Source organism: Manis javanica, chromosome 3, assembly GCF_040802235.1.
Source record: "Manis javanica isolate MJ-LG chromosome 3, MJ_LKY, whole genome shotgun sequence".
Taxonomy (NCBI): domain Eukaryota; kingdom Metazoa; phylum Chordata; class Mammalia; order Pholidota; family Manidae; genus Manis; species Manis javanica.
The window spans coordinates 42,322,956-42,463,528 of record NC_133158.1 but is presented as its reverse complement, the minus strand read 5'-3'; the positions used below and the strand labels follow the sequence as shown (position 1 = coordinate 42,463,528).

The following is a 140,573-nucleotide window of genomic DNA, read 5'->3' as shown; positions in this document are numbered from 1 at the left end:
GCCACTTCAACCCCAAAGACGGGAGGCCCAAGGGAGGAATTCCCAGCCTTTGCAGCCTAGGTCTGTGAAGGGCCTCAGAGCAAATGCACAGCAAGGGAGGAATTTCCATGATGACCCTGAAATGTGCCATGTGCCACCCTGGCATCCATCCAAGAGAACCGAAGGGGACAGGAGGGAGCACAGCTGACTGACCATGCCGGTTGCGGCCCCTTAGGATCCGCCATGGCACCCGTGCCAGGCCATTCCTGCCAGAAATAGGAGTCCTGGAAGGGGCATGTCAGTTTGGGGATAGTCCATGGCCTGTTGGAACCTCACCTGAACTTGGCCGTGGTCTGAGGCTCTGCCACCCAGTCCCTCCTTCCCCCCTCTGCTCAGAAGGGTCAGACCCAGAAGGGGGTCCAGCCTCATGCCCCCCAGGGCTCCCCATCAACCTGCCATTTGTCTGCCCCTGTGTTGGTGTTTGAGTTTGAAGCAAAAGCTCTCCTCTCAATGTCACTGAGTTTAAGAATTCTTGGAATGGAGTGACGAATTCCAGCAACTGTCCGGCACATTCTGGTACAATACAGAGCCAGCCAGCCTACACAGAGGAACCACTGCAACTAAGAAATGTTGAAGCAACTCTTTAAGGACCAACTGTTCTTAACTCAGGAGGAGGGAAAAGGCACACAAATACTACAGAAAACACACTCAGGTTTAATGGCCACATGCATGTGTGGGGGGTGTGAGTCTCATGTTTACCTCTGCTTCCACCAGCTGCAAGGGGGTCTGGCTTCTCCTCGGCAAGTTGCTGGGGCCCTGGCTTCCACTGGTGGGTGGGGCCCCAGGACCTTTGGGACGACCCTCAGAGCTTTCTGGAACCTGAAGGTTCAGGGCAGCTGCTTCCAGGTCTCTGGTGGGATGCAAAGCAGCTATCCAACCATCCTCATGTACTGACCTAAGGGCACTGGAGCCACCTGCCCCTCCCCTTCCCAGGCAGTCCCACCCAGTGTCCTGGCTGGGAACTGAGAAGGAGCCCCCTCTTCTTCTCTGGGGGCTCTGCGCTGCTGAGGGTGGAAGGGTGTGCAGACCCTTTAAGCAGGCCCTGTGCTCCAGGCTCCTCTGCTGCTGTGTGATGCTGGGCTCCTGACCTGACGTCTCTGTACCTCTTGCTCACTTGTGAAAATGGAAACATTCCGGACCTTGCAGGGCTATTGTGGGGTCGATGATGTAAAATGGGTAGAACACCATGTGCTATAGCCATGGGCTCTTCAGGCAGTGAGCCACGCTTCAGCACTTTCCAGAGGCAGGGCTCCCTGCTTTCCTGAGACCCCTGCCTCTCTGGTTTCCTTTCTGTTTTCTCCATGCCCCCACCCCCACCCCACCAGGGGAAAGGACACCTGTGGGAAATGGAGGGCATGGGGCCATGCCTGGGGTCGGATTCAACCACAAAAAAAGGACAATGAGGGAAAACTCCAAGTTTTCTGCAAAAAAGGTTTCCCTTTAAGTGATAGAAATTGGAATCCGGAGGCAAGAGGGCTTGGCTGGGAGGTGGGGGCCCGGCCGGGAGAGAGGAAGCCTCCTCAGAAGGCTTATGCAGCAGAAGCACCTTCTGTATACCAAGTATGCCATCAGACTTTTGCTGTCCTGAGGTGAAATTCATACCTAACGTACATGCCCACACACAAAGTTTTGAGAAGCACATATGAGTAACACCCCAAAAAATACAGGGAACCGAAGGACAGTGATAGTGAATGCAGCAATCCTGAGTGCCTTGGGGCGCCACGCTCTGCACAGCCACACTGCAGACACGACGGAGGAGTGGCAGCTCAGACATGCCTGCACAGAGGCCCCACGAGCGTGCCACCCATGAACACAGGCAGCCCCGACAGCTCACACCACCAGGGCCATCGTCCCCGCCAAGAGGTGTTTGACTGAAATGACCACCTCGGCCGAAGCCCCAAGCCAGACTGGTCTTCCCTTGACTAACAGGATGCTGCACTGGGAAATTCTGGCGTATTCAAACCCTGCAAACACAACCTAGAGTGAGGTTGTGAACAGAAGCCGGTTCTGGTCTCGGACCATCATAAGCTGTCTGCAGCTGCCCTGAGTGTCTGCAGCACGGTGGGAAGCCCACAGGCACTCTGGCACATCGCAGACCCCTGCCCTCTCAGGCCTTGTGCCCACCCAGTGCCGGTGGTGCCCCCCTCCCCATTCACACAACACTCAGCAGCATGCCCACTAATTTCCAAGGGTCCCTTAAGGCAGTGCAGACCCCCTGGAGAACCACTGGCTAAGACCATGTGTCCCTGGGCCGCTGTCACCCACCAAGCCTTTGGCCTGTTTGTGCCGACGCCCTCCTGCCAAAGAGCACAGGAACTCAGTGCTGCAAGCTGGGCTGAGGGACGTGTGGCATGAGGAGCACGGCCTGCCGTGGGGCATCTTGGGGGTGTTGTTATAGGATTTAGGCCTGTGTTAGGTGATCTGGGGGAGGTTCAAGGAAGTGGGGCTTTGCTCAGGATTGGGTGCTGTCAGGAGCCAGGGGTAGCCGGGGATGGGTATCTTAAGTCTTTCAGAGAAGGGGAGCAGAATGCAGCCGGCTTGCCCAGGGCTGGTAGGAAGCTGCAGCACCACGCGGGGCAGCAGAGGGCGCTGCTGGTCACTGCGGTTGGACCGGCTCCAGGCTCGTCCACGTCACTCCCCGGCATGACCTCTGCCCCTGCTGGAGTTCTCTGAGCTCGTTTGTGGGGGTGCCTGTGGGCTGAGGACGGGGCTGGGTTGAGGCACATGTCCTAAGTCAGTAATTGAGACAAATGGTACAGTAATGCAGTGTTTTATAACGTGGCCTGGAGGGGGCTTTGTGGGGACAGGTGAGCCGTAGATGTTGCTTGTTTAGTCCTTAACGCAGGCTGGAGAGTAACAGTCTTGAACTCCGGGTCAAGTGTTGGCCCCCGGCAGCCCCTCAGCCCACCTTGCTTTCATGGTTGGGCATCCACCTTGCAAAGATGCATGTGCCCATCTTCTCTGCCTGGGCAGGGGGTCATTGCTGGGCCAGGCCCCACCCAAAGACTGATCTAACTGCCAGGCCTGAGATACTGTCAACCTCTGCAGATGAGGCTCATGTCCACGCCATTCCCTGAGCCATTTGTGAAGCTGTTGGCTTTGGGGAGGGGCTCACGTTCACATTAACCAGGATGCCCAGTGAGCACAGGGCAGACAGCCAGAAGTCTGACTTGCTTGAGGACCTCCTGTGCCCCTACAGGAATGACAAAGGGAAGTTTAGGGAAAGACTTTTGAGCCCCGGACAGGAAGACTGAGCCCCATGTGCAGAGGGAAGTCACTGTGCTGGGAATGACGGAGGTTCCAGGGTCTGAGTCTGGCCCGGGGTCTCCCCAGCTTCCTGAGGGGAGCACACACTCAAGGTGGGGGCCCTGAACGGCCAACACAGAATGGAAGATGCCATCTTGGGGGTGGGGCTAGTGGGCAAGGATGTGGCCTTGGTGAAGACGCAGTGCCTCTGGCCACAGAGTGGTGGGGATGGTGGCAGCAGTGTCTGTGAGGGATGACCGTGGCTGAGCAGCTCACCTTGGCCTCGGGCTCCATGCAAGAAGGGTGGAGTGCAAAAGCCTCAGAACCTCATTCCTGGGGGCAGAGGGGGTCGTTCCAGGCCTGGCTCTCCCCTCACCCAGCAAGGCTGTGTGACCAGCATGGGGCCAGGGGAGGTGCGGCCAGCTCTACAGCAGGTGAGGGGGGTGGGCCCCAGCTGCAGGCCTGGGGCGGAACCCCTCCCTCCAGGGCACAGCGGCAGCCAGCAGGCAGTTGGGGGTGAGTGGCGAGCACAGTGTGAGCAGGTATCCAGAGCAGCGCTCAGGAACGGTGGAGGTAGGCAGAGACAGGCCAAGAATTCTTAGGAAGCAGAGGCAGGCTGCTACCACTGATAAGGCCACGCTGCAGGGAGGCCTGCGAGGAGGGAGGGGCACAGAGGCAGACCAGGAGGAGTCCAGGCGACAGCACCTCTGGGAGCGGTGTCCCCAGGAGCGGAGGGCACACTCCACATGCTCAGCTTGGTCAGAAATGTTCCCAGAGAGGTTCATGCCTGAGGCCTGGAAGGTGCAGCTGCCAGGAGTCGGAAGTGGTGGAAATAAGACAAAACCACATGAGGCCCACCTCCCCCGAAACCCATCTATGCAGGAAGACAGGGTGGATTCATCAGGCCAGCTGAGGCCCAGCACCACATGGGGTTGGAGGCCGTGTGTTGACAGGAGGCCCCACGGCGTTTGGCATCCTCGGGAGAACCACAGATGAGGTGTGTTCTCCAAGGCAGAGCCAGGCCCCGGACAGTCCTGCTGCTGCTCAGACACAGGCTGGGGAGGCGGCCAAGCAGCAAGGCTGCATCGGCCCAAGGAGACTGAACAAGGCTGCACCCCTCATGGCGCAGACAGGTGTGGGGACCCTGCACCCCTCATGGCACAGACAGATGTGGGGACCCTGCACCCCACATGGCAAGGACAGGTGTGGGGACCCTGCACCCCTCATTTGCACAGACAGGTGTGGAGACCCTGCACTCTTCATTGCATGGACAGGTGTGGGGACCCTGTACCCCTCATTGCGTGGACAGGTGTGGGGACCCTGCACTCCTCATGGCACAGACAAGTGTGGGGACCCTGCACCCCTCCTTGTGTAGACAGGTGTGGAGACCCTGCACCCCTCATTGTGTGTACAGGTGTGGGGACCTGGCAGAGACTTTTACTCTGAAAACAACCTTTTCTTGGAGCACACTTTGGGTTCACAACCGAGGGCTGCGTCTCCCCAGTTTACAACTGATTTTCTGTGCAATAAAATTCTCCTCAATTAAATTCCTGTTCTACAAAGAGATTTGTTAACAAAGGGCACACAGGGCTTCAGATTCAGAGACCCTGACATGCTGACATGGTCTCCTGTCAGCCGGGGCTATCCAGCAATGAACCTACATCTTTTTCCTTCTCTTTTCTTCTTTGTAAGACAAGGGCAATAATGCTGCACTTCCAGGATGTTGTCTGGGGACCTGGCCCCAAGTGGAAGCCGAAAAGCAAAGTGTGTGGTTTTGATGGGAGCCGGTGTCCCCTTTCCAGAGGGGAGGATGGCTCAGGCCCACCTCTGCGAGCTGCGCTGCCTTTTCGCCACCGTGCTGTGTGGATGAGTGTGCCACACAACTGCATCTGTGGCCTGCAAAGAGTGCCGTCAGCATGACAGCGCAGGACGTTCAGCCCAGTGGGTCGACACCGGTTGGCGCCCGTAGAAACCCTCCAGCTGTCAGTAGAGAGGTCCACGGCTCACAAAGTGAGGGGGTTAGGGTTAGGGTTAGGGGATGAACGGCTCTCCACCCGGGGCGCTGTAAGCCTTCATGTGGACTTAAGAAGGACACCAATTCATTTATTCATGAAGTTTCCCCCATTTTCAGAAGAAAAAATTCAAAGGCCATCCAAAGGTCACAGACATTAAACTGACTTGCAAGTCAAGGAAGTGCCAGTTTGTAAGCTGGCTTATTTGTTTGCCCTCTTCACCAAGGCAGATGTTAATAATCTTTTAAGGAAACGTACATGTGAAGTGTCTTTTCCCGACTCGCACACGGAAGTGAGCCCTCAGGCTGCCGGGCCTGCCTGCCCAGTGCCGGGTCTGGACTCGGTGCAGCCCCACACACGAGGCGCTATGTGAGCAGGTCATTCACCTGCGCCGGGGCCTGGGGCACACCTCTGCTGGGAGACGCTATGGCACGCTCCCGCCATGCCCCATCTGTGAGAGCCGAGAAGGTGTGAGAGTGACTTAGCAGAAATAAAACACAACAGCACAAAATCTCAGGAATGAAGAACTGTCTTCATGCCAAGTACAGATCTTTATTCTTTAAAACATCAGGCCCCAGACATCATGAGCTTTCAGCAGAAGCGCTTGCCAGGAGCAGGGTGATAGGAGAGCGGAGGTGCGCACAGCTGGCAGAGAACCGCAGGCAGAGCGCCCAGAGAGGGGATGCTCACATCCCAGGGTGTCGAGGGGCCAGTGGGCTTTGCTTCAAAATGTGCATTCTGGAAACAAAGCAGAGGCATGTGTTACAGGGCGTCTCTTCTCCACCCACCGGCTGCCTGGCTCTCAAGGTCAAGACAGGCTTCAAGGTCAGTATCCTGTGTTGCATTCTCTCCCAGGTCACTGGGGTGGGGGGAGGGTGTCTCCAACTTCCTGGGAGAAGGACCACCTGCCCCACCAGGACCTGAGGGCCAGGGCAGATGATAAATGAGATGGGTGTTTTGGGGGTCACTGCCAGTCCTCAAAGAAGGAGGGGTCTCAGGCTGAGGAGCCCAAAGAGTGGAGACGGCCATCAGTGAGGCAGCTCTCTCTTCTGGTTCCACAGCCTCACCTGGACCTCTGCCTGGATTTTCTGGGAATGGGGAGGAGGCCCTGGAAATGGGTATGGGCCCGGTCATTGCTCAGGGAGTGGGGATCAGCTGGGTGCAGCCCCTCCTTGTTACGCTGGGGTGCAGGGCAGGAGAGGCCCCTCCAGGGCCTGATGCCAGGAAGGTGCCTTCTGCAGCTGCACTCTTCTTACATGGTGAGAGCTGACTCCTGGACTGCCAGATGGCTTGTAGCAGACTTCCACGCCCAAGACGTGGTGGGGTGGGGCTGCTGGAGCAGGACATTGAGCCACCCGTGGGCACAGCCACCTGTTGCTGACATGGGATCCCCAGGTGATTGTCCTGCAGCCCACTGCACCACCAAGGGAGGCGAGGCAGGGGGTGGAGGGGCGCCAGGGCTCCACGCCCAGTATTGCCATGCATCTGCCATGCTGTGAGCATGTCACAAATGGTTTATTTGCTGAATATGGCCTCAAAGGGTGCCCCGGCTTCCCAAACCTATGTATTTGCTATTTCTCTCTGGGATAGTTTAACAAATGAGCTCCCTCTACATAATGCCTTGACTTTGAACACATTTTTGAAACAATTGCTCTTACAGTTTGCACAAACCCCTCAGTAGGGACAGCCACTGGCCACTAGCTGCCCTGGGCTCAGAGCCTCTGACTGAGGCCTCCAATGGACAGCCGTGTGCTGGGTGCCCTGCCCAAGGCCCAGGTGTGTGCAGCTTCCTGGGGACCTGGAGGCTCTCCCTGGGCTCAGAAAGGGCACTGTGCAAGTGGGGCTGGCTTACCTGCCTCCTGCAGAGGCTTGAAGCACCAGGGTACCTCGAAGATACTGGAGTCGAAGCAGCAGCCCCTGCTGTTGCACTGCTCGGCGGTGACGTCGGGGTAGCCGCAGTCCACCCTGTCCTTGGCTGGCATGGCGCATTGGTTTGCCGCTGGCCCCAACAAAGCCTGGTCAGCCACCAGTGCCCTCACCGGTTGGGGAGGGCCTGTGGCTTCTGCCTGTGAGCCTGCAGTCCTCAGCTCCTGCGTGCCTATCAGGTGCCCCTGCACCCTGATATCCGCTGGAGGAGGGACCCTTTTTCTGAGTAAATCTTGTAGAAAATCTGGCCATCGGCCTGGGGGTCTCCCTCCCCTGGCACGCTCCTAGAACCTTGTCAGGACGGCCATGTGGGCCTGGGTTCCCTCCTGTTGGCAGGTGCCCATGGGAATTAGGGGTCCCTGAAGCCAGAAACAAAGTTCCCCTTCACTGTTTTTTTCAATAAAACATCCCCTTTCTAAGAAAACAAAGAGTCTAACAAGAGACACACATTCAGTAGAGAAAATCTCGGTGAGTGCTATGTTCTATTTCTTCCCTGCTATTTTTTCTCTTTCCCTGTCTCCGAAGCGTCTGCTTGTCACATCTTCCCGTACATCCTTAGTGTCCAATACTCATTTCTCAAGCAAGTCTGTCTATCTGAAGCTCAGCAAATCTGCCTCACTTTGGTACCTAGCCGGACTTTTCCTTGGGAAAATAGAAAGCATGGGAAATCTCTTTAATCGTCCTCGATAATTCCGTATCCCAGTGGTTCCTGACCTTCGCTCACGTCGGGAGATGCTGGGGATCTTTAAAATCTACCGGTGCCTGCTTCGCCCACCCTTCACCCACCAGACATTCTGATGTAGCTGGGGCATCCTGGGCATTAGGAGTTCTGAAAGCTCTCCAGTTTGGGAACCACTGCTGGTCCCCCCACTCAGTAGACAACCTGATAAAAAGCCCCCCTCAAAGTTCTTCACACTCGGGTTGATGGAACAGCCACATTCCCCCCAGAGGGCAGAGCAATGATAAATGAGGATACATAAAAATTGTTTTCATGAATCAAAGTGCTCCAGAAGTGACTGTTTCCACTTGTCGTTCCTTTTTGCTTTGTGAATGTGGCAAAACAGTCTGTAAAGCTCTGCACTGTGGTTCAGGAATCTTTGGCAGAAAAGGCAGGAGGCTGGTGGGCGTAGGCACTGCCTGCCAGCCAGGCACAGCTGGGTCTGAATCCTGCTTTCAGCTCCGAGCAGGAGGGTTGCCGTAGGTCAGTTATTAACTTTCCGAGCCTCCGTTTCCCTGTCTGTAAAATGGGACAGCAAGACCCAGTCTGTAGGGCTATTGAGAGAAAATGTGTGTGTCTGGTAAATGGCAGTTATTAAACTAGTGTATGTATGTGTGTGGGGAGGGGGGCTCGGTCCTTGCCTCAAGCCCACAGAGAGCCCCGGAGCCTGCGCCCCCACCCTGCCTCCAGGGCCCTCCTTCCTGCTGTGAGAGGGGAGGGGGTCGGCGCAGTACTCACACAGGCCCATGTACTCCCCGGCCGAGGTGGAGGATCCCAGGACCAGGACCACCGCCAGCAGCCACAATGCTCCAGCCTCCATGGTCGTGGGTGGGCTCTGGTGACCCAGCTGCTCAGAGGACATGCCGTGTCGAAAAGACGGTTCATTTATAGCCCTGTGTTTGCACAGGCGTGCGGGTCCTGTTTGTTTGGGCGTGGCTCTCCCTCCGGCCCCAGCCCCACTGCTTCACCCCCTGGCCCCCACAGCTGTGAGGCCCCCAGAGGCTCGTCTTCCTGAAGGGGAGCGGGTGGTTCCCGCCCTGCCTTTGGGTTCCAGTCCCCAGGTTGACACTCCTCTCTGGGAGCAGGGCTGGGAGGACAGGATGCAGGCTTAGCGGGGGGTGGGCCGTGAGTCCCAGGCACCCACTTGGGGTCGTCCACAACCACACGTTCCCTGACGCGAGTCCCAGACCACCGACTCCCAGCCAGCCGGGCCGCTGTGGGTCAGGGGCCCTGTGCACACAGGTCTTACCTCTCCCTTGAGACTGGAACGGGAGAAATTCCTTTCCTTTCTGTTTTGCTTTTTACAACAAACATTATTTTTATCATTAACTGCATTGTAGCAAGTTGTGAAATAAACATATTCAATGCATTTTAATAAACATATAATGTGCAGAATAATACAAAAGACCTCCTGTCTGGAGGCACCTGTGTTTCAACACTTCCTTAGGCATTTTTTCATACATGTTCTGTCTGCATCTCAGCCCATCTTTAATGGGAACTTGGTAGATGCCTTTGCCCAGCTGGCTTCCTTTTGAATGAAGGCTATCTTGGAAATTGTTTTATAACAGTATATCTAAGTGATCTGGGAATAATTACTCCCGTTTTCCAGAGAAACAAACTAAAACTCAGCATTTCAGGTCTGTCAAGGGCACTCCAGTAGATCCCAGCTGGGATCCCACCCACTGGTGGAGGACTCTGGGGTCAGTGCCACCTTCGCAGGGCCTGTGTGCCTCTGCTGAGTGCAGCCGAGGATGGAGCCCTAGTGTGCTCTCCACGCCTCTTTGCTGGCAGGGGCCTTCTTACCCATCTGTTCAGCACCGATGCAACCCAGTGACTCTTCTGGGACCCAGGTGGGTGTGCCTGGCTTGTCGACCTCGGCCCCCTGGTGTGGATATAGTGTTGCAAGGGACCTGAACTACCCAGGGGTTCATCTGCAGAGCCATCCTTCACTGAGTGACCGGTGGGGTCACACTATGTACATGATGGGACGGAGGACTGTGTCCCACCTCGGGCCTCCCCAGGCTTAGCCCTCCTACTCAGTGAGCCCCCAGTGAGCTGATTTGAGGTGACCTTCACCTTTGGTTGGCCACCTCTTCCAAGGCAAGGCTGGCTTGAAGACAGAGCAATCTCTATGTTCTTATCAGGGCATTTGCTTTGTTCCCAGAGTGCCAGAGTGCACCCAAGCTAACAGATGGCATGATTTTTATGTTATTAGAAAGATTGTCATAGGGTAACTCCTCGGAGGGTTTTCTGGCCAGACCCCCTGACTTCCCACTCCCCACCACACCCCAGGCCAGGCCAGGGTGTGGAACTGGACCAGGTTCCTGGAAAGCACAAACACCCCAGAAATAAGCTTAGGAGGGACCGCTGTGTGAAGGCTGCCCTGGCAGGGAGCATCTCTGATCACCCTGGTGTCTACTGGGCTTCACCTGGAGTCACCTGCAGAGCTGGACCCGGGTGGCTGTGTGATGCTGCCTGGTGCCCCCCAGATGGTCATTTGGAGATTACTGAATTCCCTGGCAGTCCCCACCCTGAGACCACCACCTGGGGTTTTGCTTCAGTTTAACCTGGTTAATATTGACTGAGCCCAGCTTGGGACCCAGGAAGGACTAGTAGGGTGACAAACCCCTCACCCTGAAGAGGTCCCCCGTGGGGAGATGGGTCATGTCACAGTTACAGTAGGGAAGCCCGAGGCCTGGTCTCCAGTCACTTCACCGCTTGTGCCCCAGTTCCCTTGCCTGTCACATGGACCTATTGCACAGGGCTGCATGAGATGGTGACACAGAGCTGGGCCAGGCACCTGGGGGCCACGGACCACCTGCCAGGTGTGGGGCAGGTGCTATGCTGGCAGAGGGCCCAGACTCTCAGTCCCCATGTCTGACAGAGGGGCAGCTGTGACATGGTGGGGGCAACAGGGGGTTCTGCCAGTGGACACAGCACAGGATTCTTAGAGGACAGGGGCTCGAGCTGGCCCTTGGAGACAAGAGAAGCGAGGAGATGTTTTGGAGGAAAGGCCCCACTCTGTTTTATGAGCCCTCCCCCCAGGAACCCTGGGCTCTCTACCCAGGGCAGAGGACAGGACCGGGGAGTCCCCCGCCTCCCAGAGCTCACAGTCTGCCACCTTCCCCAGCCGCCCAGCTCCTCTAGGTCAGGGGCAAGGGAGTCCATGTTCCACGGATGAAATAAAACTAGTGCCAGAGCTGCAGGCCCCACATCACTGTCAGCAGCCCCACCCCGACAGCTGGCTGCTGCACATCCCCTGAATGTTGGGGGAGCACACACAGGCTCCTGCTGGAGGCTCCCTCATTCCCCACCCAGGGGGTGCTGCAGGGGGCCTGACTGTCCTGGCAGCACTCCCTCCCACCCTGGGCTTTGCATGCTGGTGTCCCAGGGAAGATGGCCTCCTGGGTGGGTCCAAGAAGCAGGCTGTCTGGCTCCCAGTGCTGGGACTGCAACCTTCCATCTTGGCAAGCATGGTGGTTGGCACATGTATGTGACAAGCATGGACAGAGTGTGGTGCTTGGTCTGGGAATGCTGGGCTCTAAGGATACCAGGTGGAGCCCCTGGCCTCATGGCCTACTGCCCAGTGAGGAAGAACAAGCTTGAAGGGTGAACTGTGATGCAACTGAATGAGAGCTGGCAGAATGCTGCACAGTGGGCCTCTATCAGGGGTGAACTTAGAAATGGACTTTGAAGGATGAGTAGGAGTTTGCAGATGGGTGAGGGTCAGAAGGGCATTCTAGGCAGGCACTCCTAACCCACCACCTCACAGAAAGTTGAGTCTGTGCGACCTATGCAGGGTTATACAGTCCATGTTACTTCTCAGCCTTCTAATACTGCCACTCTTGGCTGTCCGAGCCAGCAGAGAGCCGGCTGGAGGAAGAAAGTGCAAAGTCCTGTTAGTCGATGCCACCAGGGCAGTCCCAGGGTTGCACACCTCCCTGCGGTGCTTCCTGCAGGTCAGCTGTCGCATCGCCCTGCAGCTGCCACGGGTGTGGATGGGGCCCCTCCCTCTGTTCTGTGCACAGTTTCCTCCTGCCTCCCAGAAAGGGATTTCCAGACCCTTCCTAGGAATCAGGGCCTGGATGTGGAGCTTCTAGGGAAGCAAACAGAGTGGTCAGTTGAGGGAGGCTTCCATCTTCTGACATGGTTTACACTGAGGACAAAGCGGAGGAGGTGGAGTCATTCGAATATGTCACCCGCACACTGTGGCGGCGTGGGGTAGAGGACTGAGGGTCTCCGTGAATCAGGATGGAGGCCATGGAGTCTAGGATGCCCCTCACGGTCCCCATCACGGGGCCAGTGCCCATCCTAACATACGGGGGCATGTGGCGGCCCTTGGGTGTTCAGGGGAAGTGTGTGTCTAGCTCAAGGTGACTTTGGGTGGTTTCAGCCCCACCAACCTTTCTCTGGAGATCCCTTGGGTTTGGAACTATTGCTTCAGCCCCAGATGCTGTTACAACAAGGAAGGTTCCAGGAACAAGTCAGCTCATGACCAGGACACCCAAAGGAACAGAGATAAGTCAGAAATAAACACAGCTGATAGCCAGAGAGCAGGTGGCCGAGGGGTACCAGGCTGGTCGGTGACAGCCCTGCCTGCTGGACCTAGACAGGGAATGTTCCCGCAGTGCACTGTGGGGACCTGCGGGTGCCCCCAACTTGTGCCTGACTCACGCCAGCCCTGCACCAAGCCGTGTCCTAAGAGGACAGCCAGGGAAGGCGGAAGACTGGCCTCCCTCCAGCCAAGCTGGCCACCACTGGTGAATCAAGCCATCGTCACTAAGTGGTTTCCAAGTGCGTCAGGATGGAGAGTATCCTCCCCAAATTCACGTCTTCCCTGGAAGCTCAGTGTGAGACTCAGTTTGGAACTGAACATGTGATAATTTAAGTCAAGATGAGGTTAGACCAGAGTAGGGCGGGTCCTAAATCCAATCTTACTCATGTCCTTCTAGGGGAGACACAGACAGAGGGAAAACAATGTGACCACAGACACACGGGGACATGCCACGTGATGGCAGAGGCTGAGGCTGCAGCGATGTGGCTCGAAGCCAAGACTCAAGATGGCCAGGCCCCTGGCACGGAAGAGGCACAGAGATGAGGTCTCCTTTTGCAGGAGCTGGGCGCTGCGCACACCTCATTTCTGATGGTGGGCCTCCAGCACTGTGGGGATACCCTCCCATCGTGGAAGCCCCAGCCTGTGGTCCTGGCATGGCAGCCCCAGAAAGGGCATGTGCCAGGGCCATTTGCTCAGGGGTCTGTTTTAACTTGTGCTTTCTCCTGAGAGGGAGGGAAGGATGTGGCTAAGGTCTCACAGCTTGTCTCTTGGGGACCCTTCCCTGTCCCTCCTGGACCCGGCTACCTGTGACCCTGCTCAGCACAGAAGGTATGAGCACTCAAGATGTGAGCAGACGTCATTCCAGAGAAACTCCAGACAACACCACATTTCCAGCAAGCGGAGGGTGGTTGATGAGCTGGTCATGGCAGAACCCCACAGACAGGGTGGCTAAGGTCCTGGGGAGGGTGCGGGCAAGGCATCCAGGATCACGGCACAGATGGTCACCCCCAGGTGAGGGCTCACTCCCTGGTTCATAGAGGCGCCTTCCAGTGCATCGATGCTCCCACCCCACACAGAGGAGGCGCAGGGGCTCTCAGGAGCTTCATTTGTAAGGGCAGTAATCCTCCGATGGGGCTCCATCCTCAGGACCTAGTCAACCTCCTAAGGCCATCCTTCTGGGGTTAGAGCTTCAACATATGAATCTGGGGGGACACGTTCAGGCCAGAGCAGGCCTGATTAGTGGTCAGTGAGCCGAGTAGCCCCACATGGCTCGTGGGATTTATCACTGGCTTTGTTTTTCTCTCCCATTCAGTGGGGACTCTTTCTTTCCCTTTTTCAACAAAAATGTCAGGTGGTCTTAGGATCCTTAAAGTCACATAATATAGTTGTCCTTCAGGAACTCAAGCTTTCAGCTCCATGTGATAATCAAAGTTCTGAACATGATGTCATTCGACGCAATAAATGAATTAGTGGTAATTTTAGCATAATTGTAGATTTATGAGTGTGTATCTGCACATACATTCAGATACACATATGTCTATATATGTATATGTATATGTATATATATTTTCACCTCTTTAGGATAGACACTGAAGTATTATGCTATGACCTGTGGGATTTCCTTCAAAATAACAGGGGGCGGGTAGACATAAAACCAAATTGGCCATAAGCTGATCATTGTTGGACTCATGATGGACACAAATGGGTTCATCAAACTATTATCTCTACATTAATATATGTTTGAAATTGCTATAATGAAAGTGTTCATTTCACCTCTCTGGAGGTGCCCTATAAGCAAGGAACCAGGGCTGGGTGGGGGCCCAGCGGGGGGGGGGTGCAGGGGGAGCAAATTCTGCCTGAAGGGTTTTCCCTGGCCGCCTCCACTTTCTCTGGGCCCATCGGTTGTTTAAAACCAATTCCTTATCTTGAGGGCTTTTTAGGGATTGCTCACGTGCAGTTCCTCTGATCTGGGGGTGCATTCCCTACCAGCTCATCAACTACCCTTCTGCCCACTGGAAACGTGGTGTTGTCTGGAGTTTCTCTGGAATGATGTCTGTTTACCCCTTGAGGGCTCACACCTCTTTTACAAGCCCCAGGGTGGCGACACATAGTTCTCTTGGGCTCCACGACCTGTCTCGGGTTCACTGGAAACATGTATTCATCCTTCACCCGAACTAACTCTGGGATGCAGGCAGATCCTATTATATCTGTTCCTTGCTAGATGTTAAAATTGTCAAGAGTCAGAAACCAGTCTTCTGTGGACCCCAGCTATGGCGGGCATGGAGCTGCTCTCTGGGTGGCCCCACCACAGCTTTCTTCCCTGGGTTTGAGATGCTGGGCAAGCACATCCAGCCTCTCCCTTGGGGCAAGATGCGGTGGGACAGATCCACAATACGTAAACAGCTCTCAAAGTTCTCACACATCATTTTCTCCAAAATCCTTTCTCCTCAAACCTTTCGGAGCTTCAATTCAGGTACAATATTTTAAAATCATCTAACAAATTATTAAAACATTTCACAGTCATCTCACTTTGAAACATGCCGGCTGCTGTTTCTGGATATATTGACTGAACTGCCACTGAGACATCCTATCACACCAGGAGAGGGGGAGCCTAGGAGGGGTTTCATAAGCCCTTACTCTATGAAAATAAAAATAAATAAAAAAATTTAAATAGCTGTGTTTATTCATTGGATTCTGTATTTAATATAAAATCTAAAGACAGAAGATCTACATTTGTTTCTTAAGATCCTCTAATGGGCAGATAATTGGGACAGACTCGAATTACAGGAAACAGAGGCAAGTAACATACAATTCCTTGTCATGAAAGAATTTATACTATAATGGGAAGTTAGATGTGCAAGCAAATTATGTACTTTACTGAAGCACCTGAAAAAACTAAGTAGTAAGTTGCCTATTCAGGGATGAGAAGACCACACGTTTTAAAGGTGGCAATTTTTTCAACATTGAACTATGTAGTCAATGTGTTTTTTTTATCAAAGTCCCAAAGGGAGATTTTTATGAACCGCCATAAACTGATCCTAGGATTTATATGGCAAGGTAAAGGGCCAAAAATAACCAGTAAAACTCTAAAGAACAAGTAGTAAAAAGAGGAAGAGAAGGATCAGAAAGTATCTATCCAATTAGATATAAAAACTGATTATAAAACTCTTGTGTTTAAAGCAGGGAAGTATTGGCATAGAGACAGAATTATATGATGCTGGAACAGAACAGAAAGCCCCAAAATAAATCCACTTATGTAAGGAAATTCAGATAATAATAGAAATGTATTTCATATTAGTGGAGAAAGAAAGGACAATTAAATAAATGGTGTCAGTACCATCAATTATCCTTATAAGAAAAAGCTAAATTCAATCCCTACATCACAGCACTAAGCATCTTCTAGCTAGCTATACTGAAAAAAAAAATAGGTAAATTTAGATCCACAACTTGCAACCCATTAACAAATTTCCAGGGGAATTATAGATTCCAAACTGAAAGGTGAACCTTAAAGCATTAAAAAGAAAATATAGATGGCAACGAACTCATCTTAACCCTTCTGGAGATAACAGCAAAAACTATGGAAAATATACAACAAACAGTAACCTGTAGACAACAGAGATTTAAAAAGATAAAACAAAACATCCCGTAAGGCAAGTTGACACTTGGAAGAAGGAAAAGGGAATAGAGTGAATTTTCTATCTTTATGGATTTTTTTTTAGAAAATCTAGTTTTACTAGCTTGAAGAACTAGCATAAGAGCCTTGTTGCTGGACTATGAAGGGGAAACCCCAGAAAGGAGAGAGCCAGAGAGGGAGAGCCCCAAACTCAGTGTAAAATCTTCAAATTTCTGTCCGACCTCTGAACCATGTATATACAGAACAGACTCCAAATGAAGATAAAAGAACTGAGGTTTGAGTGCCACCCAAGCGGCAGAGATTGAAGTTTGAATCCAATCAAGCAATTTTCCTGTTAAAGAAATACAAGACAAAACAAACATAACACTCTTCAGGAGAATATAACAGAACCTAGAGTCTCCAGAACATAATATAATATCTTGGATGCAATCCAAAACTACTAAACAGGCAAAGAAATGTGTCATGCATTCCTAAGAGAAATAACAATCAACCTCAGATGACCCATATGTTGTGATGATTAATAAAGATTTAAAACAGCTATCATAATTGTGCTTGACAAAGTAAAGAAAAACATGCTCACAATGTGTAAACCGACAGCAAATCCCAGAAGGAAGGAAGGGAAGAAGGAAAGGAGGAAGGGAAGAGGGAAAAGAAAGGAAGGAAAGAAAACAATTTTAAAAAATAGGCCAACAAAAAGTCTAGAACTGAAAGCTCCACTTTGTGAAATTAAAACTTATTGGATGGTCTTAACCATAAAATAAAGGATAACTAGGGAAAGAGTCAGTTAACTTAGTGATAGAGCAGTATAAATTATCCTGTTTAAAGTACAGAGAGGGGAAAAAGAGGAATAAACAAAACCTCTGATACCTGTGAGATGGTATCAAAAGGTCTAACAGAAGTGAAATAGAAAAAAAAACGAACAAGAAAAGAATTAACAATGCTGGATCTTTGAAAAGACTTTTAAAAATTGATAAACCTTTACCTAGATGAACCAAGAAAAAAATGAAAGAAAACACAAATTACCAACATCAGAAGCAGAAGGTGGGGTAGTTCTACAGTCCTACAGACATTAAAGTGAACATCAGATACTATTCACAATAACATTAATATTACTAATTTTAATCACTTTTTGAAATGATCGCATTTTCATTTTCATGTTTTTCTATTAATGTGGTACAATATAACAGAATGAATTAACATTAATACCAGCAAATTTAACAACTTAAATGGACAAATTTCTTGAAAAAATACAACTTACCAAACTGGACACAAGAATAAATTTAAAAATCTAAGTAAAAAATAATAAAAAATCTATTAAAAGCCTTGAAGTTACTAGCAAAAACCTTCCTACAAAGAAAACTTCAGACTCAGGTGGTTTCATTGTTACATTCTATCAAACAAAGAATTTCAATCTTATGCAAACTTAGAAAAAAGAACAGGAAATACTTCATAAACATATGTGAATATAAACCTAAGTCAACATGAGCCTAATACCAAAACCTGACAAATAAATTATAAATTATGTAACTCCATAATGAACATGGGTTCAAAAATACTTAACAAATTAACAAATTGAATTCAGTAAGATATAAAAACAATGATACATCATGATTGATAAGGGTTTATCTAATGAAAACAAAGCAAGGGTGACATCAGATAATCAGTCAATGTAATTCATCACATTAGCAGAAAAAAATGAAATTAAAACATGTAATCAGTTCAATAAATGACTAAAAGCATTAGCAAAGTTCATACTCATTTATCAAAAACAGTCAGCAAGCTGGGAATAGAAGGGAAATCCTCTAGCTGATAAAGGGAGTCTACCAACACCACCACCACACCATACTTAGAGGTGAAATACTGAACATTCCTCCCCTGAATCCTTACTCTCCCCACTTCTATTTAACATTATAATGGCAGTTCCAGCAAATATAACAAGGCAAGGGGAAACAGCCATAAAGATCACAAAGAAAGAAGTAAAATGGTCTTTATTCAAAGATGCTGATTTTATTTCCACTTGCTTGTTGGTAATTTATAAAAACACAATCAACTTTTGCATATTAACTTTATATCCTGTAGTTTTGTTGTCTTAAAGATTTTTAGGATTTTCTAAAATAGCACGTGTCATGAAGGCACAGATCATAAATTCACTTAATCAAAATCAAGGATACCCATTCATCAAGGCATGACAGATGGACATAAGTCAAGCCACAAACTATGAGACAACATTGGAAACCCATGTAACTGATAAAGGATTGCTATCAAGGATACATAAAGAACTCCTACAAACCAATGAGAAAAAGACAAACATAGGTTTATAAATCCACAAATAGGAATACATGGTAAAAGAAATCTGTGTAGCTAATAATGATGTGGAAGGAGGCTCTACCCCACTCATAGCTGGCAATGTGCTGTGTATCATAGATGGGAATTACAAAATGAACTAACATTACATCTGATGTACCCATATCACCAAATGTTGACAAGGATGTGGAGAAACAAAGCTGGTGAGGGTGTAACTGATACATCCTCTTTGGCAAACAATCCTGACAACACCTAGTAAACTGAACAAGTCCATATTGTTTTGGTAGGAAGAAATCGGGACTAATATACCTAATTGCCTACCAATAGGAGAATGGATTCCATGTTAGAATGAATGAATCAGACCTACTTTTATCAATAGGAATAGATTTCAAAAGTCGAGCATAGAATGTAAGATGAAAAGTCTGCATATTACAATGCCATTTCTGGTTATTAAAAAAAACAAAAAAATATTACATATTGCTGTGAGAATACATGAGAATAAGATACACTGACCTCAGGATGGTGGTTAATTCTGGGGTGGGAGGGAGAGGGATGGGTTAAGAGAGACATTTTATTGTTTTACTTCTTTTTTTATTAAGGTATCATTGATATACCATCTTATAAAAGTTTCACATGAGCAACATTGTAGTTATTACATTCACCCATATTATTGAGTCCCCCCAACACCCACCTCATTGCAGTCACTGTCCATCAGCACAGTAAGATGCTATAGAGTCACTACTTGTCTTCTCTGTGCTGTACTGCCTTCCCTGTGACCCCCCTACATTATGTGAACTAATCATAATGCCCCTTAATCCCTTTTTCCCTCCCTCCCAACTCATCCTCCCCACCCCCTCCACTTCAGTAACTGCAAGCCCCTTCTTGGAGTCTGTGAGTCTGCTGCTGTTTTGTTCCTTCAGTTTTGCTTCGTTGTTATACTCCACAGATGAGTGAAATCATTTGGTACTTGTCTTTCTCTGCCTGACTTATTTCACTGAGCATAATACCCTCTAGCTTCATCCATGTTGTTGCAAATGGTAGGATTTGTTTTCTTATTATAGCTGAATAGTATTCCATTGTGTATATGTACAACATCTTCTTTATCCATTCATCTACTGATGGACACTTAGGTTGCTTCCAATTCTTGGCTATTGTAAATAGTGCTGCAATAAACATAAGGGTGCATATGTCTTTTTGAATATGAGATCTTGTTTTCTTCAGGTAAACTCCTAGGAGTGGAATTCCTGGTATTTATTTCTATTTTTAGTTTTTTGAGGAACCTCCATACTGTTTTCCACAATGGTTGAACTAATTTACATTTCCACCAGCAGTGTAGGAGGGTTCCCCTTTCTCCACATCCTCGCCAACATTTGTTATTTGTCTTTTGGATGGTGGCGATCCTTACTAGTGTGAGGTGATATCTCATTGCGGTTTTGATTTGCATTTCCCTGATGATTAATGATGTGGAGCATCTTTTCATGTGCCTGTTGGCCATCTGAATTTCCTCTTTGGAGAAGTGTCTGTTCAGATCCTCTGCCCATTTTTTAATTGGGTTCTTTGCCTTTTAGGTGTTGTGGAGTGTAAGTTCTTTAGATACTTTTGATGTTAACCCCTTGTCAGATATGTCATTTATGAATATGTTCTCCCATACTGTAGGATGACCTTGTGTTCTACTGATGGTGTCCTTTGCTGTACAGAAGCTTTTTAGTTTGATGTAGTCCCATTTGTTGATTTCTGCTTTTGTTTCCCTTGTCCAAGTAAATGTGTTCATGAAAAAATTTCTCATGTTTATATTCAGAAGATTTTTGCCTATGTTTTCTTCTAAGAGTTTTATGGTTTTCTGACTTACATTCAGGTCTTTGATCCATTTTGAGTTTACTTTTGTGTATGGGGTTAAACAATAATCCAGTTTCATTCTCTTACATATAGCTGTCCAGTTTTGCCAACACCAGTTGTTGAAGAGGCTGTCATTTCCCCATTGTATGTCCATGGCTCCTTTATCATATATTAATTGGCCATATATGTTTGGGTTAATATCTGGACTCTCTATTCTGTTCCACTGATCTGTGGGTCTGTTCTTGTGCCAGTACCAAATTGTCTTTACTATGGCTTTGTGGTAGAGCTTGAGGTTGGGGAGCATAATCCCCCCAGTTTTATTCTTCCTTCTCAGGATTGCTATGGCTATTCAGGGTCTTTTATGGTTCTGTATGCATTTTAGAACTATTTGTTCTAGTTTGTTGAAGAATGCTGTTGGAATTTTGATAGGGATTTTATGGAATCTGTAGATTGCTTTAGGCAGGATGGCCATTTTGACAATATTTATTCTTCCTATCCATGAGCACGGTATGTATTTCCATTTGTTGGTATCTTCTTTAATTTCTCTCCTGAGTGTCTTGTAGTTTTCAGGGTATAGGTTTTTCATCTCCTTGGTTAAGTTTATTCCTAGGTATTTTATTCTTTTTGGTGCAATTATAAATGAAATTGTTTTCCTGATTCCTCTTTCTTCTAGTTCATCATTAATATATAGGAATGCAACAGATTTCTGTGTATTAATTTTGTATCCTGCAACTTTACTTAATTGAGTTATTAGTTCTAGTAGTTTTGGGGTGGATTCTCTAGGGTTTTTTATGTACAATATCATGTTATCTGCAAATAGTGATGGTTTAACTTCTTCCTTACCTATCTGGATGCCTTTTATTTCTTTGTGTTTTCTGATTGCCATGGCTAGGACCTCCAGTACTATGTTGAATAAAAGTGGGAAGAGTGGGCATCCTTGTTTTGTTTCCAATCTTAAATGAAAAGCTTTCAGCTTTTCACTGTTAAGTATGATGTTGGCTGTGGGTTTGTCACATATGGCCTTTATTATGTTGAGGTACTTGTCCTCTATACCCATTTTGTTGTGAGTTTTTATCATGAATGGATGTTGAATTTTGTTGAATGCTTTTTCAGCATCTATTGAGATGATCATGTGGTTTTTGTCCTTCTTTTTGCTGATGTGGTGTATGATGTTGATGGATTTTCAAACATTGTACCATCCTTGCATCCCTGGAATAAATCCCACTTGATCATGGGGAATGATCTTTTTGATGTATTTTTAAATTCAATTTGCTAATATTTTGTTGGGTATTTTTGCATTTCTGTTCACCAGGGATATTGGTCTGTACTTTTTTTGTGTGGTATCTGCCTGGTTTTGGTGTTAGAGTGATGCTGGCCTCATCAAATGAGTTTGGAAGTATTCTCTCTTATTTTACTTTTTGGAAAATTTTAAGGAGGATGGGTATTATGTCTTCTCTAAATATTTGAGAAAATTCAGCAGTGAAGCCATCTGGTCCATAGGTTTTTTTTCTTAGGTTGTTTATTTTATTACCAATTCAATTTCATTGCTGATAATTGATCTGTTCAGATTTTCTGTTTCTTCCTGGGTCAGTTTTGGGAGGTTGTATTTTTCTAGAAAGTTGCCCATTTCTAGGTTACACAATTTGTTAGCATGTAATTTTTCACAGTATTGTCTAACAATTCTTTGTATTTCTGTGGTATCTGTAGTGATCTTTCCTTTCTCATTTTTAATTTTATTCATATATGTACACTCTCTTTTTTTCTTGATAAGTCTGGCTAGGGGTTTATCTATTTTGTTTATTTTCTCAAAGAACCAGCTTCTGGATTCATAGATTCATTCTTTTGTTTAATTCTTCTCCATTTTTAAAATTTCTGCTCTGATCTTCATTATGTCCCCCCTTGTACTGACTTAGGGCCTCATTTGTTCTTCTTTTTCTAGTTTCATTCATTGTGAGTTTGGATGGTTCATTTGGGATTGTTCTTATTTCTTGATTTAAGCCTGTATTGCTATATACTTTTCTCTTAGAACTCCCTTCATGGCATCCCACAGATTTTGGGCTGCTGAATTGTTGTTTTCATTTGTCTCCATATATTGCTTGATTTCTGTTTTTATTTGGTTATTGACCCATTGATTATTTAGGAGCACGTTTTTAAGCCTCCATGTGTTTGTGGGTTTTTTTGTTTACTTTGTATGATTTATTTCTAATTTCATACCTTTGTGGTCTGAGAAGCTGGTTGGGACAATTTCAAATCCTTAATTTACTTAGGTTCCTTTTGTGGCCTAGTATGTGATCTGTTCTTGAAAATGTTCCATGTGCACATGAGAAGGATGTGTTTCCTGATGATTTAGGGTGTAGAGTTCTGCAGATGTCTCTTAGGTCCATCTGTTCTAATGTGTTGTTCAGTGCCTCTGTGTCCTTATGTATTTTTTGTCTGGCTGATCTGTCCTTTGGAATGAGTGGTGTGTTGAAGTGTCCTAAAATGAATTAATTGCATTCTATTTCCCCTTTTAATTCTGTTAGTATTTATTTCACATATGTAGGCACTCCTATGTTGGGTGCATAGATATTTAGAATGGTTATGTCCTCTTGTTGGACTGACTTCTTTATCATTATATGATATCCTTCTTTGTCTCTTGTTACTTTCTTTTTTTTGAAGTCTATTTTTTCTGATGCAAGTACTATAACTCCTGCTTTATTCTCCCTATTATTTGCATGAAATATCTTTTCCCATCCCTTCACTTTTAGTTTGTGTATGTCTTTGGGTTTGAAGTAAATCTGTTGTAGGCAGCATATAGATGGGTCTTGCTTTTTTTGTCCTTTCTGTAACTCAGTGTCTTTTGATTGGTGCATTTAGTCCTTTTACATTTGGGATAATTATAGAGAGATATGTACTTATTGCCATTGCAGGCTTTAGATTCATGGTTACCAAAGATTCAAGGGCAACTTCTCTACTATTAAACAGTCTAACTTAACTCACTTTCAAACACAATCTAAAAGTTCTTTTTTTTCCTCCCTTCTTTATCTTCCTCCTCCACTCTTTATATGTTGGGTGTCATATTCTGTACTTTTTATGTTTCCTTTGACTGAATTTGTGGTTAGCTGATTTAATTTTGCACTTGGTTAGTAATTAATTGGTCTACTTCCTTTACTGCAGTTTCCTTTTCTCTGGTGACAGATATTTAGTCTTAGGAGCACTTCCATTTATAGTAGTCCCTCCAAAGTACACTGTAGAGATGGTGTGTGGCAGATAAATTCCCTGAACTTTTGCTTATCTGGAAACTGTTTAATCTCTCCTTCAAATTTAAATGATAACCTTACTGGGTAGAGTATTCTTGGTTTGAGGCCCTTCTGTTTCACTGCATTAAATACATCATGCCACTCCCTTCTGTCCTGTAAGCTTTCTGATGAGAAGTGTAATGGTAGCCTGATGGGTTTTCCTTTGTAGGTGATCTTTTTTCTCTCTCTGGCTGCTTTTAATAGTCTGTCCTTGTACTTGATATTTGCCATTTTAATTATTCTATGTCTTGGTGTTGTCTTCCTTGTGTCCTTTGTGTTGGGAGATCTATGCACTTCCATGGCCTGAGAGGCTATTTCCTTCTCCAGATTGGGGAAGTTTTCAGCAATTATTTCTTCAAAGGCACTTTCTATCCCTTTTTCTCTTTTCTTCCTCTGGTACCCTATAATGCAAATAGTGTTCTGTTTGGATTGGTCACACAGTTCTCTTAATATTCTTTCATTCCTAGAGATTTTTTTTCTCTCTGTGCCTCAGCTTCCTTTTATTTCCTTTTCTCTAATTTCTATTTCATTTGCAGTCTCCTCTGTCTCATCTAATCTGCTTTTAAATCCCTCCATTGTATATTTCATTTCAGAAACTGTATTTCTAAAGTTTCTATCTCTTTCTTGAATTCCTCCCTGAGGTCTTGAATATTTTTCTGCAGCTCTGTCATCATGTTTGATTTTTACTTTGAAATCTTTCTCAGGAAGGTTGGTGATTTCAGTTTCACTTAGCCCTCTTTCTGGTGTTTGAGGGATTTTGGTTTGTACCAGGTTCTTTTGCCATTTCATATTTGTAAGGATTACTATGGAATAATAACTTTGTGTAGGTGACACCTTCTAGTGCCCAGAAGCTCTACTCTCTGGAGCTTCCCAGCCCCTGGAACAATGGCAGGGTTGCAGGTGTGATGCCAGAGCCTGCCGGGAGGAAAGAGCTCTTTCCTGCTTCCCGGCTGCAGTGCCTGCCTCCACTGCCAGGGCCAGTGGGACGAGTGTGCAGAGAGGAGTCTCTATGCTATGCCATTGTAGCTTCCATAGGTGGGGCCACCCTCTGGCTGGCCTGGCTCAATGGCAGGGGCAGCAGGTTTGCAAGTCAGTGCCAACTGAGAGGAAGGAGTAGCAGGCTGCATATTGCAGTCAAGGGCCTCAGCACTGCGTTGCCAGTCAGTGGGATGGAGAGTGTGAAGCTCCTGAAAGTTCCCAACCTGCTGGACTGAGTGTGCTGGGACAGTGTTGTCCACCTGTCCTTTCTCCTGAGCAGTGTAATCATGAAATCTATGTAATCCTTGCCCCTTTAGCCCTCTCACTGTTGTGAAGATTTTCAATGTGCCCACCTTTCTTTTGTCCTGGAGCAGCTGGTTGTGGGTACCTGTTCTCCACAAGCTGCTGGAGTCTGTCTCTCCAAGTATTCTGCCTGTCTTTGCTTTCCAACCCCTCTAATCTCCAGAGCACCATGTGATGTGGGTTCGTGCTCCTTGAGTATATCTCTAGGGGTAGATATTTAGCATTCCTGGGCTTCCCTCCCTTCTCACTCCATTTCTCTTCCCCCACCCCAGTAGGGCTTGGGTGCTGCTGGATCATGGCTTTGCTATTTTACCCTTTCTGTGAGGTTTCTCTTTTCCCCAGATGTAGGCCATCAGTTGCAGTATACTTTCATGTTGATCTTTCAGGTTTAGTTGTATTTGCTGTATTTTCATGTTATATGTGATTTTGGGAGGAGGTTTCTGTCTCACTTCTCATGCTGCCCTCTTATTTCTATTCTTTTATTTATTTTTATAAAATGAGAGACATTAAGGCAAATAAAGTCCAACATGGATAAATCTGCATATCTCACATATAGGTGGTGACCATTATAATGTTTAAGGAAAAGGATTTGACATCTATCTGCTTAAATTTTTAAAATCTGAATAATAGGAGGTGGTATGGGAAGCAGGGGAGAAGCTAACCCTGATGCTTGGGGTCCGAACAACAGGGTTCTGGCTTGGGGAAGCCAGGAAGTTCCATCCTGGATGCCTGGTCAATATCAAGGAGGTTTATCTGGTCAGGGATGAGGGAGGGGACTGATTTGAAATCCCATCTAGCATCCAGCTTCATAGTAAGAAAAGTCTCAAGTAATTTCAAGTTTTCTTATTTTAATTCCTAGGTCATTTGGCCTCTCCAGTGCAATCTCGGTTTTTTCTCCCTATTAGTAGATTTGCCAAGACTGCTAGATCTGGAGACCTGGCTGGGTCCCTTTCTGGGGAGCGAGCACGTGCAGAGTGCCTAGGCATGGTGGTGGGGAAGTGCTAAGTAAGTGATTGGCTTCATACTGTTAATCTGTGCACTGCAGGTGCTGTCAGTGGGTCCCCATGCTGTGCACCTCTCATCCCCCACCTCCTAATGTGCCAGGGATTAACTAGAGATTATGACTGCAGCTTCTTAGAAATGACCACTAATTTGTTCAAACAGGTGGTTCCAGCAGAGGAAAATAAATGGCTTATTAGGGTTTTCACTAAACTGTAGAAAAAGAATAAACTGTCTCACATCTCCTAAAGTGGGTATCTCATGATTGGTTCTTCCCAGCACATCTGCAACGATCATTAGGTCAGCTGCATAGGGAGCAAGTTTTAGGGAGTTCAGAGGAATTGGAAGCAGACACTCCCCTACAGAGATGTGCTGTTTGCCAAAAACAAGAACATACTGGGCCATCAAACCTTCAAAGAAAATGTGTGAGATGCCCCAGGCTGGGATGTCCACATGACTCCTTGCACCTGTCAGCACAGGGGAAGGAAGTTTGCCTGGGTGCAGGAGCAACCCCTCCAGCTGGCTGCTCCTCCAGGGCCACTGCGCACAGGCATTCTGGCTGGTTGGTGTTAAAGATGCCAGGTGGGCATTTGCTGGGCTTGAATCAAGCATCTCTCTCAGTCGACCCTTTTCTTACTCACCATAATTTCAGTGTCTCAAAGAATACTTTCTCCTTCTTATAATGTTCACTGCATTGAGTTTTTAATCCATCAGGGATTTGAAAACAAAGTGTGAGATGGCAAAGAGCAGCAGCATCCCTAGGCAAGGTCCTCCCTCCTTGGTCATCTCCTCCCTGGAGCTCTTGGTATAAAGGCACCAATACATTCTCAAGACTCAAGGTAGCCCTGGTTTGCATTTCAAATGGCAAGAAATGAAATGCCAATGTTCTTAATAGATGACTTGCACATATGCACTCATATGATATCTTGTGTTTGAATGTCTTAAGGGGTTTTACTCAAGTGTTAATATTTGAACTCAGGCAGATATGTTACCCAACAAAGAAAATCAGTCATCATTTATTTAATGTCCACTGTGTGCCCAGGGACTGTGGCCAGTTACAAAGGAAGATGATGTGGTCACCGTCCGTGAGAAATCTGTGGCCTGGAGGGTGCCACCCCCAGCCCAGAGGCCTGCCTTCGGATCCAGCCACCCCCTGCCATTGCTACTGCCCCCTGGTGCCCAGACACAGTCAGAGGGCTTGAGGAGGTGAGCGTGCTAATTCCAAAATCAAATGTGCGAGGACACGGGCGGTCGTGTGGGTGTCGGGGCGTGGGTGAATGGGGGGTAGTATGGGAGGAGCAGCGGCTCTGACAGGGGCTTTGCCAGGCACAAGGGGTGTGATGGAGCCAATGGGAATGAGGAAGGAAGGTGAGTGAAGGTTCGAGAGGGAAACGCCTTCCTCCAGGGGATGAGGGCAGAGCCGGGAGCCCTGAGCCCCGCGCGCGTCTGCGGTGGGAGAGACGTACAAACGGTCTCAGAGCTTGGCTTCCAGATGGCGGCTGCTCAGGATCCAGCACAGTGGTCATGACCTGCTGCAGAGAGAGGGTGCTAGAGACAGAACCCTGGGATTCAAGCTTCTGGGGGTGTCCCTGGATGGCACGATTCCTGATGGGACTGCTGTGAGGCCTCCGTGGTGTGAGGGTCCTGCAGTGGGGCACAGGGGGCCCCAGCAGAGAGGCGCCATCCGCGCTGGCAGCGGCATCTCCATCACAGGAGACCCGCACATGATTGCTTTATGACAGTGGACACACAAACCCTACAGATGTTCCCGGTCCCCTGGACCTAACTCGCTACCCGGCCCCCTGGACTGCCTCCCACTCAGGGTTTCGTGCCCAGCGCTGGCAGTCCTGGAGCAGAGCCTTAGCTTCTGCGCCCCTCCGGCCCTTCTCCTGCTCGGCTGGAAGCTGCCCCCTGGGCTGTTCCCTGGGCCCCTGTTGCAGGAGGATCAGAGTCCTTGCTTCAGGGCCTCTGTGGACGTGGATGCATGAATGGAGAGAATGGAGGATGCCATGGGCGGAGGCCCACGGTGGGGGACCCCTGCCACAGTGATGGTCCCAGGGCCAGAAGCTGGCCAGCGGGCAGGCGGTGGCAGGCTTCCAGCAGGTGCCCAGCGGCTGTTGGATGAATGGAAAGCCGTCCACCACAGAGGCTGAGCACTGGCTTATCATCACAGTTTTATGGATTCCTGGTAAAGCAAACAGAGCAGGCAGGCGGGAGTCCTGGGCTGGTCTTATTTGCCATAAGAAGGGTCATTTGGATCACAGTTCAATACGCTCAGTGAGCCAAGGTACATTTTGCAGAACAACATAGCCATAAAGCAGAAACTTCAGATTCTAGAGCTAATAAATACCTCATGGGGTATTACCGGGTTCGGGGGTGATAAGTAATGCAAAAGCAGGCATGGAGGCTGCAGTTCCAAGCTCTTTGGACTATGAACACCTTCTGTCAAAAACAAACCCTCCAACTCCTTTCCAGGAATTACAAAAAGCAATTTGCACTCCCTTTGCACGGTATAGGAGAAAGTGAATTTATGTCAAATATTTTAGTTTAGATAAGTGTTTCACCAAAAGTACAATAATTTATATTATGGTTACATAATTTTTCCACTTAACATAGTTTTTGTTTTCTGGAGAAGTGTTCATGCTCCCTACAAACTTTTAAAATCAACTTGTCAGATATCTTTCCTGTTGAAGATTTGAAGATGAATTTTCAGCATTATTATTTTATTATTATTCTCTTCATGAGCTTCCTGCATTTCTTGGCCAGTATTCCTTTGTTTTATACTTTTAACCAATAGTCATTATGACAAAAAATTAGTCAATATACTGCTAAAAATATGCAACTTTAAAACACTGGTGATCGAAGGTGATTTAAGTATCAGGACGTTGAGCTAAGAGCAAGGGAAGGATCCTGATATCAGACAAAAAGTTCAGGGCAAAGCACTTCACACATGATGAAGGACAATTTATAAGCCACAATTCATCATGAAAATATAGCAGTTGTAATTATCTCTGCACCAATCAAGTGCTAGGCAAAACTGTTCTTCTTTGCAAACCAGAAGACTGGGTCATGCAGCCAGAAATCGACAAAAACACAACTGACATTTCTTTAGGACACCAGACTGTGTCGATGGGGACCCCATTCTGGATATAACACAAGTCATGTGAACAAAAAGATAAGTAAGAAAAAAGAAAGGAAGAGTGTATTGATATATAATCAAAGTCCTGACAATACTTCTTCTCAAATGCATATGAAATATTCACAAAATTTAATCATATACTTGTTCACAAAGAAAGCATTACCTTCCACAAAGTAACAGCATTGCAATCATTCTATGAGCAAATGCAGCAAAATCAGAAAATCCTGACATTTTAAAAAGGTTCTTGCACATGAAAATTTAAATATCTTCTGTTAAAACACTTGTGGCTAAAATAAACTATAAACTGAAATTATAGAATTAAAAAAAACATGGTAATAAAAGCACCCCATTTCTGAATCTACAAAAAATGTTTAAGATAGGGATCAGAGGAAAATGTATCGCTTTGAGCACATACCAATAATTAGTGAATTAAATCCCCAACTCAGAAAGGTAAGAGAATAGTAACGTAAACCAAAATGAAACAAAGATAAAGAAATTGATAAAGCCCCTAAGAGAAAAAGAGTCGAATTAAGTAATAAATCAAAATCTCAGTTCTTTTAAGAAATAAACAAAATGTGTAAGCCAGTAGCTAACCTAATCAATATAGAAAAGGAGAAAAAAAACCCCTAAATATACCAAATAAGATTTGGCAATGGGGAAACGCCTATTGAAATAGGTAACTTTAAAAATGCTGCTCTGAAAAACCTTATGCAACTAATTTTGAAAACCTAAAAAAAATAGGTAAGTTCCTAGGAAAATCACAGTTTACCAAACTTATTCCAATAGAGACATAAAGCTAAAAAAAAAGCCATAGAAGAAATAGAGAATGTTATCAAAGGCCAAAGCTGTGAAACTCTCCACACCCAGACGGCCTCCCAGAGAAATTCTGACACAGCTGCAAACAGAGCCCAGTCCCAGTGCTGCATGAATTGTTACAGAGCATAGTAAACAAAGGAAAATGTCCTCACTCATACTGAAAAATTAACTTGAAATGTGCCCTAAACCTAAAATGTAAAAGCTAATGCTGTAAAACTGCTAGAAGAAAATGCAATGGAAAATCTTTCTGGTCTTGGATTAAGGCAAATATTTTTTTTTTTTGCAGCTAGGACACATAAAATGTGAATCCTAAAAGAAAAATTGGACCTCAGCAAATTTAAAAACATTTTCTCTTTGAAAGATACTGTTAAGGAAATGCAAAGGCAGCAGCAGACCAGGGGAAAATATTTGCACAGGGTATGTAGGATAAAAGACTTGTGCCAGAATACATAGAGCTCTTACAACTCAATATAAAGACCAAACACCTGATTAAAATGGTGTAAAATATTTGAATAGACACTTAACCAGAGAAGATGTAAGAAAAAGATAAGTCATGAAAAGATAATCAATATCATTAGTACTGAGGAAATGTAAATAAAAAGGAAAATGAGGTATCTTATTATAGCACCTGCACTGACATGGCTCAAACTTAAAAGGTAATAATGTCAAGTGCTGGAGTTAATGTGGAAACATCTGGAACCCTCATACACTGTCGGTGGGAAGGCATCTTGGCACCATCCTTTTGGAGGGCAAACTGTCAGATTCTTATAAAGTCAGACCCAACACTTGCCCCACTACCCAGCAATCCCACTAGAGAGATTCACCAAGAGAGGTGCTTGCCCAAGTCCACTACGGCCAGTGCACAGCCATTCACAGCAGCTTTATTTGCCATCGTCAAGAGCTGGAAACAACCCAAATGTCCCCCAGCTGGCAAGTGGTGGTGTGCAGGGAACTGTCCCCAGGGGTCTGGGTGGTACTGCTCACCAGGAGAGGGAACAGCCCTCACAGGCCACCACCGCATCCAGGGCCAAGCTTGGGTTGAACGTGGACTGTCCACCTCTTGGAGTGGAGGTGAGAGGGGCTAACTGGGAAAGGGGGTGAGGGAATTCGGGGGTGAAAGTGTGCTGTGTCCTCTTTGATAGTGTCTACAGAACGAAGCACATTTTTCAAAACTCATGGAGCTGATTCACTTGAAAGAGGCAAATTGTATCATGTTAAATTAGACCTCAATACAGCTGATTTAAAATAAAGACACCTCTACAGATCCCAGCTACCATTCTCAGGATTACCAAGAACAGAGGATTAATGAGAGGTGACGCTGCTATGGCTGGGCTGTGCCCCCCCAGATTCACATGGGTGAGCCCCAACCCTCTATGTGGTGATATTTGGAGATAGGACTTTTATGGACATAATTAAGCTAGAATGAGGTCATAAGGGACCCTGATCTGATAGGATTAGTGTCCTTGTAAGAAGAGGAAGAGTTCCCTCTCCCTCCCACACCTTCCCTCCCTCCCGCTCCCCCATCCCCTTCCCCTCCCTCCCTGTCCCCTCCCCCTCCCTCCCTCTCCCCCTTCCCGTCTCTCCCTCCCCCAGAACCCCATCTCTCTCTCTCTCTTTCTCACAGGCAGCCGTGCAGGAGAGGCCATGTGGACCCCGGGGAGAAGACAGCTGCCTTTGAGCCAGAAGACAGCCCTTACTCACTCCCCAAGTGGCAACATTAAATGCAGAATTCCCATTATGTGAGCCCATACCAAAAATTTGGTCTGACTGGACTTTATAAGTCCAGCAATGCGCAACAGTTATTCAGGTCAGCGTCCTGTCATCAGGTGGCTAGTACCTCAGGCCCCAAACCCCGGGCCACCTGGGAACGAGTCCCGCCGGCGGCCCTCAGGTGAGCTCAGGGATGTCTGTACCAGGATGGCCAGCAGAGGGCACCAGAGGACACACAGCTCCCGGAGTGCCCTGGACCCAGAAGGTTCTCTATGGGAAGCACCTTAGATTCACTAGCCATGTGCCCCGAGGAGGACATATACAACGGTCCTTCCTCCTCTAAGCCCCATTTTTTACTACGTTAAGGTTAACGTGCTAAGTTAAGGTCGAGCACTTATTAAGTGCTGAGTTATCTCTGGATCGCAGGACGTAAATACAGAGCTGCTTCCCCAGGACCTTGGGATCCTGGCCACCCAGCCCTGCAGCCAGGGTATCAGCACCCGGGTGTCCAAGCTGCCAAGAATGCCTGAGAGGCTGGAGCCGGGACCAGACACAGGCAGGTGTGATGGTGTGAGGGGACTCCTTTGTTCCCAGTCCATCTGGGCTGCAGGGAGGCTGAGGAAACTCCCTGAATGTGCTGGAAGCCTCCCCAGCTGTTCATACAAACGCAGATGAGTTTAGGGAAGGGCCCACAGAAGCTGCTAGCCTGCGGGGCAGGCGCCCAGGGCTTTCCTAAGGCAGTGGTGGCTGTAGGCTTGGGCCTGAGATAGGGACCCCCGCCCACTGGGACCCCAGCAGCTGCCACGGCCACAGAAGATGTCCTGGGAGGGACTTGGTAGGGCTGGTTTCCCTGCATCAGCAGGTGGGGTCCCAGAGGGTCTGACAATCCAGCACAGAGACGAATGTCTCCCCAATTTATGGGGCCTGAACTGTGGGGTGTATATGTACTGATAACAGTAAGTGGCGTTATGTTCTCATTTAGTACCTGCTGTGTGCCTGACACATCTAAGCACATCTCATGAAATAACTCACTGCATCCTCACAACAAACCCACGAATAAAGGTGCTGTGAACACTCCTACTTTGTATATGAGGAAAACTAGGCACAAAATGGCTAAGTAACTTGCCTAAGATCACACAGCTAGGAAGTGACCTTGATCTAGGAACCACAATGGAACATAAGAGCAAAACATATTTATTTTGGAGATCTGATGCACCCTGATTCCATGGTCCCCAGGGGAGGTCAGATTGGCTGTGACTTTTCCTCTTCTTTCTTTAGGCTAAGGGGTCAGGCTGGCATCAATGGAGATGCTGGCTCCCTGAACCCCAAAACAACAGCTAGGGGTATTTATATGTATCTTCCATATCGCCAAGACACACGTAACTAATATACGGTCAAGCCTCGTTATTCATGGATTCCCCACTTGCAAATTCACCTACTTGTAAAATCTGTTTGTAACTCCAAAGCCGATACTCCCCGTGTATTTCTGGCCATTAGCTGACACGCACATGTGCAGAGCCATGAAAATGTGAATCATCCAATGCACACATTCCCAGCTGAGGCTGAACAAGGAGACACTGCCGTCTGGTTTCAGCTTCAGACTATGAACAAGTGTCTTTTCACGGCCTATTTCATACCTCATTTTTCAAATATGTGTGCGCTTTGTAGGTGATCTCACTGTTAAATGGTCCCAGGCGCCACAGGGAAGTGCTGTCCAGCGTCTGAAGCACAAGAAAGCTGCAAGGCGTGCCGGGTGAGCGTCCTTCAGGTGTGACTTACGGCGCCATTGGCCATGAGGTCAGTGTTAATGAGTCAGCAGTGTGTATTAAATAGATGGTCTTTAAACAGTCACACACGGAGCAAGGTCACATATTGATCAGTTGGTGAAATTGACCTTGTGTGTCCCCCGGAAGCCGTGGTTCAGTGCTTGCTGACTCAGGGTCAATGACACTGCAGATCAAAACTGCTGAGAATCATGCAGATCAACCATGTATTCAACGGATGGTGACTGTGTCCTGAATGCAGTGGACGTCAGTGGGTCTCCTTCAGGACCCACCCCCACCTGGATGCAGTCACGTGTCTCAGTGCGGCAGTGGGAAGGGTTTTTATACACGAGACCCCTGAGCGGCCCTGCTGGGGCCTGGAGCCTCAGGGCGCCAGGTCTCTGTGCCGGCTCTCATGGGAGGAGCTCAGCTCACAGGCCTCTGTGCACCAGGCACTTCCCAAACATTACTAATCCTGCCACAGCCTTGCCGGGCACTTCATTATTGCCCATATCTTATAAACAGAAAACCTGAAAATCTCAGAGATGAGAGGAACTCCCAAGGTCACACACCAGGGGCAGCGGCCCAGGTGTGCACTATGCCACCTCCTGTTGCTGCCTCAGCCTAGGAGCTGGCTGGGCCCATCTCCTGTGACTGCCTTTCCAAGCTCCTTCCTTCTCTGGACCAACTGGGTGAGGGCCTGGATGAACTTGAGCAGCCAGGAGGCCAGGACAGTGGGGCCAAGGGGCCAAGCCGGCTTCCCCTTTCCCCTACTCCCATTGGGAATGGTGCCGCGGAACCCCTTGCACCAAGCCTTGCCCCCGCAGCCCACCGTCAGCGACGTCCCTGCTGGAGCGCCGGGGTGACTGTGGGGACTTCTGGGAGACAGGATAGGTGAAAGGGAAGCTGAGAAGGGCAGAGATGAAGGAAAAAGAAGATTGGTTTTTCTGAGGGGAGTGAGTTGAAATGTCATCAGTTGTGGCTGCAGGGACAAGGAGGGCCTCCCGGGGGCCCACCTGCAGCACAGTCTGAACCACATGGACCCCATGCAGGCAGCTGTCACCAGTGGTGTTGGAGCATGCGGGAGCTACAGTATTCCAAACAGATGAGAACCGTAAGGGCCCCAGGCCCATGGAGGGCACCACTGCAATTGCTTAGGAGTCCACACTCTGCTGTCAGAAGGCTGATATAAGAACCAGCTGGGAAATTAGGGTGTTAATGCACAGAGAGAGCGGTAAAGGAGGGTGTGGGATGGCAGGGTGCACAGGGAGAGAACTGCTGAGCAGAAACACCAGGCTTCCTGCCACCACCCAGAACAAGAGGACTGGGACCCAGGTGCCAGGGGCGCCCCGAGCCAGGAGCGGCCACCAGGCCCAGCATGAGAGATGGCCCCATGCCAGGGGCGAGCAGCACCCCCAGCTCTCACCCAGCAGTGCTGGCACAAATGATTCATGTGGCCCTGAAGAGTGTGTCAAAGGCCCTTTCCGAAATACACAGCCTGACTCGGCTCTGCCTCGGTGTGCCGGGCCTGCACAGGGTGTGTAAACCCCACAGTGTGGACAGAGTGAGAGGGCGGCCCTGTGATGGAAGAGCTCACAAACGCCAGTCCGCCTTCATTCGCCATTTGTCCTGAGGGTTTCAGAGACCCTGTGTTCCAACAAGAGCCTTTGCTTTCTTGAGCTTGTGAGTGTGTTGTAAGCAAAACAAAGATGCAATGGTGACTTGAGGTCGTCTGTGGCCCCCTTAAACTGGGAGTCCCAAGGGAGGATGTGGGGCCAAGGAAAAAGTGTTTAAAACCCCCACCTTTTGATGCAAAGCCAGTGCTATCGGTCCTTCTGACCCTAGAAGGAGAGGCAGTGGATTTCCAGGGTGACAGGTGCACCATTGGGTGATGCATTTGCTAAGCCAGTGGGCTGGGACTGGAGGCAAATTAGGGAGGCAGGAGAGGCTACTGGAAGACCAGCCTGGGGTCATCTGCCCTACACTCCCACCCCGAAACTGAAGAATGCTAGGACCCCTCTACGCAGAGGCATGAAGTATCCTCCATGCAACATCCTTCCTACAGGCTGGAATGGCCTTGAGAAAGCCATCAGCATCCTCTTTGGAACAGCTTCAAACCGCAGGGGAGAAAACATGGAAGCTAATTGCTCTCGGAGTATTTGCAGCCAACTCAGCTCAAGGCCCTGCTTTGAACTTGATCTGTTGCCTCGCACTTCAAAAGCAAGCAGTTTGTGATGCATTTGATGAAAGTGAAACATTTTGTAATTGCAATCTGAAATTATAATGCTGCTCGCAGAGCAGGCGTGACCTTACCTAGGGCCGAGCTTTTATGTATTTTGAGCTTTTATGCAAAGGCCTGGGTTTGGGGAGTGTGACTGTAATTCTGAAGGTCACTTTCATGGGATCCTCTATTGTTGCTAGAATAGCCCGAATGTTTTAGGTGGATTGTTGCTCTTATAGTAAACAGAAGATTGTTCAAACTATACACACTTCCACACACAATTGCCACCTCTGTGTCGATGAAGTAAAAATGAATTTAGCAGATTTTAAGGGTTTTATTTGAAGAAATGGGATAGTAAACCATTGAAAAAGATAAAAGCCAGATGAGGAGAACCCAGAAATTCAGGAAACATGAAATTGGAAACTGACAAGATGGTGTGTATTCTTCTTTGGTTTTGGAACATCCAGGGAGCCTGACGGGTTCTCTGAGGCCACTGTGTCTCAGTAATGACAGTCTAGAAATTCAAAATTCAAGATGGTTGGTGAGAGAGGCAGGGAGCTGAGGGCACCCACTGTGGGCACCGGGGGCTCCCTGGGAGCAGGGCATCTGCCCAGCGCCTGCTGGGTGGACAGGACTGGGTCCCCCAGGAGAGAGGATCCTCTGGGGCTCCATCTCCCCAAATAATTGGTAATTTTCCAGGTAGACCCTTAGGTCACTCCAAAAATCACTTGGAAATTCCTGAAAGTGAAGGCTCTGCTCCTTGGAGTGCTCTGATACACCGCAGAGGGACAGAGAAGCATCCTCAAGGGTGAGCACGTGCTTCCAGCATTTATCTTGCCAAACTCAGTGTCAGGGGACACATGGTAGCAGAGGGGGTTGGGGGAGGTGACAAGACCCTCTGGGGACGGGCATTGGAGCAGGAGGCTGTGGACAGAACTTGCCGCGTGTGGTCAGTGTGAGAGAACGGTGAGGCCACGACACCACGGAAGGACCACACCTGCTTGGCTTGGGGCTTGGCCCTGGTGCCCAGCCAGCACATGGCATTTCATAGTGCCCAAAACTGGTGATTGAATTGCCACCATACTGTGCCAGGATTTAGGATTGTGGCTGAGAGCGACCTGCTTTTTGCAACCACCACAAAGGCACCCTGGGAAAGCTGAGGCTTTAGATCTCAGGCAAAGATGCCAGCATTGTTGAGAGCATCTAGAGCTGCCTCAGGGGGCATTTAGGGAGCAAGTCCAGTCCAGGACCAAGGCAGCTGCCCTCCCCCCTGCTCCACCTTCCCCAGGAAACCACCCGCATGCGTCCTGCAGTGACATTACCTTGCACAGGCAGTGGGTAGAAACACCAGGGCACCTGGGGGATGGTGTCGGAAAAGCAACACTTTCGAGATGCACACTCCTCAGGGCTGATGCCTGGGTAGCCACAGTTCCTGCGGGCTGAGACTTCCATGACACACGCCTCATTTTCTGTCACATGTCACCGGATTTGGGAAAGGAAAACACAGAGACCCAGTTAGCCAGAAGCTTTGATTTCAACCTCCCACTGGAATACCCCTGGCTTTACAGGCTTGGTGTGTCTGGAGGGCCTTCTGGGACCGTGACACCAGGGGCTGTTCAGTGTTGCCACCCCTGGCTGGCCGCCTCCTCCTCCCCAAAGATGTCACAAGTCAGATCTGGAGTCATGGGAACTCGGGAAACTCGCTCCACCCCCCTGTGAGTGGGGGAGGAGGCAAGGCTGGTGAGTGCCCTTTAGGAGGGAAAGCCTTTGGCCAGAGTGCAGAGACCCAGCAACCCTTCCACCAGAGGGCGGGCCCTGGCTGCCCTGGCTGTGGTGTTTCCCATCAGTGTGGGGGCAGGGGCCTCTGCCTGGCCCGGAGGGTGGCCCATCGGCCGTGGGAAGGTCCACACGTGAGTGCAGCTTTCTTTTGTGCCCACCTTGGCATCAGAGACTTTCTATCTTAACAACACATACTTAAATAAACTTCGTTCTTGAAAGGAGTTTTAGCTTCTTGACATTTGGGGCCTGGGGGCAGTTATGTGAACTCCCTAGGCAAAGCCCTCCCTCCCCTTAGAAGCTTCTGCAGAAGTCACACTTTAACAGCCAGGACAGGCCCGAGTGTGGCTTTTCCTTCAAATACAGTAACAACTGATGGGTTCTCACAAATGTGTGCCCATAAGGCAGGCGGCTGACAGGTGTGGCTCCCGCTGTGGACACAGGGGCGGGGCGTTTCTCTTCCCCTGGGTGACCCGGGTGGCTGTCCACGAGCTCCCAGGGGCCTGTGGACCCGGGAAGGGGGAGCCGGCGGCCCTGCAGGTTACCTTCCTTGGGGAGGGGCTTGAAGCACCAGGGGACGCCAGCCACCGTGGTGTCAAAGCAGCACCCAGAGGAGAAGCACTCGTCGCCGGTGATGCCCGGGTAGCCACAGTTCTTCCTGTCCTGGGGACTCCTGCGGGAGCACTGGCAGGGAGCTGTGGAGAAGGCCCGTCAGCCAGCCCCCGCCATGCCCGCCTGCCCCAGGGTGCCCTCGGGACGCTCCTGGGGTCCTGTTGCCACACGGGAGCAGCAAAATCCTGCCTTGCCCACGTTTGAACTATGCTGTGTCCTTCTGCGGAAATGGTTTTATCCGTGAGAAAAAAGCAAAGAGAAACCTTCTGCAGAGAGGGTGGACAGACAGGCCCAGACCAAGGGTAAGATGGAGGGTGAGCAGGGTGGGCTCCAGGGAGCCCCAGGGGGTCTCTGGTCCCAGCCGGCTCCTCAAGCTGGCCCCCCACACCTGGAGCCCTCCTGACCTGTCCCTGGAAGGGGGCTTTTCCTGGAGGTCTGCCCTACCTCTGGGTAACACTCCTGAATGCCAGCAATAGGCGCTGGCTGTGTGGCCACATTTCGGGGTGCCTTCTAGCTACTTACCCTGCATCTAAACTCATCACCTGCCTCTTCACTCTGAGGAACTCAAACAGGAACAGAGACCCAGAGACGGGTGAGGAGGCACCCCAAACAGCAAGGAGTCTGCACATCCCCTTGGAGTTTGGGGAACTAGAAGTTTCCCTGGGAATGCTCCGCGCCCCTTCAGGGTCGCTGAGCCGCGAGGGCCACTTATACTTTCAGGCAGTCACTTACATGGTTTCTGGGCCCCAGCCAGCGCACACAGCCCCAGGATGAGGAGCAGAGCCACGAGCCGGCCGCTTTGGGGTCCCATGTCCTCGCTCGGCTGCTCCTCCGGGCTTCCACCAGAATGTGTGGTGCCCACCGCCAGGGCCTGTTTTATAATCTTTCCTCTGTTTGCTCAGCATGCACAGATAACCTTTCTCTCGCCCACGGCACCAGTCCTTTGTCAGGAAAAGGAGCTGAGATAGCGGGAGGGGGGCAGTGCGGCTGCCTGCGGGCGAGGCTTCCGGGCCAGGGGCCGTGCTCCCTGCCCAGCCAGGCCTTCCCCTGCCTGGCTGTGCCAGGATGCCGACGTGGAAGACCGGCCACATGCACGTCTGGTGCTGGGCACCCACACGGTCACACCCAGGAAGGGATAAGCCATGTATTTTTCCCGATAAAGTATGTGGCTACCACAGGAATTTTTTTTAATATTGGCTCCAAGGTTGCTGGGAAAAATAACGGGCTTCTGGGGGCATGGAGGAGATCCCCTCCTCCAGGGCTGCACTACTGCCCCTCCTTGTCCTCGGCTGTGGCTGCCTGTCTCCATCCTGGGGAGGGGGCTGCCCTCCATGGAGATAAGGTGCACGCAGAGGGGCAGGCTGGGACTGGTGTAAAAATAACCTTCATTCCAGCAGACCCTGCAGTGCCTCAGGTTTTTTTCCATGGACCTCTGCATTTCCTAACAGATGATGCCTGTAGATGGGCCATGTCTGTGTGTCCAGGATGAGATGCCCAGGGCGGGAGTCTGCATGGGGTGGAGAGAGAGAGAAGCTGGGACGGGACGTCCCAAAAGAAGCAGGAGAGGTGAGTGGGGAGGCAGAAAGCATGTCCTAAACTTCCCACAGCGGAAGGACTTACCCAAGGTCTCCAGTCTGTAAATCATGGGTTGAGCAGCCATCTAAAGCCCTGGGTCCAAGCACAAGTCCCCAGGGGCCCGCAAGCAGACCTCCAGGCTGTGGGCAGACCCTCTGCAGCACTGCTGGACAAGGCCCTGACTGCTCACCCGTTGAGTAGCCACTGGGACTCCAGCTTTGAAGACCTTGATAAAGTCAATTTTCCCCATCTCAAGTCCCTGTCACCCTTAGTCACCACCTAAGGCGTAGGGTCCCAAGTCACCTGTTCACTCCCAGATCCTCATCTCCTCTGCCCCCTCTTCTTCCCTCCCACAGCCCAGCTGCCCCCCTGGCCCCATTCTGGGCTTGCAGCTTCCCGCTGAAGCCACCTGACCCATGCCACCCATACCCCTTGGTCTCCTGCTGTCCCCTGGCCCAGAGAGAGGCTTGCACCAGCCCTGAGATGCTTCCCTTGTGTCCATCTCACACCAAGGTGCTCAGGCCCCTGCCCAGAGCTCCGACTACCCACACAGTGCTCTTGTGCAGATCTGAAATGGTTAGACAGTCACTCCCACCTGTGGGGAGACCGTGGTCTCCAGCACAGGCTCGGCCCCTGCGTTGGGGTCCGGGTTCCCATGGCGTGGGCTCGAGGGGCTGGGCCGTGAACTCGCCAGGGCCTCAGCTCTCTGCAGATACTGCGCCCCTTGGGGGAGCAGGCTGGGAGCTTCAGCACTCTCAGTGACCAGCTGCCCCACAGTGACCAGCTGACCTTCGACCTGCCTCCTTAGTTAAGGATTTTAGCCCTGAGTTCACTGTGTTCCTTGTCACACTGAGACTTGGCAACATCTAGCATTCGGGGGACATCCCACCAAACTTGTAGCCGCTCAGGTCTTTATTTCCTCCTCATCTCTAATTCCTCCCCTACTCTGCTTCTGCCATCCCCTCCATGACCACACTGCAGGGTGTCCCGAGCTTCTGAGGTCCTCTGCTCGCCCCCCAACCCATTCCCAAAGCTTACATCCCTCTAATCCCTCACTGCCTCTTCAAGCACCCCCACGTCCATCCTTCCTCCCAGACGCTCCTCCCACCATCCGGGTGCCCACCCGTGTGCTCCTTAGTTCACGGTCTCGAGGCCACCCCACCTGCTGAACTCGGCTGTGTGCGCTGTCCACAGCTGCCATGTTGAAGCATCGTCTGGCGGCCCTCAGCACCATTGCAATTCTTTGGTTCCTTGTCCACCCTTCTCACCTCCATGCCGCACTCTTTGGGGGGTGATATCATCCAGCCATTCACACAGAAAATAGAAGTGGACCGGTGGGAACATCCTCAGCCATCACCCATGTGGGCTTCTGCTTCTGGCTGCCCTGGAGTAACTGACTGTCCCTTCCACCACTGGTAACTCTAAACTGTATGAACTAACTGCCCACAGATCACGCAACAGGCATGCCAGACAGAGCGAAGCAAGGAGGTTCACACCACTGCTCTCGCTTATTGTCTGGACAATAGTGCGGTAAGAGGGTACCCCACAGAGCACATGGGGCCACCCTGCTGGGCGGAGGAGGCTGGAATTGGAGGTACCAAGGGTTTTCAGGGTAGGGCGCCAAAGAGGGAGCCCAGAAATAGGAATGGGGGTCTGCTGGGGTTTTTGTCAAACACTGAGCTGCATGTGCACACAGGGCCAGGCAGAAGCAGCTCCTCGGGAATGAGCGTGAGGATGCTGCAAGGACCAGCTAGCAGGCCACGCAGGGCTGAACTCGTTGGGTTCTGGCCAGTCAGGTGGTAGGAAATGTGTTGGCCATCTCAGGCATCCAGCAGGGTCACGGGAAGGCCATGCCATGTCTGATCAGCTCGGGCTACCACAACAGTATGCAGCACATGGGGTGTCTTGACCAGCAGACATTAAAGTCTCATGGATCTAGAGGCTGGAAATCCAAGATCCGGGTGCCAGCAGGGCCAGCTCCTGGTGAGAACCCCTTCCTAGTGTGCAGGGGGCCACCGTCTCGTTGTGTCCTCACCTGGAGGAGAGAGGACATGGTCTCTGGTGTTCCACCATGGCAGCCCCACCCTCCTGGCATCATCTGACCTGATTACCCCCAGGGGCCCTACCTCCAAATCATCACACTGGGGGTTAGGGCTTCAACATATGAATTTTAAGAGGACACAGACATTCCATCCATAACATGCCATAAGAGTAGACTTGATCTAGTTCTATAGTAAAGGCACTCTATACTCATTCTAGAAAAACTTTAAAACAAGTCTTAAAAAAATCGAGTTAACCTGAAAGTAAATTAACTGCCTGTCAGCATTCTGTTAAGGAAGAGAGCATTAAGGGGACATTAAGTGACTTCTCACCTGATACAAATAATGCAAACAGAAAGCAACAGAATGACAATTTTAAAGGGCTGAAGAAAAAGAAAACATTGTCAAGTCAGAATTTGATACTCAGTGAAAATGCCCCTCAAATATAAAGGCAAAATTCCTTTAAAAAAATACATTTGACCTTTTAGAGCAGTTCTAGATTCATAGCAAAATTGAGCAGACCACTCAGAGATTTCAAAATACTTTTTTAAGACAAATGAAAGCTGAGAGAATCTTCCACTTGCAAACCTGTTGTTCCAGGAATTTTAAAGAAAATTCTCTTTAACTGTCCTTATGGCACAGGACCTAAAATTAAGGATCAGGGTCAGGTGCTGCCTTGGCATCCGGCAACGCTGAATCAGATGGCCTGACTGCCAGCTTTCCCCCCGACTCTGCCCCCGCAGGTAAGGCCTCCTGGCCAAACCACCTTCCTTATCAGGGAGCCAGGCACTTTCTGCTTCACCCTGAGTAGCGGACTGCACTTCCCTGCCAGCCCACAGAATTACTCAAACAAGCCAGTCACATCCTCCTGTGGGAACCGGGGTGTACCCCACCCTCTTGTTACTACAGAACCTGCCTTTCACACCCCCGGTAGCTCACTCGGCTCCTGAGTGCCACGCCCATGTGGCCCCATGTGGTATGATGTCTTCCTCCCCTGGGCTGCGAGTGTCTGTGGCTCCTAAACTGCAGTTGCTCTCAGCTGCCCAGTGCTGGGGGTCACGTGTTTGGCAATCCCCATAACCCAGGGTGGAAATCCCTCCTCACCAATGAGGTGAATAGGAGGCTATCAAAACAGTCCTTTCCTCCTGACTATCTTTTCAAGGATGTTTGTGTAGCAAACAACCTTGAAAGGTAGATATGGTATCTCCTTCCTTAGTAAAGGTCAGTCAAGCCTACACTGCCCCTTAAAAGATCTTAAGAGACCAGGGTTCTTCTCTGGTAATGCAACCCATGACATATGCCGGAATCCATCTGAGCCCATCCGTGTCACCCAGGAGGATGTGGGGTGATGGGAGCTGACACAAAGATGCTCTGTTCATGCTGCTCACTAGACAGAGAAGGATAAGGCCCTTTAGCTCCGAATCAGGAGTCTCCTGTCTTCTCCCAGCACCCATGAATCTGTTAGCTTGCAAGTAGGGCAGCTTCACCTCCTCCAAGTTCCCAACACTGACGAACTAGATCAGATTAAATGTAGAAAATCCTTTCAGTGTTTGCCTTTGGAATAGAAGTTCCCTACTTATTTGGGTCTCTCAATCTCACTGTACCACATATGTATGTGTGGTTTTGCCTAATTTAAACTGCTACCCCCAAATGTGCAGTTCAGGGTAATGTTAAAAGATTAGAGAACAATTCAGAAATACCTCTAAAATAATACTACAGTTGACCCTTGGACAGCACAGGAGTGAGGGGCACCAGCTCCCCTATGCAGACAAAAATCTAAGTATAGCTTTTGATTCCCCCGAAAACTTAACCTACCATTGACAAGAAGCTTTATTGATAACATAAACAGTTGATTAACATGTATTTTGTATGTTTTATGTACTATATACTGTATTCTTACAATAAAGTAAGCAAGAGAAAAGAAAATGTTTTTTTTCAAAGTGTCACATATCTCCAAAAAAATTTTCAGCGTATTTATTCAAAAAAATCCATGTTCCTGGCATCTGACCTGATTACCCCCAGGGGCCCCACCTGTTCAATTCATGTTGATCAAAGGCCAACTGTACTTCTTTTTCTTTTACTGACTATTATTTTCTGTTTGAACCTTAAGTGGATGACTGTTTCCTAATAGCTGTTGATACCTTCCAGTAAGACATCTGACTGGATTTGCAAGGTGTGTGTCTCTTCCTTATTAGCTGATATTTCCTATCAGGCCCACAAGCATTTAACATTTCTACAAACTGCCCCTCCCCACGCTCACAAAGAAAGGCCAGGGAGCATTCTGAAGCTAACAATATCCTTCCCAGTGATCCTACAGATATGACCTTAAGCCACAACTTGGCTTCAAGAGTTGGTTCCCGGTCTGGTCCTTTGTTCACATTTTCCAAACAGAAGCCTGTTATTGTGTGAGAAATTATCTAGAAGCAACGCTGGCCTCCAAGTGCACTGATAGCCATGGAACAGAAAGGCTCACGAGTCAAATCAAGGCTCTCCAGCCACAGCGTTTATTAAACAATGCACAGGACATGGTGAAGGCAAGGGCCGGAGGCCAGCAGGCTGCCACTGCAAGCGGGCAGGAGGGTCGGGGGACCGCTCTCCTGGCTTCTGGGTGGTGAGTTACGCATGTGTTCTGTCCTGTTCTCAGCCTTTCCCCAGATGCACAAAGACCAGAACTGGATTTGGGCAAGGGCCCAGGTATGGATGGTGCCAGGGCCACCGCACACTGGCGCTTTGTTGGAGAAGCTCAGGGCAGGCACCGCTGGCCCAGCTGTGCCATGGCCTGTGTTTCTGGGGCTGATGCTTGGGGCCCGAGCTGGGCCTGGCCAGGTCACCAATGGTGACCGTCAGAGCTGTCAGCCTGCACATGCCAGGCTGCATGCTATGCGTGGCCCCCCACCCTCCTGTGGTAACAGTGTTTCTGCTTACCCATCCTTTCATATAGCACATCCCACCGGTCACCAACTCTCCTCTTTCAGCACATCTTATTAATGCCACCTGTGTCTCCCAAGCTGCAGGTCTGCCAGCTCTCTGCCCTGGGCGTGTCTTCTGCTTCACACTTCCCATTTAGTTTCTTACCATCTATAGTTATAGTGGCATCGACTGACCTCAAATACAGCAGACAGTCATGACACCTGCCCTTTGGCCTTGGCATTGATTAGGGCCCTTCAGTTGACAGTAGCTGTCACAGGCTGAGATGTGTCCCCCAAATCCTTGTGCTGCAGTCCTAATCCTCAGCACCTCAGTACCTGAGTATCTTAAGATACAATCTTTTAAAAGGTAATTAAGGGAAAGTGAGGTCATCAGGGTGGGCTCTGGTGCAGTCTGCCTGGAGTCCTAAACAGAGGAGGTCAGAACACAGACACACACAGAGGAGCAACCGTGTGAGGACACAGAGCGAGGGTGGCTGTCTGCACACCCAGGAGGAGCCTCAGGAAGAGCTGGCCCTGCCTGCCCCTGGGTCTCAGACAACCCGCCTCCGGGACTGTGAGGAAATCCGTTTCTGTTGTGAGAGCCGCACAGCCTGTGGCGTTTTGCTGTGGCAGCCGCGCTGACTGGTACATGGGCTCACGCTGAGGGAGGAAGCAGGGAGGGAGCACTGTGTGGCTTCGGGTGTCCCTGGGGTCGGACTTGTTCCATCTGCCCCGGGCCCCTCTGCACGGTTGCCTGAGCCTGGCATTGCCCGGCTGAGCAGCTTCTCCATACAGAGCCCGAGTCCACACCAGGGCCGATGCAAACGCAACGCCCTCCCACACCAGCTGTCTGCCCCGAAACCCCCAAGTCCTCCCCACAAGAGGCTTCCTGAACTTTTGTCTGAAGCTATTCAAGGATGTGCAAGCTTAGAAAGTTCCCTGATGGGTGGTTTCCTGGCCAGAAGGAGATGTAGCAGGTAGGGTGTTACAGAGGCCCCCCAGCCCCTGGTACCGAATGGGCCAGACGAGCACTTTAGCCTCATGTCTTGCAAAACCAAGAAAACTTGGAAGTGACACATTGGCCTACTGCGTTGTTCTAAAGTGGGAAGCCTGTTTTCACAAAACAAAAATAGGAAACATATAAAACTTCCCACTCCAAGCAACGTATTCAAATATAAAAGTTGTAAGCGTTCCCTCCTCTGGCAGAAATCCAGTGCTTTGAAGCTCTGCAGAGAGCTTGTCCCCAAACACCCTTGGCCTGGTCTCCCTGGGGTTGGGGGTGCAGAGGGGCTCGTGCCTCTATGCAGGGTGTGTGTGTGTGTGTGTGTGTGCACGGCATGCCCTGTGCCTTATCAGCAGAGCTGTTCTTAGTAAGGCACTTTATCTCCACAGCTGCCCTTTTCCCACCACTGTCCTGGATGCTTCAAGGTCTTGCAGGCTCCCCAGTGACACGCCATTGATTCTGCTTCCCACCCAGAAGTCGTGGCTGCAGAGTGACACAGGGCGGGGCCATGGTACCAGAAGAAATGCAATGCCCCATCCAGGTTCCTGGGTAGCCCAGAATTCCCTCCCCAGGAATCTGGACAGATCAGCTCCTCTCTCCTCATCCCCATCCTGGTTCTGGACATGGGGAGGAAGCCACACGTCTCCTAATGCCCTCTGTCCCTCTGTCCCTCTGTCCCCTCCATACTGGCTCCATCTCCACATGCATGGCCCTCAACCTCAAGCATGGAGCTCACAGCTCCCACCTGCCCTCAAATCCTCAGTGAATCCTGCAGAGCTGTGGAGGGGAGGGCCAGCCACTCAAGGCATGGTCTTAATATCCTTCTGAGGCACCCTGGTTTTCCAGAAGCTCCAGCTCGGCTTCCAGGAGCACCCTGCCTCTGCCAGGTACCTCCCTGTGCTCCACCTCCAGCACTCCGTCTCCCCTCCTGCCAGTTGCTTTCTACTGTTGGAATTTATAGGGATGTTCATGATTTTCCAGGACAGTGTGGCAGAGACCAAGCCAAATCCTCCCACACCCCACTTGCCGATCCAGGAAGGTGCTGGGCTGAAGGACAGGTGTCTCTCCCAGGCTGAGGCAGGGACGTCCTGCAGAAGTCCCCAGCCTCTTTCTTCTGTGCTGTTGAGCACAGACGCCTGGCATCCAGATGGTGGAGCTTCGCTATCACACATGCACACATCTTGGAGGAGGACACCAGAGCAGGAAATGATTGTTGTGGCCCTCAGACTGTGACTTTCCTCTGTGCAACATGTGGAGGGGAGAGGCTGAGGCCCCTTCACTGGGCAGGAGTCCAGAAAATTGACAGGGGGGACAGGACCCACGTACCCCTCTCATTGTCACCCAGCCTTCACGTGCAGTCTGAAGCATTTGTCAGGAGAAAGGCACATCCCTGCTGAAGCTCTGGCCACAGGAAGACTTCAAGCCGAGGTGCCCCCACCCTCTGCCTCGAGGATCCCAGACCACATCACCTAGTGCACTTGGCTCCCAGGTGAGAGGGGCGATGCCTCACCCACACCACAGGGCACGTGTGGCATGGGAAGGACAATGGGGGGTTTCCCCTGACCCACTCTCAGCGTTCACTTGATGGCACCCTTGGAATCATTAGTCAGCTTCCAGTTGGGAGGACCTCTAGTCGCCAGGGTCTGCCGGGCCAGCCTGACCTGTGTGTCTGCTCACGCGGGTGAGTTCTTAGTCACTTCTGGGCACCACTTTCCTCAGTTTCAAAGTGGGGATGGAGACGAGGATGAGCTGTCACTTGCAATGGAGTTGGTTTTGAAATCGTGGAGAGGTGCCTTTTAATCTCCCACATGCACCTGCCTTTGCTGCCACTGCCTCCTGAGGTTGAGCCTGAGAGGGATGCATGGCCGGGCAAGAAGTCAGGGTGAAGTGCCAGGCGTGGTAGAGGGGATGATGGCCTCCATTCCTTTGACAGATCAAGGCCCAGCCTGGAGGACTCAGCCTAAGGACTCTGAACTTGGGCAAGAGTTTGGTCCTGGGAGCTGGGCCATCGGCTCATAGCTTTGTGGTGCAAGGACGATGTGGGCCATGGTATGTTTTGTCAGGGAACTAGTAGTAGTTCACCCCATAAGGACATTTGGGTTTACTTAACATTAAGTCTGGAGGTGGGTGGTGCTGGGGTCAGATCAGTAGCTCAAGGATGTCGAGGCTCCAGTTCTCTGATTTTTCCTCATTATCACAGAATAGCTGCATGAAGCACCCTATCACACCCTTGTACCACACAGCAGCCAAAGGCAGGCTGCTGGACCCAGCCAGGGCAGCTGGAGGTAGCTCTTCTTTCACCAAAGAGGAAAAGTCTCTCCCTGGAGCCTCCAAGCAGACACCCTTCTCTGCCCCATGGACCAGAATAGAGGCACATGGCCACCTTTGGCTGCAAGAGGCATGGGGAAAGGGAAAACTTTCACTATTCTTCATAGAGTGGAAATCAGCTGAGAAAGGAAGGAAGGAATGGATGGCAGGTATTTGGGAAACAGGCCTGCTCCGAGATGGCACAGGTGGAAGCCCATCTCTCTGGGAATGTGGGGAGAAGGCTTGAGCCGCACTTTGCAACCCAATGGCCTCCAACACCCTGGCTAATATCTTCTGGGTCAGCTTAACACTGCCACCACTCATCTGCCCCTGGGGTAGTGGGAATTTATGTGTAATCAATCCCTGATGGGAAGCTGGGGAGTGAAGCATTGCACTCCTCTTTCAAAGAAAAGAACACCGTTTATAATTAAAAAACAAAACAAAACCGAACTAGAAGCACCAACTGACATTATTCTCTTTTAATTTTTAGGCCAATTGTGAGGACAAGGAGCCAGAGCCATACCCCATGCAGCGAGCTGAGACGCAGACACAGAGGAACCCCAGCCTCGGGCAGGTGTGCACTGAGCTTCTGGCCGCAGGCTCCAGCTCTTGATGCGATCCCCTCTGGAAGAGTATCTAAAACAGGCACTCCTCTAAAGGGGGGAGAAGAAGCGCATGAGTGAGAGTAGGCATTTTCCTTTACTTTTAAATAATTACAGAGAATTTGATTTGAAAGCAGGGGAAGATGCTTTAGAAAGCATGGGCTGTCTTCATATCTTCACTGCCATTTCACCCTCTCCCTGCAAGCCAAGAGGTGTCACCAAAGGGGACTCTGCAGACTTTCCACCAGAGATGTGACAAGCCAGGAAGAACAGGGCTCCTCGCCGCACAGCCCTCAGTCCTGTCTGCAACCGCGGACCTGATTTCAGCTCGGTGCAGCCCTCTTCTTCACCGTCACCCTGTGGCCGTTATGCTGGGTAAAAACCCAGCTGGCGATGCAGACCCATGTGGGTGTCCCTGGCTAATTCTACATCTCCAGACCCCACAGCCTTGCAGTGGCCCTACCTTCTTCTGGAGCCTTATTGGCAGACACGGGCCGGAAGCACCACGGGACTCCAGAGACAGTGTTGTCGAAGCAGCAGCCTTTAGCCTTGCACACCGCAGGCGTGATGCCGGAATAGCCACAGTTGGCTCTTTCGCGGGGAGCGACGGTGCAACTCTCTAGGGGAGTCCGGGGCAGGAGGTGAGGGTAAGTCGTGGGCAGAATGCCTCATCGTCACAGGCACGCCCAGCCCCGCTTCTTCTCCTGTTAAATCAGTCACCAGCTGGCGCTGCTGACGTACACCCACACTGGGGATGCAAGAGGGAGGCACCACCCTCATTTCCCAATGTGAGAGCACCCCAGCTCAGGAGAATGCAAGGCGCCCAGGGTTTGTAACTTTGCACCTACCTAGATAACTTGTTCTTTCACTAATTAATTTCCACAATGATCAAACTTTATTCACTCGATTGGTAAGTACCTATTGAGCACCACTTCTGTGTGCTAGAAACAAGAGCTAGCACAACAAAAATAGACAGGGAAGTTCCTTCAGGGGTTGAGCTCATGGCAGGCCCTGTGCTGGGTGATGGAGACCCAGAAATTAAACATAGCAAAATGGCTGTTAAGAAGCTAAGAGTCTAATGGAGGAGAAAATCAGCAATGTTCAAAACAGTGCACTGTGACTATCCCAGGGTGCTGAGGACAAGCACAGGAAGAATAAGTGACAAAAAGCAAGGAGGGCTTCTTGTAAGAGGAGGCTGACCAGTTGAGGATGAGGCAATGGGTGTTAGTTACAAGCAGAGGGGGCAGCATGTTCAAAGGCAGTAAAGATAGAAAGCAAGGTGTATTCTCAGAGGTGGAAGTCCATTTGCTGGTGAGATGCAGAGACTGGGATGGGGGCGTCTGGGAAGAGCCAGGCCCAAGCTGGGGTGGACAAGTTCAGCCTAAGAGCAAAGGGAGCCACTCAACAGCTTTGACCAGGGGAGGGGTGAGAGCAACCGTAAGCAGGAAGACATGGGGGAGACGGGAGCCAGGCCAGCTAGCAGCTACCCCCACACAATCTAGGCACGAGATCTGTAGGGTCTGACCCTGGGCAGAGTGTGAGCCCAGCGCTCACTGTTTGGTGCTCATCAACCCATTGAGGCTCATCAACCCATAACAACAGTGGGGAGCCCGTTCCCTATCTCTGTCTTGGCCTGGGGCCCAGGGAAGTGAGAGCTCCACCCGTAGGTGCCCATGACAGGTGCCATTGCCAGGGCTCGGAAGAGAGACCTGACTGTGTGGGGGCAGACCCACCTCTGGGTCAGAGCCTGTTCCTGGGTTCAGAGGCCCAGGAGTGAGGCCTGGCAGCCTGGAGAGTGAGGCGCAGTGGGGAGGAGAGCCGGAGAGCCCCGGGGGCACAGGGGGCCTTGGCCTCAGCTTCGGGCTCTCTGGAATAGACAGCCCGTCCAGAGGCAGGCAGATGTGGGTGCTTTTTGTCCAGACCCAGAGCGCAGGCCCCCGCGCTGTTGAACCCACACTGTGTCAGACCCAGCGAGGCCTGGGAGCGAGCCAGGAGTCCTGGCGGGCTTCTGTTTTCACACCTGAGAGAAACGCCCCAGGCTTTCTTTGAAGAAAGGGCTTTGCGGCTTTGCTGGGAAGATCTAGATCCATCTGCCAGTGGCTGGGTGGCCTCTGGTGGTGTAAGCCTCCTGGGGTCTGGCCCCCCTCTGCCTCAGGGCAGCTGTGCAGGTCAGGAGGGGCTGTGTGTGGACTGGGACCATAGTTCTGTCCTTCTCCTGCATGGTCGCCCGCAGCCCTGGGTGGGGTGGGGGCTTGCCGGGTACCAGACCCCCTCCCTGCTGGGATTCCTAAATGGGAATTACAGATTTCCAGGGGTTCTTTCATAACAGAATTCCATATGCCACCCGGTTACTGTCCCACAGTGAAACTGAGCAGACATGATTCCCATTCAGGGCTACGCATGTCATTGGGGTTTTCTGGCCCCTGTTGGGACAGGACCGCTGACTGTGGCTGACCAGCAGAGAAGGCTGAGTCCTGGGCCCGAGGGCAGGGGCTGTGGTGAATGGGCTGTCCTGGCCTCCAGGGAGGGGACCCGGGCCAGCCTGGGGCCTGGAGGGGAGGTGGGAGAGGTGGCATCTCACCTTCCACCTCTGTGAGAATCCTTGTTTTGATAACTTTGGAAAATCCTCTTCCCATCCCTCTCCCTTTAAAATTGTATCTAACAAAACTAAGTGATGTTTATTCAGCACTTTGCAGCTTGTGAAGCACTTCTTATGAACATCATCATGCTACCATGACAGCCGTGTAAGGCAGATGACTGAGCCCATTCGGAGCCATGCACAGACCCTGCACAGCGGCAACAGCACCCTCCTCCATCAGGCACTGGGTGACACATGCACAATGGGCCGCTCGAATAGTAGGGAGAGCCCTTGGGGCATGCCCACCGTGGACAGGCCCTCGGACCTGTGTGTGCACCCCGAGGCAGTCCAGCCCCTGGAAGAGCTGCTCTCACGCCCACCTGGGGATCGCTCTCTGGGGGCTGAGACCCAGGAGGACAGTGAGCGGCTGGCCCAGGACTCTGCCTGCTCACACATGCCCGAGAGCTCTCTGGCCCTTCACCCTGCTCTTCACCACCTTTTTGCCTTCCAGAACATCCAAGGCCCTAGAGCAATGCCTGGCACAAAACAGCTTGGCTCAAAAATCCACACTGTGAAGCAGCGACTCCTACAGAGCCTGGCCCCCACCCGTGCGCCCACCGGGAAGCGGGGGGCGGCCTCACCGTCGCGGCCCTGTGCCAGGGTGCCGAGGGCCAGCATGACGACCATGACCAGGACGCAGATGGCCTTGCTCTCCATGGCAGCTGTGACCTTCCTCCTGTCTGCCCAAGGGAGACCACGAGTCAGGAATGAGAACCCGTTCAGGCCCGTGATTTTATCCGCAGGCTCTGTTTGCCTAGAGAGTGAGATAACATTTGCCTAAGGAGGGTCCTGCAATCCTCCATTCCAAATACCCCACTGATTAGAAGGTGTGTCCACACCGGGGCCACACAGATTGACACATTTACTGATAGAGGAAAGTGCTAGTCGCATAGTCATCCTGGTTATGGGATTTGAGATTCAGAAATTACCTCTCTTACTCCTGGGAGTCTCCTGGGTCATGACCTGGTCTAGCTTGACTGTGTCACCCTGCTAATGTCAACATCACACTCAGCAAGTAATTCACAGCCCACAAGAGATGGCCCGTGAAAGGTACAGTGTGTCAACAATGGCTCACAGCTCCCCTGCGGCAGGGATTCGGGGAAGGAGCAGGTGAGGCCCCCGGGTGGTCCTTTAAAGGTGAACACGAAGTGGTTTCCAGCTATTTGAGAATCCAAGTCTGGGGGACCCACCCAAGACGAGCCTTGAAATAACAGGCCTGCACAAGAGTGATTGGCCTGTTTCCTGCCAGGCCTCCAACGGATACAGAAATCGCCACCCCTGTGACCCGTCAACAGACCCTCAACATAAGCTGCTGAGGCTGGCTCTTCGCGCATGTCTCCTGGTCCAGGAAGCCAGGGTTCTGACTCTCGGCTTGGTCGGTGGGTGTCACAGCTTCTCAACAAGACAGTGACGTGAAATGAAGTGGGTGTGAGGCAGGGCCCCTGGGAGGGCCCGTGGGAGGTGTGTAGCTTCTGCGGGGACAGTCATGTGATAAAGGTCGGGGGCCCACTGGTTTCTTCTGAGAGACCTTCACAACACTTGGAAAGGAGACTCGAAGCTTGAGGGCGCCCACCCAAGAGCAGGACAATGGGAGGGGGTTTCTCTGCTTAGCTCGGGGGTCTGCAGGGCGGAGCGCTGCGGGTCAGGCCAAGGCCCAATCCAAGGTTTGCCGCACAGTCAATGTTTGCCACTTCCACTTCTTTACTCCAGGACCTCGGCTGTGGTGAGGAAAGAGTGAAATTAGAGATGGGATTGGGACATCTGGGCACAAATGTGAGGCTGGGGATCTTGAAACCACCCCCCTGAGCTTTCTCCACAGGCACGAATGACCGTCCCCCCTGGGATGTGGAGCAGCCCTCACCCCACGGGAGCCTCTGCTGACCACCGGCCACCCCCCCACTGGCCCAGGATGCAGGCACATTATGAGCTGTTCTCAGCTTAGCACTGCACAGCTGCCAGGTGCGTAGGTTAGGCCCCTCGTGGCCGGACGGGCAGGGCCTGGCACCCTCAAAGAGCTGCAGGGCCGCCTTGGCAGGAGCCGGGGGTTGGAGGTGAGAATGTAGAGCCACACCCAGAGGCCCGACATCCTTGGCAGGACTCAGGTGTGGGTTCAGGTGTGCTCCTAAACAAGCACACGGAGGTTGTGGCCACCTTGAGGGTGACGAAGCCCTGGGCTGGAAGGTGGCCTCTGGTTACAGCACCCATCCCTGGGGCCTTGATAGACAGGCTCCCTCCAAGACTTCGGGATGTCAAACCTGCATTCCAGAAAGTTCCCAGGAGCTGCACCTACACACCAGGTGTGGGAAGCCCAGTGCTGCAGCAGAAGAGGGGGCCTGGGCTCAGGGAGGCTTCAGTGTTGGGGTGGCTGTGGAGTGGATGTATTGTATGCACCCTCCCTGCCACCCCAGAGTGCCCAGAGGGTGCTCCCACCATTTAGAAATGCCCTGGTGTGGGGCCACCAGCATCCTTCACAGACCCTGTGCTTCCTCCTGCCTCTCAGGCCAGAGTTATGTGGGACCAGAGGGCCTCAGCAAGAGTGGAGGAGATCCCTCCGAGGACGAGCTGCACCAAGGCCTCAGGTGCTTAGGATGAGTCTTCCCCAAAGCCTTCCTGAGAAGGACCTCGGCCATTTACCAGTGCTATGGGTTGACCTGTGTTGGGGCCCCAATAAGATGCTGCAGCCCTCACCCCCAGTACCTGTGAATGTGGCAAAAGGATCTTTGCAGATGACCAAGTTCAGGTGAGGTCATTAGGGCAGACCCAAATCCAGTAGGACTGGTGTCCTTATTAAAAGGGGACATTCAGACACAGATGTACAGAGAGGCAAGACAATGTGCAGATGCAGGGACAATACCATCTGCAAGCCAACAGAAAGGCCGGGGCTGCCCTGGGGCAGGTTCTCTGCTCAGCTGCAGCAGGAAGCAGCCCAGCTGATGCCTTGATCACAGACGTCCAGCCCCGAGACTGTGAGACAATACATTTCTGCTGTAAATTCAGTTTGTGGTACTTGGTTACAGCAGTCCTAAGAAACTGATAGAAGCAGGTGACTGTGTGCTGGAGAAAGGAATATATCGAGGTGTTCTGAAGGTCATTACATATTAGCTCTGACCTGACACTAATCCTCAGAGACCCAAGCCCCACGTGGTTCAGCAAAGAGGGAGCCTGTGGGTTTCAGGTGTGAGACGGAGGGCTGGCCCAAGTCTGTCTCACTGTGGGCCCCTTGGGGGTCCCCACCCCAGGCCTGGAATGTAAAGCATACAGTGCTTCTCTGGTCCCTGGCGTGAGGGATGTTAGGTGAAGTCCCTCTCACCAAGACAGTGAATCAAACCAATGCCACAGTCCAAGTGAGGACTTGAAGGACCCAGGAGTGGATGTGTCTGGCTCCGTGGGCCACATTTGGTCTCCATCTCATTTTCTTTATTTTATTTTCACAACCCTTAAAAAGATATGGAAACAATTCCTGGTTTGCAGGTTGTACAAAAACAGACACAGGCAAGATCTGGCCACAGACTGTCACCCAGCAAGCCCTGTGTTCCGAGCATCACGCATTTAATCGACTGATGATGGCTGCATCTTGGATCCTGGGTGCTGTCAGCCCTGGAGCAAACTCTCTGGCATTTGATGTGCAGCTATTAACCGAGGAAATGTTCGATTTTCTCCCAATCCTTTCAGAAAGGATAATGAGCAGTATTTTGCCTTTGCATGACAGGAGCAATGCACCTCTATGGCGTGGGCTCAGGGGTCTGTCCCACCTCTGGAGGAATCTGAATGTTTTGTTAAACATCCTGCAGTCCCATTACATTCATGCTGTGATGTTATGTTAATTGGATCATAAAACAGGAAAGAAGACACCTAGTAAAGCAGGTGTGTGTCAGAGAGGGCAACTGCAGAAGTTCAGGGACCTGGCCTGTAAGTGAGGTGTGCAGACCTGGGCAATGGAAATATTCTCTCTCAAGGGAAAAACAAATGTCTGCACATTGAACCATTCACCCCAATAAGTATTTATGGGCCTCTTTGGAGTTTGGAGCTTACACATACTGCATTTGACACATCATCCTGGCTCATGTACCACGCTGTCAGTAAAGTCTGCAGTGGAATACAGAGTAATAAATGGCTCTGCAGAAGTCGGGCCAGGCTGCAATATAAGATGCCGTCCCACTTGGGCCCAGAAGTTGCAATGGCTTGTGTAGTATTTTGACAGAAATTGGCATTGACGGGTATCTCTGGGAAGTTCCAGTAAGAGAAACACAGCACAGATTTGTATTAGTTCTCTGTTGCCATCTGACAAATGACCCCGAAACTCAGTGCTTTTAAACAACAAACATTTATATCTCACAGTTTCTGTGGGTCAGATATTTGGTTACAGCTTAGCCAAGACTTTTAGGTCAGAGTCTCTACAGGCTGTAATTAAGGTGCCAACCAGGGCTGACTTAAAATCTCATAAATATAGATACATCAGTTTTCTTTTTCCTGCCCACATATAATTTGTCCATGTAAAAAGTGACAATGGTGACATAGGATCAATATGAAGAGTTTCCCCTTATTCTGGCTGTTCTGAGCCCCTCACTGTAGCTGATTCCATTTCTGAGTTCCCATCCTGCCAACAGCAGAGGTTGGCATGTGAGTCTGAACATGGCATCATTCCCCAGGAGCAGCACCCAGCAGCCTGGTGGCAAGATGATTCCATGGCATCCCTTCTGCTGTGAAGGGGCAGAGTCACATGGTCTGGTGTGGTGTGGACACGCCCCTCCTCTGAGCCTGCAGTGGACGCAGGGAGCACCTCTCATGAGTTTATGACCTCATGATCTAGTATATGGGTCCAACACAATCCATTTTAGGGCAAGGAAATATAACAATGTCCAAGTAATTCGGTGGTCTTTCCGCAGGCTCCATCACCCAGGAGCTGTTAGCTGATAGCATGGTGGAATCGCCTGCTCAGCAGGCAGCTGGTGGACTACAGTTTGCCTTCGCCTTAAACCAGAGACACATATGGTTCCTTCTCAGCCAAAGTGCACATCCAGAAACCAAGCAATAAAGCAGGTGTGGTTTTTCTTATGATTTAAGGATGTAACTTGGGAGAAATCTTGCTTGCCATCCCCATGAGTGTGGCCTTAGTGGTCAGAGTGATAGTGTGCAAGAGAGGCTGGCTGTCACTTGGAAACACGCTCTAGGGTCCCGACTGAGTTGGCTGTGGAGGCTGCCCTTCTGGTTTCTTCAGGCCACTGAACCAGCAGGCGGAGGTAGAGAACGGACCAGAGGGACTGTCCTGATCACCAAGGGAGATTGTGCTGCAGCCACACCATGGGGACCGGGAGCTGAGCTTGCAGCCGGAGGGAGGCTGGGTTTCTGTTGGTGTTTTCTTGCCCAGCAGTCCTGGTCGACGGAAAACAGCAGCAGCCCCGTCAGCACAAGACCACATAGGGACTCATGTCCTGTAGATGTCAAGCTTTGGGTCACCCTGTCAGGAAAATAATTACATCCAGCTGAAAGGATAGCAGATGATGATGGCACATGAAATGGGAAGGAAACTGCGACAGCCAACTTTGATCTCTTGACCAAAACCAAAGCAGTTACTGTAGCAGCTACTCTTTATGTGAATTAAAGAAAATGACAGTAAATATTTAACTGATGCCAAGAAGGTTTAGGTATTTCTAGGCCTTGTGACAATGTAAAGAAATCATCTAAATGTACATAACGTATATAGCTAGAAAGCAAATTTGACTATGTAAAATATTTTAAACTTTGGATATAAAAATTTCAAACTATAAAATGTGGATTGTGTATAAGATGGATAAAGGTTTTAAAATTTCAAGACCTAAGTGCCTGAAAATTATAGGAAAGATAAGAAAAATAATTAGTAATTCAAGAAATTATTCAAAATAACTGTAACAATGTTCAAGCCAGTCAAATTGTCAGATTTTGGCTTTTAATCAGAAGGTACAGTGCTGTTCAAAATTAGGTGAAATGGACACTTAGATCCATAGTAAGTGGACATAGGCATCACCTTTGTGGGAATCAACATAATACTTTGTATCAAGGGTCCTAAAAAGAAAACACTGCCCCAGTAAATCTACACTCAGGGATGCCCCAGAGAAAAAATCCTAAACACAGAAAAATCATTTTATGAAGATGTTTATCAAAACAAATTTTAGTATTTGTAAAAAACTGCAAACAGCCCAAATTACCAATAATGGAAAAATCATTAACAAATGTTGATCAGCTACATGGTAAAATATCAAACAGTCATCACTAGTGTGTTTCTGTGGAATTTTTAATAACCTGGGGAATCTGCCTGCTACAGTGTTACATTAAAAAGAACAAAATAACCAAAGATACAAATGACTCAGGAGAAAAAGAGGACATGTGCCCAGCGTCACTGGGAGCTAAGAGGGTGAGTTACATTATTGTTTTCCTTCCATTCTGCTTTCCTAGTCACTGAAATGCTTTTAGAGTGAGCACAGTTAACTTTTATAACTGAAAAAATACTGTACTTAAAAAAATAAAATGTAAGGATTTTGCTCTCCCCAGACAGAGAGGCTAGTCCCCTGGCCCCGCCCGCTGTGAGTCACGAGTCCCTGCTGGGAGGCGTACCTGCCCTGGGAGGGGCTCCGCGCCCACTCCCACAGCCCAGCCCGCCCCTGACCCGTTTGCTCACACCTTCCCTGAAGTTAAACAAGGCCTGGGCTGGGCCAGCTGTCTGTTATCTCTTAGATTTCAGCGACCCACTGAGCGCAGCTGCAGTTCCTGCCCTTTGAGTCCATGGAGCCCGCGTCCCACCCAGCAAATCCCAGAGGCGTGAGTGGTGCATGCGGTTGAGGTGCAGGCTTGCTCACAAGGGAACAGAGCAAATCCCGCCCCAGAAATAGTAGAAGCAGGGGACTTGTTTGTGCCCCTCCGATTCTGCACCCCGACTTAGCCCAGCTCCGGCTGCCGGCATCCTTCCCGTCCAGAGAGAGTGCCGAGGGCCACCGTCCTTCCCCCAGACAAGCCCCCAGACCTATGTTAGGCCCTAACATGACCTCCCAGGGGTTCAAACCTAGAGTGAGATGGGGAGACCTACGTCTGGTTTGTCTCGTCCTGGTCCCCCTCCCGCCTCAGCCGGCTGCCAAGGTGCAGTTGCTGCGCCCTCCCGCCCCCACTCAGCCCCAGCGAGGGCTGCACAAGCCCTGGTCCTCCCAGCAAGCGCGTCCAGAATCCACCTGCTGCCTCCTCGCCTGGGAGGGGCTCTGGGACCTGGGTAAGTGCGGGCACAGAACATTGCCCGCTGATCCGCACTTCAGTCCCTGCGGGAGCAGACTGGGCGGCCCTCCCGGGCGCTGCCCCTTCCTCTCGCCTGTGGGCCCTGGCGGAGTCTGGCCTGTCTGGGACCCAGTGTGGCGCCTCTGAGTGGCCCAGCCTAAAGACCCCTGCCCCCATGCCCTGCCCCGTTCCCCCCCAACCACCTGCCACCCCCACATGAGCCCCTGATAGGGCCCTTTGGTCAGTGTCAGTCCATGTCTACCCCTAGACAAAGGTGTGTAGGTGAATGTTTTATTTCAGGAATGAGGAGTTTCCATCCAGCCTGGACTGATGGTGACCTGTTCCCACTTCTCCTGAAAAAGGACAAGAGACTCACATGTTAGTTACAGGCCAAGAGCTTCCCAGGGACGGCAGTTACAGTCCAGACACGTCCCGAGGCTGCTGCTGCTGCGACGTTCCATAAGCCCCAAAGTCAAAGGCACGGCGACGAGGCCAAGCCACCCAGCGATTCGGCCGTCAGTTGTGTCTGGACAAGACGGAGACTGTGGTTCCCTAGACAAAGGCCCTGGACTTGGTTATCCTTAAAGATCCCCACTAAACTTTATTTCTATTTTATATCTTTTATTCATGTCTTCTCTTTTTTATTATAAATACAGTGACTGAGGCCTGGGCTCTAGAATGAGGCACATTGGTTGTATGGCCGTGGGTGCGTCCAGGATGTGTAAAGGGCTGTGATTCCTGGCCAGGTCCTACCGTGTTGGCCATGTCCTCCTCTGCTCTGTGTGTCCCCGCTGGGCAGGGCCTCCCGGGGGATGGAGGCCCTGAGGAGAGGGGTCGGGGCTGCAGGATAGGCCACCCGTCTGAGAGCTGTTGTCACGTTCCAGCTTCTTTGCAAACTTCTCACCTGCTGGAAACAAAACCAGAAACGTTTGTATCACTTTCATCATTAGGGTTGCTCCTAGAGGTTTACTTAAAACCAAATGACAGAAGTAGCCCCCCAGTAGGATCCTGTTTTCTCTTCCTGACAACCCTGAAATCCAGCCAGGGCAGGCGATGAGGAAGGGCTGGGGGGCCAGGGGGAGGTGAAGAAGAGTACCTGGACCCCCAGGCAACTGCACGGTGGGTGAGGCCTGGATCCGCCCCTCCTTCACTGTCCATCCTCCAAGAGGTGCTGAAGCCTCAGAGGCACCTCACAGAGATGTCCTGGTGCTCCAGGCGCCAATCACATGCCTGGGATGTGACACGGGACACAAGGGCCTGCTCGTGCCGCGGAGCAGACTCTGCCACAGTGCTGCCGGCATTGTGCGTTAGAGGAGACCTAAGGTTCTTCCTGTGCCATCCTCTCTCCCTTGTATTCCCACACACTTCCTTCAGTTGGGGAGAAAGGTGGCTGTGGGGCTGCTAAGTCCAGGGTCACACAGAGCCCAGGCACCCGGGTGAAATTTTCATCACGGTACACTCAAGGAATGGCTTCCTGTCCACTATTCATCTGTAACGTTCTAGTTTTAAATCTCGGCTTTGGAAAGGTGATAGCCCAGTTCTTCAGTGTCTTAATGGGAGGCTTAGAATGTTCCTTGTAGGCCCACCCTTAATCTTTTTCATTTTTCCCCATAAGAAGACAATGAAAAAAAGTTTCATAAAATAATATTAAAGGTAAAACAATAGAAAAAATTAATGAAACCAAGAGCTGGTTCTTTGAAAAAATATAAAAATAGATAAGCCTCTAGCCAGACTTATTAAGAGAAAAAGAGAATCTAAACACATAAACAGAATCAGAAATGAGAAAGGAAAAATAACTACGGACACCACAGAAATACAAAGAATTATTAGAGACTACTATGAAAATCTATATACCTACAAACTGGGTAGCTTAGAAGAAATGGACAACTTTCTAGAAAAATACAACCTTCCAAGACTGACCAAGGAAGAAACAGAAAATCTAAACAGACCAATTACCAGCAATGAAATTGAAGTGGTAATCAAAAACCTACCCAAGAACAAAACCCCCAGGCCAGATGGATTCACTGCTGAATTTTATCAGACATATAAAGAAGACATAATACCCATTCTCCTTAAAGTTTTTCAAAAAATAGAAGAGGAGGGAATACTTCCAAACTCATTCTATGAAGCCAGCATCACTATAATACCAAAACCAGGCAAAGACACCACAAAAAAGAAAACTACAGACCAATATCCCTGATGAACATAGATGCAAAAATACTCAACAAAATATTAGCAAACCAAATTAAAAAATATATCAAAAGGATCATACACCATGACCAAGTGGAATTCATCTCAGGGATGCAAGGATGGTACATTAGAAAATCCATCAACATCATCAACCACATCAACAAAAAGGACAAAACCCCATAGATAATCCTTTATAGATGCTGAAAAAGCATTCGACAAAATTCAACATCCATTCATGATAAAAACTCTCAACAAAATAGGTATAGAGGGCAAGTACCTCAACATAAGAAAGGCCATATATGACAAACCTACAGCCAACATCATACTGAACAGTGAGAAGCTGAAAGCTTTTCCTTTAAGATTGGAAACAAGACAAGGATGCCCACTCTCCCCACTTTTATTCAACATAGTTCTGTAGGTCCTAGCCATGGAAATCAGACAACACAAAGAAATAAAAGACTTCCAGATTGGTAAGGAAGAAGGCAAACTGTCACTGTTTGCAGATGACATGATATTGTACATAAAAAACCCTATAGACTCCACTCCAAAACTACTAGAACTAATATCTGAATTCAACAAAGTTGCAGGATACAAAATTAATACACAGAAATCTGTTGCATTCCTCTACACTAATGATGAACTAGCAGAAAGAGAAATCAGGAAAACAATTCCATTTATAATTGCATCAAAAAGAATAAAATACCTAGGAATAAACCTAACCAAGGAAATTAAAGACCTATGCCCTGAAAACTATAAGACACTCTAAAGAGAAATTAAAGAGGACACTAATAAATGCAAATTCATCCCATGCTCTTGGATAGGCAGAATTAATATTGACAAAATGGCCATCCTGTCTAAAGCAATCTACAGATTCAATGCAATCCCTATCAAAATACCACCAGCATTCTTCAATGAACTGGAACAAATAGTCCTAAAATTCATATGGAACCGCAGAAGAACCCTGAATAGCTAAAGTGATCCTGAGAAGGAAGAATAAAGCAGGGGGGAATCTCACTTCCCAACTTCAAGCTCTACTACAAAGCCACAGTAATCAAGACAATTTGGTACTGGCACAAGAACAGACCCACAGACCAGTGGAACAAAATAGAGAGTCCAGATATAAACCCAAGCATATATGGTCAATTAAAATATGATAAAAGAGCCATGGATATACAATGGGGAAATGACAGGTACTTCAACAGCTGGAGTTGGCAAAACTGGACAGCTACATGTAAGAGACTGAAACTGGATTACTGCGTAACTCCATACACAAAAGTAAACTCCAAATGGATCAAAGACCTGAATCTGAGTCATGAAACCATAAAACTCTTAGAAGAAAATATAGGCAAAACTTTCTTGGACATAAACATGAGCAACTTCTTCATGAACATATCTCCCTTGGCAAGGGAAACAAAAGCAAAAATGAACAAGTGGGACTATATCAAACCAAAAAGTTTCTCTACAGCAAAGGACACCATCAGTAGAACAAAAAGGCATCCTACATTATGGGAGAATATATTCATAAATGACATATCTGATAAGGGATTGACACTCAAAATATATAAAGAGCTCATGCACTTCAACAAACAAAAAGCAAATAATCCAATTACAAAATGGGCAGAGGAGCTGAACAGACACTTCTCCAAAGAAGAAATTCAGATGGCCAACAGGCACATGAAAAGATGCTCCACATCACTAAGCATCAGAGAAATGCAAATTAAAACCACAATGAGATATCACCTCACACCAGTTAGGATGGCCACCATCCAAAAGACAAACAACAAATGTTGGCGAGGTTCTGGAGAAAGGGAACCTCCTACATTGCTGGTGGGAATGTAAACTAGTTGAACCATTGTGGAAAGGAGTATGGAGGTTCCTCAAAAAACTCAGAATAGAAATACCATTTGACCCAGCAATTCCACTCTTAGGAACCTACCCTTAGAATGCACGAATCCAGTTTGAAAAAGACAGATGCACCCCTATGTTTATCGCAGCACTATTTACAATAGCCAAGAAATGGAAGCAACCTAAGTGTCCATCAGTAGATGAATGGATAAAGAAGATATGGTATATATACACAATGGAATATTATTCAGTGAAAAGAAGAAAACAAATCCTACCATTTGCAACAATAGGGATGGAGCTAGAGGGTATTATGCTCAGTGAAATAAGCCAGGCAGAGAAAGACAAGTATCAAATGATTTCGCTCATATGTGGAGTATAAGAACAAAGAAAAACTGAAAGAACAAAACAGCAGCAGACTCACAGAACCCAAGAATGGACTGACAGTTACCATTCTGTCAGTCCATTCTGTGGACTGACAGGGACTGTGGAGGATAGGTTGTAAGGGACGGATAAGGGGAAAAAGGGGCATTATGATTAACACACTCAATGTAGCAGGGGTTGGGGCACGGGGAAGGCAGTATAGCACACAGAAGACAAGTAGTGATTCTATAGCATCTTACTACACTGATGGGCAGTGACTGCAATGGGGTATGTGGTGGGGACTTGATAATGGGAGCAGTCTTAGCAACCATAATGTTGCTCATGTAATTGTAGGTTAATGATACCAAAATAAAATAAAATAAAAATACTCTTTACATAAAAATGATCATACATGTAGGTATTTATATATACCAGCATAAATACATATGTATGTGCCATTGTATCCTGAGATTATATTTCTCACTTTCCACAAGGCAAAATTTGGAAGAAGACACTAAAAAGCTCCTGAGATTATATTTCACTCCTTTGTGTCAGTGAAGCCCAGCTCTGACTGCAGACTCCGTCTCTCAGCAGAGCAGCACGGTGCACTCACTTTGGGGAGACTGAGGTTCCTTTACGAAAATTCATCATGAGACACATTGTTGGAAACTGCTTTATTGTTTTGCCAGTATCTTAGGTGAAAAATGTCTTGATAGTGGTAATCCCTTTTAAAAGCTGTTTTATACCCATTGATGACTATTTTCCCCTTAAGAAACTGCCTTATATCTACAGCCTGCATAACAATTCCCATTTATTCCCTTCAAGGGCTTGGATGGCAAATCCAGTTACTACCGGCTCACAAACCTGGAGGTGGGTGCCTGCGACCTCAGTGAGCCAACCCAGGCGCCGGGCCAGCGGCCTCTTCCCCCTGCCATCGGCTCCTGTCTCCACCTGACGGGCCGCTGCTTCCTCCAGGAAAAGGGGTCCCCCACTGCCCTTGCCTCCCTGGGGCCTCCTGCCAAGGGCCACGGTTCCTGATCTAACTCCGGGACATTCCGGAGGGGGGCAGGCAAGGGGGTGAGCCTGGGGCGGCCACATCAGCTCTTTCCCGGCAGTGTGCCCCTTCTGCTCACTGTCGGATGGCCACCAAGACACAGATGCTTTCCCTGTGGACCTCAGAAACCAACAGGAAAATGCCTGAGCTGCCTTGTCTCCCCCACAGGCTGGCCCAGGGAACTTATTTCTTCTCCTCCCCTGGCCTGGCCTGGCCTGGCCTCAGCGCTGAGCCGTTCTCTCGTCTGTGCTCTCGTGGGGGACCCCCATCCCATGAGCATGTCCAGGCTCCTGGGCCTCTCCGTGCCTCCTCACACAAAGGAGCCCGGCTTCAGTCTGTTTCTGCTCTGCCCTGGGCCCTGTCCTCTTCCCGCCCACACACTGGCCATCGCATCCATGTCAGGCTGCAGGATTCAAGGCAAGCCCCAGCTCGCACAGGCAGACCCACTCTCCAGAGAGCACTCCACCCAGGCAGTATCGGGAAGCATATGCGCTAAGATGGCCTAGTTCCCTTATTTGGAATCCCTTTATATGGACTGAATGCCTATGGTCAGCTGGAGAAGAATGTGATTTAGCAGTTCTATTATAGTTGTGTGACTATAAACCCCACCCGCTAGCAGCCTCGTCAATCAGGCTTATACACAAGCCAGTGGAGGTTTAAGGGGGTAAAGGGGGCATTACGATTAGCACACGTAATGTGGTGGTGGGGGGGGGTCACAGGGAAGGCAGTAGAACACAGAGAAGACAAGTAGTGACTCTGTAGTATCTTACTACGCTGATGGACAGTGACTGTAATGGTGTGTGTGGGGGGGACTTGATAATGGGGGGAGTCTAGTAACCATAATATTGTTCATTGAATTGTATATAAATGATACCAAAATAAAAAATAAAAAATAAATAATATTAAAGGGAAAATTTAGTTAGTTCCTGAGACCCAGACTGCCACGGACCTGGCCTTTCCTCCCATGGTGAGCACCCAAGAAAGTGTGACGACATTGAAAGTAGTTCATAATAAAAAACGTGGTGCCTATACTCTCAAAATTTTCAGAACAATTACATGGCTTTCAAAGAGTTACTTTGCTTTTAAATATTTCAAAAGTGGTAGTCCTTACCAAGAACAGAGCCTCAAAACACGAGACAAGGACTGATAGAGCTAAAGGAAGCAACAGCAAGGCCCACAGTTGTAAATGGAGACTGCAAGACCCTCTCCCAGCAACTGGAAGACGCGCCAGTCAGAAAACCAGCAAAGACACAGGTCTGACTGTGCACCAACCCACAGGATCTAACTGTTATTTATAGAATATTTCACCCAACAATAGCAGGATACACATTTTTTTCTAAGTGTCCACAAAAATTCACCAAGATGGACCATATACTTGGCCATAAAATAAGTCTCATCAAATCTAAAAGAAATAATATCAGTCTGTTCTCTGATCACAACAGAATCAAATGAGAAATCAGCAGCCGACGACAGGAAAATCTCTGATCATATAGAAAGTAAATGACACACCTCTAAATAACCCATATGTCAAAGGGAAGTTTAAAAGAAATATAAAAGTATATAGAATGGAATGAAAATGAATTTATAACATATCAGAGTTCATGGGACGCTGCTAACACAGTGCTGAGAGGAAAATGTGTTAACTTACATTAGAAATGAGGAAAGCTCTCAGGTCAAAAATTTCAGTTTCTACCTAAAAAAATCGGAAAAATAAAAGCCAAATAAATCTAAAGAAATGAGGAAGGAAATAGGTTATGAGCAGAAACCAGTGAAATTGAACATAGGGAAAGAATAGATGGAACAAAAAGGTAGTTCTTTGGAAAATCAATAAAATTGACAAACCTATAGCAAAACTGACAAAAAATAAATGTAAGAAGTCACAAATAACATCAGAAATGCAACAGGGGATATCACTAGAGACCCTGCAGACACCTAAAGGATAATAAGGAAATACAGTGAAGAATTACACTCATAAATATAATGAGAATTTCACTCATAAATACAATGAGAATTAACTTATTAATTAGACACTTCCAGAAAATAAAAGAGGGATAAATATTTCCCAACTCATTTTGTGAGGCCAGCATTACCCTGATGCCAAAACCAGACAAAAACAACACACAAAAAAGACAATGCGAGGCTAATCTCTCTCATGAACTTAGATGGGAAATTCCTCAAGAAAATATTAGCAGACCTAATTCAAAAATGTATAGAGAGGAATTAAACAGCATGACCAAGTAGGATTTATTCTGGCTATAAAAGATGGGTTCAACATCAGAAAATAAACAATGTAATCCACCATATCGACAAACTAAAGAACAATCCTATGGCCATGTCAACTCACATCAAAAAAATACAGGCAAAATACAACAGCCATTCATGAAAACAACTCTTAGAAGTTAGTAAATTAGGGGAATTATCTCGAAGGGAATAAAAGCATTTATAAGACACCTACAGCTGATGTCATGCTGAATAAATTCTAAATATTTTCCCCTAAGACTGGGAACAGGGCAAGGTTGTCTTCTCACACCACCTTTATTCAAAGTAGTCCTGGAATTTCTAGCCACTGGAATAAGGGAAGAAAAAGAAATAAAAAGCATACAGATGAGAAGGGAAAAAAATGAAACTATCTGTTTACAGATGGCATGAACACCTACATATAAAATCCCAAGGAATCTACCAAAAAACTCAAATTCTTAGAAATAATAAGAGACCAAAAAACCCAAACTCTTAGAAATAATGAGTTCAGCAAAGTCATGGGGTACAAGACCAGCCCACATAAAGTGACGGCATTTCTATATATGATCAGTAAACACGCAGACCTGACATTAAGAACAATACCATTTATGATCACTTGAAAAGAGGAATACTTAGGTAAACACTTAACACAACTTAAGGATCTATATTTTGAAAATGGTAATATTCTGATGAAAGAAATTAAGGAAGACCTAATAAATAGAGATATACCATGTACATGGATTGGAAGACAACATAGTAAAGATGGTAATGCTCCCCAGATTAATCTATAGGTTTGTGCATTTCTTATCAATTCCATCAAAGTTTTTTGTAGAAATAGATAGGCATATTTTAAAATTTATATGGAAAGTTACGGGCCCTGGAATACCTACAACAATGTTGAAAAGGAAGAGTAAAATGAGAGGAACCACTCTATCTGATAAAAAGGCTTACGATATCACTGCAGTAATCAAGACAACGGGGTATTAGCAAATGGACAGACACAGAGATGAACAGAAATAGCAGAGGACTCAGAAATAGGCCCACACAATATGCCCAGCTGATTTTTGGCAAAGGTGTAAAAGCAATTCAAGGGAGAAGAGATAGCCTCTTTCACAAATGGTGCTGGAACAATTAGACACCCAAATGTCCAAAAAAATGAACCTTGACCTAAAGTTCACATCCTACACAAAAATTAACTCAAAATGCATCATAGAATTAAATGCAAAACATAAAACTATACATCATTTAGGGAAAAAATAAGCAAAAATCTTTGGAAGCTAGAACTAGGCAAGGAGTTATTCAACTTGGCACCATAAACACAACAGACAAAAGGAAAAATTGATATATCGGGCCTCACCAAAATTAAAAACTTCTGCTCTGTGAATGCCCGTGAGAGGAAGATAGACAGACAAGCCACAGACTGGGAGAAAATACTTGCAAACTGCATATCTAACAAAGGACTTGTATCTGGAGTGTATAAACAACTCTCACAACTCAACAGCAGAAAATCTAATACGAAAATGGCCAAAACACACGAGCAGACATTCCATCAAGAGCATCCACAGAGGCCAAGGAGCATGTTAACAGACACACAGCATCATAGCCATCAGGGAGATGCACATCACAACCACGGCGAGATGCCACCAGGCACCCATCCCAATGGCTAAAATAAAACACAGTGCCACACCAGGGCCTGATGAGGACTTGGAAAACGGGAGCTCTCATACATTTCTGGCAGGAATGTGAAGTCGTGGAGTCACTCTGGAAAGGAGGTATCAGTTTCCTAAAAAAATCTAAGTATGCAACCACCTTCTCAGTCACCACCTGCACCCCCGGGCATTCCTTTGAGGGAAATGAAAACTGATTGCATTATATAACATTTGAAATGGCCATGTTTTAGAACCGGAGAATAGGTCAGTGGTTGCCAAGGGTTAAGGCTGGGGGTGAAGGTGATGGATTTGTGAAAGAGTTTGGTGTGGTTCTTAAAAGGGCAATGAAACTGTTCAGCATCTTCACTGTGGGGTGAATTTATGGAGCTACACAGGCTCCACACAGGGCATGGAGCTAAATATCCACCCCCCACAGACACACACACACACACACACACACACGCAGACACACACATACACACACACCAGCACAAGTAAAACTGGAGAGGTCTGAGTAAGATCAGCAGCCCTGATCACTGTACATGTCCTGCTCCAATACCAGGCGGCAGCTTTGCTTTGAGGCGTCACATCAGGGAACCGCGGGCCCGGGTACAGGGGACCCCTCGGGATGGGTCCCACCACTGCAGGTGCCTGTACCGCTACCTCAGTGCAAACTGCAATTTGAAAAAGTACTAGTCCAATAAGAATGTTTCTGCAATCAGAGTTCGTGTGACTGTGTAAACCGAATACAATGTAAAACATAATTTTTATGGTTATTTCTCTCAACAACCCTCCGCGTGGTTGGCATGGCTGCTCATCCAGGGAATTCTCTGGAGATGGTCGGGCAGGATCCCCAGCCACCGCCCCTGCCGCTGGCGTGCCTGAGCCGGGACGATAACCGCCCCCCGCCCACCTACGGAGGCCCGCCGAGCAGCTCCCGCCTGGGCAAGCCCGGCCGGCAGGAGGGCTCCCCCGCGCTCATAGCTGAAGGACTGACTCCTGCCGGGAGGAAGCGGGTACACACGCCGGCACAGCGCCTGGGCCCTGACACCTGCCGGGCCGTCTCGCCTCCTTCCTGTGGCTGGCTCGGATGCACAGGGCGCCCCCCTCCCCGACTATGGTGGCAGCAAGCCTCCCTCTAACCAGCCAGGGGAAGGTGAGATGCGGCACAAGGTCACAGGTCCAGGCAGCAGCCCCACCCGGCCTGGGAAATAATCTGGAACTTTGCAGTGACCAGCACGAGTGGGAGGGAGTGGCTGTCCGGCTCCGAGCGCCCCCTGGCGGCCAGGCCTGGGAAGTTTCTAGAAGGAAGTAGTGGGATCAGTGAGCAGCTGTCTGGACCTAGGGACGTTCGCACCCCCGTTCCGTCCCTTTCCTTGCCTTTTCCTCGGTGCCTGCAGGAAATGAGCACGAAGCGGTGACACTGTGCTGAGACCCATGAATAGTATACAAATTATTGCCATCGCTGCGGGGGCCTCCAGCACCTCACCCTGCAGGGGGCCAGCCTGTGCTGGGCCGCTCCCAGGACTGAGGGGACCAGGGTGCAGGTGGCCCGCCCTCGCACCGGTCGGGGCAGGAGAGCGCCCGCGGTGGCCGCGACATGGGTGGGGGGCAGCGAACCCCGGCTCTCCCTGCAGCCTCCCGCCGCGCCCCAGCCTTACCCAGGGAAGGGCGGTGGGCAGAAACTTCCAGCTGGCGCCTGGGGTAAAAGGGAAGGACGGGGGAAAGCCAGAAACGGCCTGGATCAAGAAAATGTGTCATGAGCGCCTTTCTCCTCAAGTCTGAAAACATGATTATCAACTTTTCAGCCAATGGATTTTAAAGGCCATCGCTATTGTTGCCTTTTCATTCTTTAAAAAAACCCTTTCATTTTGTAATTTCTCACCCTTTGGTGATACCACTGACCTTTGTTCTGTGAACTAGACTTTGAGCTTGTTTTTTCCTAACATGATTTGGATCATGCTAAGGCAGACCAGACGCGTGTAGAAATGAGACATAGCAGGATTCAATTCTTACACACTGACTAGTTGTTTTGTACTTTCAAGGGAAGACATGGAGATTTTTTAAAAATAAATCATGATTTTAAATGATAGATGTTATCTTTGGGTTGATTTCCACCTATTTCCCAGCCAATGTGCTGGTCTATGGCGGGACTCAGGGGCCCATTCATAGGCATGCTGACTGCATCGCCATTTATTCATTCCACCTGTGACCATGAGCAGCTTCTGTGCCTTCGTGGGTTGCATGCTGGATACCCAGGGAGGTGGAGGGCAACCCACTTCTAAGCTCTTAGCTTAGAGAAGCAGGCTCAGAAATAAATGATCTCATCATACATGTCACTATAATGTGCGATCACGCACACACACCAAGTACCCAGGGAACCTGAAAAATGGCTTCCAGGTGTCCACGAATCTGGGGAAAATTCAGACAACTTAGGCAAGCCGGAAGAGGCAAGGGTACTGGAACGCAGCCCGTCTCCAGGAGCCACTCCAGAGCAGAGGCACAGACTGCAGGTCTGTGTGCGGAGCTGGTCCACCGCCCATGAAGACACGGGGAACGTGGTGCCCCAAGTCGCCAGAGGGGCAGTAAGCTTAGTGAGGTTTCCTTTTTCATGCTGTGGGGGAAAAGGTGGCCCAAGAGTAATTGATGGATTGATTTGGAGTAATTGATTTGAAGTCACTATTGTTTAAGGCTGTGAAGTGTGAATTTGCTCTTCTTGGTTGTGACTCTATGTCTGTATGGCTGGAGGCCCCTTTGCCCCCCAGGGGCTGGAGGCCAAGCCTTGGGGAACTTGCACCACCCATGTGAATAGGGTATAGCTCTTACCAATGCCTCCCGACCCAGTGTTGCTCTTTGGGGAATTCCGGCAGCGGAGCCAACCTTTGGACGCCCAGACCAGTCCGGCTGCACTTGCCCCGGGAAGTTCTTAAGCCCCCAGTGGCCCCTGGGCTGGCATGTGTTTGCACACCCAAGCCCTCCTCACGCCTTCCTGCACCACCACAGGCGGTTTTCTCACGTGAGATGGGGAAGAAATATGCAGGTGTCCCCGGACCATTGCCAGGAGCCCCCTTTAGGAGGAGGAGAAAGTTCTCACAGTGTTCATGGCCAACTGGAGTGTTTAATTTGTTGGCCGATTTGTAACACACCTTTCCAAACTTTCTATAGTATCTTTAGGCTTCTGTAATCTTGTTACAATGCGGAGATAAAGCTGTATCAAATACTACAGTTCCTGAGAGAGGAGGACTGTTTCCGTGGATGTCAGCACACAGGTGGGGGTCTCCCATTCACTGCACTGGGACAGGGATGCCCCACAGTCCCGTCTTCAGGGCTAAGTCGCCAGGGGAGGCAGCCCGCTCCATCTGTAGCCTGCTCCTCCAGCTGTTCCTCTGGTGGCAGGCCAGGGTAGGCGTGCTCTGGCCACAACTTTCTGTCCCGACCCCACTGGCCTTGCCAGAGGTAGGTGCTAAGCGGTGTCCTTGGAGAAGAGGAACAAGTCGACAACAGTCCTACCCACCAACCTGCAGCTCACGCCAGCAAATGTCTCCATCAAGACCAAATATTTCTGGAGAAGGTCATGACTTTGAATGACTAATACATTGCAATGGGTTCAAATTGATGGCACAAAGTCCCTTGAGACTCAAATGCCAGAGGGTGTAGCTTTGCTATCAGCTCATTCTTTAACTCCTGCTATGATGAGCCTGGTGCAAACCCCCAATGCCCCTCCGGCCCGATGGGTAGGTTGGGGAAGTCACTTCTCTACACCTGTTTCCTCATCTCTGGAACGGGACGGATGGTTCCTCCTGCCTTATAGGGGCTGCAACAAATGAGTAAACATGTGAGACTTAGGGGGACAGTGCCAGGCATGTGGTTCACACGCACCAATTGCCCACCATTGGCACCACCTTATATTTCCTAGGGAAATACTTCCTCACAACACTCAGTGGTGATTAAAGAAGAATAAGGTTACCGCAGGCATCAAACACCTGTGGCTGCCGGCTCAGTTGAGGTCTCTCAGCAGAGGCTCCCACGTGAGGTCTTTGATCTTTTCCCCACGTGACCTTCAATGCACAGGCCACCACTACCTTCAAAGACCTGGGGAAAAACACTGAATACAAAAATGGCCTTGTCACTTTCTGACACACAGAGATCTGTGCCCTGACTCTGAGACAGGGCAGGGCCAGCTGTGTCTTTCAGGCCTCTTCCCCCTTCCCCTCCCCTCCCCCTCCTCGCAGACCCCCTGGGGGCTCCCTCCCCAGGCACCTGGCCCATCCTGCTCTCTCCTTGAAAGCCACCTGTCTTTGCTACCATGGCCTCAAGGCAAAGCAAAGGGTTCATACTTGACGAATTCATGTGTGATCCAGGGCCTCTGGACAATGATGTCTTACCAAGTAAACTTTCTCTGCTGCATGTATGCTGTGGGGACTACACAGGGTGTGTGGGTACCGGGAAGGGTCTCTAATCCCACAGGTAGATTAGTGGAACTGTCCAGAGAGGTAGGGATGTCTGTGGCCTCTTGATGACACGTGACTATCTCTGCTCTTTGCCTTCAGTGTCCTCTGTGTGGGGTTCAGGGGTCCTGTCTTATACAGGACTTTCTGTTCTTTCTCTGCTTCTGAGTCTTATGACATCATAAATATAATTCTGATCTGCTGAGACATCTGTTCTAACAGAAAAATGCAAACCCCACAATGTATACAGAAGAGATCAAAGTATAATGGAGCCTCTAAACTCAAGTTGATTTCAATTTACACAAGCAGTCAGCATCCATTCAGACAAGCTCTGACTGATAACAGCATCAAGAGAGCACGGGTCCTGTGGGAGCGAGGGACAAGAATACACCAAGCACCAGATACTACAAGAAAAGAGAAATAAACCTTCAGACTAATCACTTGTAGGCTGGGTTCCCACATATAAAAAGAGATCATGGAAGTGAAATATTTTGGTTGGGGTCTGGGGCGTAGGAGTGAAACATGCAGACAGTGCATCCGTACCGGCTCTACTGAAGGGCTGTTCCCTCACTGTCAGGAGTGTTGACACCCCCGGAGAGGAACCCAAATGGACAAATGGGGAAGCTAGCACTTCAGAGGCCTTCCTGCTCCTGGTCATAGTGACTCAGGAAGGAGCTTCAAGGCCTTAGAGTCTGTTGCCCAAAAGGCTCTTAGAGGTGTTAGGAGCAAGTTGTCCTAGACGTAGGGGGACGTGCAGCCGATCCTCCTTGCCCCACTGTTGCCGGTTCCCGCATGGGAGGGTGCGGACGTCTCCCTCATGGCAGAAATGTGAGGTGGTGGCTTGTCCCCTTTCCCTTCAAGTTTTCAGGTCCCTCTAGAAATGAAAACATAGTTATTTTTATAGGACTCCAAGCCATCTCTCCAACGTTAAGATCAAGTGAGCAACTGCATGTGAGCAGGAGTGAAGGCGGTGGTCGCTCCCCAGGAGTGATGGGGACCAGTCAGCTGCGCCGGAGGAGATGCTGGTTCTGGGCCGACCCCAGATGGCTGTGCAACGGCCCTCCCGGCCCTCACCTCCTGCCGACCATGCCCTGTATTTCCCATCACCGACCTGGGAGTTTTCTAGTTCCATGTGAACTTGCCAGCTCTTAGCATTATGTTCTGAAGGCCCATTTGAGTCAGAACAATTTTGTTTCAAGCCCTAAATAGAGAAAACCACCCAGCAGGTGGTCCCATCTGCTAATAAATGGGGTCATTCCATGCTAATAAATGGTGTGAGCAGGTGGGAGGCCCTCACATACATGCTCAAAAGAGACAACCAAAAATAGATGCTCTGGAAAACCTCTCAGGGAAGCCAAGCCTGTCCGGGTCTCCCAAATCGGAAGAGAAACTTGCCAGAGGGCGTGGCTCACACAGACCCTCAGTGGCAGGAGGCAACTGGTGCCCCTCCCAGGCATCAGGATTGCCACCATCCCCAACGGCCAGGGCCCTCACCTCACATCCCTGATCAGACCCTCTGCAAAGCATCCTGGGAATCTTCAATGCTCACAGCAGCCAGGAAGTGCCATGCCCCCTGTGGGAGATCTGTCAGCTCTGCTGAGCAGCGTGGCAGGGCTGGAGGGGAGCTCTGCCCGCACTAGCATGGAGGCCTGCAGCAGGTCCCCTCACCTGTGATGTGTGGCGCTCCTGGAACCTGTCACCCCGAATGGCCTTGAGGGAGACTGACAGCAGCACTGTGGAGGGTGCCCAGCCGAGTTGGGGGCCCTGCCCCCGCCCCCCATTGCCCACCTCCACAACTTCACGGTGGGAGTAGGTTTGCTCCACCCACACGTCCCATGGTTCCTAGCTGGGCCACCCGGCCCCTCTGCCCCTGGTGCAGCCGCGGGGAGGCCCAGATCCACCCCGTGCCACAAAACGAGCACCCCCAAGACAGCATGTCTTCCAGCACTGCCTGGCAGTGGGCCAGCACTGAGGGTCCGACGACCTGTCTGCAGAGGACACTCAGGGCTGGGTTCAAGCCAGGCCCAGTCCCAGCAGTGGGGAGTCAGCCTGGCACGGGGGTGGTGGTGGTGGTGGTGGTGGGGCAACCACTGTGTGTGACTCATTGTAGGAAAAATTCAAGGAGGAAGAAGTGGAAATTAACTCCCCAGGCACATGAGGAGAATGATGTCCTTAGCCAATTGTTTCAAAGTAAAAGGGCCTTTTAAAAAGGGCTTTGATCTGAAGGGGCAGAAAGCAGGTGACCGGCAGCTAGAGCCTGGGAGAGGCCGTCAGGGGAGACTGCTTCCTGGGTTTATTTCAGATGAAAATCCTTGCCACTGGACAGAGGTGGTGGCCCCACAGCACCATGGGTGTGTCAATGCCACTGGATTGTTCACTTTAAATGGTTAATTTTATATTATATAAATTTTACCTCGATTAAAAAGAACACCAAAGGTCTTTGAAACTGATCTAAGGCAGGATGTGGGGCTCAGAGTCAGAGAGCGAGTCAGTCAGTATTAGCTGAGCACCCACAGGGCCGAAGGCCCCGGGCTCCTACGTGGCCCTGCAGCCCTCCCATCTGGGCACCCACGTCACCCGCGGTGCTCCCTTTCCCAGGGCTCTCCCTCCCCCCTATCTCCCGGGCTCCCACTGCCCACCCTGGTTCTGCCAAGCTGAGATACAGCAGGGAAATGGGACAAGGGTCAGGCCATTGTAAAATCTACTTAGCCTGCAGACAAAGGCCCAGATTATTCTTTAACTTAAAACTATAGGCTGTTTTTCCTCTTCTTCTAGCCCCTTCATCAATTAAGTAACTTTGTAACCAGGATGAGAGGCATACCTCCAAGTGCAAATGAACCTATGTGGATAAAGAATGTTGAGATCTGGATTAATACCCGTCACCTCAACCCTGTTCTTAAGACAAAACTTCAAAGGAATTATAAATCACCTGTGTACATCATGCCTTAGGCTGACCCCCAACCCAAAAGGCCCTATAAAACCCTGAACCCTACACCCTCAAGCGTGCCTCCTCCCTGAGGTCACTCACACTCCCATCTGAGCGTGCACTGTCTTATCAAATAAACCTTCATCCTGAATAAGCCTATTGCACTTGTCTCTGAACTCTTTCATGAAAAAGACAAAAACTCTCTGAACTCCACCTCCAGTGAAAAGTGTCTCTGTCCCTCTGCTATTTTCTTCAGCTCTCTAGTCTTGATGCAATCCTTTCTCTCTCTCCCTGTTTTAGTTCAGACCAGTACGGAAACAGAAGTTCTCAGAACATAAACTTTCTCCCTCCAGTGCTCCAAAACTCCCCCAAATCCTGAGATGGTACGGACATGATCCCACACCATGCAGACAAAAGCAGACACTGTACACCAGGTGAGCGTGGCTTCAGGAGCTGGCAGGGCACCTGCCCTGTGCTGAGCAGGGGTTCAGTGGGCGTCCTCCCCCACCTCTGCTCTTTCTTGCTCTCTGCTGCCTGCGTGGCTGCTGACATTTGCCTCTACTCTTGCTTTAACAAATTCCTTTCTTGCTGGCACTTATTTGACCTGACTGAGAATTCTTTCCCTCCTAGAGTCAAGAGCCCTTCCCTGTCAGGGCTCAGGTTTAACCTAGTGCACAGGGAGAGACCTGCCCGGCCACATGGCCAGCCTCACAGAGTCCTGGCCCTCCTCCAGTCTCCTCGCCCTGCAGGGAGGCCCCCAAAACAAGAGCTGCCCAGGCCTCCCCTGATCAGAGACTCCCCATTCTACCCCTGGCTCTCAGCAAGGTCCAAACTCCTCAGTGGGCACTGGGGGTCTCCAGGTCAGACCTTCACCCACCTGTCTCCACTGTGTGCACCCTTTCTGCCATGCACACATGCACCCATCTGGCCACCCCTCCTTTCCCCACATGGCAGAGGCATGTTTGTCCTTCATGTCCCACCTGTGTGTACCCACCCAAACAGGACTACACTCCCCAGAGCCTTGGCTGTGCTCACGTCTGACACCCAGGAACAAAACCCAGGGTGCTGTATCCACAGCTTACGGATCATGGCCTGGCTCTGCACAGCAGGGCAGGGCCACCCAGGAAGAATGCTAGCGGTGGAATGAGGGCACCAGCTTGAGGTGGGAAGGGGCTGCACCCACCTCCATCTGCTCGTGGATCCAGTCCAGGAAGGAGGTGATGCGGGTGTAGACGCCAGGCTTATTAGCCTCAGCACAGCCGATGCCAAAGCTTGTGGTTCCCACCAACTTCCAGACTCGCCTCTCCTGACACACCAGGGGCCCCCCGCTGTCTCCCTAGGTGGCGCAAGAAGAGACAAAGGGGCTGGAATGGCACTGATGTGGGGTGTCCCTGTTGTTGCAGGAGCTCCCCCTTCACCCATCAGGGAATATGGTGCCAGGCTGGCTCTGTACTCACACCCCACAGCTCCTGGAGCGACCTCGGCCTTCCCCACGGTGAGGCCCCTTATCCCTTGGCAATGCTCTCCCCCAGCTGAGTCCCCCTAGATTCTAGACACTCTGAACGGAGCCCATTAAGGTCAAGGCAGCAGGGCGCCCCCAGAGGGAGGGTCTGCCAGGTGGGAGCTCTAGCTGACCTCCAAACCAGCAGTGTGGGAGTCCCACCCACCCTAACTTTGGAGGTCAGATTCACAGGCTCCCGCCTGCGGTCTACCCCCGGGTCCTCATGAAGACTCTGAGGACCAGGCTGGGGAGGGAAGTGCCCTCGAGACCCCTGGCCACCCAGTTCCCAGGCAGAGTGGAGCTTTGTGTAAACAGGACCCGTCCAGCCAGGAAGGGAATAATATCTTGAGCAAACTTCTCTCCCACACCCTGTAAATTTGCTTTTCAGTCAATCACAGGGAAATGCTGGCAGTGACCTGTCCCATGGGCTGGGCCACCATACCAGAGCCTCACCTCATCTGCCGTGGCCCCCAGGGGTCACAGAGGGCCTACCTGGCAGCTGTCCACGCCGCCTTTCAGGTAGCCAGCACAGAGCATGGAGGGGGAGATGATGCCACCATACACGTCCCTGTGGTTGCAGATCTTGTTGGAGATTAAAGGCACAGCTGCATGGTTGAGGACAGGGGAGGCATCACCTGTGTCAGAGCAAAGATAGGCACATGTGTCTGGAGGTCCTACTTGGACTCAGGGTGCACACGGGGTAGAGGAAGACCCAGACAGAGCCGGAGTGGAGAAATCTGGGCCGGGAGTGGGGCGATGGGGAGACTGTCGTGAACACTGGAGAGTCCCAGAGCCCTGCTCCCTAACGCCACGGGAGCATGGGCCATGTGGCCAGCTGCTTCCCACAAGGCCACTCACTTCCCCAAGGTGACCAACCCAGGGGGTCAGAGCACAGGGGATCAGTAGAAGGGAGCATGGATCTGCCCAGGCCTACCCTGGGCCAAGCACCTGACCCATACTGGCCTGTTTAGTCCCCAGAACAGCTCAGGTTACAGAAAGGAAGCTGAGGCTCATGAAAGTCACACACACAATGTCCCAGTCCTGGAGCCTGTGACCACGCGTGCATATGGGATGGGGACATGGCCCTGGGCTGTCGGAGAGGGAGGGGTCTGCAGATGCTACAGAGGCAGTCAATAAGGAGGAGGGGGCCAGCAGCCCAGGAACACAGGCAGATTCCATAATGGAGAAGGCCAGGGGAGGGGCTCTCCCGCAGAGCCCCCAGAAGGCATCAGTCTTCCAGCATACTGACTCTGGCTGAGACTGGTATAGGCTATCTCAGCTCCACAGCTGTAGATTATACATTTGGATGATTTTAAGCCACTAAATTTGGCTTTGTTGCAGCAGCCACAGGAAAACTCATGCATCTGCAGTGGATCAGCCTCCCTACCAACCCCAAGAGATCAGCGCCCTTGAGCATCGCCTGTCTGCAAAACTGGCTGCCTTTGTTCTATAGGCATGGAGTAGGGCACTCCCCTTTCCCGTTCCTCTAGCATGTGTGAGCAGGTGGTGCTAGGTCTGCGGTCCTCAAATCCTACACTGTAAGTGTTTTATGAGTGTGAGTTGCCCCTGCTTTCTGCACGTGCTTCCCCAATCCACCCACACATTCTCCATCCTTGCTTCGGGGGACCACCTGGCTTGTGATGCAGATCCTGCCCCTACTTGCTTCCTAAGGATGCAGTAATGATGAAGTAATCATATTCAGGTACTCCAAGTTCATGCGTAGCTGCATGCATAGGGACTTGGGTGGGAACACAAAGGTGGAATCCCAGCCCTCCCACAACCTGGTCACGTGAGCCCAAGCAAGCTGCTCCACGCCCCTGGCCCATGTGCTGGCCCTCGAGATGAGCCCGCATCACTGTCATCTGCTGTGACGAGCAGACAGTATCTCACTGAGACATGCAGCTCTGCACTTGGTAAATGGTGAGACAGAGCTCAGCGCATTTGTGCAAGAAGCTTCCAATATGGGTAGAGGGATATAGCAAGCCACATGGATCAGACCCTGTCCTGCAGGATTGACCTTTTGGTGTAGGTAAGTTCCCACGTGCCTGGGATGTCAGGAGTGGGTCAACCTAGCAAATAAATCTCAAGAGGAAACTACTGAACTTCCTGTACTGGGTTGAATTGTGACTCCCCCAAAACATGCCCACCTGTGGCCTTAGAAAGTGATCTTATTTGGAATAGAGTCTTTGCAGATATATTAAGGTAAGACTCACAAGACAAGAGCATCCTGGATTTTGGGTGTGTCTTAAATCCAAAGACTGGTTTCCTTACAAGAGAAAGGAGAGGGAGATCTGACACACAGACATAGGAGAAGCCAGGGAGAGCTGGGCAGAGGCTGCAATGATGCGTCTGCACTCCGAGGAACCCCAAGGTTGCCAGCAACCCCACAGGCTGGGAGAAAGGCCTGCACCAGATTCCCTCTAAGGGCCCCCAGAGGGACCCAACCCTGCCCACATCCTGATTCCGGAGTTCTGGCCCCCAGACTGGGAAGAACACAAAGGCTTTGCTGTTTGAAGCCCTGTTTATCGTGATTTTTTACAACGGCCTCAGCAAACTCATTCTCTTCCTATTAACAAGGAAAGCAACCGACTTGTTAGGGTGATAGCAACAAGGTCCTGTTTGCTTGTCCTGCCTAACCCCTGTGGAATGATGCAACGCAGCCTCCAGTCCTGCAAGACAAAAATCCCAGCCTGGCAAATACAGCTTGGGAGAGGCTCCCTGTACTTGGTCACCACAGGTGGGAGCGGGGATGAGAGGAGGTGGGAGGACCACCCAACAGAGGCAGGGGTCTCCCCGCCATGCGAATGTCTGCCGTCACCCTTCCTGATTTATTTCTCTCCTGAGGAAGTCTGCAAGCTCATGTCCTAAGACAAGTGGGACCTGGGACCTGGACCCATGACCCACAACTCCTCAGCATCCTGCAGGTTTCCAGCAGTTGACTGGCACCCCCTGACCAGGACATGTGGGCATGTCACGGGAGCCCCACATCCCACAGGAACACCACCTCTGGACTGGATGGCAGAGTGTGGTTATGGCCATCCAATCTGGCCCTCTCGGTTCTGGGCTCCCTGGTCTCAGAATCTTGGTTTCACACCACTGACCTCCATCCTCTGTGGCCCCCCATCCAGATGTCCAGCATGTTTTTCCATCAGGAAAGTTCTCCTCAGAGTTGGGCAGACAAACTGGTTGGATCATCTCTGCATAAGGGGAACACAACAACCTTCCACTTAGTTGAAGCAGTAGTTGGAGAAAAAGTTAATCTCATCTGTGGTTACCTCTCGGCAGAGTGCAAATTATCCCCCAAAGAAGGCTCAAGTCCTTGGTCATTTAAAAGCTACTAGCGTAGAGCAGAGATCCCTCCCCCACCAGGGCCTCAAAACTTTAACACAATCCTGGACTGAACAACATGAGTGCAACTAGACCAGGTTTGGCATATTTTCTGTGAAGGGCCAAACAGTAAATATCTGAGGCTTTGCAGGCCAAGTGGTTTCTATCACAACCGTTCAACTCTGCCACAGTAGCAGGGAAGCAGCCACAGACAAGAGGAAACAAAAGGGCCCAGCTGTGTGCCGATAAACCTTTATTTACAAAAGTAGGCAAAGGGGCAGACATGGCTGGGGGCCATAGTGTGCCCACCCCTGGCCTGGACTGTGGGTGTGCTGCCTTACAGAGCATCCCTCCATGAACTTTCCTACCCTGCCTGACACTTCTGGAGGCAGCAGGCCTGCCTGTCCACGTGGGCCGTCACAGTCGCCCTCCAGCAAAGACAGTGTAGCAGCCGTTGTGGGGCCCTGACATGAATACACTATGACAGGCGCTAAGCTTGTCCTAGGACAAAACACAAAGGTGGGAAAGGCATAGGACTGCTCGTTTTAATTTCTGTCAAAATATAACTTTGGGCACTTCATTTTTTATAACCAACTATCATCAATAACAGTTAACACATGAACACCACCACTACCAATTTCTTGTTGTTTCTCTAGAAATATTTGTTTCAGAATGTTTTGCATAGAGTATCATGTGCGCTATGTAATAAACACAGTGACAGTTCTCCCAGGTCAAACCCACCCCTGGTCTTGCACAAGGGCTCTGCTCCAATAAGGGCCTTGTTTATTACACTCTGCCAGCACTCCAAGTGCTGTGTACCCTTTGGAAAGGAGAAGGGGACTTTAATTTATTTAGGAATAGGATTTAATTTATTAGGAGTAGGAGTGATATGCTTTGTTTGCATCTCAAAATGCTTGAAAGTTCTATCCTGTGTAGCTTTTCTGGTGACTTTGTAACCTCTAGAGGTCATGACTTGACGTTTCCCATGGAGAAAGAAAGGCTGCTGAACTCTGCAGCTGGTCGTGGCAGCATATTTCTGAATACTTCAAGGAGCCGAGGAAACCCAGTGTGTTCTAGTTTGTAAAGAAATGGCTGCATGGAGGATCCCACCTCAACCAGCCAGCTGGCCTAGGAAGTGGTCTCTTTCTTGGTCAAGATGAGACCCTGGGAAGGTGAGTGGCACTGGCAGGGGCCCTCACCACAACACGCACTGGAAAGGGCAAACTTCCTTCCACCAGCTGAGGCACAAGGTGGCCTGGCCTGGGGACGTCCCTCTCATCTTTAGGTAGCACCAGCAGGAAGAAAGTGACACCAGAGGGAGCCCAGTGACACCAGACCAACCAAGGTGAACAGCACAGAACCATGAAGACTCTGAAATCAAATTATTGCCAGAACCACACCCCACAAAATGGACCAAGACCAGCACAGTGAACCTGCACAAGGTGGCCACCTGCTAACACTGAAGATGCGTGTAAGGTGCAGCACATCCTAACAAAAGAGCCAATGTCCACTGGAAATTACTCATCATACCAAGAACCAGGAAAATCACAACCTTAATAAGAAAAGACAATCAACTGATGCCAACACTGAAATGAACCAACCACTGGCATTACCTTGCAAGGAGTGTAAACCAGCCATTACAAAAATGCTTCAATAAGGAATGGCAAATTCTTTTGAAACAAATAAGAGGAACAAAGAAACCCAGACGTACCATTGAAGGTGAGGGGCCCAGCCAGCTTCATGAGGGCGATATCGTTGCCCAGCCTCTTCGGCTTGTACTTGCTGTGGTAGATGATTTTCTCCACCAGTTGGGAAGGGGCTGGGCTGTCCAGCAGGGAAACTAGGCCCACCTGGATGGTCCATGACTTGGGGAGGTATAGGCTGCAAAGAGAAGGCTGAGAGGTGAAGCAGGAAAAGCCCAAGCCCTTTAACCCAGGGAGCTCAGGTGTCTGAGAGCCGGTGCCAGGGAAATGGTGGGGGATGGTCCACTGCCCTGCTTACTGGCACACAGCATCTGACCCTGGCTCCCGGGCCCTGCAGAGCCCACCCCTGAGTTTCCTAGACAGGCCTCGATCCTTGCACCTCTGGGGACTTCACAGCATTTGAGAATTGAGCTCAGCTTTGCTGACTGTCAGGGGTCCATGAGGGCCCATTCTCCATCGGAAAGCAGCCAGATAGAGGGAGTAAGAAAAGCAGGGAGAAGGAGCCACTGTGCTGGGAAGTATTTTCTGTGGTTTTCCGCCACGCTGAACTCCTTTGAGAGACTGCTCTGGGGAGACTCGGCATCCTCACCCGCCCTGCATGCTCTCACCCTCTCGGCCACAGCACAGTACCCTGTGATGAGCTGCAGGGGGACTAGGGCCTTCATGCTGGTGGCTTTCCTCCTGCACACAGCATCCTTCCAGCCCTTGCCACCCTGTCTGTAAGAGCTGCAGGTGTCAAAACCTTAAAGTGAGCTTTGGGTCTTCAGTCACACCCAGCTGCTGATGGTGGATCCAGGGTGAGGAGGGAGGGGTCCCCCAGCTGACATTTCTTTGCAACCATCTGGTCTGCTGGCCAGCTGTGCAGGCCTGCTGCTGACCACCCAGTCCATCCCAACCTGGCCCGGACCGAGCAGCGTCTGAGGAAGGTGAGGGCCCACAGCTCAGAGGGCGGGAGCACTCACTCATAGACACAGTGGGCAGCGGTGACGACCCACACGGGGGTGATGATGGAGCCCCCACACAGGTGGTAGCCCTGGAACTGAAGGCTGGCCTGCCAGGGCCACTGCATGAGCGAGGACACGTTTCCACCCACGATGCGCGAACTGTAGTTCCTTCTCAGGCCACAGGCTGCCGAGGGGCAACAAGGGTGGGGGCTCGATCCACAGACCTCCCCACTCCCCAGCACCCTGCGCTCCCCGGAGCTCACAGCCCAGGGAGAGGGATTCATGGGGGAGCGTGGGGTGAGCAGTGGGTGCAGGGGGAAGAGCCGTCAGAGCAAAGCCCAGTGCTGTCAGCTCTCTCCCTGTGATGTCTGCGTCCCTAGGATGGTGACACACGCCAGAAGTGAGGTACCCTCTGCACGTGCTCCTCACTTATGCAGGGCTGGTATGTATGGGCCTGGCCTCTTCAGACCCAAGCCCTGCAGCAAGGACTGCCCCGCCGGGGACAAGGGCTGCCAGTCGGTAGGAGCTGTGCAGCCACACTTCCCTGGGGCAGCAGGGGGGGGGGGGGGAGCGGGGGGGACACTGAGTGAGCCGGGCTCCTGGAGCCACCATGGAGTGACAGGGCCCATGGACCACGGTCCTGTCAGCTGCGGAGAGGTCTCTCTGGCTGCCTCCCCACACCCAACGGGTGAGACCAGGTTACACTGCTCTACCCTTCCAGCAGGTGGGGGTCCCCTGAGCTTCCACCCGGCACCTACAAGGTCTCAGACCAGTCTGAGGGGGGGAGGGGCAGGGGACAGAGTCTGTGAGCAGCACGTGCTTTCATTCATGACTGCAATTCTAAGACTCTTACCTGTGCACTGCAAGGTGACCGCACGACCCGAGGCACAGCCCTCCCTGAAGTGGAAAAAGAATGGGCTTAGTGATAAATACCCAAGGGCTGTGAAATGGAAGCTTTTTTACTTAATCTTACTAAAAAGAAAAATAAACTCTATTTCCCTGCCCTTGAATACAGACTGCAATTTCAGTCAATATAAAGCACCGTAAGAGGAACATCACACAGTCATTGTAAAACACTCAACCTCAGGGAAGTACTGCCTATGTGGCAGGCCCGCCATACTTCCACACTTTGTACAGCTAATGATAGGAGACAGGCCGAGCTGTATTATGGACACATAGATGGGGGTCATTTGGGTGTCACTTTTACCCCAGTGCTCTTTACTGGACCCTGGGGGACATGGGGTGCCCGTGGACAGTATGGCAGGCTCTTCTGGCACAAATTCCTTGCAGCCTGGACGTATGCATGTCTGAGAGCATGCCCCCTCCACCAGAGCAGAGAAGTGGTACCCCAGAAATGACACACACTCCCGGCAGAGGTGGGAGCCCTGGTGTGTGCTTTCCTTCCAAGCCACCCAGGATCCCTTTGTAATTTTGACTGCCCTAAAGTTTAGAGTCCTGGTCCTATCATGCAATCATGAAAGAAAAAGTTGGTGTCACCAGGCTGAGGGTTTAGGACCCAAGAAATGAGTTGTCCCTAATGGCGCTTATCAGTCCAGGGGTGATTGTCACTGAGGAAGGACAGGCTGACAAGCTGTTGTTCTCCAGAGCAGAGAGCACACTCCTCTTGGGGTTTGGGCCACAGCAGCAGGCAACCCCTTCAGGCTTCAGGCCCCTGACTGTCAGTTAACGATGCCTCGGTTTACCTTCCTCATGAGTTGTGGGGGAAACATGTCATATAAACGGTGAATGTTAAAGTCATCTGTAAATGAAGGACACACTTCCTTCTCAGTATGGTTCCTTCTCACGTCCTCTCCCTCCCTGCCCACCTCCCCCTCCCTTCCCCCAGCACCTCTGCAGTGCCTGCTAGGTGGGCAGCGCCATCCTGCAGGTGTGATGGGCGGTCACTGCTGCTCCTCTACTGCCCTTCCTCCCATGGGCCAGATCCACCCAGTCTGGGTCTGGGTCCAGCACCCCAGTCTAAGTATCCCGAGGGTAACCAAAGCGGCCAATGCACCTGGAGACACGCTCTCCTTCCTCTAGAGTCCTCGTGGGGCTGCACGCAGCTTTACCAATCCAGAGGACGGCTCGACACATGTGCGGACAGTGCCGTAGCCTGGCTTACCTCACATACACCGACTGGTGTAAAGCGGTCACTTTGTCATCTGGCAAGAGGTGATTGATGGACACAAAGACCTCTCGGAACCGCTCCTCAAGTGAGTCCACTAGGAGGGTGTCTGAAGTGACAGAGCTGCAAGCATATTGGACATGCGGAGCTGACATGTGAAATTTACTCTGCTGCCAAGCAACCTGTGCTCAAGTCACAATAGTGCAGGTATCATACTGGGGAATGTCACTCTGTACCCCTGAATTGTCAATGGCTTCCTTTTTCCAATTTAGCAAGGTGTTCCAGACCTGGCATAGTCTGCCATGAGGGAGCCTTCTGCCCCCACCCCATGGCCCCATCCACCCTCCTCGGGCTCCTGGCACATTGGAGGGAGGATCACTTCCTGCTGTAGCCAGGTGGGCCCCCCTTGACGCTTTCAGAGGAACTGACCTTTGCTCGGCCTGAAGCAAGCCCCAGAGGGGATGGAAAACAGAACTAGGTGGGCGTTTGCAAGTGAGCATCAAAGTGGGGATGCTGAACACCCCAACAGCAATAGGCCAGGAAGATAAGGGACTTTCCCTGTCTGCCCAGAGCTGCATGGGGTCCTGTTAGAGAGAGACGACCATGTAAAAGGAAGAGGTTCAGGGGCACCAGGAGCAAGCAAATGCTTAAAGCTTCAGGGAAGAGGTCTCCTGGAGAAAAACGGACATGACACAGTTTGGGAAACTCAAGTGTTTGAAGAGTTATGGGATGGGAGGTGGTGAACAAATGGCCTTTCCCCCTGTCTTCATGGAACAAACAAAAGACTTGCTTCACTCCCTAACACACCAGCTTATCAACAGGATGTCATCAGATCGCTGTCAGTGCCATGCAGGCGGGCACTCTTGGAACAGGGCTCAGTCGAGGCAAATGTAACCAAGGCGGTGGCAAGGACCTTCCCAGTGGCCCCGGGATTGCTCAACCTGCTGAGACTGCAGGCGCCCAGTGAGAGAGCCCATTGTTCCCCAGGACCCCGCTGCAGGACCCGGGAGGTGCATGGGTGCCCCACCACACCGCTGGGTCCCGTGAGTCATCAAGGGCCTGGTGGTGTTAGCAACCAGACCACAACTCTCCCAGGGCTCTCCTACCTGCCAGGCCTGCTCTTACATGCCCCAAGGTCATTGGAACCTCACGATGACTGACCCTTTAAAGCAGTACTACTATTACCCTATTCTTGAGGCCTGACTCGGATCAAATCCCAGCTGTGCACACTGGGCTGGGGACCCAGAAAGTCAGGCTTAACAGTCCCCCCCCCTCTATATCTGACATAGGGGACAGTCAGTGGGTGTGTGGTGTGTGTGATGTGGTGCACATGCAGCATGGTGTGCACATGGCTGGTGTCCATGGTGTGCGGTGTGAACTCCTCATTGTGCGTGAGGAGTACGTCTCATTCTCAGAGGCTCCATCATGCAAGTGGGTTTTGCTGTTGATGTTGAGCTTGAATTGCAGCTAATTTCTGCATCCAGATTGTCACGAGATGAGAAGGGGCTGATCCAGGGTTAAAGACTGGAGAACGTTTGGGGTTTCACTGGCTTTGGAGAAAGGGGGCTGAGGATATGATGCATCAGATTTAAAAATCGTCACTCCATAATTCAGGGCGGTGAGGCTTAAATGCGCAGTTTCCTTGGTGTGCACGGGGCGCTAACTTCCTAGCAGGAGTGCAGAGACTCAGTGAGCCCGCCTGCCGTGAACTCTGAGAACCCAGATCAGGGGGAGTCTGGGGATGCCCCAGCCACCACGACACCGGTGTTGGGAGTCAGAAGGTGGGGGCCGTGTCGCCCCCATGCAGAAAGCCATGTAGACCCCCAAACGTGGAAAAGTGGAGAGTCCACCACCATTGTTCTTTCTTCTACATGTTGCACAACAGCTGTGCTTAATGACTGTGTTTTCACTAAATGGCTGACTTTCCAGACCTGGTTCTTCGGGCTCCTTGGGAAGTGTGCACGGACGGTGCGAAAACAGCGTGGAGAAGGCTGGTGACCAGGAGGCTGCCCTAGAGCTGCAGCCTCAGGAACCAGGGGGCTTCAGTGCCCAAGCACTACACTGCATTTGCTTTGGGCCCCAGCCTGGCCCTAAGACACCCCCAAATGTGCCTTTTCCCAGGTGACCTTGAGTGAGTCAGCACTGGGCCTCTTCTGCACCCATAAGTGAGGGTGATGGATGCAACATGACAGTGAGTTGAAGCCCCATAAGTGCCCAACTGAATGGTAGCAATTTTTTTCACTGTCATCACTGACTCATGTTTGCCTATCAGCAGGAAATGCTCTTTAAATTACCTTGGAAAGCCCATCTGGGCACAGGCGACATTAGCATGGTGACCTTGCCAGTCATCAGAGCACATGGTCCTCCAGGCAGCAGCTGTGAACACCTGCAGCACGGCATTCTGCCCGCTCAGGCGGACTGGCCGGCACATGGGGAGGACGATCCATTAGTGGCCAGTGGAGCCCAGAGACCACAGGGGGAGATGCCTCTGCAGTCAGCTCAGATCCCTCATCTGCTCAGTGTGACCTGCTCCTCACCCACAGTGTCCCCACCCTGGCAGGGCAGTTCTTATTGGTGGGCCCCCCGAGCTGTCTTGGGGGATCTCTTTTTACTGCCTGTATAGTCCCCGGAACCAAATCAAAGCCCCGTGTAATGGCCCTCCCCTAATAACCAGCCCACTATCTTGTGGTGAATGCCAATGGGATCCCAGTTGAGGACATGATTGGCAATGACACAAACATGGACCCATTTCCCAGGTGGGAAGGGCAGGCGTGGGCTGTGCTTGCTGCCTCCCGCATTTGCAGGGGAAGGTGTGTGCTTACCACACCGGTACTCATCCTCCCCGTCTTTGCAGTCTGGGGCCCCGTTGCACCGAGCTGTCAATTCAATACACTTGAAAGATGACCGGCACCGGTACTTCCCAGAGCAGTCGAAGTGGACTGGGAGATAAGACAGGAACGCTAAGAAGGGCTCACTCAGTGCGCTACCAAACAACTGTCCAGAGGCCACGTGGCCTGGAGCTTGCCCATGAATAATGACACCTGCACTCCATCAGCAGCCAGCTTCTCTGCCCAGTTTCTGTTCCCAATTCCAGGGGGCTGGGCTGCTGCACCCTACTTTGTGTCATTAAGGTAGCTTGAGCCACAGCTCTGGAAGGCTCCAGGTCAAGAGAGAAAGTGCATGGCAAGGGACCAGCCTGCTGAGCCGGCTGAGCAGGGGCCCCAAGTGAGGACTCTCCACCCCAGCCTACTTCCTGTTGTCTCTGACTCTGGGCTACAAGTGAAGGGACTGTGGACCGCACAGCAAGCAGGAGATCAAACTGAGCTGTGCTCCAGCTATTTGCAAGAGAAAATAGAAATTGTTCTCTATTAGAGACCGTTCAAGTGACTCACTTTCACAAAAGGCACATGCACCTTATTTTTAAAATAGCAGGCGTGCCTGGCCCTGCATGAATGGCCTCCTTGTCTTCACATGACTCTGCCCCCACCCCCTCCTGCCAGATTCTATTTCATCAGCTGCCTTTGGGCAACTCTACCTGGACAGGTTTCTTGGTGACAAAGTTCCAAGCATAGCCAGTGGCCCTGCTGGGCCCCGGGTTGGCTCTAAATCATGCAGGCAAAGACAACTCAAAAGTCAGGGCCCCAGAGGGTGTTGGCCTGCAGTAATTAAGGCTGGTAGCAGCTCTGTACAGCGAGAGGCAGGAGCTCATGCAAGTTTAAGTGCCTGCACACGTACCTGAGAGCCTACTGAATAATGCATCGTACTCACCGCCCAGACCAATGGCCAGCGCCAGTACCAACGCGATGATCCCAATGACGATGATCGGGAAGAACTTCAATGGCAGCAGTGACAGGATCTGTGCAGCCACTGCATCTGCGTCTGAAAACCAAAAAGCAAGGAAAGGCAGAAAGCCACAGAACAGTGAACTGAGATAGAATAAAACTGAAAACCTAGCTATTCATTTGCCCTCCCCTCAAAGCCGAGAATGTTCAAGCCCAAAGAGAGTCGCCCTGATTAGAGTGAGGGCCACCGCCCCAGGGGCGCCCTGCCCAGAAGTCCAGCCCATGCTCTCCAGCTCTGAGTTGGGTCCATCCTGGGTCAGGGGACTGTATTGTGGGTTTGATTGCCTCCCCCCCAAATATATTGACGTTTGAACTCTAGTACCTCAGAATATCATCTTATGTGGAAATAGGGTCTTTACAGAGGTAAACAACTTAACATGAGGTCATTAGTGTGGTCCCTGATCTAATATGACTGGTGTACTTATTAAAAGGGGAAATGCAGATACAGAGACAGACACACATAGGAGGAGGACAATATGAAGAGACATAGGCAGAATGCCATGTGAAGGTGAAGCAGAGATGGGGTGGTTCATCTATAGGCAGGGATACCAAAGAGGGCCGGCATACACCAGACGCTGGGGAGTGAACAGGACTCCCAGCAGGTTTTGGAGGGAGCACAGACCTGCCAACCCCTGGATTTCAGACGTCAAGCCTCTAGACTGGTAAGGCAGTAGATCTCTGTTGTTTTAAGCCCCCTAGTTTGTGCCACTTAGTTTTAGCAGCCCAAGGAAGCTAAAATGGAGAGGAAATAGAACCCCAACTCCCAAAGATGTTTCCCTACAGGGGAACCCAAGCCGGGTGTTTTCAGGAGAGGGTGTTTTCAGGAGAGGGGAGCTGGGACTGTAAGAGGGTCACCAGATGATGGAGTAGCCCATTCCCCATGAGCCTGGCAGCCTTTATTCCAGACCACCTCTCCAAGCATGGTGGCAGAACAAACAGCCTCAGAAGACAGACATAGCATCTCTCTCCAGAGCATGGGCGGATTTATTTACTGTCTGGCTTCATAAAATATGATGTCTTCCTTTGGGACAAAGTTTGTGCAGGTCAGCTTTCAGCCCATTACAAAACATTTGGTTTCCCCCAGCTCTGTGCCTTAGCTTTGATGCAGACCCCTCGCTTAGGCTGCTGCACATCACCTCAAAGGGCTCGGCAGGCGAGGGTAACTGGCGCAGAGAGAATGTGTGTGTTGTGCCGTGAGTGATGAAGTACTTTGTGTCTGACCCAGGGGTCTCGTGTCCTTGTCTTCCACCAGCATCCCTGGACCTGTGGCTAGCTTGTCACTTTGAATGTAGGGTAAATCCCAGCCCTTTCCAGTTCTTGCCTGAAGAACTAGGCAGGTGGGGTGTAAAAACAGGTGTGAAGGGCATGAGGACACTCAAAGGTACAAGCCTGTCTGGGCAACCCAGAGAGTCTCCCCTCAGCCAGAACAGGTCATTTCGTGCAGATCACCTCACCTATCCTGAAAACACTTTCTGCTGAAGTTGTCTTTACGTGCACTTCTGGAGGCTGGAGAACGGGAAGGGGAGAAAGCCTCCGGAGCATCCCATGCCTACGCAGGGCAGGGCCGCCTTGCCCTTCTCTGCCTAGTCTTGGACGTTGGGCCAAGGGGTCTTCCATGGAAAAGACAAAATGGTCTCTCCCTGCTTGTCTTTGGAAACCCACAACTTTACCGTCTTGCAATAAAGAGGGTAGCTTTATTCTAGCTGCGTTCACAGTACCTGGACAACACCTGGCATGCCAGGCTCCTTGCTCAATATCAGGGAACTGAATGAGTGGGTGGATGAATGAGCAGATGACATCATTATAATGAGGGTTGTTCCATCTTAGGATTGGAGACCAATTCCTTTCAGGACAACTGATTTGTGGCCTTGAGTCAGCAGAGCAGGTGCCTCTCCACCCTCCCCACCCGAGGCCAGCACCCAAGTCCTGACTCTCCTGCACCGAGAGGCCGTCTCCATTTACTGTGCAAAAAAACAGCGCCAACCCCAACTGCAGCCCCTTGTCATTCCCAGTGTTCTGTATCTAAGAGTTAGATTTAGGAAATGAGTCCAAACTGGATTCCAAGATTGCCGCTCCGTTAGACCTTGGGTTGGGTCACATTTGTCCCTGCAGGTTCCTCCTCCCTGGGACCCCAGGTGCTGCCATGGCTCCACATCCTCCTCATTCTGTCCCAGAACAAAAATCAAAATGCTTAGCATCTCTCCAAAGAAGGAATGCAAATGATAAACAAGCACCAAAAACCTCTAACCTCTCTGGAAATGAAAAAAAAACAACAGAAATTAGACATACCTACATGTCACCCTCCCAATGGCTTTTATTATTATTATTATTATTATTATTATTATTATTATTATTGGTCCCTCTGCTGTCCAAAGTAAAAGGAAATGGACCACCACTTACAATCAATAGGAGTACACAGTGCATAGATTTTTGAGAGTCACATTGGAAATACATGGCAAAGAGCTTATAAATGGATAGACTCCTCAACCAAGTAATTCCACTTGTAGGAATTTATCCTATGATCAGTATCAGTGCCTGGGAAACAACTTAAATGACCAACAGCAGGAACAGGTAAAATAGCAAATGGGGTAGAGACACTTAAATGACAGAGAAAGGAGTAGGTAAACTTTTTCCATAAAGGACCAGATAGCAAATATTTGAAGCTTTATGGGCCATAGGGTCTCAGTCCCAGCTACTCAACTCTACTATGGCCTGAAGACAGCCATAGACAATATGTGAATACATGGATGTGTCTGTGTTCCAATAAAACTTTATTGATGAGAGCAGGCAGTGGGCCAGATTTGGTCCAAGGGCCATAGATAGCCAGCCCCTGAAGGATATTTAATTAGCTAATGCCTTGGAAAGATAGATGTGATGTGATGTTGTTTAGTTTTTTCTTTTAAAAAAAAGCTTCAAAGTAGTACAAATAGTGTATGTCACTCCAAAAGGGAAATACAGATATGTTGATAGAAAAAAGGCAAGAAATCCAAGAAAGTGCTAATAGACTAATCTCTGAGTAATGGTAAAATTGTGGGTAATTTAAAAAATCTTTTTGACTAATTGTGTTTTATGAATTTCCATAATGAATATTTTTACTGAAAAAGAAAAGTTTGAAGAAGTTTTTGTTCCTTCCCACTACTAGGGATTAATCATGAAGAAATCCTCAAAAATTAGCAGAGAAGAATATGTATCGTGCTATTCACATTCATAACATTTATTATATGGAAATGTTAGAAATGATAATTTGTCAAATAACGATAAAATGGCTATGTAGTCTACACATCTACTTGATGGAAAGTTGTGATGCTATCAATAAAAGGCATAAAACCAAATGGCACATGGAAACCCCCTGTTTGCAACAGCTCGGTGCATGAATGCATGCTTACAGGCAAGCCCAGGAGAATGAATGCAGACATAAAAACCAGGTGAAACTGGCAGTTCAGGTGATGGCAGGGTGGTTTTTAAATTTACATTTATGCTAATTTTTGACTCATATTTTTAAATTGTGTATCCTTTCCCTTACTAGAAATCTCTCCTCCTGCCTCCCATCTTTTCCACCCCGACTCCCACAACATCAATTGTCCAGGTAGTTAAAAAGGAATCATTAGGGTAACCCCCACTCCATACTTTCTTAGCCAGAGCCCCCAGATGTCCCCCTTCCCAGTCCCAGAGGTGACTGCATCCAGGACCAGCTAGCCACAGCTCATGACAAGCCCTGATAGGCCCTTGCTGAAAAGATCCTAGCTGGACAGACGTTCTGGAGCCCCCTGTTTCTCCTGCATTTGTGGTGTATTTACAAACCATCTTTCCTTCGTATTTATTGCTGGGAGCAACTCTGTTGCCTGCTGTTGGATTTTAATCTAGGCATCCAGTACCTGCAGTCATGTCCAGCTTATTTTAAGTTTTCTGGGAGGGCTGGTCAGCACTGGTTCTCAGGACTTCCTAGAGAGCTCAGAGATTTCCTGGTAGGATCTGACCCCTACCTCCCAGAGGAGGTCAGAACCTCAATTTCTGAAAACCTCCCTCCAGAGAATACAAACGCCAGTGTCCAGGGAGGTGGCAAGGGGCTGAGCAAAGTGACGCCCTCCCTAACACGCCCTCCTGGGATTCTGTAAACCTAAGGCAGCCGCGTGTCAGCTCTGCGGGTGTGAGGACTCCCGGACAGGTGTTTCCCCAGAGGGACACTCAGTCACATTTGCCATCTAGACTGGCGGGGGTGGGGAACAGAAATCACCCCTGGTTCCACCTACCTGGTGCAACGGGACTTATTTTCAAATTGTCAAGGCCGAAAAGGGATCTGAAGGAGAGGGGGCCTTCGGCAGCCGGCGGGTCGTTCTCCCCCATAGTGACTATCTCAGGACCTCTGAGATTCGGCTCCACCTCCAGCTCCTTTGCCAGAAGAAACGGAAAGCGTTTGCTTCCTACTCACAGTTGAAACATTAAACACATCTTTGTCATGTTAAATCTTTGAAATTCAACAATCTAGGGACAATCTACTAAACATTCAGTACTGATCAATCAAAACCATTTTTCCAGTGAGAATGCATTTTTTCCTGAGCCACAGCAGATAACAGAGGAACTGTAGCAAAAAACCATGAACTTAATTCTGATCAAATAATGGCTTTCCCATTGTTTGTTCAACCAATCATAAAATCACCTGAACAGCACATCTTTTGAGCTGTGCCCTTTTACCTTTGGACGTCACTGTACCCTTACGTTTCAGAAACATTGCTTTCAAAGCGCTTTCCTTCTCTTTTTTGTCATTGTTCTTTGTACCCAGTTAAACCTCGACCCTTTGCCTGTGTCTGTGGTACACCTGCCATATGAAGTTTTGATACTTACATAATGTCTGTGCCCCCAAAATGTAGATGGCGCCAGGGAGTACATGTGTACATGCCCACAGTGCATGTAGCTTCCCGTAAACACAACCCTTTCCTGGCTGCAACAGGCATGACCTAATTAAGGGTGAAAGTATCCGTGCCCTCTGAGTGCCAGCCCCCCCTCCAACATAGCGAAGGGAGGAGCAGCCAGGGACTCCGGCGGGCACCACAGCCACCATGGGGCTGTTTGCTCCAAGAGAATCCCACCTATCGAATGCCCAAGAAGAAGTTTTTCAGCGTCACCCCAGTTACTCAAAGAGGGGCGGGAGAGCAGAGAAATGTCCGAATGTTCCCAGCAAAATGCCCGTTCACTCTCCCAGGTGCCAGGCATGGGGCTCTGGGAACCGGCTTCCTCACAGAGGGCTAAAATCTAGTGGTCCCAACAGGTATGTAAACACACACTTAGATCACCCATTTTTATTTTCTCTCTGTTCACCTGTTGCAATGTTTGGGACTGAGAAGGGAACTATGAAACTGTTTAAAACAACCTTTGTCTTCAGGCTAGTTCACGTGGTTGCAGGAAAGTCTAACAGTTCCGTACTAAAAATGCCTGTTTCGTTTCCATCACTGGAGGAGCTTTGATTCGAATTACCTCAGAAAATTAGTGAACTCACATTGAGCACTTTTTTACTTAGATTTTGACTGATAGTTGCTGCCGCCAGCATGGGGCAAATTACTCCGCTTAACTTTATGCCAAGACTGAGAATAAATGGTCAAATGCCTTGTGAAACACAGAAGTCCCTTCCCAACCAGGCCATCACTGAGCTTCCACAACATCACGGAATGTCAAGAAGTCATTTTTTAGAAGCATCTTTTCTCCCCCTGCCCTCTTTACTCACGATTTCTGGAGCCGCCATCATCAAAGGCAGAAGTAATTTCCTTTTTCATTATAAAAGCAAGTGTGATGCCAGCAGGTTAGTCCACCCAGGAAATACTCCCACCGAGTCACTCAGCCTTGTCGACTCCATCATCACGGCAAATGGCATTACGGCGGGCGTCCGTGTAACCTGAGCTGCGGGTGGCTATCGGGTAGCCACTGGTGGTGTGCCTGCGGGGACCAGGGAGGGGAACATGGGGCTTGCCTTTAATTAGTAAAGTAAGGTAAACACACCTTTTCAGAAACTTCACATAAGGGAGTCTTTGAAACAAAGGCACACTCCTTTTGTCAGAAAGAACAGTTAAGTCGTGCCCAGTGCTAAGCCATGGAGCATGCTGAGAGGGCAGGCGAAATGCTTTGGTGGGGGTTCTATGCCTGTGCATGCGACTGAGCCCAGGTTTAGATTTGCAGCTGCTCTGCAGACAAAAGACTGAGAATCTGAAGTGATCTTGCAGTGAGCACTCCAGAGAGACTCTTCACGCCCCTTTCGGCAGGGGCCTCTGCGTCCCAAGAGCTTTCTGCACACAATACAGTTCAAAGATGTTTTATCAGGAGGGAACAGAGCCCTGCCACTGTGGGCAAGGGGACTGAGCGCCCTTTGGAAGGCCGGTGGGGCAGAGCTAGATGTGAATCAGGCATTCATTTATTCAGCAAATATTTACAGGCCATCTGCCATGAGCCAGGCATCTAGATTCAGAGCAGGTGGCAGAAGGGACAAAGCACCTGTGGTCTCGGGTGGCGACAAACTCCAGGAAGAGATGGGACTGGAGAGGCTCTGAGAGTGAGCAGACAGGGTGGTGGAGGAGGGCCTCTAGGAAGAAGTGACATTTTGTCACCACCTCGATGAAGGGATAAAGTGGGTCTTGTGAGTTAAGAGGGGAGGTTGTTCCAAGCACGGGAACATCAGCACCAAAGGCCCAGAGGAGAAGATGAGCTGGGAATGACTGAGGAACCCCAAGAAAGCTTATGCGCCTGGAGAGGCCGCCGGGCAGATCGTGGAGGGCCGGGGCCATTGGGAGGCCTCAGGTTTCATTTCCGTGTGATGCACAGCCACAGGGGAGTGGGGCAAGCCGAGACCCCTGTGTGTGCACCAAGTGTGGGGGGGGGATACACACAGAGCAAGAGGAGGCTACTGATGGCCCCCACGGCCCCCACAGGCCCCCAAGGCCATTGTTTGGACCAGGGTGCTGGTGGTGCACTGGAGATTTGGGACTGATTTTGAAGGTAGAGGCAACGGGATTTGCCAATGGCAACAACAGCCAGAGAGATATAGTCCCCTGAATGTGGTTTATTCCGTCTTGCTTCCCTGCCTCTCAGCACTGCCCACATACCTGTCAGTGTCTTTAGGATGTCACGCCAGGTGCTTCCAGCTTGGGCAGCCCTCCTTGTATCCACCCTAACTGCCGTCTCCAGGCCCTGGACAAACATCCCTCAAAGACAGTGATGGGAGACAGGACTTCATTTTTCTTGGTCTTTACCTGAGCGTCGTAGCTGGTGCTCCTTGGGAGGACGGCCTGGGGCACACTCACAGTGCAAGTGAGCGTATGAGGGGCTTCGTGTATGTCAGTGAGCTGTTGTCAACCAAGGTGGATGAACAATTGTGAGTAGACCTGCAAAAAGCCACAAGCAATCACAAGACGGTACTAACGTGTTAACTTACTGGCCTGTGCATCAGATGAGATCAAAGGTCAAGCCAGTGTGCCTGTCAGTAGCAGGCAGAGGGCCTGTGAGGGTGGCTGAACTTGCACCACCATAATTAGCCCCTCGGAAAGGTTACCTACAAATCAACTCCACTGTGTTCAAAATAAAAGTGTAAGGAAACGTAAGTGTGTGTACCTAGGGCTGGCATCTGATATTCACTAGGCCAGCGTCAGGCACGGCCTTGGGTTGGCCGTAGGAGAAGGGGCAGTCTACCCCGAGGGCTCCCTCGGAGCTCCGAAGCTTTCCCAACCATGTGCGCCCAGCCTGAGACCCAGGCCCTGTCCCTGCCTCCACCTGGACCCCTTCACTGAGAGAAGGGAGGCTCTGGGGTCGCCCACAGGAGACCCTGAGGACTGGGGCGCTTTCGTCCTCCCACTGTTGGCCTGGAAGACAGCTTTTCAGGTAAGATAAAAGAATTAAGCTAGATGGGGCATCTCCTGGCTTACACAAGTAAGATTTCTTTTTAAGGAGAAATTTACATTTTAATATGTTAAAGGCACAACTGCTCAAAAAGTGGTTTACTATGTAAAAGAGAAAAATGCATATGAGCAGACAATATATTTCAGACCTCAAATCTACTTTTTTCCCTCTGGATAACAAGTTTTGTTTATTTTCAGACTTTCAAATTTAAGATATATAATTCGTTTGATTATGAAGTTATTTTGTCTTTCAATTCCTCAAAGAAAAACACATTAAAAAAATATAACTTACATTTAAAAGTGAAATACTGCAAGCTTTTCCTCTGAGCGGGAGAACAATACAAGAAGATGCAATATAGGGACATATGCCACATCTACTCAATATTTGCCAACCAAGCCAGGCCAGTGAATCCCAAACAAGAAGAAAGAGGAGGGGGAGGAAGAGGAGAGAAGGAGAAAGGAGGATAAAAGGGAAAAAGAGGAAAGAAAAAAAGGAAAGAGAGAAAGAGGAACAAACTTTAAAAGAAAATAGCATGTACTGGTAAGAAAAAACAAAAACTATCATTATTCATAGAAAACATTACTTTTGCACATAGAATATCTGTAAAATTACAAATATAAGTTATTAGAATTAATAAGTAAGTCAAGCAAGACTTTTGGAAATAAATTCAAAGTAAAATAATGTAAAATCAGTAGCATTTGATTTACCAGCAACAAAGAATACCAACATGAAATTTTAAAAAGAGGTAACTTACAGTGGCACCAAAAATGATCAAATACCTGAGAATCATCAAATAAATACTGTAAGACCTCTACACAGAAAATTACATAACTGAATTGAAAGAAAATGAAGATGACCTGTGACTGTATGCTAGGAAATTCAACCACTTAGATAAAATGGTCAAATTCCTTGAAAACAAAGTTAATAAAACAGGTACAAGAAGAATAATCCTATATCTGTTAAGTAAATTAAACCCGTAATTCCCAATAAAGAAAATTCTAGGTCAGATGACTTCACCTGTAGATTTTTCAAACATTTAAGAAAGACATTATACCAGTTTTTTATAAAAATTTAGAGAATTATCTATTTATTAGATGATTCTCAGGTATTTGATCATATTTTATGCTACTGTAAGTTATTTCTTTTTAAAATTTCATGTTGTTATTTGTTGCTGGTAAATCAAAATGCTATTGATTTCACATTGTCTTACTTTGAATTTATATCCAAAAGTCTTGCTTAATTTGCTTAGTAATTCCCAACTCATTTATGAGGCCAGAATAACACTAACACACAGGATGACCACTCTTCTTTCTCCTGGGACGGAGGGGGCTCTGGGATAAGAACTTTCAGTGCCAAGCCCAGGAAAATCAGAGTGAGTTGGTCACTCCACTGACATCAAAATCTGACAAGGAAATTACAAGAAAGGAAAACAGCAGGCCAAGCTAATTCACAAATATTGATGCAAAAATTCTAAACAAAGTATTAGCAAATTGGATCCAGCAATACATAAAAAGGATGATGTATTATAAACAAGGAGGTTTTATCTTAGGAAAACAAGGTTGATTTAACATTCACAAGTTAGTAGGTGTAAGTTACCCATTGGTTAAATAAAGAAAACAGCATGATAAATAGATGCAGAAAAAACATTTGATAAAATTCAATATCCACTCACAATTTTTTTAAACACCCTAAAAGTAGAAGTGAAAAGGAACTTCTTTAATCTGACAAAGGATATCTACTAAAAAAGCCATTTTTGTTCAAGATGGCACTGAAGGATTTTGCTAGAAAAATATGGCAAGGAGAGGGAATAAAATTTATAAATATTAGAAAGGGAGGGGAAAATTGCCATTATTTGAAGATTACATAATTGTATACATAGAAAATACAAAAGAATCCATAAAATATTAGAATTATAAGTGATCTCAGCCAGATTATTGGATGTGATGTCAATATATAAATACCAATTGTATTTCTATACACTGACAACAAACAAACAGAAAAAAAATAATTTTTAAACAATAGCATGAAAAACATATATAACACAAAGGCATAAATTTGTGACAGAATTGCAAGAAACTGAAAACTATGCAATATAACTAAGAGAAATTAAATAAATAGGGACATATACCATATTCATGGAATGGAAGACTCAATGTTGTTAAAACTGATTTATAAATTCAACATAGTTCCAAACAAAATCCCAGCAGGCCTTTTCTGGTGGAAATGAGCATACTGCTTCTCATTGTCTTTAGCATTCCTTCCATTTCCTTTTTAAACATTAATTTTATTGAGGTTTAATTTACACATTATAAAAATGCACCCATTCTAAGTGTTCAGTTCAGGCTTGAAGATCTATACACCCACATAGTCACCACCAAATCAGGATACAGAACATTTCCATCACCCGAAAACTCCCTCAGACTCTAGCATCAAGCAACCACTTACCCGTTTTCTCTCTATATGGATTACTTTTACCTTTTTAAGAATTTCATTTAAATAGAATCATACAGTGTGTGTAATCCTGTGTCTGACTTCTTTTGGTCAACACATGATCTTTTCAATTCACCTGTGTTGTTGCCTGAATCAGAGGAGTGTTCCTTCCTGTTGATGAATGCTGCCCCCTTGATGAATATACCATAATTTGTGCATCCATATGCCTGTTGGGAGACATTCAGAGTCTTTCCAGTCTGGGTCCACTGTGAGCAAAGCCACCAAAGACATTCATCCACGAGTCTTTGTGTGGTCATACGTGTTCATTTGTCCTTGGAGAGAGCTCAGAGAGGGATGGTCATAGGATAAATGTACACTTAATTTTATAACTGTCAACATGTTTTACGAAGTGGCTGGACAATGTATGAGAGTCCCAGTTAGTCCACAGCCTTATCAAAACTTGGCATTGCCAGTCTTTTCAATTTCAGTTCTTCTGGGAAGTGTGTTGTGGTATCACATTATGGTTTTAATTTACACTTCCCCAGTGACTAATGATGTTGAATATTGTTTCACATCCACATTAGCCATTTGTGTATCTTCTTTTGTCAAGTGTCCATTGACCTCTTTGGCCCATTTTTAAACTGAATTGTTTTCTTACTACTCATCATAAGCATATATATACACACAGTAGATGTGTGTACACATTATGTCATATTCTGTATATTCAGGAAACAAGTCCTTTGCCAAGTACATATGGTGATATTTTCTCCTAGGCTGTGGCCTGCTTTTTCATTTTCTTTATGGTTTCTTGCAAAGAGCAGAAGTTTTCAATTTTGATGAAACCCAACTTATCTATTTTTTTCCGTTATAATTCATACTTTTCACATCATAAGAAAGCTGTGCAAACTCCTATGAAGCAAAGAGTTTTCTCCTAGTTTTTCCTTTACAAGTTTTGTAGTTTTAACTTTTACACTTGGGTCCATCACACATTTTGAGTTAATTTTTGTTCATGATGTGAGGAGCTGAAGTTCATGCTTTCCCCATTCTGATGCACAGTTTCCAGCGTCATCTGCCAAGACGATCAGCCTTGCCCCTATTAAATCACATTGGTCCCTTTGTGGACCATCAAATGGCCATGCTGTGGGTCTTCCCGCACTCTCCAATGGCTCACTATGGCGACCTGATTTTTAGATTTATATGAAAAAACAAAAAGCCTAGAGGAGCCAAGACAATCCTGGAGACAAAATCAGAGGGTGTAACATCGGAGTAATTAAAACAGTGTTGTGTGGGCACAAAAATGGACAGATCAAATACAAGGACATTATAGAGTCAGAAACAAATACAGATACAGTCATGCAATTTATACTGAACACTCTACTGCAGTTCACTGGGCAAAGGGGGGTCTTTTCAATGAATAAGATGCAGGGAAATAAATAAACACTTAACCCTGCTTCATATGAAGAAATAATTCAAGTGGATTACAGAGCTAAATCTGAACAGTAAAATTAGTAAAGATTCAAGAAGAAAACATAGGACTATCTTATCAATGTCAGATTAACGTTGATTTCTTAAATGGGGTGCAGAAAGTTCTGACCATAAAAGAAAAGATTGATTAATCAATTTTCATTCAGATTAAAAAATGTAGTTTCACCCAAAGACATTATTATGGGATGAAAAAGGGAAACCACAGCCTGGAAGAAGTTATAATCACCAAATGGATCTAACAAAAGACGTCTCCAGAGGTCCCAGAAACTGATAAGAAAAACCAAACCATCTAATTCTAAAAGTCAGAAGATTGGAATCGGCCCTTCCCTAAAGAGGTTATCTGAATAGCCAATAGCCTGTCGTGCGTTCAATGTCATGCAGTTCAGGAAAATGCAAATCAGAACCACAGAGAGCTACCACTACACTAAAGACCAAAAAGAATGACAGCACCAAGTGTGGGCAAGGATGTATGGCAGCAAAAACTCTCATATTCTCCCAGCAAGAGGGTGAACTGGAACAACTTCTTTGTAAAACCACTTGGCAGTTTCTAATGAAGCATGCACATATCCTGTGTCCCACTCCTCGATGAAATGCATGCATCAGGCGCACATTTACATACAGTGAACTAACTATGGCTACAAGCAACAATGTGGGTAAATTTCACACACATCATTTTGAGCAAAAGAAACCAGACCCAAAAGAGCACGTGCTGTAGGGGGCTGGGCTGGGGGCTGGGGCTGAGGCAGCGGTGCTGAGGGTCTGGTGATGTTCTAGAGCAGTTTCTCAACCTTGATGTTATTGATCATGTGGGCTAGATCCTTCTTGCTCTCCTGTGCACTGTGGCATTCCGGACCTCAACCTGCTAGACGCCTGGAGCAAATACCCACTCCTGCCATTGTGACAAGCAAAAATGTCTCCAGGCATTGACAGTGGTCCCCAGGGATGGGGGCCAAAATTCCCCCTTTGAGGACCACTGTTTTATTGGGGGTTCCTGGGCAACTCAGGTGTGTGTGCTTACCTGATGAAAGTTCATAAAGCTGCACGCTTAGGATTTGCCAACTTTTCTGCATACATATGAAACTTTAAAAGTTTTTAGAGTTGAGAAAGAAGTTCAATGAATAACTAAAAGAACCCCAAATTTCAGGGCTAATGGAGACAATGGGTACAGTGGAATGTCTTGCAGACAAGCCAGCGAAGACCCAGCCCAGCAGAGAGCCCCAGCCCTGGCTTGTACTCCCTTGCCCTCCCTGCACACCCCCTCTTGTGCACACTGGTTCCCAAATGCAGTCCAAGTCAGTGCACAGTCAGATCCCGCACAGGGGCTTGGCGACCCTCTGGAACCTGAGCACCACAGTGGAAACAGGATTGGTGGGCGCAGCACCCCAGCGACCTGCAAAGAAAATTCTGAAAAACCATCCTCTAGTGCAAACAGGATATTAGCTTTTGTCAGAAAGATCAAAACGGGCTTGAGGTTTTCCTTCGCAGCCTCAGCCTCGCCTGCCCTTGCTCTCTGGCTTATCTGCTCATTTCAGTCCGCGGGCAGGAAGAGATGGCAGCTGGGGAGACTCAGCTCTACGCGAAGGTCTCCAACCGGCTCAAAGGCCACAGCGTGCCCTCACTCCTGGATTCCCTCCTGGGGATGGGCTTCCCGGTACACACCGCGTGAGTACTGCCTGTACCCAAGACCCCATGAACCCTTATACGGCCCCTGCCCCAACCTGCAGGCAGCTTGGAACGCTACTTCCTGCTGTGGGGCTGCACCATGCAGTGCAAGATACTGTCTCAAAATAGGGCCCCTTTTCTACTTTTTATACATGGCATGATCTTTGCCTTCTAAAGACAAACTCTGATGGCTGGGGGATGGGGTGGTCCTGAAATGTGTGAGAATTAGAAGCACCCCTATTTCTGGGGGTTGGGAGGTGCTTTGGCCTGGTTATACCAGGCAGTTCACTGACTCTGAGATGACATTTTGAAGTATTTCAGGCTCTGATTTTCAAGACTCCAAAGTCCAGGGAGTCTCCCATGCTGGGACCTGTTAAGAGAACCATCAATAGGAATATATTTCCAAACAGTGTGGCAAAAGCATTTGTCCATAGGGAAAACCTCTAGAATGTCTGATAAAGAAAAGACATGGTTAAGAAAGTACTGGAACAGTGTTGGCAGGATCCTCCTTACCAAGGAAAAGGCCCGCACATGGAATACTTAACCTTAGGAGACCCCCTTCTCAGGCAGGGAAATCTCCCAAAGCCATGAGCCGCGTACTGACCTGGGGTTTCAGCTTCCACAGGAAACCGATTTCTTTGATCTGGTCCTTCCACGTGCTTAGTCACATAGGGAAATACATCAGAAGGCCCCTTAGGTATTAGGGTAGGAGGAGGGCAAACTTTCCTTAAACATTGTCACAAAACCCTAACCAAATCAGATGAAACTGCTCTGAGACTACACCCACCCTTCCTTTTCCAATCCAAGTCCGGTCTGTCATCCCCATAACATCCATAATGAACTGGGGGCCTGGGAAATGGGGAGCAGAACCACTGCTGCAGGCCAGACAGCATCCCAGGTGCCTTCCATCCGGTGCAGCTGGAGACACTGAGGCCAGAGAGGGCGGGGCGTGGTAAGGCCGGATGGGACCCCCCTCTGGTGCCTCTGTAGCCCACGTTTTATTGTACGGCTGAAACAGGAGCACCCACACGTAGTCAGAAAACCCTCTAATTTGAACAACAGTCAGATGTTGGGGTAAAGAAGTATGCTTTGAGCTCGCATGTAGGCTGGACACCCTCAGGTAAGGCTCCGTGCCAAGGCCTCCCCACTGAAACCTCTCCAGGTGGCTTCATCCCCAATTAGCAGCCTTGGGCAGCACAGTACTGGGCTCCTCATCAGCCTGGCTCTGTCTGGCTGAACGCCTGAGCGAATCACCTCAGCCGTACTCCATTCTGCCCTGTTTGGTCCCATTCAGTTCAATTCAATTCAATGTCTGCAGGTCCAGGTTACAAGGATGAGTAAGTCCCAGCTGGGCCTCAGGACCTCCACGTCTGGTAGGGGAGGCGAATGGACACAAGCTCACTGTGCTGAGAAATGTGGGGGCCGTATGCGCGCTGGGGGCTGTGGGGTCTGCCTATCCAGCCCGCTTGGGCAGTTTGGGGAAGGCCTCAGGAGGAGGGACTTGAGCCGAGCCTGAAAGACCTGCTGCCATTTCTCTGAGGGCACCTTGGCACAGCGCTGCCTCTAGCAGGAAGGCAGATGTGCAAACCAGGGATGTGGCCCTTGGTGACCAGCCTGAGGATCCGAGAGGGGGCCCACCTGGCTTTGGGGTAGAGTGCATGGGCAAGGGCGGGGCAGAAAGGACTGAAGGCATGGCAGACCCCCGGCTTGGACTCCATGTGCAGGCCTGGGGGTGGGCGCCATGGAGGACAGTGTGAAGGAAAGCCCGGGTGGCCTGCATTTTCAAACCCCACAGTGGCACAAAGTGGAGGCTGGAGGAAGCCTGGGCACTGTGCCCAGCTGTGGAGCTGGGCAGCCAGACCTGGGGGCCTGACGGGCTCCGGGGCCTTCCCCGCTGCTCTGGCTCCTTCTGGGGAATGCAGGACGGGGTTCTGAGAGCATCGCTTTCCACTTCCCCCCAGGTTAAAGGCGTTGGCAGCTACTGGGAGAAAGACGGTGGAAGAGGCATCGAACTGGTGAGTGGGGCCAGCCTCGCAGGTGTGGAGCGCGTCTGGACCAAAGTGGGCAGTGCAGGGGGTGCCCTGGGAGGTGCCTGCCACACTCTGGGCCTGCCCACCCAGCACCCAGGGAAAAGAGAACAGAGGTGGGGGGGCTTTGACCCCAGCTTTCCTTACCTAAAAATCTGATTTAATCCAAATTACATCTGCCTATGAAGAAAAAATTCATGTGATTTGTTAAGTAAATGCAGAGCCATTTTTGCTGACCTAAGACAGAGGATACGACTTTCTCAGGCCCCCTCGGTGGGGGAGAGAATTTACTGGAAGTCATGAATGCCCCCAGAGGCACTGACCCCCTGCACCTGACCAGGAGCGGAGGGCTTGGGGGCCTCAGGGCGCTGTGGGTTCCAGGTGACTCTACCATGGACCAGCGGTGGCACCCTGCAAGCTGCCCTCTGCTGTGGGCCTCTGTTTTCTGCTGGGGATCAAGGAGAGGGCACCCCATTCTCTAAAACCCAGTCCAGCCTGACTGTGCCGCAATGCCACCGTTCTGCCCCTCGGTGGGAAGTCCCCTACCCTCATGCCGGATTGACCTCAGTGGAAATCAAACAATAAAAACCAGGTCCCACCAGACTGTGGTGCCCTCTCCCGAGCAGGAGAGCAAGAGCCGCAGTGGGTCTCTGAGCATCCGGCATGCCCTCGCTGGGAATCCGCCCCCTCCTTCAAGTCTAGCGAAGGCAAGCACCTGGGCAACCCTCAGGGCCAGTCTAACTCTGAGGTCAGTCGCCACATTTGAATTACAAACCAAACCCCCTGCTGTGAAAGCCATGGTTGGTCCCTGCCGGCTCTGGCTCAGTCCCACCAAGGAGCAGGGAGACAGAGCGGCCCAGACTCAGCCAGGCGTGGACCTGACCTTAGTTTAATTAAGACGCCATTAAAAACAAAGGCAACAGCAAGCGCGGTGAGGCGAGGGTCCAGCAGGGGTGTTCTCTCTCTTTCCGGGCTGCAGTCTGGGGTATCTGCCAGCGCTGAAAATGTGTGCAGCCCCTTGCCCTTAGTTCCATGTCTAAGCACATTCCCTGCAAAGATACAAAAGGCCTAAAAGCACATGTACAAAGATCTTGATCACAGTGTTATGAAATATTTTTCTGACGTGAATGTCCGTCAGTGGAATGGATGAATGAAACAATAATCATGTATAGGAGGAATATCGTGGACCCTCAGAAGAGTCACTGTGACAAGCCTAACCAGATGTGTCCATATCAAAAGGGATACATCACAAAAACATGCTGCTGAGCAAAAAATGCGAGTTGTAGAATGACTTGAACAAGAGCTTGATTTATATAAAACACATGCAAGTGCTATCTATGGATTTGTTACTTAAATTCCCAGAAGAAAAAGCAGATTAACAGCTGAGATCACCTCTAGAAGGGGGCGTGGGCCAGGAGCAATGTGGTTTGCTTCCCCTGTTGGTATTTTTTTATTATTAAGGAGAATAGATCTGCGTTAGATCCGCGTAACTGATATTTTCTCAAGGGCTTGTTCCTGCCTTCTAAACTGAATACTGTGTCTCAGGCACTTCCCAAAATCATTAGAAAGTCTTCAAAACCACAATTGCTTATGAGCAGATGATAAATAAGTTTCTTGTCATTTATCTAGCATTTCCTCCTTTCCTATTACAAATAACCCTGCAATAAATATTTTACACATGCAGTTTTATCTACACTTCTTGCTTTTTGCTTTGGCTAGATTTCTGAAAGTAGAATTATTTGTTCAAGCAGAATGGGTATTTTAAAGCTTTCAATGCATACTGGAAAATTGTTTTATATAAAGTTGCACAAATTCATCCTTATGTCTCGCTGCACCTTTCATACAATTGAGCACAACTTTTGTCCTTTGAAAAACATGTTGTTAGTTTGACAGATGAGAAAAATGGTACCTTATCGTCATCTTAATCTGCATTTTTATTATTAGTGAGTATAAACTTGAATTTTGGGTTATATATATTTTCCCTTATATTTAAAATAACTTTCTGAATAGAAAGAAAATACAATAAATACAATAGCCACTTAAATATTGTCTAGCTTTTTTGTGGCTTTAACTTTTACACTTAATTTGAAGTTTGAGATAACATTAAAATGTGAATTTTTCCTGCAAAGTATTTTCAACATTAAGATGGCTAGACCTCAAAGATCATTTGAAAGCCAGGTTCTGAGTTTTTCCATCACCTTTCTGGCTTTCCTGGTCTTTGACCTGGGGATCATACTAACCTGGGGATAAGGCTGGAGTGGACGCCCACCTGCTCTGTGCTGCACGGCCCCATGCCTGGTGCGACTCACCCAAGAGGCTGCTGGAAGGTCAGCTGGGCAGCATGTCCAAGTTGGGCGCTTAGCATGGCTGTTACTCTGAGTTGCTGTCATCCATCCTACATGGAGCGAGAACCTTTCTGTCATGACGCTGGGTGAAAGTGGCCTGACCTGTGTTGCAGGCTGCACTGTCATTGCAATGACCCTTCTCTAGATGATCCCATCCCCCAGGAGTATGCCCTCTTCCTCTGCCCCACGGGATCCCTGCTGGAGGAGCTTCAGGAGTTCTGGAGAGAGAGCAAGCGTCAGTGCACCAAGAACAGAGCTCATGAGGTCTTCCCTCACATCACGCTGTGTGAATTCTTCACGGTGAGTCAGCCCCTCTGTGGCACCAGTGTTCGTTAACATGGCAGCTGACGTCACTTTTTTATGGTAATGAGGTAATGATGGAAAAAAATTGAAGTCAGCCACGTGATTTATTGCCATGGGGTGGTCCATAGCTGTAGTGTTAGCTGGCCTTTCTGTGTGGCATATCCTCTACTTTGCTCCTCAGCTTCAGCTGGTCAACCCCTATGCACCCATCAGAACCCAACTCACATATCCCCTCCCTTTTAAGTCTCCCCAGCTCCCCAAGCAGAAGGGGTTACTGCCCTTTGTGCCCACACCATCTTTTGTCCACATCTAGTGGCACTTCCGTGTTGTGTGACAATGCGTCTTCTGCAGCTCTGTGTCCCTCACTTGGTGGAGCCCCTAGAAAGAGAGGGGGTCTGTGTACCTCCAGAGATGAGCACAGTGCCTCAGACAGAGTAGGTGCTTCAGAAATGGGTGGTGGGCTAACTGGCCACTTGCAAATGCAGGACTTTCCCTGCCTCAGGCACCAGCCCCAGTTTAGAAAATGGCCAAATAGGGGGTTTCACAGGGTCCTGGGAATGCGAGGAGAACCTGGGCTGCCCAAAAGAGGAGGAGGTTAGGAATGAGGCACAACAGCCAGCCAGCCACTTCCTTTGCGGCTCCCAGCAGAGGAGCTGGAGCGGGCACAGCTGGTGCCCGGCCTCTGCTCTCAGCAAACGCTGAGGACGCCCCCATGCTGAGGCCCCCGAGAGCCCAGGGGCCATCCTTTCCTGGCTCCACAGTGCCATATGGGGAGGGGACACAAACCTCTGCAGGGAAGGCTTCCGGAAGACAGCCCCAGAGAGCAGTGCCTCCCAGAGCCTTGAGAGACATTCCAGTCTGCAGGGGGCTGGGGCGAGGGTCCCCAAGACACAGGACTCTCCATGCCAAAACCCAGAATGCCCCGGACACACTGAGGTGAGTGGGCCGCCTTGCCCATCTTTGCCAGGATGGCCTCTGTGATAGTCACACTCCATTCTGACGTGTCCTCGGAGCTCACCAGGGCAGGGCAGCCAGAGCTGCAGAACCTTGGAAATGGGCAGTGAGGGGGCCGGCCTGGGCCTCTGCTCCTTGTCCCAGCCCACACATGGGTACACAGACACACACACATGGGTACACAGACACATACACGGGTACACAGACACACACACGGGTACACAGATACACACACAGGTGTACAGACACACACAGGTACACAGACACACACATGGGTACACAGACACATACACAGGTACACATTGACACACAGATGACACACACACACACCCTCGCATCAGCTGCCCTGCTCACCCGCATCCCCAGCCCTGTCCTGGTGGCCAAGTGCCCTCCCAGTCAGGAGAGCGCGGTAAGGGTCCCATCTTTGCCTTTGATACTGTGAAATCACCATGTGGTGGCAATGACAGCTCTGTTATGTGACTCTGTGCTCCCAGGTGAGTATTTGAGACGGAGACACACGTGGGGACAGGCGGTCATTCCCTCAGTGCCTGGGGGTCTAGTGTGCTCCATGCAGCAGGGCCTCCCAGGCCACGTGGGCGTCAAAGATAAGGCAGACAGGGATGGCCAGAGAAAGGAGACGGAGATGCGCATAAAAACTCTCCCATGGTGTAGACCTCAGGGAATAAACCCTGGACGTTCAGCGGGAGCCCCTGCTGGGACGAGACAGGAGTGAGCCCGTTTCCTGTGGGGACGTGGGTCTGGGTCTCTCGGCTTCTCACGTGGCCATGTGGAGCCTTCCATGTGGAGGAAGGCCTCCAAGACTTGGAAGTGGGCACGCGGAGTCCAGGAACAGGGAGGGGGGCTGGCCCAGCTGGAGGGCAGTATGCTGGGGGGTGGGCAGCAGTGCAGGCAGCACAGGGCCTACAGGCCTGGCGGTCTGCTGAGCAGTTTGGTCAGGGGGACAGGGAGCACCGCAGCAGGGAGCACCGCAGCAGGACACCCTGGCAGGACACCGTGGCAGGGGCACTGCGGCACGGGTGGACTGGCCATGACGTGCAGGGACAAGATGTAGTGGGAGGACACATAAAGGATATTCCATTCAAAAGAAATCTCACCTGCAATCTCTAAGAAACTCAGGACCAAGCACAGGACAGACACGTGGGTAGATAAATCATGTGACAGCACGGTGACCAGGAAAGCGGCCTGGCTGCATCATTTCATGAATGAGGTTGGCAGCGGAGGTGAGAAGGCCCCCTCCCTGTCCCCTCAGTGTGAGGACCACAAGGTGGACTGTCTGTACGAGGCTCTGAAGAGGGCTGGCGACGGGGTGCTGGGCTCCTTCCCCTCGGCGGTCCCCCTGGTTCTCCATTCTTCTGTCAGCTACCTGGGCTTCTTCGTGAATGACAGCCCTGCAGACGTCATCCGGGAATTCGCCATGACCTTCGCCACGGAAGCATCCATCTTAGCAGGTAGGCAGCCCTAGCCAGCTGCACACGGGGGGCCGGGGATAAGAAGTGACCCCTTGTGTCCAGGGCCACGCTTGCCACATTCGGATGCAGGGCATGATCCCCGAGGTGCAGAATGCAGGCTGTGCCTTGACGCAGCAGCAGCCGGCTGGCGGGCAGGGCCGGGCTCAGGTGGGCAGACGCCCCCGCCCACACCCCTTCCACCCCCACCTCTCCCTTTGCAGTCAGTCTCTCTGACGCGGCCCGAACCGAGGCTGAGCAGTTTAACTCCAGCCTCCCTGAGGGGCCAGGATGCCCTTCAGAGGTTCAGCAAACAGACCCAGGCCCAGCAGTTGTCTGCTCCCTAAGCGGGGACACCCTTGTTTGCACGGAGGTGGTTTTTCAAGCATTTGCCATGTTCCAGCTGCCTGGAGGACTGTCCCAGGAGGGGACATTGTGTTGCCCTGGGATGATGGGGGACTGTGGGCTGGTGCGCACATGGGGCGATCAGCCCCAGGCGCCTGTGGGCATGCCTCCTCACGGGGTCAGCGCTGTAAGACATAAGTCCTGATTGACTTATTTTAATTGTTTAGATAGAAGCATAGTGTTTTCTCTTTGGGCTCTTGGGAGAAAGATTATCTAGACTCGGTTTGAGAATCAGCAAAATTCCATTTCCTCCAACACCAGCCCTGGTCTGGACAGCAAGGCTCCAGCTGGGCAGGAATTCTGGACCAGACCCCAGGAAATAGGAATTTCCCCTGCATCTCTGGGTGGTGAAGCGCCTTGCTCAAGTCATCCCCACTCCCTGAGTCTCTCCTTTCTCTGCAAAACTGCCAGGCCCTCGCCCTTCCAACAACCCTTCCAACAACGTGGCCTGTGTTGGCAGGGCCGCCCCCAGCCCCCGGTGCACAGAGGGCGCTCAGTGCTATTCAAACTGTCAATTCTGAAACCCAAAGAGGCCGCAGTGACCCGGGGGGAGGACGCATCCCTGCCTCCCCACAGGTGTCTGTCTGTCCCTCTCTGCAGACGTATGAACACTGCATCAGACACTAAGTACATCCGTGAATCCCGATTTCCGCCTAGAGGCCGGCTCATCGTTCTGGGGGCCATATTCGCTGGGTGATCACGCACTTCCCTATGCCTTTGTGGACTGGCCTCCTTTATGGAAACATGAGCTCAAATGATGGATCATTAATCTCCTTGCCTCCAAATGGACCATGTGCTCCTTGTCCTGATGCCACCTGTCAACCACATGCCTCAGAGCAGGGGTGGCACCTCACTCACTCTTCATGCCCTCCAGAAAGTGGCTCCATTTTGAAAATAGAAAAACTGAGGCCTGTAAAGGGTAAAGAGCTTGCCTAAGGTCACTGTCATTAGGAGAATGGTTTCCCCCAAAATTCATGTCCACCCAAAACTTCAGAAAAGGAACTTATTTGCAAATAGTATTTTGCAGATACAATTAGGAAGGATGAGGTCACACTCCAGTGGGGTGGCCCTAAATCCAATACCTGTGTCCTTGTAAGAAGCGGAGAGACACAGGGAGACGCAGGGAGGACAGCATGTGACCGCAGAGGCAGAGAGTGAAGGGACACGGCCACACACCAGGGAATGCCAGGAGCCTCCAGAGCTGGGAGAGGCAGGAAGGACCTTCCCCAGAGCCTCCAGAGGGAGGGCGGCTCTGCCGGCAACTGGATTTCAGAATTCTGGCCTCCAGACCGAGAAGACACACGTTCATGGTCTCAGGCCCCTGTTCATGGTGGTTTGTGTCGCCTGGCCTGGTCACCACCCTGCCTTGCGCAGCCTGTGCCCTGGGCCTGACGCTGACCCTGAGGAGTTAGGAGGGGCCGGTCACAGCTCTGCTGTGTCTTGGGTCCCTCTCAGGGCAAGCGCGTCCCTCCCTAGTGAACTGTCCCCACAGGTATGGAGCCACGGAGAGAAGGAAGGACAAGGCCCATTCAGAAGCCGGCATGACTCACCGATCACCCCGGTGACGACTGGCAGTGGGTCTTTCCCAGGCCAGGCCGACGCACGGAGTGAGGCTGTCCTCCCCACTGCTGAGCAGCTCGGAGAGGGGCTGCCCCGCCGCCCACACACTGTCTGCTTAGGCTTCCACCTGCAGGGTTTCATATTCACCACCAAAGGCTCACGTACAGGATGGAAGACAAGCCTGGGCTCCAGGAGGTGCTAGCATCAAGCTTGACATTTTCTGTGGGGGGAACAGGCTATTGGCTGGTGTTGCCCTTGGGAGAGGTGGCAGTGATGAGTATTTCCTGAGACTCCCAGAGACCACAAGTTAGGGGCTGGTTTCCAGGCGGCCCAGCAGGCGGGCAGCACTGGGTGCAAGTTGTTGCTGTTGAAATGGAAGCTGCGTCAGGCCACACAGGCCACAGTGCCCCCCAAAGGCCACCTGCCAGAAGGGGCGGAAGGTGGTAAAGCCAGGTCTACCAGAGACCGAAGTCTGTGCTGCCCCCGCGCAGCAGCCCCTCCCCAGAACATAACATAAATGATTCTGTGGCCCTGCTGAAATCCAGCGTGGCTGACCTGGGAACGTGGGCTGGGGGCCTGAGAGCTGGGCCCTGAGCCGGAGGCCACCCCGAGAGAGCAGAGGTGGCCTCTCCCAGGGCTTCCAGCCTCACCAAAGTGAGCAGAATCTTAGACCTGGTGTGTTTTGTGGGGTTGTATTGCCTGTGGCATTTTCCTGCTGAGACTGCAGTGGAACAAAAAGCCATTGAACTGGTGGGAGAGGCTTCTGGTCCAGCCTGCTGAGTAATGTGCACCCCCACAGGGACCGACAGAAAAAAATGTCACACCACACATTTTACCAACTGTTTGAGCAACTAGATTCCATAAGTCCCCCAACCCCCCAAAACCCACATCTCTACAGTCCCCTCTTTCTTACTCCTTTAAAATCTGCAGGTATCCACTCACCTCCCTTAGAAGGTAAACTCTTTGAGACAGTATAGTCAGGGAAGGTTCACTGCCTTCAAGGAAGCCCCAGGCTAGAGGGGTAAGGAGTGGGCAGAGGCAGGAAGCCCCATGTGCCAAGACATTGAGAGCTGGTCCTGGGTGTGCAGGGGTGACAGTGCGGTTAAGGGTGCCCAGCACCCCTGTGTTTATCTGACTTCACAGACTGCACCGTGAAGCCTTGCACCAAGCAGCTGCACCTGACGCTGGCCCACAAGTTCTACCCCCACCACCAGAGGGCGCTGGAGCAGCTGGCCAGAGCCATCCGCCCCGGCCCCGGCTGCCAGTGGACCGCAGCGCTGTACTCCCGAGACATGCGCTTCGTGCACTACCAGGTGAGCAACCCGGGCCTTGGAGGCCTCTGCTGGAGCTGCCTAGGGGGGCCGTTTTGCTGACTCCTCCCCCCATCCCCTTCCCCTCCCCACCACAGAGGAAGAGAGGGGTCCAGCAGAGCCTCACCCCCAGGAGCCCTCTGCTGGAGCATTTCAGTAGAAAGAAATTCTACTCTTTCTCTAAAATAATTTCCTTTTTTCATACAATTTAGACCTAGCCTTCTTTTATACATGAGTTGTGGACACACAAAAATTGGATTAAAAAAGGAAGCATTTCTGGTAATAAAAATGGACTACTATAAAAATTTATGAATATGTTGTACTGCTCATTAATTTGTTTAAGTAATGATTTGGGTGAAACCTCCTCCCAAGACTTCCTCCCCACAAGCTGACTGGTTTAAATAGAAAGTGTGCTGTGTTCCTTTCAGACCCAGGGGACTACGTACGCGTGAATCTACGGTGTTCCATAGTGTAAAGAAGCTATAGATAACCTCACCCTAAAGAAGGTGGATGTGAAGGTTTGGTTATCATCAAGATCTTTTGTGTAAGAAATAAGTAAAAAGAAAGAGGTGATTGATGGATAGATAGATAGATGGATAGATGCCAAAATTCATTTCTAAATCTACCCAAAGGATTCTCTGCTGCATTTTGTTCTATTTCACACTACCACCGGACAAAGGCTGGGGTAGTGTCTTGGAGGTGTAGCGCACATCCGGGAGCCTGCAAGCAACAAGCAGGTGGAATGGCCTCCTACTGTGACATTTCTCAGCACCTGTCCTTGCTTGAGTCACGAAGGCACTTCCCTTTTTTCCAGACCCTGAGAGCCCTATTCCAGTACAAACCCCAGAACATGGATGAGCTGACACTGCGTCCTGGCGACTACATCTTTGTGGACCCCACTCAGCAGGACGAAGCCAGCGAGGGCTGGGCCATTGGGATCTCGCATCGGACTGGCTGCCGGGGCTTCCTGCCGGAGAACTACACGGAGCGGGCCAGCGAGTGTGACACATGGGTGAGGCACAGGTGAGTGAGTCATCTATCGGCAGCCCAAGGTTTCTCTCCACGTTAGTGTCCCACTTCCATCTACATGCCACGGTCACAGTGTTTGCTTGTTTCTGGACCAATCAATCATCAGTAAAAATGGTCTTTTCTGTGCTGGCAACATTACCCCTGTAGGTAAACAGTAAATATCTTGGTTGATTCATGGTGTCCTGCTGATGACCTTCAGAAAACAACGCTTTCTCTATATGGCTTCTGAGATCCTAATACCAAACAGCTGAGACATACCACTTCCTTACTATGGACATTGTGATCAGACCCTAAGCCTGGGCTCAGCATATAAACAGTCGAGTCTTAAGATGCATTTTTAGTTTTCTATTGCTAAATAGCAGATGGCCATGAACTTAACAGCTAGAACAATGCACAGTTATTATCTCACAGTTTTCATGCATGGGGAGTCTGGGCATGACTCAGCTTGGGGTCTCACAAGGCCACAGTCACATTTTGCCCGAGGCTGGGGTCTGATCCGAGGCTTGGGGTCTGCTCCGAGGCTTGGGGTCTGCTCCCAAGCTTTCGTGGTCGCCGGCAGAATTCATTTCCTTGAAGCTGTAGGACCCCCTGGTGGCCCACTTCTTCACATTCAGCTGGAGAACCTCTTCACTTTATCATCTTCAGCATCATCCGGAGAAGCTAAGGCTTTTCAGAATCATTGGGTTCCTTTTGTTTAACAATTCTTCCCCCAATTCCTCTCCTCACATTTTACCATAAGCATCAGGAAGAAACCAATCCAAACCTTGAACACATTGCTTGGAAATATTCTTGGCTATATAACAAATTTCATCCCTTACAAGTTCTGCTTTCCAAGGACAATCTCACTAAACTCTTTGCTACCTACAAGGATCCCCCTTCCTCCCATTTACTATCATGTATCTGACTCCCTCTGTCCCTCACCAGCATCTAGCTATTAACCGTCTGTCCAAGGCCATTTAAACTTTATCATGATTCTCAGAACCCCCAGCCTCCACTCACTGCTCAGTCCAAAGCTGCTCCCCTACTTGAGGTGTCTGTTACAGTAGCACCCCACTCCTGATACCAGCTTCATATCAGCAAGTTTCACCAGACAAGCAGGACAGTTATTATTATTTTGCATATATATGTATATAACATAAATACATATATAAAATATAAAATATTTATACTTATGCTCAATACTTATGTTAAAATATAATAAATAATTTATATTTTTATGTTATGTTGTTTATATCATTGTTATATGAACATATGACACTACATATGTATACATGTCCATATATGTATTCATTAAAAGGAATTGCCTCATCCAAGTGTCGGGCCAGCTAAGCAAGAGCCAGCAAGGAGGGAAGGGGACCAGAGCAAGCTGGGGAGCATGGGTGATGGGGAGCTTGTCACTTACATGTGACATGGGGGAGGACCCCCCAGGCAGATCTGACAGCAGTTGCACACACAGCTGCTATTTGCACTCTCTGAGCTAAGGGAAGCCCTAAGCTGTTTTTAAAGAACTAGCTGAGTAAGTCAGGCCCACCCAGGATCATCTGCCTTTTGATTGACTTAAAGTCAGTAATTAGGGCATTAGTCACACCTGCAAAATCTTTTCATAGCAGCAGCTACATTAGTATTTGATTAGAAAATGGGAAAAAGTGTGCATACACTTTCAACTATGACCTAAACTGCCTGAGAGCTAATGAGATTAAAAAATAAGTCAGTGAAATGGATTGAGACATCATCACAAAAGAAACTTAGAGGTTTTAAAAATGGTTCATGAGGAAGTATCTTATGTATTGATATGAAAAAAATAAGTTGCAGAGCCATGTGTAAGTACTGCTCGTGGGACGGGATGACATAAAGCATAATAACACATAATATGCATGATATGTATGTATGTATATGCATGTCTGTGCCTAAAAGTTCCCTGAAAAAATCCCCAGAAACTTCCAACAGTGGTCACAGAGGGGGAGCCGGGTGAAGGGACAAGGAATGGAAAGGAGGTATTTCACTCTCTCCCATTCCATAATTTTTAAATGTTTGAACCATATAAATGCATTACTTATTCAAAATATAAATTAATCGGTGTTAAAGTTAAAGGGAAGAACATAAGGAAATTGGGTCAAAGAGAGAATAAAGGGAGAGAAGTCAGACAAACGCAGGGCTGAGGATTGCAAACACTGTGTGAGCTGGGAGTCCCCAGCTCCGAGCGTCCCACACCCAGTGTGCAAAGGGACACAGCTTCTACAAAAGGATCATAGCCACCCCAGGCACAGGCGTGGACATGGCATGTGTCCTGTGGGCCACACAGAACCCCAGGATATGGTGCCACAAGGGGTAATCAAATATACCCCTCCTGCTAGACCGCTGAGAAGACCCCAACCCCAGAGGGCAGAGAGGTGGATGATGTCACAGTCAGGAAGCGCTTCTTTCTCTTTAGAACCAACTCTGTCACCAGCCCAGGAAACTATTCAAGGAAAGCAGGAGAGGGGGTGCTGGTTACACTCTGACCATCGAGTTCCAGGGGCTTGGGGCTCCCCTACAATCCCTGTCCTTTTAGCACATTCTCCACTGTCTGCTCAGGAAGGGAAGGCTGCACGATCACCAGGCAATTGGCAAGCCTGGATGTTTCTAGAATGATGCCATGAAGATTCTGGAGATGATGAGTTTGTGGCTGCTACATTTTTTACTTCACACTTAATCTGTCGGTCAATGTCACCAACATAACCATTGCAGCCTTTCAGCTTGACATGTCTGGGACTATTCTTAGAAACAAGTTTGCCTTAGGAATTAATAAATAGTAACAGAAATTGAAACAAAGGGGGAGAAAAATAAGTACTAGGTCAGGCTGTGGGGTGTATGATTGGCCATGTTCTGGAAGCTCCCCCATCCTGGCTAGGGGAGCAGGCTCAGCTGTCCTGGCTTAGTCCTTTAAAACTGCCAAAAGTGTACCTAATTAAGCACTTGATTCTTCTTAAATTAGAAAATGGTCCTTGAATGGCTCAACACATCACCAATCTGTTGAGTAGTGGGAAATGTGGCCCAAAGGCTAGTATAGCTGTGGGTGGGCAGATAAATCCCCCTACAGTGCCAGCCACAGGGCTCACTCTGGGCACATGCAATTCAGGCAACATGAGCTGCCAGCCTCACAGTGCCTGAGAAGAGATGTGCAAGCAGCCTGGGAGGAATCCCCTGCCTGCCAGAGGGGACACGGTTCTAGGGGTAAGTTGGCAGCTACAATGACCATTACTTGGCCATTAAAACGTCAGTCACCCACCACCAGCATGACAGCTTCAGCTGTTGTGCCAATGGTCCTGGGGGTCTGGATTAACTCGATGGCAAAATCACACTATGGTGTTTGCCCTTCACTTTGAAGAAAAGCATCAGAGGTGATCAGCGAGATCGTGGGGTAACAGTGGGCTCAGAGTCACTGGTTTTCAGCTCTCTGCAGGGAAGAGCCTACGTGCCTGATGGTGGAACAGAAAGCAGAGAGGCCAAGGATGTTAGCACTTAGAGAACATTTTGTCGTCTTCTAGCTGAGATGAGATTCTCAAGCTGAAGCTGTACGTGCTCAGTAACTTTCCAGAACCACAAACTGCTAGCAAGTAGCTCAGATGCAATAAAGTGACTGTTAAGGGCTGAGCTGTGTTACCCCAATTCATGTGGTGAAGCCACACCTCAGAATGTGACTGCAGTTGGAGGCTGGGTCTTTACAGAGGTGATTAAGGTAAAATGAGGTCACTGGGGGGACCCTAATCCGATGACTAGTGTCCTCAATAGAAGAGGAGATGAGGACACAGACGTGCACAGAAGCATGACCCCGTGAGGACATGGGGAGGGAGTGGCATCCACGTGCCCAGGAGAGAGGCCTTGGGGGAGCCAGCCCTGCCCGCCCCTGCATCTCGGACTCCCAGCCTCCAGGACTGGGAGGCACCAGGGTCTGTTGTTTCCATCTGGGGTATTTTGTTCTGGCAGCCCTAGCAAGCTAATTCAGGGACATATGTAGTCCTTAGAACCCCACAGATGGCAGCTATGCCCCTTTTAAAAGCCAGGGAGGATTTAAACAGATCTGTTCCTAGGCTGTAAGTTAATCATTAAGTGGTTCACTTATATTTAAAAGAAAAATAGAAATATTACAATGCTGTGTTCCTTCCTTTCCACTCCCACCCCCATGTTCCCGTCATGATCTTACTTATATTTCATTTGAGAGACTAACCAGAAAAATTCAGTTTTTTTCCCGACTGTACAGTTCACAGATGTTATTTATAGATAATGAGGCTTTGCTATCTACACCATGAGCCACAGGCAGGGCACGGGTGCCCCACCTCGCCTGCAGGAAGCAGAAACAGCTAGCATTTCCTGAGTCAATATGAGGCTATGAACACTGCGGACAGCATGTTTATCTGAAAAGGGGAGCGTCAGTGGTCTGGGCATGATGTCAATGTTCTTGGTCTGCTTAGGATCAACTAAAGCCCACACTTCATACATGTTGGCATCTGATGGGATAAGAATGTATGAACAAAGTAAACCTATTTGACCTGGACCCCGCCAATGGGGATTTACAGCACAAGACAGGAGAGGCAACATGAAAAGGAAAAGCATGACTGGCAGACATTTAAGACGTGCTGACTAGATCGAAACACCACTCAAGGAATGAATGGTCTGGGGTGTGTGGCTGTGGCTGTGAAAGACAGGTGGCCTGAGGCTGCGGATGGCTGGGACACAAGACAGAGGCTGGCAAGAAGCTCCTGGCGCCGACCTCCTGAGGTCTCAGGACGGAGGCTTGGTGGCCGTCCATCAGCCCCTGACAGACAGTGGCAGTGATGAGAAACCGCCAGGTTTACTCAGGAATGAGTCATGCTAAGCCCTGATGCCACTGGGTTTCCTCCTCCCAGTGACCTTACCTGCCTGGTGGGGCATGTGCTCATCTCAGGCACAGGCATGACCAGACACTTCTGAGTCTTCATGATACCGGTATCCCTTTTCTTCCCCCACAGGACGTACACCTTCAGCCTGGCCATGGACCTGAACTCCAGGAAGGACAGTGAAGCCAGCAACAGGCAGAATGGGGAGCTGCCTCCCCCACAAACACCTGGGGGCATGAACAACATGCAGGCCTTGCAGGTGACAGAGAATCCTTCTTTGTAAAGTGAGCGGGGTGAGACCACAATCTGTATTGACTCCATGGTGAACCCAGCCTCTCAGGTGCTGCTTTGGTCTGTCAAACATGGGTGCCATGCCCTCTGGTGCTGAGGCCACACTGCTCTGCCCACCCCAGGACAGGGCTGAAGCCCCTCTGCTGTGAGCTGGGCTCCCAGGGGCAGCCTGCCAAGGGTCTGCAAGAACTTGCACCACATGTTCAAAGTTTAGGCAGTCGTGGCGCTGAGACATGGGACAAGGAAGAAACAAGGACACAGCCTTGCCCCACATCCTGAGATCCCACCCAGCTGTTGCATCAGCAAACTGTGTGATTCCAAAGAGGTCACCTCCCCAGGCCCCAAAAGATGGAGCTTCTGATCTTTCAAGTCAGGGCCAGGAGACATAAGGAGTCTTGTGCTCAGTAGCCTGGAGGTCAGCAGACTCAGCCCTAAGGCCCTGAGACACTGTACGTTACATACAGAGACTTCGAGCGTTCCTTTGGCTCCAAATACCACATTTCATATGCCCACCAGAGACCCAGCAAGCACAGCCCACTGCCTTAAGCAGCTGGGGATTCTGCATTGCCCACCCTTCCTGGGGACTGCGAGGGTCTGGCAGGAGCTGCCACAATGCTGGCTCCAAGAACACATGTGAGATGGGTGACATTTACCCCCAGCCCTACTTTCCCCAGTGTCCCCTCCTTCTCAACAGCCCCTAACCAAACCATTTCCCCACCAGTGGGGAGGCCGCTTGGTCCTGCTGATAAACTGAAGAAGTGCTAGAGGAAGCGGGTAGTCAGCACAGACCCTCTAGGCTCCACCGGCATGGCAGACGCAGACCTGAGAGTGAATGGTCAGCTGCACGGCTGTGTTGCAGATGAGTCCCTTCTCCGGGGTGTGGTGCTCTGAAGGCATTGCATGTGTCTCCCATTAAGTCCCCCAAGCCACTGTCAGCTCTGCCATCCTCTTCCTTCTGTAATTCATCTTCTCATGTTTGTCCCTTGGTCTCAGTGGGACCTGATGCCCCTAAGGGAGAATCCATGGACTGTAGCTTATTCCCCAGTATCTGGCACACATGCTCTCAATGTACTGGGCCACAGGGACGCTGATGGCAGTTATCTGCATATATAGATAATACGTACTATCAATTATATTACAGTTTGTATGTACAGACGTGGATAATGTTCGAAGGATTCACTACGGAGGGATGCTAGGCCAGGTGTTGGAGGCCTAAGAGAGATGCTGTTTGCCCAGATCTAACCGTGTGCGTGTTAAATTGCATGTTCCTTCCCTTCCACTGTCTCAGGCTTCTATAGCGAGGAGGAGTGTCTTGGTGGTGCGCCACGGGGAGCGGGTGGACCAGGTCTTCGGGAAGTCCTGGCTGCAGCAGTGTCTCACTCCTGATGGTAGGTGAAGCCCCAGCAGACTCTACACACCAGACAGGCAGATCGACCAAGGAGATCCCACCTTAATTTCCCCACCCAGGCTCCCTAGGGCACTGTTGTTCAGGAAGACAGCACGTGAGTTGTACACAGGGGATGCACACAGCTAGCTACATCATTCTCTTAGGCTTTATATGTGCACATTTGAGTGATGCTTCATGGAAGATGGAGGAATAATTGTAAGTAGTAAGCTGGTATGACATAAGGTCAGTCCTGTTTATTCTGGGGCAAGCATTTGGCATTTGGACGGTGAGTATAGCATTGACAGCTCGTCACTCTGCGTCTGCCCTCAGCTGCTGGCACACACTCCCTATCTCATGATTTCATCACTCTCTCTCTGAGCTAATCTTTACTGCTGTGGTTGTTTCCCTACAATGCTTGACTAAGCTACTCAGCTGGAGGACATATTTTGCACATGTGTCTTGCTTACCCCCAGTTTACCCCTTTGGATGCCAAGAATGAAGGACGGTGCTTGTAAACACTGTAGGCTCTGTCCTGATGACCCATGTCTGCATCTGTGCACATTCCCTATGGAAAACCCATCACACCGTGACTTCTAAGTCATGGATAAATGAGCATATTGAGTGAACATAGTGATAAAGTCCATTCATAGTAGCTGGGCTAGCTGAGCCCTTCTAGAATCCTTCTGGGTGCTCAGCAGGCCAAGGAAGGGGGGAAGTGAACAGGGAAAACCATTGGCAGATGACCAGCGCACATCAGAAAAGTTCTGAACGGAGTATATCATGACCAAACAAATCCCCAAGAGTGCACAGAAGCAATGCTGTGGCCACACAAAATGCAATCAGGTAGAGACACAATGCTCAGGAGAGAAACAATAGGACAGTAGTCGCATATGAGGATGCATTGATGTTCAAACATACAATTACAAGAAAATTTCTTATAATTAAACAGTTATTGAAACTACAGATGGAAATGGCACACTACACGTTGAGTAGTGCTGGTGGTGTGAGAACCCATACAAGACAACACATACCAAAAAGTTACTGAATTTTGTGGAAAGAGAAAGAAAATTTGTTATCGAAACTGAAGATCAGGACGCCTATATGGGAAAATGCTTTAAAGTCACTGGAAATTCCCAACCTGAAGGAAACTCCTAGTGGATCTTTTTTGTTGCTGTTGTTGTTTTTTTTTTTTTTTTTGAGAGGGCATCTCTCATACTTATTGATCAAATAGTTGTTAACAACAATAAAATTCTGTATAGGGGACTCAATGCTCAATGCACAATCATTAATCCACCCCAAGCCTAATTCTCGTCAGTCTCCAATCTTCTGAAGCATAACGAACAAGTTCTTACATAGTGAATAAGTTCTTACATGGTGAACAGTACAAGGGCAGTCACACAGAAACTTTTGGTTTTGATCACGTATTATGATCCTAGTGGATCTTTTTCCAAGGCAAAGACACCCTTGATAAAGTGAATTCTGACAGTCTAGTTTGTCTGAATTTTGCATATTGCGCTGTTTGATCAATTACAAAGGGGTGTTTGGGGGGCACTGCTGGTCTGTTCTGATTCCAGGCTTCTTCCTCACTTCTGCTCACTTCTAGACCAAGCATCCACACCCTCAAATGGCCCCTCACCCCCAGGGGTGCTGGCCCAGGGCACCTTCTTCTGCTCACAGTCTACTCCCACTCAGGCCTAGCCTCACCCTGTACCCTCATCATCTTCTGAGCTCCAATTAAGTGTCAGAGAGGGCAAAAGACCTAAAGGCAGCAGGTTCACTCATTTTGGATCCCAGATGCCTTAGAGAATATAACATAACTGATGGGCCTTCTCTTTGGAAAAAAAATATACCACCTTTCCCAGTTTATACATAAAGGCCTTTAAAGCTGACGGTTCAAAGTCTCTGCCAATGGATATTCCAGGGAGGAAGCCCTCAGAAAACTCATGCATGAAACATCTGCATTTGTGGGGGGCTAGAAGGCTGGGAGGAGGGCTGCTGTGGCAAACTGAGGTGGCCCAAGTGACAGGGCCTGCGTGTGATGAACAGCAGGTCTCAGGAAAGGCAGTTTGGCTGCTAGAACCTGTTGGCAGTCAGGGTATTCAGGGGCCTCTTGGGAGGGTGGCAGGGCTTGGTGTGGTGCACTGTCCTCTGTAGGGGTGACCGACGGTTGGCTGATGAGGCCGGTCCCGCCGCGTGCTGACCGCTCGCTGAGCCAGGCTCCGGGTTCTCAGCGGCATGTCGCTGCTTCCTCCCAGCGGCTCTGTCCTCCCCCCCGTCACTGATCAGGCAGTCAATTGCCTCTAACCCACAACTAGTAATGGGAGGTGCTGGGCTCCTCACCAGACTGTGAGACCTTGAAGTGCAAGGTCAAACTCAAGTGAACCACAGTGCTTTATAGCCTCTGAATTGGCCGAGGGGTGTCCGTGAATCCCCCTAGTTTCCAGACCAGCCTCAGGCCTATTGACTGAATCACGCACAGTGCAGGAGACCCAGCCACAGGTTTTCCATCCCTGGAGACAGGATGACACACTGACAGCTCTGGAATGGGTCTACTTTCACCTAGTTAATTAATACCTGTCAAGTTCAGCTAAATCAGTAATGGAGACACTACGTTCTTTAACAGGAAACTTGTGTCTGTGTGAATCTCCGTGAGGACCAGGAGAGGACAAAGGGGGTGTCGGGGCTCCTGGGCCTGAAACCATCATTTTCAGTATTTAAGGGAATGTGTGCAAACCAAAGCAGTGCTTTCTTCTCCGCCTGAATCCGCATCCCAGAGCACATTCCAGAAAACACGGCTGACAGCCACCCCGTGACCTGATGTGGGTCCCGGTCCAGAGTTCTATGGGCAGATATGCACTCACCTGATGGAACTGAATGTCTGTTGCATATTTATGCTTTAGGGAAGTACTACCGGCCAGACCTGAACTTCCCTTGCAGTCTGCCCAGGCGGAGGAGTGGTTTCAAAGATTTTGAAAATGATCCACCATTATCATCTTGTGGAATTTTCCAGTCCAGAATGGCAGGTATGTCTGGGGGCCATTCCAGTAACAAGTCACAGCAACAATCTTCGTTATTGTATACTGAACCCTGGCTATGTGCTCGCTGGTGTCAGTATTAGCGTTATCTGCTCTCTGCTGATGGGGAAGCCGACACACAGAGCAGTTAGGTAAGTTGCCCAAGGTCACACAGCTCTGAAGTAAAAGTGCAGAGATTTGACCCGTGAGTGGATGGCTGGGGGAGTCAGGGATGAAAGAGGCATGGGAAGAATCAGAGAGGGGAGAAAACATCGCTGACCTCTGTGTGCACTAAGGATGTCATTTAAAAATGTAAAGCACACATCTCTTTGATTCTATTTCACAATATGTCACGTGGGCTTTTGCTTTATGTCTGGGGTTCCGGATCCACATGATTGACTTTGTGGAACAGCAGAAGCCATTGAGTTCATCTGGTCTTTGTTTTAGAATTAGGAAACTTGAATCAGAAATCAGGAAATTCACGGGCTTCGTGAGCCTTACTGCTGCTCATTGAAGGAACTCACTAAAACCCGGCACCCTGGCCCCTCGTCCACAGGTGAGCTGGTGAATGGTCACCAGCTCTCTGGGCAGGGTGCGGAGGCCCCGACTGGTAGCATTTGCTGATTGCAGTGGTGTAAATACTGTGCTCCCAACACGTCTGGCTTCAAGCTACTGATGTGAGGTCACTGAGCAACGGGTGGTGTCAGTGCAGCCCCCTGCACAGGGCCCCGCCAGATGCCTCCTCCACCGCACAGCATGGTCTGTGCATGTGCACACTGTGGGTGTGGTACGTGTGCCCCTTCTTTAACATACCTTTGGAGCTCTGTTTGCACAACCTGTGTGTGTGTTTGGGAGCATCATGACTGGGTATCTGTGTGGGCAGTGGTTGGCCTCGGTATCCATTTCTTGGGGCTGCCGTGACGAAGCACCACACCAAACTGAATTCCCTCACAGTCTGGAAGCTGGAAGCTGAGGGGGATATGTGGGCGGGGTTGATTCCCTGTGAGCGCGTGAGGGAGACTCCGTCCCAGGCACTCTCCCCGGCTTGGAGGTGCCATCCCCTCCCTGCATCTTCGCATCATCTCCCTCTAGATACTGCCTGTGTCTAGATTTCCCCTTTTAATAGGACACCAGTCAGATAGGATTAGGGCGACCTAATAACCCCATCTTAACTCGATCACTGTAAGACCAGACCCTATGTCCAGGGATGGTCATCACTCTGAGGTTCTGGGGGTTAGAACTCCAGCACGTGAATTTGAGGCACAGTTCAGCCCATGACTGCATCTGCTAAAACCTCACTGGCTTTGGTCCTTTGTGAAGTGTGCATTGAAGAGATGCCCTCCTTTCCCAAAGACCAGGTCCCCTAATTTTGCAAGAGGAAATGTGGTTTACAAGCCTGTTCATCCATGAGCCCCAGGGAGCCTTGAGCCTCCCACCACTGCAGAATAAATCACCATGGAACACCCACTTTACCACGAACCACACACTTGTTGGCTCGCTGTTCTGTAGGTCAGAAACCAAGGCACAGCACAGCTGGGTTCTCTGGATGGGGTCTCAAAGCCGAAACCAAGGTCACCTAAGCTGAGTTCCCTGCTGGAGCCCCTTGGAAGCAGCTCCGATTTCTCCCCAGAGGCTGTGGGAATACTCAGTTCCTCACAGCTGTAGGACTGAAGTCCTCACGCCCTTACAGCTGTCCACAAAGGGCTGCTCTCACCACCCACAGTCCTTGTCATGTGGCTCCCTCCCTCTTTAAAACCACCAATAGAGAACTTGTATGATGAATCCTGCTACCACTGAATTTCTCTGACAGCCAGAGAAGAATCTCTGCTGTTCCTATACTCACCTGAATAGGTCAGGCCCATCACAGTAATCTCCCTTCGGTCATATAACATAACACAGTCACAGGACTTCTCATATTTGTAGCTTCCACCCACACTCAGGGATCATGCACGGCATGTCCACCAGGGAGTGGAAGCCTTTGGGCCACTTGAGGTCCTGCCTAGCTCAGGTGGCGAGCTGCCCCGTGGGAGGCCAGGTGTGCAGAGGCGTTTTCCACCCGCTGTTTTCCAGGAGAAGCACTACTGGACAGTGGCGTCAGCATCACCTCCGTCTTCACCTCCCCGGCCCTCCGCTGTGTGCAGACAGCCAAACACATCCTGGAAGGTCAGTGTGGACCGCAGTGAGCGGCTCTCATTGCCTGGGTTTCACGGGCATCCTTGAGCCTGGAGGGGAGTGAGCATGGTGAGAACTGGATGAGTGGCCACAAAGGCCGCCTGAGAGCTGGAAGCCGGCATGGAGCCCGCTGACATTTCTGGAATGCCAGGATTGTCACTGAGTGCCAGGGGCCTGGCCTGTCCTCACACTGTCCACCTTCAGCCTGCTTCTGCCATGTGCTTTTACAAAACACCAACTGGGGGGGTACATTCAGAAACCCAGAGACCCGGGGACTAGTGTGGTCCCTCCTAAATCCAAAATCCATGACTCTTCCAAGGAGAGGGGCCGGCTGCTGTGAGCTGTCCGGCACCACCACAGGCCAGTGTGTGTTGGGAGCCACGGCAGACCTGCCAGAGGGTTCCTGCCCAGGAGGGCAGCCTCCTCCTGGAGGGCTCAGTCCTGCTGCCCACTGCAGACCTCTGCCCTGCCCTCCCAGAATGGGCCAGAGGGGCCTCGAGGTCTCTCATAGTGCAGGAACGTGGGCCGGTGCCCCGGTGATGGCACAGAGGGTGGAGTGCATGACACAGAAGCAACAGGCTTGCCGGTGCAGGGAAGGGGCCTGCCTCTCCTCTCTCAGGGACAGGGGGTGAGGTCACCAGCTGAAAGGGAGAAAGTGGAGGACTGCTGGAGGTTGGGCCTCTGAAGGTCTGGCATGCATGGGTAAGGAACAGTGGGTGGCCCCTGGGCAGCACAAAGGGCCCACCGAGGTCAGTGGTGCAGCTTTACACTGAGCCCCACCAGCTGGACTGGGGGCCTTCTTCCAGGGCAGACATGGAGCAGCAGGGGAGAACTGGATCTGACGACGGGGAGGGTTTGGGAAGTGAGTCCCGGGGCCAAGAGGGCTGAGTGCAAGCACGGGGGGTGACTGGGGTGGCCACAGATTCTAAGCTGGTTCAGGTGGTGAGTCAGAGCCTGGGAGAAGCAAGCGGTAGAGGAAGGGGCAGCTTGGTGGGGTCAGAATCTGGAGGTCGCATGGGCGGTGGGAGGCAGAGCACGAGAGGGGGCTGCAAGGAAGGGGGGCCTTGGGGCCAGGGGAGTTTGAAGAAGCTCGCAGAGGGGCTGCACGACAAGGTCGAGGAGAGGGAGCTGCTGCTCAGGCGGGTGAGGCGCATCGCTGCAGGCAGGGAACAAGCGCAGGGCGGCTGCTGCTGGCGAGATGTCCCGGCCCCCGGTGCTGCGCCTGGAGGGATGTCAGAGAGAAGGCAGCACGGGGCCCGGACCCTCACAGGGCATGCACACCCCCACCGGCTCCCCACCCTCTGCCTTCTGCACCCATATCAGAAAAGCTCTGGCCAGGTGCCTGACCCGCGCACAGGGCCACACAGGCTCCGGAGCGGTCCTCCCCTGCTCTGCCCTCCTGGGCCTCCCACGCCGCAGCAGCCTCTGTTTTATCAGCAAGGGGTGTCCACAGCCCCCGGTCCACCTGGGGAACTTGGAGGCAGTCTCTGTGTGTCAGCCGCGGAGCCACCCCTCACTCGCCAGCTCTCCCCAAGCCAGACAGGGACCCCAACGCCCTGCACGTATTTTGGGTCACTGGGGCAGAACTGCGGATGTCTCCCCTGGTGTTGGAGGCTCCCAGGCTAACTACATTGCTCCTCCGACTAGCTAAGCCTTGTTTAGGTTAAAGAACCATGTCAGCTGCCTAAAAGTCCAGGTGAGGACCCAACAATCCCCAATGAGTGACCTCCAGTGCGACATGTTGGAGGTACAGCCTGACCGTGAGGCTAAAACAGGGCCCCGAACATAACTTGGCCCCTCCCTGCCAGCGTACACACCCGGTCCCACGCGCACCTTGGGATTCCCTTCAGCTGCTATCATAGGCACTGGTGTTGGGGCGACAGAGACAAGGAAGAGGAGGCTATACCTGGCCGATTTTTCAGAGCAGGGACCCCCTCCCCAGAGACGGTCCCTGCCATGCCAGACTCCCAGGTCTGCCCGTTTCCTAGATGTCCGCCGGCCTTGCCCTCCTCTGCTCAGGAAGGAGCAGGAAATGAGAAGTGGTCCCCCAGTGCTGCCTTTGCCAGAGGCCAGTGAGGACGCAGGCGAGGCTCTCCTAGCAGCTGGGAGTCCCTTCTTGGCTGTACTTGTAAGCTTTTCAGTTCGGGGGTTACTCTTAATAAATATGATGGGAAAAAGCAAAGTAGAGATGAAGGAATTTTATGCCTGTGCTGTGCAGGATCGATGTAATTAATCCAACAACTATAACAAGCAGAGGCGAGCAGAGCAGGAAACATAAATACATGGTAAAAGGGGACAGACTTGTCCCTGAACTGCCCCTCTCCCTGGCCCCCACCTTGTCTACCTGCCATTTAAGGAGCTGACTTCATTCCAACCCACCCGAGAGACTGCTGGCTTCCTCCAGCCTTCGAAACCATCTGATTTCCATCTCTGGCTGTCCGTCCACTTAAAGCAGGTGTGAAGCCCCCAGATGGCTGGTGTGCAGCCAGGCCGGCACATGAACACTGCTAACAGTGATTGCCCCCCAGGGTTATAAGTCCTTTTCTAGTGGTGACCTGAAGCCCCCCGTCCCTGCCCACCCTCTCACCATAGCAACAACAAATGAATGAGAAGATACAGAATATTCTTTTGGCCAGCCTTCCTAAAAGAGAGTATGACTCAAAGCTTGAAAACCATCTTTTATGATTTATTCCTTTTTGTCATCATCATAGCTCCTCCTTATTAACATATTTGTCCCAGAGTTTTTTGTGAAATTTATCTGACTTCTATTATTCCGATCTCCTGCATATAAAATAAAAAGCTGTCAAAAATGTTTTTTGACAAGGATAATGTCAAATGTCTTTAACATGATGTCATCAACTTTTACTTTATAGGCAGAATATCATTGCTGTTATTATTATTAATTATTATGCCTGTGAAGGGACACACGCTTATAAATCCCATGTTAATTCGGAAAAACTAGCACAGGCAGCCTTCGTCACATTGGTCCTTTGGCCATGACCAGCCTGCTGTTCAGACTGACATCCGAGATGCCAACATGCTAAGCTTTATTCAGTACCATGTCGGTGACTATCCAGATGGACCATGTCCCAGAGTGTGACCCACAGAGCAGTGGTGACAGGACGTCCTGCAAAGAGGGGCCGGCTCCACCAGGGACTCTCCCACTGCTCGTCCATGGGATCTGCTTGCAGTGGACACAGGCCCTTCGTGGGTGGGGAGAACTCAGGAGCTGGTCAGCCTGAGCATGCTTAACAAAGGAACCCATTCCTTGGCTGGGAATACACTTAGGAACAGGTTTTATTTTCATCATTTGAGTTGAACGATATTTTCTCCATTTCAAATAAAACCATTAAGGCCTCCCCACCCTGTCCCCATTCCAAAAGAGCTTACTTCACAGGTCTTCTTTCAGTTAAGGTTTAAAATGCTTGGGAAGAGGGAGGTGGGGGAAGTCAGAACATTCCAGAAGCTGGCTCCCTTCCGCCCTTCACCTTCTGCTCAGTCAGGTGTGTTTCTCAGGTTGGTGTCCATGGTGACTGCCGTGCCCTGTGACCGACCTCGTCTTTTCCTTGCACCACTGGGCCGGCCAGTTTCCTGTGGGTGTGCTTGCATCGTGACCGAGACGAGGCCCCAGTGTTGCTCTGGCTGTGGAACTGTTGTGGGTGATCAGGGGGAGCCCCAGGGCACACCTGCTGCCGGTGACACCTCTCAGCTCCTGGTGGACTGTCCCCTCCTGGTGGACAGGGCTCATCACTTCCAGACTTCTAGTATCTGGTGGGCTTTGTCTCAGATATTATATGGCTATGGAATGATATTTGCCAAGAGAAAAAAAGACATGTTTTTTGAAAGGTATAATTTAGACCTAGGAAGAGACTTATTTATGTACAGCCCAAAAGGACACTGAAGGTGATAAACTCTTGTATTCTGTTGAATGCAGAGCTCAAACTGGAGAAAAAAGTTAAGATAAGAGTGGAACCTGGCATCTTTGAATGGACAAGGTGGGAGGCCAGCAAAAGCATCCCAAACCTCCTGACCCCAGAGGAGCTGAACGAGGCGGATTTCCATGTCAGCACCAACTACAGGCATGCCGTCCTCACCCTGTCTGCTTCTGGGTGCTTCCAGTTCTTGTTCAGGAAAAGATATTCATAACCTCCAATAGAGGGGAGAGAGATGGTGCTCTGAGTGTAATAAAAACCAGGGGGGGTGGTTAGACAAGGGGCAAGGTTGGGGGTTGACAGATGGAAAATTACTAGGAGGGTAGGGGACTTCTTGCTGAACTGACCCAGTGGGATCCTTGCTGCGGCAGGTGATCTGGCATCACCTGGGGTGGTGGGGTGAATACAGTGTTTGCTCAAACACTGAGGGGAATCAGATGCAGGGGTTGGGGGTTCTGGCCAAACTGCATTGGCAGGATTCTTGCTACAACTGACTCCACGGGGTCGGACATTGAAGCCCAAAGGTCAGCCTTTTGAGCACAGGGGGCTCAGAGGAGGCTGGAGCTTGGCTGAGGCGTGTCTTTGCCATCCTCTTCCTACGCTGACTTCTGGTGGTCGGTAAGAAGGGCTGAACATCAGCCCTGCACCAGTTAAGCAGAAAACTGCCGCCTCATTAGCCATGAGCCCTGCCTTGAGGCAGAGCCGCCTTGGGGGACTCTCCCCCCGCTGAGCCCACGTGAGCAGGCCAGCTGGCAGCCATTGCCCTCTCCTCCTCTAGGCCTGCGGTCCCCCTGGCCTCCCTCATGCCAGCCGAGAACTACGAGGCGTATGTGGACAGGTGTGCCGTGAGCGCCATCAGGATGGTCAGCACCTGCCCACAGGACCGTAAGTGCCCCCACGTGCTTGGGTATGAGCAGCCCCCTGGGGTGGGGTCTTACCTCTGGGATGGAAACAGGCCAATTTTTTTAGCCTACTAATGCCCCAACCTCCCCTGCCCCTACTCCCCAGCCAACAGAGTGTGAATGGTTGCCTCTGCAGTAAGGGACGCACAGACACATGCTCCCTCATGCCCAGCCCTGGGGACCGCAGTTCTGAGACTGAGAGTTGTGGGTCCCAGGAGGGCAGGGCCACCACAAACCACCCATGTCTGCTTCCTAGGAATCAAAAGAGACTAAGATTCTAGCAACCAAATGTCGAGTCATAGTTGGATGACAATGTACACAAAACATGCATACAAGTTGATGGCTGAGACCATTTGAGAAATCTGAACATAGAATTTAAATATAGGATCTGAATACGGAAATATTTAAGAAGCTTTATGATCCTGTGAGTTGTAATAACGGCCTCATGGTTATGTGGGAGTGAAAGTCCTCCTTAAGAGATGGGAAAGGAGGCATGTTCTGTGACCAGGCGTGAAGTTCAGGAGATGCTTCATATCTCGTGGGGAGGGAGAGGTGGGGTAGAGGACAGATGGCACCAGGTGGGCAGACAGCTGCCAGAGCTCTGTGCCAGGCATTTTGCTGTGTATTTTTAAATGTCTGCAGTAAAAAGTTAAAAATTAATCCTATAAAGATGTGTGTGCTGAACCTCAGCCATGTGTCAGGCACCACGTAAACCTTGACGGGGAAATCTCAGCGAAGAAGGCACATGCTCCACCCACCAGGAGTGCAAGTTCCCTGGAGAAGAGGGCCATGGGCATGTGGGATATCAGGAATACTGAGTCATGAAGAAGAGTCTCAGAGTCCCCGGACCCCACCTGTGCTCTTTCCTCCCCTCGACCTGGAGAGGCCTGGGGCCAGAGGACTCTCCTGTGGGGAAGTCAGGGAAGAGCTTAGCACCTGGCCTCCTGGAGGGGCCCCAGGGCACCAGAGGGACGCACTCAAGACCTCCTGTAGGAAGAGACCCCAAACCTTGCCTACCAAGCACCCCCAAACATGCCTGGCTATGAGGCTGGTTCACATGGCCTATCTTGGCTAAGCACCCTGGGGAATGTGCTTTTGGAAACCACACCCTAGTGGCTTTGATTAGTTATCAAACTGTCACTCAAAGTACTGCCCTGGGACATCAGAGAACAGAACACCAAATCAGAGCTTCGCGCTGCACAGCCGGGGTTCCCCCGGCTGGCCCAGGGCTGTCCACCCTATGTCGCTCCTCCAGCCTCCTGCAGGCCCTCCGTTCAGGCCCGCAGCCTCCTGGAGCTCAGATGCAGACCTGTCACTTTACCATGGGCATCTACTGAGTGCAGGGAAGCCCACTTGCCCGTCCGTGGCTGGGGTGTGGCTGGGGGCACTTACAGCCCTGGGGTGGGGCTGAGCCACTCAGGATGAGGAAGGCAGAGGGCGCCCAGGAGCATGGCAGCAGGGGGAGGTGTGGGAGGCAGCCAGTGAAAACCCAGCTGGAAGGTCAAAGCTAACCCCATGGAGACGGCTCAGAGAGGCCTTCACAGATGTCAGCTGTCACCCCGTCACCTCCCTGAAACACAAACTCCACATGCACCCAGGGACTTTGCAGCTCAGCGGGACTGAGAGGGCTCCATGCCAAGTCACCCAGCTGGAGGGTACAGGCAAACCCGCATGTCATCTCCCAGCGTCCTGGCAACCACACCATGGTTTTGGAGGCCAAGAGCATAAGTATGAAACTAATAGGAAATAATACGGGAAAGTAGATGGGGGCTCAGGTCACATGGGAAGGCACAGGGGCGCCTGGGGCGACAGGAGCAGGTGAGTGTGCGTGGGCTGGCCCTCCACGCTGCTCCCTCCCTCTGGGCTGACTCACCACCACTAACGGTCCAGCTTGGCTCTGTCCTGGCCTTGGCCCCCCCACGTCAGGCATGTCACCCAAGGGAGACTCACTCAGTCTGTGGACTCTGGGTGTCCCTGTCTAAAGACATCTTCTCTAGAGTGAGAGCCATCAGTAGGCTCCCGGTGATCCGCTGGTCAACAAATCCCAAGCTGATGGATGAGGCCTGGGCAGCAGCCAGTAACTCATCCCACGGAAGGTGGCTCGGTCCCCAAGCAAGCAGGAGGGTGCTGCCCCCCTAGGCCCTGTGGGAGGATGCACTGTCCCCCGAAGAGACATACGCACAGGCAGAACCTTAGGTGGTACAAAGCGGCTGCCAACCACACCTACCTCCTACCCGGGGGTCTCAAGGCTTCAGGGCACTGCAGATGGCTCCACCTGGCAACTTTGGTGAGGGACCCAATAAAAGGCGCTTTCTGTTCCTGCTCTGACCTCGAAGTGCTCTGTTTCCTTCAGTGGGCGTCATCCTGATCGTGGGCCATGGCTCAACACTGGACTCCTGCACGCGCCCGCTCCTCAGACTGCCACCTCAGGACTGCAGGGACCTTGCCCAGCTAGTGAGAAAGGTACATGCCCCCATTTTTCTTTGGGACACAGAGACAGGCTGCCTGCAGGTCCTGATGCTCCCTTTGGAGAGCGAAAACAAGTATGTGGCCAACCCAGGGCACCAGGGGCCCGCCTACTCCCTGAGATGGGCCCACCTGCCTTTCTGCAAAGGGCAGGCTTGGGCAGGGGCCGACAGGAGAGGTTTGCCATCCTTATCGTCATTAGGGCAGCTTTGGCTACTTGTTTCCAAGATGATATAAAACTAGGACGCCAGCCTTTTTGCAAAGTCAGCTCACATGGTAATTCCTTGCAACTCCAGGGGCTGGACAGGTGGCCCAGTAAGGAGTAAGCCATTTGGATATGGGGAGAAGAGACCGTTGCTGGACTGGCCAGCTCCGGGGCCATCGGGGGTGGCTGGTGGGCGGGAAGGAGCTTCCCCTCTTGCTTTTGGAGTCAGCCAGCCACGGAACACACAGCAGCTTGTTGTAGCTGCCAGAGTGCCCGGTAGTGGCCAGGGCTGTGCAAACACCTGACCGACATTGTCCAAACACACGGCCCAGCCCCACCACCCACCAAGGCCATGCTGGGAGATGTTCACATGGATTTTCCTGGGGTGTTCTCCTGCTCAGCCCAGCACCCCTTGCTCCCTAAGTGTTGCTCTTGCTCCTGCAAATGTCACTGTCTCCCAGCTGCATGCCCCCATGCTGCCTGCTCCTGTCCCTGCACCCCTCCCTGGGCTCTCCTGGGGGCTGTGTCATCCATATGGATGGCAGCCCTACACGTGCCAGCTGCTGGCAAGATTGTGCCTTGACACTGTTTCAAAAACCCACTTGACTTTGTAGCCAAATTCCTACCATTCCCCTGACCCTTGGCCTCCCTCTCTCAAGATGCCAGCTTTGAACTTCCAAAGTCCTATGACTTTCTTATCCTGACAGTTCACTTTCCACCCCACCCTGTCCCCAGATAAGCGGTCCTTGTCTGGGGAAAGCAGAAATTCATCAGAGGGCTCTGCCAAACGATGGGCCTGCAAATCAGAGGCAGAGGAAGCAGAGGGTTCCCGACCCCGGGCTCACCCCTGTCCCGCAGCCCCTCTCTAAGCAGGAGGAGGGAATTGCCCGGAGGCACCACCAGCCTCCACTCGGATCCCCCTGTATGTTGGAATTTTGGCAAATTTCATCTAATAAAGGGACTTCTAGACATTTAAAAAAGAGGGAGAAAAGGAAAGCAAAATGTACAAAGAAAATCTTAAAAACACGTATCTATGCCAACATGTTTGTTTTATCAACAGGGGGATTGAGACTAGAGTTTGATTTTGTAGATGTTTTCTGGATCTTTGGGTGATGCTAAATTGGGTGCTGTAAGCCCCTTTTCAAGTGGCAGCATAGATGGGGGTCTCAGCCTCAGCAGGACTGTGCTCGTGGAGGGGCCACCCTTTGCATTGTAGGGCGTTAGCAGGACCCCGGGCCACTACACCCATATAGCCAACAGCACCCCTGGTCATGACAACCAACACCATGTGCAGACAATTCCCATGCCCCAGAGCGTGGGGGTGCTGTGTGTTCAAGAAGCAGTGCCAGACTGTCATTTGACGTTAGAACAAGGGAAATCAATTGCCCTAGTATAAGCTATTAATAAGTGATTGAAAACTCTGTCCTAGATCCCTTCTCTGGGTATGTGTTTCTGTGAAGAAAATAAAGAGGAAGGAAAATGGGAGCTGTTGAACCCTCCCGTGAAGACGTTGACCCACGGCTCAAACTCAGCATTTAACTGGAGGAACTGGGTCCTGGGCAGCTAAGAGCCACCTCTGTGTTTTGCACAACTTAACACTGCAAGGGCTGTGAGATACCGGCATTTGAAGGTGTCTTGATCTGGCCGGATATGACCTTAAGAGGCACAAAACACTCCTTAAGATTCCAGGATGCATTCCAACTGCCTCCACCTTTGTAACTGCCACCTGCAGATTGGTTATCCTGGGAGCCAGGACCTGGGCCGTGTGTACCATGTGGCCTGGAGTGAAATCAACAACTGTGACTGGTTCCCTGGAATTAAAGACTCATCCCCACTGAAAGGCTGTCCACACTGAAGGCAATCCACTTTGTTTTGTGTAATTAGCTTTCTGCGTTCTACTTCAGTCACTATGGCCATGTCCACACAGGCTGGCGGAGGCACAATATGCAATAAAATGGAGCAGGAACCCACGTACAAGACGAACCAGGAGCCCGCCGACCGCTGTCCACACCCTGGTGCTAGCGTCCTGTTTCTGCTGTCACGAATCACCGCCACAGAGTGCTAACCAGGGGCAGCACAGGTGTTGAAACACAGATCGGTCTGGTTGCAGTTCTGGTCAGAAGACGGGCAAGCAGGCACCATTCCTCCACAGGCTCTGGGGGAAGCACCCTTTTCCTGCCCTCTCCAGCACCTTCCTCCTTCTTACAAGCAGCTGTGCCATTCAAATTTCTCTCCATCCCTCTGCCCTGCCTTCTGCCTCTGACCCTCCTGCCTGACTGTTGTGTGGACCCATGATGACACCAGGCCACTGATGACCAGGGCAGTCTCCCTTTCTCAAGATCCTTAGCTTAAGCCAAGTGGCAAATTCCCCTTGGCGGTGGGAGGGAACATGGGTCTGGAGACAGGAGGTGGGCGTCTTGGGGGCCACTCCGCAGCCACGCATCCAGCTGCCTCCGCAGGGGCCCAGCAGGGGGTTGACCCTGAGCAGGTCACTTCAGCGTCTCCTTTTCTTCCTTTTGATCAGGTAGCTGTTTGGCTTTGCCAATGGGGGGTGGGAGGAAGGTCTTGCCCTAGCAGAGAGAACCCGACCACACAGTGAATGCTGCCACGATGGTGTGGCTCCAGGGGTGCCTCTGACCTAAGCTGCTCCAGGTGGTCAATGGGCATCTCCCCAGCCCCCGGCAGGTCACACCTGCCCCCACAGCCGATGCATCTGGTGCCTGGAATGAAATCCCACCACGCTCAGGAAGGCCCGATAGCCTTTCTTCCGTCCCACCCTGCTCGGGTTCCAACATTGTTTCGCTGACGCAGTTTGGGACTGGCTGGCCTGCAACTGGCCTTTTACAGGGAACACAGGGGAAGGAGGCCCCAGCTCACCTCCTCCCCTGGCAAGGTGGGAGCCTCGTCCTGTAGGCTAGGGACGGGGGCCAGAACCTTGAGGGGCAGCCAGCGGCAGTCAGACGGAGGGAGGCCAACTGTCATTGCCTGGCTTCTTCATCCAACTCTGTCTCCTGAGAGAAAGAAAATGCTTTTGTCCCTGGTTTTACTTTCCTCCTGATGTCATGTTTCTGTCTCCAAACGTGAGGAAGTTTAAGGCAACACAGAGCAGAGGGCAGTGTGCCCAGGTCACCCCAGGCCTGGTCTGTGCCACGGAACAGCCTTCAAGGCCATAACCCTAGTGCCCCCTAACAGGTGCCAACTGGCCCACGTGGGCGGGCCCACTGGGATGGGGCAGGGGGCAGCCCTCCAGCCCTAGCTGTGCATCCCTCTGAGCACCTGCATGATGGTTTCCTTTTCTTCAGCAAGCATGGGGCTGGCAGAAGTCTTCCCTCCATGTTCCCCCCAGACACCCCAGCGTACCCCAAACTTATCAATCACAATGATGAGTAAAACTTTACAAATCAAGCAAATGGAATTTAAATCGTGGCCACCTCTTCATGGTGGTCCACTAGCATCTGCATCGTTCCTCTCGGGGTGGCCCTCTGCGTCCCACGCCTCTGGGTACCGAAGGCGCAGACAGGAGCCGCCTCCTTGCCAGGCTGCTAATGGGGGTCTGCAGGGAACAATGAAATAGGCTTGAGTCTCAGATTTTGAGGTCAAGTGTACAAGAAACGCCATTTTCCTTACACTTTGTCCCTCTGGTTCTGACAAGGCCCCCTTTCAGCAGCAGTGCAGAGAAGTCCAGTTCTGCCCTCTGGAGCTTCCAGAATGAGCTTCTGGAAAGACTGGGCTCTGGGCAGAAGTGGGCTGGAGAACAGCAGAGACGGGAGGGCCTATGGGAGCTTTTCAATATTTGGAAGTTTTCCATTCAATGAACTAATAAGAAACCAAAAAATAAAGATCCCCAGGCAGGTGCTTGGTGTTTATAAGCCTAGTCTGACCCCTGCTGACGACGCCTGGAAATGAACTGCCCTCCACCCGGACTCCACGCCCAGACCCCACCTGGTCATCTCCGAATTCCTCCCCTGTGGGCTTGAAAAAGCACACCTGGGACATCTCGCTTGTTTTGCTTGCATTCCCCTGACGTGGGGGGAGCTGGGGCATTTATTTATGCTTTACAAACCGCATGGCACAATTACTGGAACCTTTCCTGAGCCCTCCTCGGCTCTCATGGAAAATGGGAGGTGGCGAGAGGGCAGGAGGAACTCCCCTCAGGCTGGGCACCCAAGGGCTGGCAGAGCCTGAGCTGGGCCTGGCCTGACGCAGAAGCGGGAGCCCCCGCGGAACTGGGCCTGGGACAGTGCTTGGGACAGGCGTCTCAGGGACCAATGGCAAACACTTGGCTGTGTTGAGGTGAGAAGGAACAGCCACTGTAATTTCCCACTGAGATAAGACTTATTTTTTCGAACCACATTTGAGATTTTTTATATATGAATCATGTAGGTGAGTTTTATGGGTTAAATTGTGTCACCCACCCACCCCCATGCCAAATCTACAGGTTGAAATATACCTCAGAATGTAACCTTATTTGGAGAGAGGGTCTTTAAAGAGGTGATAAAGATATGATGAGGTCATATGGGTGTTCCTGATCCATTCTGCCTGGTGTCCTTATAGGAAGAGATCAGGACACTGACACACAGAGGGACGAGTGTGTGAGGTCACAGGGAGAAGCCCGCTGTCCACAAGCCAAGGAGAGAGGCCTCACTGGGGAGCCAGCTCTGCCCACAGACTTCTGGCCTCCTCACTGGGAGGAGACAAATTTCTGCTGTTCAAGCCACCCGAGTCTGTGCCCCTTGTCAAGCAGTCCGAGGACACCAATATACTGCATAAAAAACACTCACATAAACACTTAAAAAAGACATACCTCTGAACAGCTGAATATTGGCCATGTCATGCAGCTCAGCACAAGGTATATAATAAACGGCACCATCAACCAAACACGTTCAAATCTTACATTACCTCTCCTGGCTTTTTTCTTTTTAAATTTATTTTCAAGCATTAAACATAAAAAAATATGACTCCCTATGGGAAGGTTAAGTCTATGTGAGGAGTAAAAGCAAGGACATAGGTCACCCACATGTCCTTCCCAGCCTCAGGGCAGATCATTGTTGCTGAACTCCCCAAGCTCCAAGCCCATCCCCCAAGTATTCCCAGGAGCCTGCAGGGGAGCTCAGGGATGCTCAAGATGAAGTCTGCAGGGCACAGCCCCTGAGCTTCCTCACAGAGACCACTGCCCTCAAGAGGCCCCTGGCTTTGCTGACCTGCCCACTGGGAGGAAGGCCGGGCACCCTGAGGTCACCAGGGGGGACCTTCTCCACTCGGAGCCACCCTGTCACCTAGTCTTGGTGCTCTCAAAGTCCTACAAACAGCCTTAACTTCTTTCACTCCTTCAAGCCCCCAAATCAGTCCAAGGATGGAGGATGTCCAGGACCACAAACCACAGGAAAATAACAAAAATCCCACTACCACAAGAAGAAAATTCAGCAAAGTGCTGAGCTCAAGGGTAAAGTTCTAATGTCAATAACTGCCATTTATGCCAAAAATCATTAGGAGTTGTGTTGGCAGAAAATATCCCATTTACATGGAAATGACAACAAAACAAAAAATGCCCAGGAAAATGTCCACAAAAACTCATGAGAATTTTAACATACCATGAGAGGCACAGAGGAGACGGGAATGGTTAGAAAGGAATGCCATGTTCTTACATAGACAGATTTAACATTGTAAAGATGATATCTCCCTGAATTCATCTATAAAGTGACCATAATATAATTAAAATCATGAAAATGATTTTTAGGGACAGATGAGTGGATTGTACAGTTCATACAGAAAAACAAACACCCTGAATAACTGACAAAATTCAAAAAGAGTAATGAGATTGTAACATTTTAGAGCTACAATAATTAAAAGAATGTGGCAGTAGCAATGGACTTTAGGCAGAGAGACCAGAGATGTAAAGAATAAGGCCAGGAATCAGCCCTAAAATGTATAGGTGTTTACAGAAGGTTGAGTGTGCAATGTCTTGGTGGAGATAGGTGGTTAAGTCAGTGATGTGGGGACAATAGGGTTGCCATCTGGGGAAGAGAAGGTAAAGATCACTCCTCAGTCACTGCACCAAAAAAAAAAAATCAAAAGTTTTTCCTTTAAAAAATGAAATTGTAGAGAGGCGGAGCCAGGATGGCGGCGTGAGTAGAGCAGTGGAAATCTCCTCCCAAAAACACATAGAGCTATGAAAATATAACAAAGAAAAATCTTCCTAAAATAGAGACCACAGGACACAGGACAACATCCAGACCACATCCACACCTGCAAGGAACCAGCGCCTTGTGAAGGGGGTAAGATACAAGCCCCGGCCCGGCGGGACCCGAGCGCCCCTCCCCCCGGCTCCCGGCTGGTGGAGAGAAACCAGAGCGGTCTTTTTTTTTTTCTTGGCGAGCGCTTTTTGGAAGCCTTAGAGGGACAGGCCCCCGTTGCTGGGGAGGCAGGGTGGCGGGACCGGTGAGCAGGTGCCTGGGAACGGCGCCGGAGGACAAAGAATATCCCGCGTTTCTCCCTGCGGGACCGGCGGGCGGGTGCCTGAGACCAGTGCCTGAGGACGGAGCAGGTCGCGCGTTTTTCCTTTTTTTTTTTTTTTCTCTCTTTTTGGCGAGCGCTTTTTGGAAGCCTTGAAGGGACGGGGACCCCAGTGCTAGGGAGGCAGGGTGGCGGGACTGGTGAGCGGGTGCCTGGGACCGGCGCCTGAGGACAAAGAATATCCCACGTTTTTCCCTGCGGGACCGGTGGGCGGGTGCCTGAGACCGGCACTTGAGGACAGAGGAAATCGCGCGTTTTTCCCCTTTTTTTTTTCCTTTTCTGCGAGTGCTTTTTGGAAGCCTAAAAGGGACAGGGACCCTGGTGCTAGGGAGGCAGGGCGGCGGGACTGGTGAGCGGGTGCCTGGGACCGGCACCTGAGGACAAAGAATATCCCGCGTTTTTCCCTGTGGGACCGGTGGGTGGGTGCCTGAGACCGGCACCTGAGGACGGAAGAAATCGCGTGTTTTTCCCCTTTTTTTCTCTCTTTTTGGCGAGTGCTTTTTGGAAGCCTTGAAGGGACAGGGACCCCGGTGCTAGGGAGGCAGGGCGGCGGGACTGGTGAGCGGGTGCCTGGGACCAGTGCCTGAGGACAAAGAATATCGAGTGTTGCTTCCCTGCGGGACCGGTGAGTGGGTGCTTTTTGGAAACCTTGAAAGGACAGGGACCCTGGTGCTAGGGAGACAGGGCAGCAGGACCAGTGAGTGGGTGCCTGGGACCGGCAACTGAGGAAAAAAAAAAAAAAATCGCTTGTTTTTTCCTTTTTTTTTTTGTTCTTTCTGTTCCCTCTCTCATTGTTGCTGTTGTTGTTTTGGTTTGGAGAGTGCTTTTTGGAAGTCTTAAAGGGGCAGGACAGGTCACTTAGACCAGAGGCAGGGAATCTGGGGATCTCTGGGCACTCTAACCCCCTGGGCAGCAGGGAGCACAGAGGCCCCTTACGGAGATAAATAGCCTCCTGGCCGCTCCCCATCCAACGGGGCTCCACCATTTTGGAGGAACAGCCCCAGCCAGGCCAAGCCCACAGCAACAGCGGAGATAAACCCCAAAGCAACTGGGCGGGAAGCAGAAGCCCTGTCTGCGCACAGCTGCCCAGCACAAGCAACTAGAGGTTGCTAGTCTCCCAGGAAAAGGCTACAAACCAACAAGAAGGGAAGCTCTTCCAGCAGTCACTTGTACCAGCTCTGCAAACTATCTCTATCACCATGAAAAGGCAAAACTACAGGCAGACAAAGATCACAGAGACAACACCTGAGAAGGAGACAGACCTAACTAGTCCTCCTGAAAAAGAATTCAAAATAAAAATCATGAACATGCTCACAGAGATGCAGAGAAAAATGCAAGAGCAATGGGATGAGATGCAGAGAAAAATGCAAGAGCAGTGGGATGAGATGCAGAGAAAAATGCAAGAGCAGTGGGATGAAGTCCGGAAGGAGATCACAGATGTCAGGAAAGAGATCACAGAAGTGAAACAATCCCTGGAAGGATTTATAAGCAGAATGGATAAGATGCAAGAGGCCATTGAAGGAATAGAAGCCAGAGAACAGGAACGTATAGAAGCTGACATAGAGAGAGATAAAAGGATCTCCAGGAATGAAACAACACTAAGAGAAATATGTGACCAATACAAAAGGAAAAACATTCGTATTATAGGGATA

At 50.2% G+C, this 140,573-nt stretch overlaps 5 protein-coding genes and 2 long non-coding RNA genes across 17 annotated transcripts; 3 read left to right on the top strand and 4 right to left on the bottom strand.

Moving 5' to 3' along the window:
- Window positions 1-5,810: 5,810 nt before the first annotated feature.
- Window positions 5,811-8,838, bottom strand: TFF3 (trefoil factor 3). The gene is made up of 3 exons (XM_037014811.2): window positions 8,680-8,838; window positions 7,150-7,296; window positions 5,811-6,035 (listed from the first exon to the last, which is right to left on the bottom strand). Exons 1-3 carry the CDS (start codon window positions 8,801-8,803, stop codon window positions 6,022-6,024), a joined length of 285 nt encoding a protein of 94 aa, XP_036870706.1. The 5' UTR covers window positions 8,804-8,838; the 3' UTR covers window positions 5,811-6,021.
- Window positions 8,839-35,791: 26,953 nt separating this feature from the next.
- TFF2 (trefoil factor 2) lies at window positions 35,792-38,755 on the bottom strand. The gene is made up of 4 exons (XM_017660918.3): window positions 38,598-38,755; window positions 37,799-37,948; window positions 36,800-36,946; window positions 35,792-35,991 (listed from the first exon to the last, which is right to left on the bottom strand). The coding sequence occupies exons 1-4, from the start codon at window positions 38,674-38,676 to the stop codon at window positions 35,978-35,980; spliced, it is 390 nt and encodes a 129-aa protein (XP_017516407.2). The 5' UTR covers window positions 38,677-38,755; the 3' UTR covers window positions 35,792-35,977.
- Window positions 38,756-43,998: 5,243 nt separating this feature from the next.
- Window positions 43,999-46,875, top strand: LOC140848358 (uncharacterized). Its single transcript, XR_012129107.1, has 3 exons — window positions 43,999-44,090; window positions 45,781-46,278; window positions 46,373-46,875. It is a non-coding gene; the product is annotated as an uncharacterized lncRNA (long non-coding RNA).
- A 1,287-nt stretch (window positions 46,876-48,162) lies between these two features.
- On the bottom strand, window positions 48,163-51,677 carry TFF1 (trefoil factor 1). Its single transcript, XM_017660929.3, has 3 exons — window positions 51,520-51,677; window positions 48,764-48,919; window positions 48,163-48,351 (listed from the first exon to the last, which is right to left on the bottom strand). Exons 1-3 carry the CDS (start codon window positions 51,593-51,595, stop codon window positions 48,335-48,337), a joined length of 249 nt encoding a protein of 82 aa, XP_017516418.1. The 5' UTR covers window positions 51,596-51,677; the 3' UTR covers window positions 48,163-48,334.
- Window positions 51,678-51,827: 150 nt separating this feature from the next.
- Window positions 51,828-57,335, top strand: LOC118971750 (uncharacterized). Of its 2 annotated transcripts, none has more exons than XR_005060388.2 (5): window positions 51,828-52,317; window positions 52,758-52,897; window positions 53,439-53,517; window positions 55,825-55,978; window positions 57,240-57,335. It is a non-coding gene; the product is annotated as an uncharacterized lncRNA (long non-coding RNA). The 2 variants fall into 2 exon arrangements; XR_005060387.2 differs by having other exon boundaries at window positions 53,439-53,678.
- Window positions 57,336-70,603: 13,268 nt separating this feature from the next.
- On the bottom strand, window positions 70,604-94,503 carry TMPRSS3 (transmembrane serine protease 3). Of its 8 annotated transcripts, none has more exons than XR_005060400.2 (14): window positions 92,580-92,718; window positions 88,256-88,366; window positions 87,310-87,426; window positions 86,782-86,905; window positions 84,485-84,610; window positions 83,216-83,259; window positions 82,381-82,546; window positions 81,427-81,596; window positions 79,490-79,585; window positions 76,881-77,023; window positions 76,071-76,223; window positions 72,505-72,835; window positions 71,481-71,618; window positions 70,610-71,327 (listed from the first exon to the last, which is right to left on the bottom strand). XR_005060400.2 is itself a non-coding variant. In XM_017660960.3 (13 exons), the coding sequence occupies exons 1-13, from the start codon at window positions 94,067-94,069 to the stop codon at window positions 72,818-72,820; spliced, it is 1,428 nt and encodes a 475-aa protein (XP_017516449.1). In that variant the 5' UTR covers window positions 94,070-94,503; the 3' UTR covers window positions 72,207-72,817. The 8 variants fall into 8 exon arrangements, 5 of the variants coding, with proteins under 5 accessions (XP_017516449.1, XP_017516446.1, XP_017516455.1 ...); XR_005060401.2 differs by having other exon boundaries at window positions 70,611-71,327; window positions 71,497-71,618; XR_005060399.2 differs by having other exon boundaries at window positions 70,604-71,618.
- Window positions 94,504-101,659: 7,156 nt separating this feature from the next.
- Window positions 101,660-137,267, top strand: UBASH3A (ubiquitin associated and SH3 domain containing A). Of its 3 annotated transcripts, none has more exons than XM_073231296.1 (14): window positions 101,660-101,784; window positions 103,746-103,799; window positions 106,270-106,456; window positions 108,684-108,882; window positions 111,988-112,157; window positions 112,969-113,177; window positions 118,172-118,298; window positions 119,619-119,718; window positions 122,618-122,740; window positions 124,802-124,894; window positions 128,838-128,965; window positions 129,614-129,720; window positions 132,091-132,200; window positions 133,838-137,267. In XM_073231296.1, the coding sequence occupies exons 1-14, from the start codon at window positions 101,672-101,674 to the stop codon at window positions 133,864-133,866; spliced, it is 1,749 nt and encodes a 582-aa protein (XP_073087397.1). In that variant the 5' UTR covers window positions 101,660-101,671; the 3' UTR covers window positions 133,867-137,267. The 3 variants fall into 3 exon arrangements, with proteins under 3 accessions (XP_073087397.1, XP_017516427.3, XP_017516435.3); XM_017660938.3 differs by having other exon boundaries at window positions 128,838-128,982; window positions 133,838-137,266; XM_017660946.3 differs by lacking the exons at window positions 129,614-129,720; window positions 132,091-132,200 and having other exon boundaries at window positions 128,838-128,982.
- Window positions 137,268-140,573: the final 3,306 nt, after the last annotated feature.

Coding starts and splice junctions, on each gene's coding strand:
- TFF1 (XM_017660929.3), bottom strand. CDS start 51,595: ATGGAGAGCAAGGCCATCTGCGTCCTGGTCATGGTCGTCATGCTGGCC. Junction 48,920..51,519: donor CCTGGCACAGGGCCGCGACG/GTGAGGCCGCCC, acceptor GGACTCCCCTAG/AGAGTTGCACCGTCGCTCCC.
- UBASH3A (XM_017660938.3), top strand. CDS start 101,672: ATGGCAGCTGGGGAGACTCAGCTCTACGCGAAGGTCTCCAACCGGCTC. Junction 118,299..119,618: donor ACAACATGCAGGCCTTGCAG/GTGACAGAGAAT, acceptor CCACTGTCTCAG/GCTTCTATAGCGAGGAGGAG. Junction 129,721..132,090: donor CAGCACCTGCCCACAGGACC/GTAAGTGCCCCC, acceptor TGTTTCCTTCAG/TGGGCGTCATCCTGATCGTG.
- TFF2 (XM_017660918.3), bottom strand. CDS start 38,676: ATGGGACCCCAAAGCGGCCGGCTCGTGGCTCTGCTCCTCATCCTGGGG. Junction 37,949..38,597: donor GGCTGGGGCCCAGAAACCAT/GTAAGTGACTGC, acceptor CCTTCTCCACAG/CTCCCTGCCAGTGCTCCCGC. Junction 36,947..37,798: donor CAAGCCCCTCCCCAAGGAAG/GTAACCTGCAGG, acceptor GACATGTGACAG/AAAATGAGGCGTGTGTCATG.
- TFF3 (XM_037014811.2), bottom strand. CDS start 8,803: ATGTCCTCTGAGCAGCTGGGTCACCAGAGCCCACCCACGACCATGGAG. Junction 7,297..8,679: donor CGGGGAGTACATGGGCCTGT/GTGAGTACTGCG, acceptor TGTTGGGGCCAG/CGGCAAACCAATGCGCCATG.
- TMPRSS3 (XM_017660957.3), bottom strand. CDS start 93,237: ATGCACTGTGGGCATGTACACATGTACTCCCTGGCGCCATCTACATTT. Junction 92,719..93,171: donor TTTGGGGGCACAGACATTAT/GTAAGTATCAAA, acceptor CTTCTGGCAAAG/GAGCTGGAGGTGGAGCCGAA. Junction 84,611..86,781: donor GCCCAGATGGGCTTTCCAAG/GTAATTTAAAGA, acceptor ATATGCTTGCAG/CTCTGTCACTTCAGACACCC.